This window comes from Hyperolius riggenbachi, chromosome 1 (genome assembly GCF_040937935.1).
Source record: "Hyperolius riggenbachi isolate aHypRig1 chromosome 1, aHypRig1.pri, whole genome shotgun sequence".
NCBI lineage: Eukaryota > Metazoa > Chordata > Amphibia > Anura > Hyperoliidae > Hyperolius > Hyperolius riggenbachi.
In genome coordinates, this window is record NC_090646.1 from 506,749,121 (window position 1) to 506,893,299 (window position 144,179).

The 144,179-nt window shown below is 44.9% G+C and overlaps 1 long non-coding RNA gene across 2 annotated transcripts; it reads right to left on the minus strand.

Moving 5' to 3' along the window:
- Positions 1-7,228: 7,228 nt before the first annotated feature.
- On the minus strand, positions 7,229-99,345 carry LOC137555888 (uncharacterized). 2 transcript variants are annotated; one of them, XR_011028558.1, is made up of 3 exons: positions 99,283-99,345; positions 26,349-26,386; positions 7,229-7,428 (listed from the first exon to the last, which is right to left on the minus strand). It is a non-coding gene; the product is annotated as an uncharacterized lncRNA (long non-coding RNA). The 2 variants fall into 2 exon arrangements; XR_011028564.1 differs by having other exon boundaries at positions 99,267-99,334.
- Positions 99,346-144,179: the final 44,834 nt, after the last annotated feature.

Here is a 144,179-nt window from a genome sequence, read left to right on the forward strand (position 1 = left end):
CCCATAACCAAAAAGGGGGCGGAGACAAATACAAATTTCACTGGAAAATGTAAACTGCAGCCATTCTTACACTGTTAATGGTAGGGTTCTCAAACTTTGCACAGTTGGTCGTTGGGTGACTGGGATTAATATTCAGAAAGGTGGGTGGAGTCTATAAAAGCCAATCAAAATTAACCTATTGATTTTCAAGGGGAATATTTACATTGCTGCCATTCTTGCACTGTTAATGGCACAAGCCTCAAACCTGGTACAGTTGATCATTGGGTGACTAGGGTTCAATTTCAGAAAGGGGGTGGAGCCACAAATAGCCAATTAAATTTGTTTCATTTCAATGCACATTATTGATGCCAAACACCACAAAGATCACAAACTTGGTAATTGATTAATTGTGTGTTAGGGTTAGAAAAGTGGGCACAGCCAACACCAGCCAAATACATAAAAGGGCAATGCCGGGTCATAAGTGGGCGGAGACAAATACAAATTTCACTGGAAAATGTAAACAGCAGCCATTCTTACACTGTTAATGGTAGGGTTCTCAAACTTTGCACAGTTGGTTACTGGGTGACTGGGATTAATATTCAGAAAAGTGGGTGGAGTCTATAAAAGCCAATAAGAATTAACCTATTGATTTTCAAGGGGAATACTTACATTGCTGCCATTCTTGCACTGTTAATGGCACAAGCCTCAAACCTGGTACAGTTGATCATTGGGTGATTAGGGTTCAATTTCAGAAAGGGGGTGGAGCCACAAACAGCCAATTAGATTTGTTTCATTCCAATGCAAATTATTGATGCCAAACACTGCAAAGCTCACAAACTTGGTAATTGAGTAATTGATTCATTGTGTGTGAGGATTAGAAAAGTGGGCACAGCCAACACCAGCCAAATACATAAGCGGGCAACGCCGGGTCATAAGTGGGCAGAGACAAATACAAATTTCACTGGGAAAATGTAAACAGCAGCCATTCTTACACTGTTAATGGTAGGGTTCTCAAACTTTGCACAGTTGGTTACTGGGTGACTGGGATTAAAGGGACTCCGAGCAGTGCAGAAACTATGGAAAGATGCACATCATTTTAAAGCTCTCTTTCTCCTCTTTCCAATGATATATAAACCGCCACCCTACGCCTTTTAGTTTTCGCTATTTTCGCGATTGAAATTGCCGCGACCGCGATTTCGATCGCGAAAATAGAGAAAACTAAAAGGCGTAGGGCAACGATTTAGGTGTCGTCAGAAAGAGGAGAAAGAGAGCTTTAAAATGATATCCATCAAGCCATAGTTATATTGTATTTCACAGGGCGACTTTTTGTCAAAGTCAGCAGGTGCATTCAGCAAAATGGAGCTGCTGACACTGGGGAAAGTGTCGTCCTGTGTAATACAATATAACTATGGCTTGATGGATATCATTTTAAAGCTCTCTTTCTCCTCTTTCTGACGACACCTAAATCGTTGCCCTACACATTTTAGTTTTCTCTATTTTCGCGATCGAAATCGCGGCCGCGGCAATTTCAATCGCGAAAATAGCGAAAGTTAAAAGACGTAGGGTGGTGGTTTATATATCATTGGAAAGAGGAGAAAGAGCGCTTTAAAATGATATGCATTTTCCCATAGTTTCTGCACTGCTCGGAGTCCCTTTAATATTCAAAAAGGTGGGTGGAGTCTATAAAAGCCAATCAAAATTAACCTATTGATTTTCAAGGGGAATATTTACATTGCTGCCATTGTTGCACTGTTACTGGGTGACTGGGATTATTATTCAGAAAAGTGGGTGGAGCCTACAAAAGGCAATAAAATTACCTACTGATTTTTCAGGGTAATATTTCATTGCTGCCATTCTTGCACTGTTAATGGCACAAGCCTCAAACCTGGTACAGTTGATCATTGGGTGACTGGGGTCTACATTTATAAAAGGGGGTGGAGCCACAAACAGCCAATATGATTGGTTTCATTTTAATGCAGGTCATTGATGCCAAAGACCGCAAAGCTCACAAACTTGGTCATTGAGTAATTGTGTGTTAGGGTTAGGAAAAGTGGGCAGAGCCAACACTAGCCAAATACATACCCGGGCAACGCCGGGCGTCCAGCTAGTATATATATATATATATATATATATATATATATATATATACAGTGGCTTGCAAAAGTATTCGGCCCCCTTGAAGTTTTCCACATTTTGTCACATTACTGCCACAAACATGAATCAATTTTATTGGAATTTCACGTGAAAGATCAATACAAAGTGGTGTACACGTGAGTAGTGGAATGAAGATCATACATGATTCCAAACATTTTTTACAAATAAATAACTGCAAAGTGAGGCGTGCGTAATTATTCAGCCCCCTGAGTCAATACTTTGTAGAACCACCTTTTGCTGCAATTACAGCTGCCAGTCTTTTAGGGTATGTCTCTACCAGCTTTGCACATCTAGAGACTGAAAACTTTGCCCATTCTTCTTTGCAAAACAGCTCCAGCTCAGTCAGATTAGATGGACAGCGTTTGTGAACAGCAGTTTTCAGATCTTGCCACAGATTCTCGATTGGATTTAGAGCTGGACTTTGACTGGGCTATTCTAACACATTAATATGTTTTGTTTTAAACCATTCCATTGTTGCCCTGGCTTTATGTTTAGAGTCGTTGTCCTGCTGGAAAGTGAACCTCTGCTCCAGTCTCAAGTCTTTTGAAGACTCCAAGAGGTTTTCTTCCAAGATTGCCCTGTATTTGGCTCCATCCATCTTCCCATCAACTTTGACCAGCTTCCCTGTCCCTGCTGAAGAGAAGCACCCCCAGAGCATGATGCTGCCAACCCAATATTTGACAGTGGAGATGGTGTGTTGTAAGTGATGTGCAGTGTTAGTTTTCTGCCACACATAGGGCTTGATTCACAAAAGAGTGCTAACTGTTAGCACGGCCGGTTTCGCGTGAATTTTCGCATTGCGCGCGACCGCGAATTTTTTCGCGCTAAACAATAACATTTTTGCTCGCAAATGCGAATTTTCGCGCAAAACGATATCGATTTTGTGGTAAAATTCGCGTTTGCGTGCGAAAACGTTATCGTTTCGATCGCGCGCAATGCGAAAATTCGCGCGAAAACGGCCGTGCTAACAGTTAGCACTCTTTTGTGAATCAAGCCCATAGTGTTTTGCATTTTGGCCAAAAAGTTCCATTTTGGTCTCATCTAACCAGAGCACCTTCTTCCACGTTTGCTGTGTCCCCCACACACTGCAAACGGGACTTCTTATGCTTTTCTGTTAACAATGGCTTTCTTCTTGCCACTCTTCCATAAGAGCCAACTTTGTGCAGTGAATGACTAATAGTTGTCCTATGGACAGATTCCCCCACCTGAGCTGTAGATCTCTGCAGCTCGTCCAGAGTCACCATGGGCCTCTTGGCTGCATTTCTGATCAGTGCTCTCCTTGTTTGGCCTCTGAGTTTAGGTGGACGGCCTTGTCTTGGTAGGTTTACAGTTGTACCATATTCCTTCCATTTCTGAATGATCGCTTGAACAGTGCTCCGTGGGATGTTCAAGGCTTTGGAAATCTTTTTGTAGCCTAAGCCTGCTTTAAATTTCTCAATAACTTTATCCCTGACCTGTCTGGTGTGTTCTTTGGACTTCATGGTGTTGTTGCTCCCAAGATTCTCTTAGACAACCTCTGAGGCCATCACAGAGCAGCTGTATTTGTACTGACATTAGATTACACACAGGTGCACTCTATTTAGTCATTAGCACTCATCAGGCAATGTCTATGGGCAACTGACTGCACTCAGACCAAAGGGGGCTGAATAATTACGCACACTCCACTTTGCAGTTATTGATTTGTAAAAAAAAATGTTTGGAATCGTGTACGATTTTTGTTCCACTTCTCACGTGTCCACCACTTTGTTTTGGTCTTTCATGTGGAATTCCAATAAAATTGATTCATGTTTGTGGCAGTAATGTGACAAAATGTGGAAAACTTCAAGGGGGCCAAATACTTTTGCAAACCACTGTATATATAATACTGTATGCAAATATCTACTTTCCCCACCTTTACCTCTCCATATGGCTCATAATATTTCTCCAGATTTCCACTCCGCTAGTCATTTAGTGTCAGAATTCTGTTCTCCTCCACCAATATTTTTAAAGCTTAGCAAGTGTCCAGTCGGTTCTCCTACTGTACCTGTCTTATGTGGTCAGTCGCCCTAACATTTTTTTGGCCATGTGAAAGGTAACAAGGTGGAGGCTTTATCAATCAGAATAGCTCCTCTCGCCTTTCCATAGTGCTTGCGAGATACATCAGAGTCTTCTCACCATGCTGGGATACAAAAGACCTTCAAAGTAAAAAATGAAGAGAACCCGGGTCATTAAGAACATTATTGTAGATTACACTGTGTATTTTTCTCTCTATAGATAACGGTTTGTATTATAATATAGTAGGTGGTGTAACTTCAAAAATAGGCACATTTGTACACAAGCATAAAAAAACTGCAAAAAGTAGTAAGCTAAATTATTCTAATATACATAATAATGTATAATAATTCTACAAGACTGGAATACTTCTGATTGCAGAACAGGGCTTTAACAACTATGGCATGTGGATCTGGAGCAGGTGGAGGGATTTGCATAGTGGAGTTCTGCAGGCAGAATGGTGGGAGGAGTAGATTACTCTGGCTGCTGCATTGATGATGGCTTGTAGGAGGAGATGCAGTTCAGAAAGCAGCATGACAAGAGAGTGTTAGAGTAGTTATTCATGTGACTGCCTCTTGTCACAGCGTTCCATCCTCCTGACACTTGAAGAAGAAGCAGCAGGAAAATGAAGCAAGAGATGGTGAAGCAGGTGGTTTTTGCACTTAGCGACAGGTGCCGCTTTAGCGCTAATAGCAGGGTGAACCGTCATTCAGCTGACCCTGCACCCAACTAAACGGCAGTGAACTAATATATACACAGAGACAGTGGCGGGCCGAAATTTTCGCATCAAAATTTGAAATTATGCATAATATTTGTAATGCAAAATTTCAAAGAAAATCGTAATGTTGTATGTAATAGTAAAATTTCATAATTTCACGTACATTTTGCATCATTTTCATGTAATTTTATGTCAACTTTAGCAGTGAATAGGAAAGCCCACTGTACATGCTATCGACACCAACATTGCTTCATATGTTAAGGAGAATAGTGGGTGCAAGTGAAAAAAAAGAATTTTTTAAAAAGACCTTGTAGTTTTTGAGAAAATTGATTCTAAAAATAGTTTTTACGACTAAAAAAATGACAGATTAAAAACCATTTTCTTAGCATTTTTAAAATCGATTTTCTCTAAAACTACAAGGTCTTTTTGAAAAATTCTCCTTAACATATGGAGCAATTTTGGTGTCAATAGAATGTATCGGGCCTTATTTATTCACTGGTAAAGTCGACATGAAATTACATGAAATTATGCAAAATTGTACACAAAATTGCGAATGACTATGTAAATTCAATTGAATTTACAAATTGTAATTACGTATAGGCTTAATTGTGAACATTTATGGGAAATTATGCATAATCGTAATTAGCTGATTTCGATCATCACTACACAGAGATGGTCGTACAAGTAAATTAAACTTCTATGCTGCGGCCACCTCCTTGCGAGGTACAGTTTTGCTGTGCACTCAATCATCTCTACTCTCCATTACATTCTCATCAACTCTGAGGTGGAGTCCTGAACAAAATCAGGCTTTATACATACCTAGGTTTTCTCCAGCCCCCAGTAGTTCCTTTGAGCTCCCCTACACTGTGCTGCTGTTGCTCCTTTTAAAAAGAAGTGACTGGGCTCATTTGCAGCTACAGCACAGGCTCTGTTTCTTCTGTGTCACTCATTGATGGCACTCCCGAGCAGGTGTGCATAGCAGCCAGGGGAGCATTCTGCGCATGTGCGGTTATAACCCTTTCTAAAATATGCATGTGTCGAACACTTCTAGCTATGGCTGCTCAGCACTGCAACTCAGTAGTGTGTTTAAGGAAGCGCACAGATTGGACACAGCATGTGCCAAAGCTTTTTGAAAAGAGCAACAGCAGCACAATGGATGGGAGTCCAAAGGCAATGAAGGGCCAGGAAACTATGGGTGTTGGAAGAAGCCCCTGGTATGTATGAATTCTGTTGGTTTTTTTTAGTTCAGGTCCCCTTTAAATGAATAAAAGTAAAACCATGTGATTGGGAGCACGGTGGTCAGAAATGCCGATTTTGCAGGAAATTCTGATTTCCGCCATTGCTGATTTCCGATTTTTCAAATTTTCCGAGGAGTCTTTTTTGCCATCTTTTGGATCTTTTGATTGGCCACATACTTCTGAGTTGACTCAGAAGTATTTGACCAATCAGAAACTTCAGAATTTTACCACAGTAAACGTAAACCACATTCATTTTAGGCCAATCACAAGACTTAGGAATACTGTGTATGTACTATGTAGTATTTGAGTCTTGTGATTGGTCTAAAATTACTGTAGTAATCCAATTTTGGCGGAAAAATTCTGCATTCTCCAATTTCATCCAATGCTTCCGAGTTCGGTGATTGGGCTAACATTACAGAGCTTCGATAAATCGAATTTCAGTGGAAATCCAATTTCCGTTTTTCGAGTTCCAATTGGAAATACAGATTCCCGATCGGAAATGTGGAAATCTTGATTCTGTGGAATCCGAATGACCATCCCTAACAGAGAGAGGTTTGATTTACTTGTTCTTAAAGATGTCCTCCTCACCCTCCCTCACTAGCCGCTGCATTGCTCTGGCAGCCAAATTACACTTTATCACAAACGCAACCAACTTATATGACACCCAACTTATATGACACATTCCACCCAAACTACCTGTTTTGGGCTGTAATGCAGTGTGACAAGTACATTTAGCCTATCACAGCTTTCTTTCTAGGCACAGTTTATTTTCACTTATTAACTAAACTGCTGTTATAATTTACATTTTTTTTATTCCATAAGTCCCTATTTGGCTAAATTTCCTTTTCTTTGCACAGCCTAGATACCTGAAAGACCTGTGCACTATCGTTATCAGTGAAAATATCTAGCTCCAAAAAGTACAGCATTTTGTGGTGTAGGTGATGCTATTGAAGTTTTCATCATTTTATCATGTGTTTTTTTTTCATTTCAGGACTTTTGTACCCAACATACAACCACCTGACACCTCCTTTAATCATGTTTCAGTCACCACTACTGAATTCATAGAAGTACTGGAATTTTGCTGTGAAGTTTATAGAACGAGGTGGAATAATTTTCTTTGATGTAGGCAGTGGGAAGCTTGGTATCCATAGTTCTTCATCTGTCACCATTACATCTGTATTTTGCCAGCACAACATTTGTGCGAGGATAGAAACTAATTCCTTGTTATAAAAAAATTCTTACAGACGATCATTAAACTGAGAAACTGGTGGCACGACTATTCAGCAATGTCTAATATCCTGAGCAGCCCTAGGAAGCAAGTGAGAGAAACAGCAGGCTATGAACATTTTAGTATGCTGAGTTGACAATAAATATAAAACTTAACGATATATTGACACACAATGGGCTTGACCTAGTGAGACAGCAACATAAGAGTGATTACGATAATCATAAGCAATACTACTTTAATGAATGATTGATTTAGTTAAAAAAAAAGGCCCCAAAATGTCACCATTCACTAAGTTAGATAATTCATGCATGGATTCATTCGATTTGAGTAAACAAAAACGTTTGCAGGTAGAACCCGGTCTCACAGTGACTCCTGTATTGCCTGATGAAACGGGTTCTACCTACGAAATGCATCACACAGTGGAGTGTACTCTAATAACGTTTTTGTTTACTTGAATTAGACAATTTGTGTCATTGTCTTAGGAGGCAAGTCCACAACTACCTCCAATTTTTAAACTGGTTGTAGTGTATTTTATTCTTCTTGCCGCCTGTTTCACAAATATCTGTTTTGTTCACCCCTGTTGGAGGGCAGTTAATCTTTATTTCTACATCTACAGAAAGCAACTTCTGTCCTTACTCGAGTGGGGTCGGGTTCGTTCTCCCAACCCTTACAGTGGTTGACATAGTGGTAGGTAACCCACACTCGTTTTTCCTTTTTGTCTCTATTGAAAATAAATAAGAAGTGCATTTAACAAACGTGATGGAGTTTGTGATAGTGATGGATATAAAGGTGGATGGATACAAGAATGGAGTTATATAATGAATGGTTGAAGTATAGTAGAAGAAAGTAAGTGATTTGGAAGAGTTAATGTTTTTAAAAGCTAAAAGTAGATGCTCATCTAACAAGTTTATATAGAGAGCTCCAGAGAATCAAAGTAGGTCTGGATAAGTATCAGAACCATGCAGAGGAAATGTTTTGTATGAAGAGAAGATTAGTAACTGACTGGATTGGCAGAGAGAATTTCTTTATGACAACAGAAATACCACACAGGAAGAAAATTAACTGAAGCTAAGTAGCCTGAAATTGAATCTCAGAAAGACGGGGTGCCCGTGAGGAAATTTGCAGCGAAGGAGTAGCAGATGAAATCTAGTGAAAGAGATACACATTGCGGAAGGTCTAATTTATGAAGGACTGTATAGGTGATGGAATGCTTGGTGAACACAAGTTGGGATGACTCCGCAATAGTCAATGTTGCCTAGAAGAGATTTGGGGGCACTACACAGGTAGAAGTGGGGGGACTTGAAGAAGCTGTGGATGTGAATACTGCAATAGAGGTTTGAGATGAGGGTGATACCAAGACTTGTTGAATAGGGAGACTATTTGTGTCATTTACACTTAGACAAATATCAAGGAGTGGATAAGATGGTTAAAGTGTATCTGGGAAGACATGTGACTTGATGAGATAAACATGTTTATTTACGGTGCAAAACATGTTAATAACCAGGATGTTTTTCTTTTTTTATTTTGCTAAGTACATTTTCAGGCATGAAAGTGACAGATTCGCGCTTTTTGGTACCTTGTCAGGAATACAGTAAACATCACTGATTATCAAATTATAGCCATATAGTTTTCCTGCCATAATACAATTTCTGAGGGCAGGGGGAGATAGGAAAAGGTCAATAATTTATGTATTTTAACTCTTGGACTCTTAATAGACTGCAATTGTGCATAGACAATAAAACATAAAATCTACTTTGTAAATGTTTACATATAAAATAAAACCATGGGGTATCTTAAAGAGACTCCGTAACAAAAATTGCATCCTGTTTTTTATCATCCTACAAGTTCAAAGAGCTATTCTAATGTGTTCTGGCTTACTGCAGCACTTTATACTATCACTGTCTCTGTAATAAATCAATGTATCTTTCCCCTATCAGACTTGTCGGCCTGTGTCTGGAAGGCTGCCAAGTTCTTCAGTGTTGTGGTTCTGTGATGCATCTCCCCCCTCCAGGCCCCTCTCTGCACACTGCCTGTGTGTTATTTAGGATTAGAGCAGCTTCTCTCTTCTCTCTTATCTTTTAGAAGCTGGATAAATCGTCCTCTGAGCTGGCTGGGCTTTCACATACTGAAGAATTACAGACAAGGGCAAAGCTGTTTGCAGGAAGAAACAAGCAGCCTGAAACTTCAGTGCATGAGAACAGGGGGAAAGAAACACACAAATGAATGATCTCTTGAGATTCAAAAGGAAGGCTGTATACAGCCTGCTTGTGTATGGATGTATTTTCTATGTGTGGACATACTGTACATCAACCTACTTCCTGTTTTGGTGGCCATTTTGTTTGTTTATAAACAAACTTTTTAAAACTGTTTTTAACCACTTTTAATGCGGCGAGGAGCAGCGAAATTGTGTCAGAGGGTAATAGGAGATGTCCCCTAACGCACTGGTATGCTTACTTTTGTGCGATGTTAACAATACAGATTCTCTTTAAGGGGAGTCTGAAGTGAGTTTTAAAATAAAAATACAAATACTCACCTAAGGAGAGGGAAGGCTCTGGGTCCTGTAAAGCCTTCCCATTCTCCTGCTGGTCTCCTCGTTCACCCGCAGGCTGCTCTGTTCGAATCTCCCGCTGGGGGAGACTTAGGCAATCTTCGTACGCACTCGGGCTCCCCCAAGACCAACGGCTCTGTACTGGGCACGGCTGATTAAGCCAGTGAGGGCGCAGTACGGAGATAAGAAAAGGTCAATCATTTATGTATTTTAACTCTTATACTCTTAATAGACTGCAGTTGAGCACAGACAATAAAACATAAAATCTACTTTGTAAATGTTTAAATATAAAATAAAACCATGGGATATCTTAAAGGGAGTTTGAAGTGAGTTTTAAAATAAAAAACAGATACTCACCTAAGGAGAGGAAAGGCTCTGGGTCCTGTAAAGCCTTCCCATTCTCCTGCCGGTCACCTCGTTCCCCCACAGGCTGCTCTGTTCGAATCTCCCACTGTGGGAGACGTTGGCAATCTCATACGCACTCCAAGACCAACGACTCTGTACTGCACATGCGGGAGTACGTAAGAGAGGGAGCAGTACAGAGTGGCACGTCTTCGGAAGCCCGAGTGTTTCCTAAGACTGCCGAAGTCTCCCCAAGCGGAAGAGAGCAATCCATGACCAATTGGTCGTGGACTGCTAATTGGGGGAGCCTGCGGAGAGACCAGCAGGAGAACTGGAAGGCTCTATAAGACCCATAGCCTTCCCTTTCCATAGGTGAGTATCTGTTTTATATTTTAGAATTCGCTTCAGTGTCACTTTAAAAATAATTTTTAGGAGTAGGAACAGATCCAATTGTTTATCTCATCAGTTTGTTTTTTCCTCAGATTCACTTTAAGTATGGAAAAGTCAAATGACAAAAATAGTTGACTGACAATTAATTTATAGGAGGGGAATTTTACAAAGTGAAAGATAAATATGTGTTGTCCGTATTTAAATGATTTCTGAGACAATACTGGGGAGAAAGAGTTTCTAAAATGCATAAACTAAAAGGGAAAGGTACAGGAATATGGACTGAGCTTTGGAGTCTCCAACAGAAAAGGATGTAAAAAAGGCATTCAAAAAGCTTTTAAATTTGTTGTCTCACAAGTTACTGGTCCCTGATAGGGCAGTTACTCAGAAAAAAAGAGTTTGGGGTAGTTAAAACTGGTCAGTACTCAGTAGTGGCATGTCAAGGAGCAAGCAAAGAGCCTTGTACATTGGGTATGAGGAGGAATCTTGCATGTGTGTAGTAAGAGGGTAGTTGCCAGGGTTGCTCGTAAACAACGCCAGCGCGAATCTACGCGCCGTAGTACGCAACTACGCATCGTAGTTCGTAGGCGAAGTTTAAGAACTACACGTACGCATTTCCGCGAAGTCGTAGTCCCGCTATGCGAAGCTTTGCCCGCTATGCGTAGTTGACGTATGTATTGCGAAGTCAACTACGCGTGCGGTAACTGCGTAGAAATATTATTGCCCTTTTATATGCATACAATTCCGCATTGGAATGTGGAATGTACGCTTATATTAGTTTATATTTGCAAATAGATTGAAGATTATTGCGGAAAATTTTCCGCATAAGGGCATAAGCAGTCGCATCAACTACGCTTCACAATACGCAAAGCTTGCGTATTTTAACACGTAGTCTATGAAATGCAAACGTAGTGAAGTTTCTGATTACATAGCCGTAGATTGCGAAGCGTATTTGCGTAAAAATACGCGTAGTTCCAGCGTAGCGAAGTTGGCTGACTATGACCATCCCTGGTAGTTGCACACATAATATTACCTGAAAGGCTGCGTTGTATGTTATTTGAGGGGTTTTTTGTGTGTGCGTTATTGGTGTGATGTGTTTTTCAAGCGTTTGAGTGTGTTTTAATGCGTTTGTGTTTCACATGTACAAAACGCATATGCATTTTGTGCAGATAACTAGGAAGACAACAGGAAGCGGAAATACATCAAAAACAGGCCCGGATTAACCTCAGAGGAGCCTATAGGCACAGATGTCCTGGCACTTTAGTCTTTGCTCCTCTAGGAATCTACAAACACCCCACTGAACTGCAAGCGTGCTGGCTGTCCCAGCTGTCACTTCCTTCTTACTTACCTTGCCCATCCTAGGTAGCTACAGGTGCCCTTTGATTTTAGGTAGCCAGACGTACCCTCAACGTTATGTAGCTAGAGTTGCCCCCAAGTATTAAGTAGCTAAAGGAACCTCAATATGAAGTAGCGAGAGGTGTCCCCAAGTATCAGGTAGCTAAAGGTGCCCCTGACTGAAGGGAGATCTTGTCAGTTGAATGCCGAGGGCAGGTTGAGCAAGAGATTGCTGTTTAATATCTCATCGGGACTCTGCGTAGGGAGGAAGTTACTTGGGAAGGGGAGTGGGCTGCCTTTCCGTCATCAGGCACCTCTAGGCACGTGCCTACAGTGCCTTATGATAAATCCGGCCCTGATCACAAAACAATTTTTTTTATAAAAATGCATATACAAAATGCATGTAAAACGCATACTATTGCGTTTCCATTGACTTTCATTATGTGCATTTTTGATACGTTTTAGCATATTATGCAACAAAACCAGCATTTTTAAATACGCACACATATGCGTTTATTATATGCATTTTTTTCTGTGGCCCATAGACTTCCATTAGCAGCAAAAATGCAGCGTTTTCCACATCGCTAGCGTTTCTGCTAAGTGTGCACGTAGCCTAAAACAAATATGTAAGGCAAAAGTCAGACTACAAAGGGTCCAGAAATTAGGTAGAATATACAAGGAGGGTTATTCTCTTAAGGCTACACAGGTTCACAGTGTGGTGTGGTATAATAGCGTGTGGCATTATAATGCAAAATGCGCATGTTAACAGTGAACCATGATTTTCACTGACTCTAGAGAATTAGTCTTTTGTGTCATGGAGAGAAAAGGTATAGAGACGCTGGCACTGCAGTTAATCCTCTTAAGGGGATGGGAGGAGGGGGGAGGAGGCGGTACTTTCACACACAGATGGGCATGGATAGTGTGAATCCTCAGCGTGCTCAGGCAGGACAATGTCTACATGTAGGAAGGAGAAGAGAAGCGCCGACACTGCTTTCAATTCCAGCGTTAAGCATACATGCTAAAAACTTTGCATATGAAAAAATAGAAAAGAGCACATACCAAAGGTGGAAGTGGATGAGGTGCGGTGGGTGCTGAGGGAGAGGAGCCTTATGGCCGTTTCATGCTATGCGCTTCTACGGAGGCTGGTAAAGGCAGCCTCCGTAGAAGTGCATAGTGCAAAACGGCTGTAAGGCTCCTCTCCATCAGCACCCACCGCACCTCATCCACTTCCACCTTTGGTATGTGCTCTTTTCTATTTTTTCATATGCAAAGTTTTTAACATGTATGCTTAACGCTGGAATTATGAATAAAAGTGAATGACAGCAGTGCCGGCGCTTCTCTTCTCCTTCCTACAGGAATAGTCTTTTACCACCTAGTATCATACAATTTTGAAATGCAGTTTATATCTTTTATATCATATGTGATTTGTGTTGGTCAAATTTGCCTCAGTTAAGTTCAGATTCCAGTTTACCTGCATTAGCCCCAATGTTCAGGTTAATTCAGGAGTTTTAAGTGTTGGAGTGTTTCCATTGGTGGTAGATTTTTTGTTGTTGGTGGCACTTTTGTAATCTATTTCCACCAGTTTTCTATCCAGTTTCTGTGCTTCAGTTACACTAGATAAAAACATATTGAAAAGCAGATTGTAATGATCTGCTAGTGTGTGAGGGCACTAGCAGACAGACAGTTATTAGACGTTCCCAGGAAAGGGAAGTGCCTACAAACAGTGTCAGTAGAAGGCAGTACTAACACTGAATACAGGTACAGAGAATAGTCAAACAAATCGGGGCAGCAACAGATCAGACAGATAAGGTACAAAATCGGCAGGCAAGATCAAAGTGAGTAATCAGGCAGAGGTCGGCAACAGATCAGATAGGCAGAGGTACAGAATCGGCAGGCAATATCTAAGTGAGTAATCAGGCAGAGGTCGGCAACAAATCAGATTGGCAAAGGTACAGAGTCGGCAGGCAAAGAGAAGTCAGAGAAACAGGCAGAAGTCGAACACAAGTAATTAATATAAATAATAAGCTGATCTAGTATGGAATCCCCGGGGTCCTGCCGGTTCAAGCCACACACGGACTGTCTAAGGTCTGAAGCCTTGACTGCGAAGTGTTAGCTAGAGCAGACAGTGATCAAGTGTCAAAGCAGCACTTAAGAAGCCCGGGTAAGCAGGAGAACATGCCCCTGAACCGCTTGGCCAATCCGGATCCAGAGGTGGACCCATGCATGTCAGCTGACCGGCTGTCAGCTGACACGCTTCCTGAGTGAATAAGAGGAGCGACGCTGACAGCGCGTGAATCCACCCTCCTTCACTCTATGCACAGGAAGCCCAGCCGGAGCGCCACTGATGTCATCCCCAGCCATACAAGCAGACGACCCGGAAGTCGAGGAAGCGCTGCTGGCAGCTGTAGCATTGGTAAGATCCGCAGACCTGACATTACCCCTCCCCTGAGGTGTGGTCTCCGAACACGCCGGAGCAGGTTTATCTGGGTGAGAAGTATGAAATTCAGCATCAACTCATTAGCATGAAGTCTATGAGCCGGAACCCAAGACCTCTCCTTCGGCCCATAACCCTTCCAATGAACCAGATATTGTAGAGAACTCCTCACTCTCCTGGAGTCCAAAATCTTTTCCACCTCATATTCTGGTTCCCCATCAATGATCACAGGAGGGGGGGGGGAGTGGTATCAGCTTCAGATTCTAGCAGAGAGACATGAAAGGACTTAGTTCCTCTCATGGAAGCTGGAAGAGACACTTTGTAAGTCACCTCATTAATTTTTTCAGTAATCCTGTAAACACCAATGTATTTTGGACCAAGTTTGACTGAAGGCTGACGTAGATTTATATTTTTAGTAGACACCCATACTCTGTCTCCGGGTAAAAACTCCTTCTGAGGAGAACAATGGCGATCGGCTTGCCTTTTCTGAGAGGCAACTGCAATTTTCAGATTCTGATTAACTGAGGACCATATTTCCTTCATCCTATTCACCCAACCCTGGAGTGCAGGACAAGGTGTGGATGAAGAAGGGACAAAAGAAAATCTGGGAGACCGTCCAAAGACTACCTGAAATGGAGAGCATTTAGATGAAGCATTCAGCAAGTTGTTATGGGAAAATTCTGCAAATGGAAGAAACTGCACCCAGTCTTCCTGGGACTCAGACACATAACAACGCAAAAACTGCTCCAAGGACTGATTAACTCTTTCCGTCTGACCATTATGTCATACCAATATGGGAACAGAAGCTTTTCCAAAAACATGAAACAAACTGCACCCCTCTGTCAGAGACCACATTTTCAGGTATACCATGCAAACGGAAGATATTTTTGAGGAAGAGATCAGCCAACTCTTTAGCAGAAGGCAGTTAGGCCATTTTGCTAAAACGGTCAACCACCACCCAAATAACAGTTTTCCCACGGGAAGGTGGCAGATCCACTATAAAGTCCATGGAAATGTGTGTCCATGGAGAAGTGGGAATGGGCAAAGGTTGTAGAGTCCCAGCCGGGGGAAACCTGGGCACTTTACTCCTGGCACATACGGAGCATGCTGCCAAGTCCTTGCAATCACTCCGAATGGAAGGCCACCAAAAATGACGTAGGAGTAGATCAAGAGTTCTGGCTACACCTGGGTGACCAGCTACCTTACTGCAATGTAGTTGTTCAAGTACAGATAGACGTAAATGCAGAGGGACAAACAGAAGCTCGGGAGGTTTGTCAGATGGAGCCTCTGCCTGAAACTGAGCAAGTGATTCCAGTATATCAGCTGATATTACTACATGGTCAGACAAAATATTCGTGGGTGTAGCTGACTGAGATACTTCAGCTTTCACATTCCTATTTCTAGGTTTATAAGTAATTAAAAATTTAAAACGTGAAAAGAAGAGAGCCCACCGAGCTTGCCTGGGATTTAGTCTCTTGGCTCCTTCAATATATTCAAGGTTCTTATGGCCTGTGTACACGGTAATGGTATGTTCTGCCCCTTCCAACCAATGCCTCCATTCCTCAAATGCCATCTTGACTGCCAGCAACTCTCTATTGCCAATGTCATAGTTGCGTTCAGCAGAGGAAAACTTCTGTGAAAAAAAGGCACAGGGATGTAGGCGTTCAGGTTGACCAGCGTACTGAGACAAAACAGCACCTACGCCTATTTCTGAGGCGTCAACCTCTACAACAAAGGGGCGGAGTACATCTGCATGTTTTAGAATAGGAGCCGAACAAAAAGCTTCTTTGAGAGTCTGGAACGCCAGAGAAGCTTTTGAGGACCAAGTGGAGGGGTTAGCACCCTTCTTGGTCATGTCAGCCAGAGGAGCTACTATGGACGAAAAGTTGCGAATGAACTTGCGATAGTAGTTCGCAAAACCCAAAAACCTCTGACGAGGTTTAAGACCACAGGGTTGGGGCCATTCCAGAACTGCTGCAACTTTTTTCTGATCCATAGATAGTCCCGAAACGGAAATAATGTAACCTAGAAAGGGAATCTCTTTAACCTCAAATACACATTTCTCCAATTTAGCATAAAGAGAATTCTCCCTAAGTTTTTGTAGAACATATCTCACATGCTGGTGATGTATATGCAGGGACTCAGAGAAAATGAGAATATCGTCAAGATAGACAATGACAAATCTACCGAGCACATCCCTGAATATCTCATTCACAAAGTCCTGGAATACAGCCAGTGCATTACATAACCCAAAGGACATGACTAAATACTCATAGTGACCTTCCTGAGTATTAAAGGCGGTCTTCCACCCGTCCCCCTGTCTGATCCTGATTAAATTATAGGCCCCTTTTAGATCTAACTTAGAGAAGATGTGTGCTCCAGCAACTTGGAAAAACAAATCTTCTATGAGAGGTAACGGGTATCTGTTTTTTTACAGTGATACTATTCAAACCCCTATAATCTATACAAGGTCTGAGACCACCATCCTTTTTCTGGACAAAAAAGAAGCCTGCTCCTGCCGGAGAGCTAGAGGGATGGATGAAGCCCTTTTCCAAATTCTACTTGATATACTCTTTCATTGCCTTTTTCTCAGGACCAGACAGAGGGTAAATATGACCCCTAGGAGGAATGGTACCGGGTCGTAAATCTATGGGGCAATTGAAAGAGCGATGAGGAGGAAGTTTATTTACTGATTGAGGAGAAAATACATCAGGATATTGTTCATATTGCGTAGGTACACCTTTTACAGTTAAATTGACAGAACGTAATGGCAAGTTTTGCAGACAATTTTTCTGACAAAAAGAGGACCAGGACGTGAATTGTCCTATACTCCAATCAAACTGGGGAGAATGTTTTTGTAGCCACTAGCCACGGAAGGCCTAAACAACAGAACATGAGGACATTTTGAGTACATAAAATTGTATCTTCTCGACATGGAACAGACCAATACAGCAAGAGAGCAGTGCCGTTTGTGAGAGTGGTTGTCTCTCCTGTAAAGGAGAATCATCAATTCCTGTGACATACAATTTTCTCTCCATGGATATTAAAGGAATACCCCAATCACAAACAAGACTGAAATCGATGAAGTTCCCTGCTGCTCCAGAGTCTACAAAGGCTTGTGAGGAAAACTCAGACTCCTTCATTAAGACCTTAATGGGTAACTGTAATGATCTGCTCAGATGTCTGCACGGGCAGACAGCTGTTTGTCCATTCCTTAAGTCTGAGGGCTGCAGGTCTCTGGAAAAGTGACCTGTCTTTGCTTTGCAAGTTTCAGACCTGCTCTGCTGCTGAGGAATTTGCATATACTTGTTATGCAAACTGCCTAGCTGCCTCCTTTGAAGGCTTGCAGTATATATACCATGTGCTCCCAGAATCCTTTGCTGGTCATAAAGGTTTGTTCCTGCAAACACACCTAGAGTGTCAGCCTTGCTGTCGTTTGCTAAGATTATCTTAGAGTAATTCCTGGGGACCCTTCTAGTGCAGTCAGGTTGTATTATCTGTTTTGCCTAGTTCTGTCTCTCTGTCTCGATTGCCTTGTCGCCAGCGGCGGTCGACAGGGAATCGTTCTGTCTGTCTGGGAGTGTAGGCCAGAGCTGCAGTTGCTATTGGCTGCTCCATCTGTCTGGATTGCATTAGCCCTAGTGGTAGTGGCAGTGCTTCCTTCTGTATTCTGTCTTAGGGGTGCTAACCAGAGCAGCGGTTGCTACTGGTAGCCCCATCTGTTTGTCTGTTTGGATCGCATTCGCTTTAGCGGTAGAAGCGATGGTTCCTTCTGAACTCTGTCTGGGAGTGTAGGCCAGAGCTGCGGTTGCTGCTGGCTGCTCCTTCTCTCTGTCTTGTCTTGTACGAACGCTGCTGTAGGCTCGGTGAGGTAACCATTTTGCAAGCGTTCGCGTTCTCTATTTCGTGTTTGTGTGTCATTGGTTAGTTAGGGTGGCACTCTTATCACTGGGCGCCTAACGCTCGGTGATCGTGCTTAAACTCGTTCGCTGTTGCGAATGAGTGCGGTGTTCGCGTTTAGTTAGCGTTTGTTATTTTCCTTATTGTTCTTGCTTGCTGTGTCTTTGCTACTCTCGTGCTCTTTCCTGCTCAGTCTTGTGTCACTTCTGGCAATCGCCTCTCTTGTGATTGCGTTCCCACTTTGTTTCCGCTGTTGTGTGTTCACCGTCACTGGGTGGCGACTAGATTGGTGGACACACATTTATTCTGTCTCTGTGCTCTTTCTCTATTAGGGCTATCCAGCCCTACATTGCTTCAACTTGTGCAATTCCCATCTGACATCTGTGGCAGTACAGAGGCTGAGTCCATCTGTACTCCACAGCTCCATCTGTCGATGGGAAGCTCCCTCTACAGGTGCATAGCACCATAGCTGGATCCTATATAATTACACGCTTGTGGAGGATTTCCGCAGTGTCAGCGCGCATCTTGTGCGCTGACCACGGAAATAATTCCGCAAACGTTACAGTAACAGTAATTTATCAAACTTTCGGAGTGACAGAAGATCGCCTAGGGGTGCACCCCTGACAGAACCTAGGTGGAGGAGTTTTCCGACTTTTTAATACAATTCTGAACAACATGCCATTTTTCCCCACAATATAAGCATAAACCCTCCTGTCTTCTTCTCTGTCTTTCTACTTCTGAAAGTTTAGTATGACCTAGCTGCATAGGTTCATCACCTTGTGTACTAGGTGTACTGGAAACAGGCACAGCAGGATGAGAAAATGGCCGAGATCTGCTTTGTTGGTGATAGCGGACTCTGCAGTCAATTTTAATAGCAAGAGAGATTGCCTCGTCCAGTGTTCGGGTGCTCAGGATGACCAATTAACAATTCAGTATTCTTGTCAGACAAACCCATAAGAAATTGGTCAAGCAGAGCATAATTCTCCCACCTAGAGGCACTAGCCCATTTTCTGAACTCCGCTGCGTATTCCTCCGCAGTATTACGTCCCTGACGGAGGTTACGGAGCTTCCTAACAGCAGTGGCAGCAACGTCAGGATCATCATAAATTATTGCCATAGCATCGAAAAAAACAGATTTGAGTGCCTCGTGTTCTGGTGGTAAATTGTATGCCCAGGTCTGTGAATTACCCTGCAAGAGTGTTTTGATTAGGGTAACCTTTTGATGCTCGTTGCCTGAACAATTAGGTCTGATTTCGAAGTAAGACTGGCAGCGACTCCTGAAATTGCGGAAATCGCTCCTATGTCCAGAGAACTTCTCAGGCAACGGCATTTTGGGCTCAGATACCAGTTGTACTGGTAGAACAGGTTGACCTGGCTGTTGCGGCTGCAGTCCGCGAACAGCCTGAGACAAACTGTCCAATTGCCGCTGCTGGTTGGTTACGGTATTACTCAGGTTACCAACCGCAAGTGTAAGGGCTTGAACTTGTTTGCAAAGTTCTTCCATATTAATGTTATGGTCTGCTCTAATGTATGAGGGCACTAGCAGACAGACAGTTATTAGACATTCCCAGGAAAGGGAAGTCTCTACAGACAGTGTCAGTAGAAGGCAGTACTAACACTGAATACAGGTACAGAGAATAGTCAAACAAATCGGGGCCGCAACAGATCAGACAGATAAGGTACAGAATCGGCAGGCAAAGAGAAGTCAGAGAAACAGGCAGAAGTCAAACACAAGTAATCAATATAAATAATAAGCTGATCTAGTATGGAATCGCCGGGCTCCTGCTGGTTCAAGCCACACACAGACTGACTAAGGTCTGAAGCCTTCACTGCGAAGTGTTAGCTAGAGCAGACAGTGAGCAAGTGTCAAAGCAGTGCTTAAAGAGAATCTGTACTCTAATATTCTTACAATAAAAAGCATACCATTCTATTCATTATTTTCTCCTGTGCCCCTCTGTGCTGTTTCTGCCACTCTCTGCTGCAATCCTGGCTTGTAATTAACAGTTTTAGGCAGTGTTTACAAACAAACTAACCAGCTTCTAATAGGCTCAGCTAAGCATAGTGTGTGAGTCATTCATAGTATGCAGGGGGCCTGCAGAGGGTGTGTATCGCTTCTACCAATCACAAGCAGCCCTGCACATTCCACACAATCAAGCTTTAGCCCGACAAACAGGACAGAGGAAAGATACATTGATTTATTACAGAGACAGTGCAGTTAGGAAAGACTGCAGTAAGCCAGAACAGATTAGAACAGGCATAGGAACTTATAGGATAGAAGAACTAAGGCTGAAAAATTTGTTACAGAGTCTCTTTAAGAAGCCCGGGTAAGCAGGAGAACACGCCCCCAAACTGCTTGGCCAATCCAGATCCGGAGGTGGACCCATGCATGTCAGCTGACCCGCTGTCAGCTGACACACTTCCTGAGTGAATAAGAGGAGCGACGCTGACAGCGCGTGCGTCCAGCCTCCTTCACTCTATGTGCAGGAAGCCCAGCTGGAGCGCGCTGACGTCATTCCCAGCCATACGAGCAGACGACCCGGAAGTCGCGGAAACGCTGCTGGCAGCTGCAGCGTTGGTAAGATCCGCAGACCTGACACAGATAATAACAAATGAGGCATGCGAAAGCAAATGCTTATTTGCATGAGCAATGTCTCGTGATTAGCCAATAGGCCAAATTTGCAAAGCCAGATTTGTCAGGTTCACTTGGTTGATGCACACATGTTCTTTCTCTGATTGTAGTTAATAACAAATGACAACAGTTGACAAGACGCAGTTAAATAGCCACTCAAATGTTAGAAATCTAAATGTCAGCAAGATTCAGGTTTCTTTGGCTCACCTTGAATGAAGATTGTTTGGGTTGAACTTGGGGTTGACTACAATTTGAACACCAACATTATTTATGCTATCATTCTTAGGAATTGTTGAAGATAATTTAGTAAATTAGGCCCTGCGTGACTGCATTTCACACAGCAGGAAAGAAAAATCAAATTCCAGTTTTCCAGTTTATAAGCAGGCACGTAAGCATGCTTGTTCACATAATGTTTAACAATAGCTAGCATACCCTCACTAATAGATATTTTAATTAATACATATGGAGATGAACATATAACTGAATGATCATTACATTCAATTAAATTGAAGAGAAAATCTACTATTTTTTTTTAAGGCCGCTTTCACAGTAGGACGTTGCGTTTTGATGCAACGTTAAAGTCGCAACGCAAATTACAACGCACTGCACCAAAATAGTCGCAACGCAACTTAATGCCTTGTTATGGTCGCATACAGTAGAGCATACAGGCAATGAAAAGTATGTTTCCAAGTCATTACTGAGCATGTGCAAACAGTCCAACACAGCTAATAACGTGTATAACGCACTGCATGCAGTACTTCCACTTAACGGGGCAATTAAGGTAGAAGTCAGTGCACAGGACTGTGACCTAAGCATTTAGAGTGCAGTAGCCCAATGTAAGTCCACACTGTATCCAAAAAAGAAGAAAAGGTGGGCACACACATCTAATGCAAAAATTCAATTTCATTTATTATTTAGAAAAGTTAAAGGTACAGTACCATTGCTGAAGAGAGTACAAATCAGTGGGGGATAGGTCTACAGCTGTTTCACGCCAATAGTATGTGGCGCATCATCAGGCCTGATGATGCGCCACACACTATTGGCGTGAAACAGCTGTAGACCTATCCCCCACTGATTTGTACTCTCTTCAGCAATGGTACTGTACCTTTAACTTTTTCTAAATAATACATGAAATTGAATTTTTGCATTAGATGTGCGTGCCCACCTTTCTCCTTTTTTGGATTCACTTAACGGGGCATTGGTTTTTCATTGCAGTGAGTTATTCTGTGTTAAATGTTGTTTTAATGTGCGCCTTTAACGTTGCACTGTGAAAGAGGCCTAAATGAACTCCCTTCAGTTTAATACATTACAAGGAATGTGTCATATATTATTTGCAATATGTTACATTAGTGTTACAAGCACAGCTCAGCCTTCCCCCCAGCAAAGGGGGTATTGTTTGGCATGCATTTGTAATGGCAGCGGCCACATTTCGGTGCAGGGTGAAGCCAAAAGACAGCTCACCCTGCTACAGGCAGACTCCTAGTCAATGCTATTCCCCCTCTGAGTTGTCGCAACTCGGGGAATACATAAGTCGGGAACCTAATTAACTCCCTTTTTTTTTCTAATAAGAGCTCCAGCTATCACCGGAACCCAAGTTAGTCACTGAGTGCCGTTATAGCCATAATTCTCATTGCGGCCTATGGTAGCACTCAAATGCTCGGCGCAGCACTACACTGAAATGAACTGATTCGTATTGGTTGTGTGGGATTTCTGATTAATACACTTGCTGCTCCAATAGAGTTACTGGGCAGGCTGCTGTGAATAACTAATTACACATACAGGGACATTACTGGACAGTGTGTATTTTAAACAGAGCACAAAAAAGTGCAGATTTCATACCCTTAAAATACATGAAAAGCAGGCTGAAAACAGAAATGTAGAGATAAATAACATTACATTACTAACTGAATTGTGCACCATAGACATATATTGCAGGATTTTTTTGTTTTTTTGTTACAACTGTAGAATTTCACTTTCTTTAAAATTGCTTTTCTTGGAAATTAAATTATCTAGCAGCAAAATATGCAATTTAAAACTGTGCAAATAAATGTAATTCCACTTCTAAAGACACAGAGTTAGAGTTAAGATCTTATAAATTAAATCTACCTGTAGTTGTTCAGCTGCTATTCAGTCATATCTGACTCTTTGCTACCCCATGGACCACAGCATGACAGGCCCCTCTATCCTCTACTGTCTCTCGAAGCTTTTGCAAGTACAGGTTTGTTGCTTCCATGATACTATATAGCCATCTCATTCTCTGCCGAGATGGCTCCTTTTGCCCTTATTCATTCCCAGCATCAGGGTCTTCTCCAATCAGTGCTGCTCGTAATGGAAAAATCTACGCTTACGGATCATTACGCGTAATTTTACGCTATTACGCATTACGCAATTACGGTTACGGCGTAGGAAATTATCTACGGTACATCACTGTAATTACGCGTAAACTTACGCAATTACGCATAAGGATACCGTAATGAAGGCGCTTACACTACGATGTTACGCGTAGTGCCGTAATGACCATTCATGCGTATTTTTGGACGCATGCGGACGATATGTACGCAATAGCCGTCAATGTGACAGTTATTGCGTACATATCATTCGTATGCGTCAAAACGTACGCTTATACTGAAGGGCGGGAGAAGATACTATTGGTTGCTTAGGATGTTGACTGATTGGCTACTCTTAGAAAATGGGAGATTTTACGCTAGTAATTACGCGTAAAATTACGCGTAAGTGTTCGTAAAATTACGCATGCCTAGCAATTACGGTAGACAGTGTAATTACGATACCACTTACGGTCTTACGCGTAAATAATTACGCGTAAGATCGTAAGTTATGCGTAACGCTTACGCGTAAATTTACATTGAATTACGATGCGTAATTACGCTCATGCGTAATTTCGGCCCAGCACTGTATCCAATGATTCCTTCCTTCCCATTGTGAGTCCAAAGTATTTCAGCTTCATTTTCAGCATTGCTCCTTACAATGAACAGTCAGGGTCAATTTCTTTAAGGGTTGACTGATTGGAAGGAACGTCTTGCAGTCCAAGGGACTCTCAAGTCTTCTCCAGCACCACAATTCGAAGGCATCAATTTTTCGGCATTCCTTATGGTCCAACTCACATAACCATACATTACTACTGGAAAAACCATGGCTTTGAACATACAAACCTTTGTTGACAAGGTGAGATCTTTGCTTTTTATTGCAATGTCAAAGTTTTTCATTTCTTTCCTTGAAAGGAGTAAACACCTTTTAATTCCATGGCTGCATTCTCTGTTTGCAGTGATCTTGGAGCCCAAGTACACAAAGTCTGATAGTACTTCAATTTCTCCCCCCTCTATATGCCAGGAAGGCATGGGTCATGATGCCATGATCTTTTTTTTTTTTTAATTGAACCATAGGCCACCTTTTGCACTCTCTGCTTTGACCTTCATCAAAAGGTTTCTTAATTCGTCTTCACTTTCTGCGATAAGAGAGTCGTATCATCTGCATATCTGAGGCTGTTAATATTTTTTCCAGCAATCTTAATTCCAGCTTTTGCTTCATCCAGTCCAGCATTTTGCATGATATACTCTGCATAGAATTTAGGTGACAATAGGGTGACAATATACAGCCTTGTCGTACTCCTTTTCCAATATTGAACCCATCAGTTGTTCCATGTTCAGTTCTCACAGTTGCTTCTTTCCCTGCATAGAAGTTCCTCAGGAGACATGTTAGGTGATCTTGCACTCGCATCTCTTTAAGAACTTTCTGCAATGTATTGTGATCCACACAGTTAAGGGCTTTGCTATAGTCAATGAAGCAGAAGTAAATGTTTTTCTGGAATTCCCTTGCTTCTTCCATAATCCATTGAAGTTTGTCAATTTGATCTCTGATTGCCCTGTCTCTTCCAAAACCAGCTTGCTCTTCCGGTAGTTCTCGCCTGAAAAATCTTGAGCATGACCTTGCTAGCTTGTGAAATGAGGGCAATTGTTCGGTAGTTGGAACATTCCTTGGCATTGCTCTTCTTGGAATTGGGATGTTAACTGACCTTTTCCAGTCCTGTTGCGTTTTCCAAATCTGCTGGTATATTGAGTGCTGCACTTTAACACCATCATCTTTTGCTATTTTAAGTAGTTCAACTGTATTCCATATTCTCAACTAGCCTTGTTGTTCCTTTCCTTTCTAAAGCCCGCTGAATTCACTCTCTAGAAGTCTGGCTCTAGCTCAAAAATCGTATCCTCAGGGTTATCAGTGAAGTTGAGATCTTGTTTGTACAATTCTTCAGTATATTCTTGCCACCTTTTCTTAGTCTCTTCCACGTCTGTTATGTTCCTACCTTTTTGCCTTTTGTCATGCACGTTTAAGTGTAAAATGTTCCCTTGATATCCCTCATGTTCATGAAAATTTTCCAGTTTTCGCTCTCTGTTGTTTTCTTCTATTTCCATGCATTGCTGGTTTAGGAATGCTTTCTTATCTCTCCTTGCTATTCACTGGAAATCTGCATTCAATTGGTGATATTGTTCCCTTTCTCCTTTGCCTTTTGCATTCCTTCTTTCCTTAGCTATTTGTAAAGGCTCATTAGACAGCCATTTTGATTTCTTACTCTTTTTTTGCTTAGTTTTGTTGTTGCTGCCTCTTGCACAATATTATGAACCTCTGTCCCTAGCTCCTCAGGTACTCTGTCCTCCAGATCTAATCCCTCAAATCTATTTTTCACCTCCACTGAATTTCATAAGGAATATTATTGTAAGATCATAGGGGCACTCATGGTGGCGGAACGCCGAGACCCGGGCTGAGGCGCAAGCTTCTGGGTCTCGGCAAGCCGCTGACATCACTGGAGTGCAGCCTGGCACTCAGCTCCCAATGGATAGGCGGTGGACGTGCTCTTAGTATGCGCTCCACCGCTGTAAACAATAACCACATAGTATTTCCTTTTGGACAAGGACACTTGCCTGTAATTCAGGCTGTTAGTGGCAGTGCACCTGATTCAAGAAGTGGCAGTAAAATTGATGGGACATTTTACGGGGGTTTACGTAAGCAACTTAAGTGTATGTAAAATCTTAGTGTGCAGTAAAGTTAACATGCACAAATCAGTTTTACAGAGGCTGGTGTAAGCAACGCAATCACTTGCAAAATTTATGAGTGCACAAAACTCATGTAACTTTTACCAGCATCTTTGCAAACAAAGTATTGTTCATTGTGCAACAATGTGCGCATCGCAAGTATGACATACATTAAGCAAATGGCATAAATCCCAATTAACAAGCAATGGGCATATTGTGTACACAATGCGTGTTGCGCTATTTGTGCAATGAACACAAGCACACAAATTTTATATACGCTTTGTGAATCAAGGCCAATGTGAGCAGAAATAAGCACATGTAATGTAAGCAAGCTTTGAATTACATAATTATGCTCATTACAAATATTGATGGTAATGTACCTTTTGTCTTGATTTGCTTTAATCTCTCCCTAGATGACCTGTAAAAAAATGGAAAAAAAGACAATCCATCTGAAAAATGTCAGTAGAGGTTAGCATAAAAAAAGGCTAAAAGGCTAAAAGCTATGTAAGCTTCTTGTTCCTGCAAAACTTCTCTAATTGCTTATGCCAAGTGGTCCAATTAGTTTCTTGATGTGACAGCCACCAATCACATTTTACAAATGAATAGGCTATGCAAGTGGACTAAAATAACACCCTCATGCAAAATACAGTGACAGCTACATGCTGACAGGGCATATCTAATGTGCATCAGACACATACAATAATAAATCATATGCTATTGACTTACATGAAGCAGAGCATAGAATAGATTTCATGTCAAGTGCTCAGGTATACTTAGGTCCATAAAGGACTTCATTTTTATGTAATACCTAGTTGTTGTTTTTTCACTTTGTAAAGATGATACATTGCTGCAATCAAAGCATTTGCTTTCATTAGAGAAAATGTATTTCCTTACTATTGCATGTAAGAATGTGCTTCATCCTTAATATTCAGCTAATGAACTACTCTACATTTCATTAAAAATACAGATTTTCAAACCAGCCTGCATCTTTCTAACAATTTGAATGCTATTCTAGTAAACCATTAAGCTACTATGCACATAGTACAGTTTCCTCACCTAAAATAATCATAAATTATCATTTCAGCCGAGAATCTACTTTTAGTATATTTTAGTATAGTGTTATCTAACGTCCCTGATCTCCTTTTTAGTGACTCCCCTAGTTATATTCCACTCATTTGGTTACTATTGCAGTTCCTGCAGAAAGCTGCAGGAGTACATCTCCACCTCATTCTCTTGCTTCCTTTCCTGCTCACCATAGGACAGAGGGCAGAAAGCCAAGCAGTTCATCTGTACAGCAATCAGTACTAAACTGTAATTTAACCACTTAAAGTGGACCCACATTAAAAATACAAGATTTCAGAAATAAAATCTATTTTCTAAATTATAATAATAAATAGCCTTTTTTCAGCTGCTTGATGACAAATATAAAATATTTTACATTTATTGGAGGAACCCCTTCCTTCCTTTCAAATTGCCGGGACAAAATCCGGCAAACTGGTGGAGTAGATGGTGTCCGGCAATGGAGGAATTGCTAATGGCTGCCCCCAGAATAACCCTAGTTATAAAAAGAGAAGGGTGAAAAGCATGCACTGAAATAATCATAGGTTTGAAGGAGTGTTTATCTTTGTATGTGTCAGAGTGGTGCAACAAAATATTTTTAATAAAAAAAAAAATGTTTGGTTTGGGTCCGCTTTAACCACTTGCCGACCGCGCACTCATACCGCGCGTCGGCAAAGTGGCAGCTGTAGGACCAGCTGCAGGCTAATTAATCAGGAAGCAGCCGCTCGTGCGAGCGGCTGCTTCCTGTCAATTCACGGCGGGGGGCTCCGTGAATAGCCTGCGGGCCGCCGATCGCGGCTCGCAGGCTAAATGTAAACACAAGCGGAAATAATCCGCTTTGTTTACATTGTATGGCGCTGCTGCGCAGCAGCGCCGTAAGGCAGATCGGCGATCCCCGGCCAATCAGCGGCCGGGGATCGCCGCCATGTGACAGGGGACAGCCTGTCACTGGCTGCACAGGACGGATAGCGTCCTGTGCAGCCCAGATCGCCAGGGGGGACAGGGAGGAGAGGGAGGGGGGAATCTCGCCGCGGAGGGGGGCTTTGAGGTGCCCCCCCCCCGCAACACCCATCAGGCAGGAGCGATCAGACCCCCCCAGCACATCATCCCCTAGTGGGGAAAAAAGGGGGGCGATCTGGTCGCTCTGCCTGCACCCTGATCTGTGCTGAGGGCTGCACAGCCCACCCAGCACAGATCAGCTAAAACAGCGCTGGTCCCTAAGGGGGGGTAAAGGGTGGGTCCTCAAGTGGTTAATTACATTGTATCGTATTAAAACATCATGTTTGAGCCTGTTAGCAGCAACATGATGTTTTAATACGTTGCTTGTTCCCACCGCCGCTCCGCACGTGTGTGCACTGCTCCCGCCGCCGTTTCTGTTGGGATTCCGTGTTCAGCAATTGGGGAGGAGGTCCTCTACCCAATTGCAATGACTGGAATGAAAAAAACGCATTTAAAATAAAAAAAAATTCTTAGCAAAATGTACTTCCCACAGAAAGCCTAATTGGTGGTGAAAAAAATGAGGTATAGGTCATTTTCTTGTGATAAGTAGTAATAAAGTTATTAGGGAATAAAAGGGAGGAGCACTGACAGGTAAAAATTGCTCTCGTCCGTTAGGGTAAAAACCCTTGGGGGTGAACTGGTTAAAGTGATTAGGAAAAATACATTTGGGTGACATTTATCTCAGGTCTGTATTGACCTTTATGAAGAAAGCAAAACTGTACCAGTGCCCACTATTTATCATGCGCCACGGGCACCCAAATTACCCCTTGATGACAACATTTCAATAGATGCCTATGGCACCAGCTGGTCATTGGGTGACTGGGGTTCAAATTCAGAAAAGGGGGTGGAGACACAGCCAATCAGATTTGTTTAATTTCAATGCAAATTATTGATTCCAAAGACCGCAATGCTCACCAGAGATGGACTGAACCTCCGGTTGTCGGTTCGCGAACACGAACTTCCGCAAACTTCTGCGAACCGCAATAGACTTCAATGGGGAGGCGAACTTTGAAAACTAGAAACATTTATGCTGGCCACAAAAGTGATGGAAAAGATGTTTCAAGGGGTCTAACACCTGGAGGGGGGCATGGCGGAGTGGGATACAGGCCAAAACTCCCCAGGAAAAATCAAATGTGATGCACAGCAGCGTTTTAAGGGCAGAAAACACTTTTTATTGCTAAATTGGAGGCCTAAAGAGCTTTAAAACATCTTGCATGTGTATACATCAATCAGGGAGTGTAATTAGTGTACTGCTTCACACTGACAGACCAAACTCACTGTGTAACGCACCGCAAACAGCTGTTTTTGTAGTGACGGCTGTGCTGGACTGATGTGCACCAGAATCCAGGCGATAGAGGTTTTCAAGCCCATATGGTCGGGCTGAGGTAGCTGAATGACAGAACAACAGTGACTGAGTGTCCAGCTAATTGAATTTGGTCTGTCCACAATGAAGCAACAACCTTATTATCTATCTTCTTGGGTCAGGTGTGCCCCCCAACACACTCATATAGCCGGCGGTCATTGCTTCATTGTGATACGCAAGCCCCTTCACCGCGGCAAGGTAATGATCACGAAGGGGAATTGACACATGTACATGCCTTTTGTTTTGTTGTTGCAGCTGCAGTGCAGCCAGAAAAATTAGGCAGGCATGTACACGCACCAGAATTATTATAGCGGCCGCTGCTAGCAGCGGCCTTAAAAATTCAGGAATCCACCTGGAGTCCTGGTGGACCCTGTTGGTGGTGGCAGTCAAGCTGCCTGCAGGCAGAGATGCTGTGTGGGGACCGACTTAGTCTTCGGGCAGGCAGTAACCCTCCGGGATCTATGCCTCATTCATTTTGATAAAGGTGAGGTACTGAACACTTTTGTGACCTAAGTGACTTTTCTTCTCAGTGACAATGCCTCCAGCTGCGCTGAAGGTCCTTTCTGACAGAACGCTTGAGGCAGGGCAAGACAGAAGTTGCATGGCAAATTGTGACAGCTCTGGCAACAGGTCAAGCCTGTGCACGCAGTAGTCCAGGGGTTCATCGCTGCTTGCAGTGTCTACATCCACACTTAAGTCCAGGTAGTCAGCTACCTGCCGGTCGAGGTATTGGTGAAGGGTGGATCCAGAAGCGCTAAGGCGAGGCATTGGACTAAAGAATGTCCGCATGTCCGACATCACTATGAGATCGCTAGAGCGTCCTGTCCTTGCCTGCATGGACATGGGAGAGGGTTTACTGACAGTGGTACCGTTATTCTGTTGTGCTGAGACATCACCCTTAAACGCACTGTAAAGCATAGTTGCAAGCTTGTTCTGCATATGCAGCATCCTTTCTGCCTTCAGGTGAGTTGGTAAAATGTCCGCCACTTTGTGCCTATACTAGTAGCCTAGGTCTAGTAGCATGGCCACCCAGTACAGCTCATTCTCCTTGAGTTTTTTTATAAGGAGGGTCCCTCAATAGGCTGGACAGCATGAAAGATGCCATCTGCACAAAGACATACTATCCAACTCGTCTTGCTCTACCTCAGTGATGTCAGGTAAGTTCTCCTCCTCCCCCAGCCACGAACAATACCACGGGAGTGTTGAGCAGCACAAGCCCCCTGCGACACCTGCTGCGGTTGTTCTTCTGCTGCCTCCTCCTAAAAAAACACCTTCCTCATCATCTGACTCCTCTTCCCCACACGACTCTTCCTCCTCCTCCTCCTCCCCCCTCTGTGCTGCCGCAGGTGTTGAGGAAACATCTGGTTCTGATGAGAATTGATCCCATAACGCTTCCTTCTGTAACTGTTCCTGTTCATGCTCATCCACAGCTTGATCCACCACTCTACGCACGGCACGCTCCAGGAAGAAGGCATACGGGATCAAGTTGCTGATGGCGCCTTCACTGCGACTCACCATGTTTGTCACCTCCTCAAACGGCCGCATGAGCCTGCAGGCATTTCGCATGAGTGTCCAGTTTTTCGGCCAGAACATCCCCATCCCCCAGAGCATGTCCTTCTACTGTAGTTGTAGAGATACTGGGTGATGGCTTTCTCCTGTTGTAGCAGGTGGTCGAACATCAGGAGGGTCGAATACCAGCGAGTAGTAATACTATTGCAAATCAAGCTCCTCACCGGCAAGTTGTTTCTCCGCTGAATATCGGCAAAACGTGCCATAGCCGTGTAAGACCGCCTGAAATGCCCACACAACTTCCTGGCCTGCTTCTGGACGTCCTGTAAGTCTGGGTACTTACACACAAATCTCTGGATTATGAGATTGAGCACATGTGCCATGCAGGGTACATGTGTCAACCTTCCCAAATTCATAGCAGAAATGAGATTGCTGCCATTGTCATACACCACCACGCTGCCAATCTCCAGTTGGTGCGGGGTCAGCCACTGATCCACCTGTTTGTTCAGAGCAGCCATGAGAGCTGCTCCAGTGTGACTCTCCGCTTTGAGGCAAGACATGTCTAAGATGGCGTGACATCGTCGTACCTGGCATGCAGCATAGGCCCTGGGGAGCTGGGGCTGTGTACCTAGGGAGGGCATCGCAGCACCAGTAGAGTTGCACTGTCACTCAGCCAAGGAGGAGGAGAAGGAGGATGACAGCAAAGAGGATGTAGCAGGACGAGTAGGAGGAGAAGGAGAGGAGGTGGCAGCTGGCCTGCTTGCAAGCCGTGGAGGTGTCACAAGTTGGTCCGCTGCACAGCCACGTACTCCCTGCTTGCCATCGGTCACCAGCTTGACCCAATGGGCTGTATAAGTAATGTACCTGCCCTGACCGTGCTTGCCAGGCCAGGCATCCGTAGTCAGATGGACCCTTGACCCAAGGCTGTGTGCCAGAGCTGACACCACTTGCCTTTTTACTTCCCGGTACAGTTTGGGTATCACCTTTTTTGAGAAATAATTGCAGCCTGGTATCTTCCACTGCAGTGTCCCAATGGCCACAAATTTTCGGAAGGCCTCAGAGTCCACCAGCTGGTATGATAACAGCTGGTGGGATAACAGTTCCGCCAAGTCAGCTGTCAGATGCCTGGCAAGGGGGTGACTGGCAGACATTGGCTTCTTCCACTCAAAGATTTCCCTCACAGACACCTGGCTGCTGCTGTGTGCAGAGGAGCAGGAACCGCTCAAGGTGAGAGGTGGAGTGGAGGAGGGTGGCTGTGATTGTGAAGGTGCAAGGGAGAAAGCGGCTGAAGTTGAGAAGGAGGATGGCTTTGCTTTTGTGTGCTGCTAAAATAGTCAACCACGTCCTGACAATCTTGGGAGTTGATGGGGCGTGCCTTCTTCTGAGCACTGTACTTTGGTCTAGGGCTGCACGAAATCACATCAGCATGACCTCGAACAGACCTCCCGGGTGGCCTGCCTCTGGGTCTGCCTCGGCCTCTGCATGTTGTTTTTTTTCCATATCGGGAGGGATGAATTGAAAGGTATGCACTGACTTGACTAATACAATGTGCAGTCACACAGGTGCAGTGAAAGGTATGCAGTGACTGGTATTACAATACAATGTGCAGCTGTCACACAGGTGCAGTTAACAGGTATGCAAAGACTGGTATACTAAACAGTGTGCGGTCACACAGGTGCAGTGAACAGGTGTGCAGGGATTGGTATTACAAATGTGCAGCTGTCACACACAGGTACCATGAACAGTAGGGATGGTCGGAATGCCAATTTCCGATTCCGTGGTAAATCTGCATTCCGTCATGTACCGATTACCGATTCCGCTTTCCGCTACCAATTTCCGCATTCCAAGGCGGAATTTCCGCCGGAAATCGCGGAAATTCCGCCCGACTTTAACATTGATTTTCTCAAAAACTATAAGGTCTTTTTGAAAACTTTTTTTGCATCTTGTTCAGAAGATTCTGTTTAATAAACCCTGAAAATTTGGTGTTTCTAGGACTTACTGAGGCTTTGCTATTAACTGCTAAATTCGGCGGATTTTTACTGTAATGTAAAATGCAGAAAATAGGCAGATGCAGATTTTCTGCATTTTACATTACAGTAAAAATCCGCCGACTTTAGCGGTTAATAGCAAAGCCACCTTAAGGCCTAGAAACACCATTTTCAGGGTTTATTAAGCCGAATCTTCTGAACAAGATGCAAAAAAAAGTTTTCAAAAAGACCTTATAGTTTTTGAGAAAATCGATGTTAAAGTCGGGCGGAATTTCCGCGATTTCTGGCGGAAATTTCCGCGATTTCCGGAGGAAATCCGCCTACGGCACTTGCATTACCGATTTCTGCATTCCGATGCGGAAATGCAATTTCCGATCGGAATTTCGGAAATTGCGTTTCCGCGGAATCCGAATGCGCATCCCTAATGAACAGGTGCAGTGACTGGTGGTATATTACACTGCTTGCGCTCACATAGGTGCACTGAACAGGTTACAGGTATGCACTGCAGTGATTGGTATTACAAATGTGCAGCTGTCACACACAGGTACAGTGAACAGGTGCAGTGACTGGTGGTATATTACACTGCTTGCACTCACGCAGATGCAATGAACAGGTTACAGGTATGCACTGCAGTGACTGGTATTACAAATGTGCAGCTGTCACACACAGGTACCGTGAACAGGTGCAGTGACTGGTGGTATATTACACTGCTTGCGGTCAAGTAGGTGCACTGAACAGGTTACAGGTATGCACTGCAGTGATTGGTATTACAAATGTGCAGCTGTCACACACATGTACCTTGAAATGGTGCAGTGACTGGTGGTATATTACACTGCTTGCAGTCACATAGGTGCACTGAACAGGTTACAGGTATGCACTGCAGTGATTGTGTGAAGGATTGCGGAATGGCCGCCGCGTGCTCTGACGGTGTGGCGGCCGTTTCCGGCAGTTTACGTACGGCGGCATGTGTCTGATGTGGTACAGCCTTCCTGTGCACATATAGACTAGTTCCAGGGTATTGTGACTATGGACCTCACACCCAAGCTTAGGAAACTGTGTCAATGCTATGTTATGCTATAGACTAGTTCCAGGGTGTTGTGACTACGGACCTCACACCCAAGCTTAGGAAACTGTCTCAATGCTATGTTATGCTATAGACTAGTTCCAGGGTGTTGTGACTACGGACCTCACACCCAAGCTTAGGAAACTGTCTCAATGCTATGTTATGCTACAGACTAGTTCCAGGGTGTTGTGACTATGGACCTCACACCCAAGCTTAGGAAACTGTCTCAATGCTATATTATGCTATATACTAGTTCCGGGGTGTTGTGACTACGGACCTCACACCCAAGCTTAGGAAACTGTCTCTATGCTATGTTATGCTATAGACTAGTTCCAGGGTGTCGTGACTACGGACCTCACACCCAAGCTTAGGAAACTGTCTCAATGCTATGTTATGCTATAGACTAGTTCCAGGGTGTTGTGACTACGGAACTGACACCCACGCTTAGGAAACTGTGTAAATGCTATGTATGTGATAGACTAGTTCCTGGGTGTCGTGACTACGGACCTCACACCCAAGACTAGCACTCTGTACCTGTACTTACTTAGCCCACTAGGGTGTAGAGAGATAGGATCTCACATCCAGTAAGGGCGAATCTGTTCTTATTAGCCCACAGTCTGGGGTGAACTCCCTTCTTCTTCCTGCCTCCAGTTCCTCTGGCGGTTCTCTCTCAAAGTGTTACTGTTACACTGTACACTCATTCCTCAGGTGTCCAGAGGTTAGACATACCTGGATTATTGGTGATTCTGCAGATCATTCATAATCTGGTGTATATCTGCATTACTGGTGACTCTGCAGATCACCAATAATCAGATTCTCTCTGCGTGTTGACACCAATCGTTACAGATTGGTATTACAAATGTGCATCTGTCACTGTCACACACAGGTACCATAAACAGGTGCAGTGACTGGTGGTATATTACACTGCTTGCAGTCAAGTAGGTGCACTGAACAGGTTACAAGTATGCACTGCAGTGATTGGTATTACAAATGTGCAGCTGTCACACACAGGTACCGTGAACAGGTGCAGTGACTGGTGGTATATTACACTGCTTGCGCTCACATAGGTGCACTGAACAGGTTACAGGTATGCACTGCAGTGACTGGTATTACAAATGTGCAGCTGTCACACACAGGCAGTGGTGCTCAGCAGAGCTCGAATATTCGAGTAGCTCGAATATTCAAGCTCTTTTTCAGCTATTCGAGCTCGGTATTCGAGCTCCGAATAGCTGGAGCTATTCGAATGGGCTATTCGAGTGAACTCGAATAGCCCATTCACTATTCGCGCTATTCGAGCTAACAGCGCTATTCGAGCTCGAATACCAAGCTCGAATAGCGTCATAGCCCAGATTGATGTCCTTAGAGCCAATCAGAGGGCTCCCAGGCCCTCTGATGGCAGCCAATCACTGAGGGGGACCCTGGCCAGCCCCTACCCTATAAATAGCGGCCGCCATGTTCCGTTTCTCCGTCCTTGCCCGACTTTGCACAGAGAGAGATCTGCTCCTTTGTGCGTTGGCTTAGCAAGAGCTTTATTGTGGTCATTTACCTAGCGTTTTTGCTCACATACACCTCCTATATACACCTATATTGTTGTTAGTTAGATAGACATTGTATTTTAGTTAGTAGCTTTTGTGTTACATAGAGAGAGACTCAGACAGCTGCTGCAGGCTTACAGCTTTAGGCCTCAGGGCCTTGCCTGTGTGGGCAGCTGTTCTCTCCTGTCCTCTGTTTATTTCTCATCTATACCAGTATTTCTGCTGTCCTTTAGTACTGATTGATTGTATTTTGTATTGTAGTTATATACTGTAACTGTACTAGGACACTCACTCAGTCACTGTTCATAGGCTACTAGCTCCTGCGTGTGCGTGCACTCACTGTCTGTGTACTGTACACACACTCTATTTCCTTCTGAATAGTTATATACTGTAACTGTACTAGGACACTCACTGACTGTCACTGTTCATAGGCTAGCTCCTGCGTGTGCGTGCACTCACTGTCTGTGTACTGTACACACACTCTATTTCCTTCAGAATAGTTATATACTGTAACTGTACTAGGACACTCACTCACTGACACTGTTTATAGGCTACTAGCTCCTGCGTGTGCGTGCACTCACTGTCTGTGTACTGTAGTGTACACACACTCTATTTCCTTCTGAATAGTTATATACTGTAACTGTACTAGGACACTCACTGTCACTGTTCATAGGCTACTAGCTCCTGCGTGTGCGTGCACTCACTGTCTGTGTACTGTAGTGTACACACACTCTATTTCCTTCTGAATAGTTATATACTGTAACTGTACTAGGACACTCACTGTCACTGTTCATAGGCTACTAGCTCCTGCGTGTGCGTGCACTCACTGTCTGTGTACTGTACAGTGCACACACTCTATTTCCTTCTGAATAGTTGTATATTGTAACTGTACTAGGACACTCACTCACTGACACTGTTTATAGGCTACTAGCTCCTGCGTGTGCGTGCACTCACTGTCTGTGTACTGTAGTGTACACACACTCTATTTCCTTCTGAATAGTTATATACTGTAACTGTACTAGGACACTCACTGTCACTGTTCATAGGCTACTAGCTCCTGCGTGTGCGTGCACTCACTGTCTGTGAACTGTAGTGTACACACACTCTATTTCCTTCTGAATAGTTATATACTGTAACTGTACTAGGACACTCACTGTCACTGTTCATAGGCTACTAGCTCCTGCGTGTGCGTGCACTCACTGTCTGTGTACTGTACACACACTCTATTTCCTTCTGAATAGTTATATACTGTAACTGTACTAGGACACTCACTCACTGACACTGTTCATAGGCTACTAGCTCCTGCGTGTGCGTGCACTCACTGTCTGTGTACTGTAGTGTACACACACTCTATTTCCTTCTGAATAGTTATATACTGTAACTGTACTAGGACACTCACTGTCACTGTTCATAGGCTACTAGCTCCTGCGTGTGCGTGCACTCACTGTCTGTGTAGTGTATACACACTCTATTTCCTTCTGAATAGTTATATACTGTAACTGTACTAGGACACTCACTCACTGACACTGTTCATAGGCTACTAGCTCCTGCGTGTGCGTGCACTCACTGTCTGTGTACTGTAGTGTACACACACTCTATTTCCTTCTGAATAGTTATATACTGTAACTGTACTAGGACACTCACTGTCACTGTTCATAGGCTACTAGCTCCTGCGTGTGCGTGCACTCACTGTCTGTGTACTGTACACACACTCTATTTCCTTCTGATTACTGATTGATTATTGTAATTTCTGGTTGTACTTACTGTTACTACTTACTGTACTAGTAGGGACACTCAGTCACTGTTCATAGGATAGCTCCTGCGTGTGCGTGCACTCACTCACTGTCTGTGTACACACACTCTATTTCCTTGTGATTATTACTACTGATTATTGTAACTTCTAGTTGTACTTACTGACTCTGTTACTACTTACTTACTGTACTAGACACTCACTCAGTCACCTCGCCCACCAACCCACTCCATTAAAGTACCCCACTTTTCACCCGCCCTTTTAAAAAACTTTTGTGTTTACGCCCAAAACATCGAAGATGTCTGGAAGTGGCAGCCAGCGCGGTCTGGGCAAGGGGAAGGGCAGCAAGGGAATCAGGAGGAGAGGGAGCAGCATTGTGGCAAGCCGCGGGCGCGGCCGCGCCACCATGCACAGTTCCGCAGCAGCAGCGTCAGTGGCTAACATTCCTCCTATAGCCACTGGCCGTGGACGCCTTGGGCGCCGCCCAGCAGGAGCATCTGCAACTCACGCTGCAGAGACACAGCAGCAGCAGCGTGTAGCACCTGCTCCGATTTTCCTCCAGCCAGGTCGGAAACGTCCCATTGAGGAAAAGGATGCAGACACTGTGGTGCAACTGATGACGGAGGATGAGCAGCCCGCCATCAGCTCTGCATCCGAGGCCTCCACCCTCACCACCACCACCCCTGTTCGCAGCAGCCGCCCAGCAGGGCCTGGGGAGGAGGCCAGTTCACCGTCAGTCGCCGACCTGTCACTCAGCACTCTTTTGACCCCAGGCATGATGAGTCAATTGTCTGCTGTTGTTGGCGATTTGGAGGAGGAGATGCTGATGGGCACTTTGGGGGATGAGGGATTGGACAGCAAGACTGTGGCGACAGTCAAGCAGCCCATCCATGCATCAGGAGAGGAGTTTGGGGGGTCATCATCCCAGCAGGACATGTTTCAGGAGGGGGAGGATGATGATGACACGGTGACAGACAGAGACTGGATGCCACCAGCTCCAGGGGATGTCGTCATCAGCAGCTCTGAGGAGGAGGAGGAGGATGCGCTTGTGGGCCTTGCAAGGAGGCGCATCATTGCAAGCATTGGCAGCAGTAGGCAGGTCCCCCAGCCTGCTGGTGTCTCAGGCTCAGCAGCAGCAGCAGCAGCATCTGCCAGTACCACCACCAGCCGCACCCAAGCCCCCCCCCAACCACCACAGGGAGACAGGCAGCAGCGGTTCCATGCCGTAGGGGGTTGTTTTTGTCACCAATCTGGCGCTTTTTCACCATGCCCACAGTGTACAGCAAGTACGCCACTTGCAACCACTGTCAGCGGAAGTTGAGCAGAGGTGCAGACCCCTTAAAGTTCAGCACCAGCTCGCTCATCAACCACCTTGCTGCGAAACATTTCCACCAGCATGAGGAGTTCCAGAGGCTGAAGGCATCTGGTGCTGGCAGTGGCACCACACCCATCACTGCACAGCCTTCAGCAGCAGCAGCAGCAACAGCAGCCACCCGCCCTCCTGTTCCTCCAGCAGCTCCAGCAGGAGTGCGGAAACGCACTGCTCCTCCCCCCTCTGCAACTCCTGCCGCCGACACTGAGGCCTGTTCTGGTAGCCAGTCCTCAGTGGCCTCCTCTGCTGTGTCTGCTGATTCCCGTGCCAGCAAAAGGCCACGCCAGAGCCTTTTGAGCGAGTCCTTCCAGGGGGTGGTTAGGGCTCTGCCTCCCAGCAGCCGTCGCGTGCGGCAGCTGAACGGCTTGCTGGCACGGGCCATGTGCTCCCAACTCCTGCCGTACACGCTCGTGCAGGAGGGGAGTGACATTCGTGCGCTGCTTGCTTGCGCAGCCCCAGACTGGCAGCTCCCCAGCAGACACTTCTTCGCCCGCAAGGCCATTCCTGCACTGCACCGCCTTGTGATGGCCAATGTGGAGCGAGGGCTGGAGCACGCGGTTGGTGAAAGGGTACACGTCACCATGGACTCCTGGAGCAGCCGCTTCGGGACAGGCCGCTACCTGTCCTTCACTGTCCACTGGGTCAGCTTGGTGGAAGGGGGTGAGGATGGGAGAGCAGCAGCGGGCACAGCAGCAGCAGCAACACAGTGGGTGGTGCCACCCCGCAGGGTCGGTGGAACTGCAGCAGGTTCCTCCGATCCTGTGCCATCCTCCGGCACACCTGGCCAAACCCCCCGCCTCAGCAGCAGCGTGAAGGCCCGCCACTGCCAAGCGCTGCTGCACTTGGTCAGCCTTGGGAAGACCAAGCTGACGGCAACCCATGTGTTGGCCAAACTCCAGGAGCAGGAGAGGATTTGGCTGACCCCCAGAGGCCTCAGAGTCGGAGAGGTGGTGGCCGACAATGGGGCCAATCTGGTTGCCGCAATAGACAGGGGAAACCTGACCCACATCCCCTGTCTTGCCCACGTGCTGAACCTGGTGGTGCAGAAGTTCTTGCGCACCTACCAGGGGATGGGCGAACTGCTGGAAATGGCAAGGAACGTTGTGCATCACTTCCGGCGCTCGGCTGCAGCCTGTGCGAGCCTGGAAGACGTGCAAAAGGAGCTGGAGCTGCCACGCCATCGGCTGATCCTTGACGTTCCGACTCGCTGGAACTCCACCCTGGCAATGTTGGAGCGTCTGGTTGAACAGAAGCATGCTGTCAACCAGTACCTTGCCCAGGCCACTGTTTCCGCCGCTCAGAGAAGGGACAAGACCAGCAACATCCCATCCATCATCCCCGATGATGACTGGAGGCACATGCAGCAGGTGTGCTTAGTGCTGGCTCCCTTTCTGCAGGCCACTAACATGGTGAGCAGGGACCATGCTATGGTCTGCGAGTGGGTGCCCCTGGTTTGTCTGCTGAACAGGGCCCTCGATGCTTTGCTGGAACAGGGAGCGGCAGCTTTGGACCAGCAGGAGCGGCAAGCAGCTGCACAGTCCACCTCTGAGGGGGAGGAGGAGGAGGACTTGGTGGAGGTCCCTGACCTTGCTGCTGATGAGGGGGATCAGCACAGCGCAGCTGAGTTGGTGCGGGGGTGGAGAGAGGATGAGGCGGCAGAGGAGGAGGATGAGGAGGACAGCACTGCCATCGATGTGCCAGCAGACGTGGCCCGCCTCTTCCCAAAGGCAGTGCACATGCTGACGTGCCTGCGCAGGGACCCCAGGGTGATCCAGATGAAGCAGAGGGAGGACATCTGGATCAGCATGATGTTGGACCCGCGCCTCAAGGGGAAGTTGAGCCAGTTCCTGCCGCCTGCAGGAGGAGACCCAGCGCAACAAATAAGGAGCTTGCAGCAGGCCCTTGTTGAGCGCTTGGAGGAAGCCTTCCCCCAGCCTTCCACCCCCACTGTCCAGACAGCACAGAGGCAGCAGCAGGTGCCTGCATCCAGCAGCAAGCGCCCCACAGACCTGCTGTCTCTCAGCCACGAGCTCTACAGGACTGTAGAGGCTCCGGCAGCAGTGACTAGAGAGGAGGTGCATGCAGCAGCATCCTCCTCCGGTCACAGCCAGCGCCTGACCCGCATGGTGGCTGACTACATGGGGTCCTATAGCGGGCTTGACAGCGATGCCCCTGTTGATCCCATGGAGTATTGGGTCAAGCGCCTGGAGATCTGGAGCGAGCTGGCGCAGTACGCCCTGGAAGTGCTGTCCTGCCCCCCTTCCAGCGTGCTGTCCGAGTGCTGCTTCAGTGCAGCTGGTGGCGTGGTCACCGAGAAACGCTCACGTCTGTCTCACAAGTCTGTGGACAGACTGACGTTTCTCAAGATGAACCAGGCGTGGTTGGAAGGCGAGTTCCTGGCCCCTGTTGTCGGCGAGAGTGGGACATGAACTGGCTGCCGGAACTTAGAACCATCGTTAATGTGCCTTACCACCCTTTACCACCTCCTGGCTCCTGCTCACTAAGCCAGCCTGGTTCACTTTGACTATTACGTCGCCTGCAGCCACACATTTTACAACTACAGTGGGCTGCTGTGTACTGCCCTTCTGCTGTCTGTCTATGTTTCCCACTGCCAGGGTACACAGATTTACATTCTGCTGCCACTCTGCCACCAGCTATTACGTCAAAAAATAGCTATATATCTGTGTAATTTGTTTTACAAACAAAACCAAAAAACCATAAAAAAAAAAAAGGTTTAATTTTTCTGAGGTGCCCGGGTTGAAAACTGTGTTGTCCCAGTTGTGTATTGGACACGATGTGGGCTGCACGACCGCTGTCTGGGACCTCCTGTTGTGTTTATTTACAGCCCTGGTATCACCCGCTAGGTACCAGGGCTATTATGTCACGCTGCCTGCCTGCTGCCACACTCACACTACTCCTCCATTCCTCCTGCTGCTGCTGCTGTCTGTCTGTGTTTCCCACTGCCAGGGTACACAGAATTACATTCTGCTGCCACTCTGCCACCAGCTATTACGTCAAAAAATAGCTGCTCACATTACTCCTCCATTCCTCCTGCTGCTGCTGCTGCTGTCGGTCTGTGTTTCCCACTGCCAGGGTACACAGATTTACATTCTGCTGCCACTCTGCCACCAGCTATTACATCAAAAAATAGCTATATATCTGTGTAATTTGTTTTACAAACAAAACCAAAAAACCATAAAAAAAAAAAGGTTTAATTTTTCAGAGGTGCCCGGGTTGAAAACTGTGTTGTCCCAGTTGTGTATTGGAAACGATGTGGGCTGCACGACCGCTGTCTGGGACCTCCTGCCTGCTGTGTTTATTTACAGCCCTGGTATCACCGCTAGGTACCAGGGCTATTATGTCACGCTGCCTGCCTCATTGACTGCCTGCTGCCACACACTCATCCTCCTCCTCCTGCTGCTGAATTTACCTCCTGCTGTCTGTGTGTTTCCACTGCCAGGGAGCACATACAATGGCGCTTCCAACATGCGTGCGCCACCAGCTATTTGTTACGCTCAAAAATAGCTGCATTTCTTTAAAAAAAAAATTGAAAAGAGAAATAAGTGAAGAAGAAGAAGACGATATAGAAAAAGAAGGAGAAGAAGAAGAAGGAGAAGAAGAAGAAGAAGATGAAGATGAAGAAGATGATGAAGAAGAAGAAGAAGATGAAGAAGAAGAAGAAGAAGATGAAGAAGATGAAGAAGATGAAGAAGAAGAAGATGGAGAAGATGAAGAAGATGAAGAAGATGAAGAAGAAGAAGAAGAAGATGAAGAAGATGATGAAGAAGAAGAAGAAGATGGAGAAGAAGAAGATGAAGAAGATGAAGAAGAAGATGAAGAAGATCAAGAAGAAGAAGATGAAGAAGATGAAGAAGAAGAAGATGGAGAAGATGAAGAAGAAGATGAAGAAGATGAAGAAGATGAAGAAGAAGAAGATGAAGAAGATGAAGAAGATGAAGAAGAAGAAGAAGAAGAAGAAGATGAAGATGAAGAAGAAGAAGATGAAGAAGATGAAGAAGAAGATGAAGAAGATGAAGAAGAAGAAGAAGATAAAGAAGAAGATGATGAAGAAGAAGAAGAAGATGATGATGAAGAAGATGAAGAAGATGAAGAAGAAGAAGAAGATGATGAAGAAGAAGAAGAAGACAATATAGAAGAAGAAGAAGAAGATATAGAAGAAGATATAGAAGAAGAAGATATAGAAGAAGATATAGAAGAAGAAAAAGAAGATATAGAAGATAAAGAAGAAGAAGAAGAAGAAGAAGTATATACAGTACTGAACAAAATTCTGGACACAACTTCTCTTTCCACCTTTTTTTTTTTAAAGGAACATCCCCACATAATCACTTGCTGTTGTTACTTGGAAAAAAAGATGTTTCTTGCATCATTCACCCTCAAAACAAGTGTTGGAAGCTATTTAAGGCCAATTCGAATAGTCAGCTCGAATAATGAGCTCGAATACCGACTCGAATAGTGAGCTCGAAGTCCGAGGTCGAATCGAATAGTAAAAATTATTCGACTCGAATATTCGACTGACCTCGAATAATTTACTATTCGAATTCGACCAAACTCGAATTTTAAAAAGGGGTATTTGAGCACCACTGCACACAGGTACCGTGAACAGGTGCAGTGACTGGTGGTATATTACACTGCTTGTGCTCACATAGGTGCACTGAACAGGTTACAGGTATGCACTGCAGTGAAATGGTATTACAAATGTGCAGCTGTCACACACAGGTACCATGAACAGGTGCAGTGACTGGTGGTATATTACACTGCTTGCGCTCACATAGGTGCACTGAACAGGTTACAGGTATGCACTGCAGTGATTGGTATTACAAATGTGCAGCCTGTCACACACACAGGTACCGTGAACAGGTGCAATGACTGGTGGTATTAACAATGCGTGCACTCACATAGGTAGGTAGGTAGGTAGGTGCACTGAACAGTGAACAGGTGCAGTGACTGGGATTACAAATGTGCAGCTGCCTGTCACACACACAGGTAGTCACTGAATGTGCTGGGCCTGGCAGTGGCATAGTAGGAATTACCACCAAGGGGCCAAAGGCCAGCTGCGACTGACTGACAGGGCTGTACATAATGCAAGTGGGCCACGAAAAAAAAAAAATAGATCACAAGAACAAGATTAGCTCTCAAAAGAGCTGTTGAGGGGTGCTTTTTAAGCAATAAGAATCAGCAAGGATCAAGCTAACAAGCCTACAACAGCCTAACTAAGCTTTACCTATAGCTCTCTCTGCACAGCAGCAGCAGCTCTCCCTTCTCTAATTACTGCAGGCACGCGAGTGAGTGAAATGCCTGATGCTGCCAGCCTTTTATAAGGGGGGGTGGGGCTCCAGGAGGGAGAGTAGCCTGATTGGCTACAATGTGCCTGCTGACTGTGATGTAGAGGGTCAAAGTTGACCCTAATGATGTAGTATTGGGGCAGACCGAACTTCTGAAAAAGTTTGCGGTTCCCCGCGATCCCGAACCACGGAAGTTTGCCGGTTCCCATTTGCCGGCGAACCGTTCGGGCCATTTCTAATGCTCACAAACTAGGTCATTGAGTTATTGAGTAATTGTGTGTTAGGGTTAGAAAAAGTGGGTTGAGCCAAAACCATCCAACTACATACCTGGGCAACACCAGGCCATCAGCTAGTATGTATATCAAATTTGCAAGAAACACAAATGAAAGACTAAACACCACCTCAGTAAAGATTGTTTTCAAATTGAGTCTCGGTTTGACATGCTGTACAGGGGAGAGAGTGAGAGGCGGTGAGAGTGATCAGCCAGCGGGACGCCGTGGTTGGTGAGGTGCAAGCTTCCCGAGAGATGCCTATCTGCTGCCCATGAATAAATGATGTGTTCTTTTCTTAAGAGATTTTGATTATAAGTGATGTTTTAGGGGGGGGGGGGGGGGGGTAGAGATTAAATTGTTAAAGGATCTTATGCTATGGTTGGGGTTTGTTTGTTCCTGAGCTAGCGCTGAATATTAAGGTGTCCAAATTTTGCGTTCGCATTTACCGATGAAGTCAATGGCCACCGACTAGCAATTAATAAGAACACCCCCATACATCACCAAAATTGCAGGGTATGTTACCACTGTTCTCTTTAACATACCATGCAAATTTGGTAATCCTAGCATGTATGGGGGCTTTGCTACTAAACCATAAACCCAGCAGCCAATGCCATTTCTTTAAAAAACTAACATTAAAAAGTGTTTGCGCAAGTTATGTATTTTTTGGACACTCTGTACATCTGTTTTAAAGAAATTGTAGCTGCAGAGATGCCCTGAAGGTTTTAGACGTTCACCATTAAAGTCAATGAAGCTCCCCCTGAACGATTGTTTCACAAATTTTGGGGGTAAAATTCTCGAATGCGAAATCATGATGTTTGCCCATCACTACTGAATAATCCTGAGATGGGAGGAACAAAGCAAAGCATAGGTTAAATTGAGCGCATTTCCATGACAGTTGTATCTGGACTGCTATTTAATCTGTAGATTCATTGTAAGCAAATCCTGAGAGCGCTGGAGTATTGGGCAAATACAGTTCAAAAGGATTCCTCTGGTTATTACTTTCCAACACTTCTTTTGCTCCTGTTTTATTTGCACCTGTTTGACAAAGCAACCACTCTGTATCAAAAATAAAGGGGAGGGTTTTTTTGCCCTCTCCTCTGTAGATGCACTGCATAATTCCTGTCTTTAAGGAGAATTCAAGTATAGGGTTATTGTTTTATATGTAAATTAGAAATAATACAAAATGAAGAAAGATGCCATTAAAGAAAATTAAGCTAGAGTTGAGTTCTAAATTTGGACATAGCGGTAGCTAAATTTGGTCAAAATACCAAAAGACCTGCACTTGACTTATGGAGCTATGATGCCAGATGGTAATATAATTTAAAGTGTAATTAGGCAGGTCAGCACAGTGAGTGCAGCATTCCTTATACTTTATTGCCACTGTATATTTCTTAGTGCCAATTCAGTTAAAAGGAAGAATGTTGTCTGTACTATACCAGTGTCAAACAAAAAAAGAGAAAAACAAACACAAAAAGCTGTACTAGTACTGTAAGTGACTCATAAAAATAACCTATATTCTGATCCAAACACTAGTAAGCATACAGCATTATGAACAATAAAACCAATCAGTGGCAACATGTGAAGTGGGCAGACTGAACCGCTGAAACCTCAATCACCCCATCCAATTGTACAAGACAGTATCAAAGTACCCAGTACACAACTTGAAACGGAATCCACTATCTTGTGGTGGGGTAAATGTCTACTTTTATTGAGACAAAAACAGCATAGCAAAAGCAGGTAAAATCGCTGTTTCAGACTACATGTCCTTAATATTAGCCCAAAGTTACAGTCATGCATCAACATATTTTAATAGAAAGACACACCCACTGTGGGCAGGTCCACAGGTGAGCTCATAGGTGCAGATTCCATTTCAAGTCAGTCAGTGCAAATAATTACCCCAAATCATCACAAATGTAACTGAATTTATATTCTATGAACTGGAACTGTATTCTATTATACAATATAATAATATAAAAAAAATAATGTACAGGATATGACCCCAATTAAAACTAAAACTCCAGAGGTGGCTGGGTAGTGTTATGTGTTAGTGCTCTACCAGGGGACTTGGGTTAGAATCTTGGCTCTTTCTGTTCAGTAAGCCAGCACCTACTCAGTAAGGAGACCTTGGGCAAGAGTCCCTAACACTACTGCTGCCTATAGAGCTCGCTCTAGTGGCTGAAACTCTGGTGCTTTGAGGCAGTCAGGAGAAAAGCATGTTATAAATATTCTGTGTCTATGTGTGGCTAAAACACTGTTTGGCTGTAATATGTGGGGTTGTAAAAATTACAAAACATATCACAAACATAGATAAGAAAAGTAATTTCAGACATAAGTAAAATTTGGGACAACTTGCAGTATCTTGAGTAATTGTTTGCTGGCAGGGGACTGAAAAATTATTTTATTGACAGGAAGTGCAACCACCTCATTAGAGAATAAAAGAGTCTAATGTATAGTTACAGCACAGCCTATAATCTATTCAAAAAGTAATACTAATAGGCAGTTGCCATGGCAAAACATGGTATGAGGTTTGAAGATTAAGTAGAATACACCTAATAAAAGTGAGCTAAAGGGGCAGAAGCCAGCCGCCGGCTTAATGCATATTCTGGTGGGAAGCTGCCTAGAGGCTACATAGACTCCTCGCAGTGCCCAGCATTGTAAAGAGTGCAGAAGCATTTATAATCAGCACACTAATGGATGTACAAACCTACTCAGCTGTAGCTGATGGTACAAGTAAACTAATCAGGTTAACCAGCAACCATATGCACACCAAACAGGCATTTATGAATCCATCTGAAGCTGTGCCCAACCTGTCTGTATCACCACCTTTCCACACAGTGTTCTAAGAGATTTATCCAAGGCATGAAAAGTCAAAGAGGTGGATAATGATGTAAACACTGTAATGTATTCCAAGATGGGGATACACAACTGGTTTGTAGACAATTCGATAATGTGGATTTTTATTATAAATGACTCCATTAAGATCCTACAGAGCTGTATAAAAAGATAATAAACTCTGGAATTTTCATCAGCCAAGGATAAAGGTATCATCACACTTTTTAAATGGGACTTTCTTTCTAAAGGTGAACACTCCTTTCGAAAGTCCCAACTTTCTACATCCCTCCAAGGTTCCATAAAAATGTATCCAATCCCCTGGAGTTCACTGTACTCCCTTCAATTAGTGATGATTGAGCAAAAATTTTGCATTGATATTATTTCACATTAAAATTCACAATTACGATGCAAAATTATAATACAAAGTTTCAAGAAAATTTTATTTTGTTTGTAATTGAAATCAAACCTAATTGCATGAAATTTTCACGTCATTTTTGCATCATTTTGTGCCAACTGCACAAGCTAGTTGGGGATTAACAAAGCCCCCTACATGCTAACGCCACCAAAATTGCTGCATATTTTAAGCAGAATAGTGGGTACAAGTCAAAAATTTTTTTTTACAAAAGACCTTTTAGTTTTTGAGAAAATCTGTTTTAACTGCTTAATGACCCCCCCCCCCCCACACCAATGGGCGTGGTCGTGGCGGCAGCCCCAGCACCGCCTAACGCCAATTGGCGTTAAGTCCTGGGGCTGCATTTTGCAGGAGATCGCGTGCAGGCTGCGCGCATCTCCTGCCTGAGGGGCGGAGCTCCGCCCCCTCTTCAGTCTCCGAGCGGCAATCGCCACTCGGGAGACTGTTAGACGGCGTGATCGCCATCTATTTATATGTACAGAGCTGCGATCGGCAGTGTCACATGGCTGTCCCCTCCTGAGGCTGGGGAGTGATCGGTTGTCATAGACTGAAGCCTATGACAGCTGATCAAGCTGATTGGCTGGTGGGGGGAGGGAGGGAGGGAGCAGGGGAGATGAAATAAAAAGAGGCACATTTATTCAAAAAGAAATGAAATAAATATGTATAAAAAAAACAGCTGTGGAGCGATCAGACCCCACCAACAGAGAGCTCTGTTGATAGGGGGAAAGGCAGGGGATCACTCATGTGCTGTGTTGTGCAGCCCTGCAGCTTGGCCTTAAAGCTGCAGTGGCCATTTTAGCAATAATTGCCCTGGTCTTTAGGAGGGTTTAACACTGCAGTCCTCAAGTGGTTAAACATGCAAAGAAAAAATGGTTTTAAAGTGTAATTTTTATTGTTTAAAAACCATTTTTCCTTTGAATTCTTAAAATTGATTTTCTCAAAAACTACAAGGTCTTTTGAAAAAATGTACTTATACCCACTATCTATTCTCCTTAAAGTGAATGTTTACCGTTTTTAAAAACAAAAAGTCAGATACTCACCTAAGGAGAGGGAAGGCTCGGTCCTAATGAGCCTTCCCTCTCCTCTCCCGGTGCCCGGTCCCACGCAGGATCCCCCGTGGCAGTATTCGACCAGTTCGGTCAAATACTGCCACTTCCGCATGCCGAAGGGAGCTTTCGGAAGGCTTCGGGAGCACTCGGGCTCCCGATGACGCGGCTGCTCCATACTACGCATGCGCGAGCGCCCTCTATGACGAGCCCGAGTGCTCCCGAAGAACCCCGAAGTCCCTGTGGCGGCGGACGCGAACGGGGGAGCCAGCGCAGCACCGAGGGCACCGGGAGAGGAGAGGGAAGGCTCATTAGGACCGAGCCTTCCCTCTCCTTAGGTGAGTATCTGACTTTTTGTTTTTAGAAATGGTACCCATTAGCTTTAAAATATGTAGCAATATTGGTCAGGGCCGTATCTATTAAGAGGCACCCGTGGGCCGGTGCCATGGGCGGGTCCTCGGGGGGCGGCCACCTATAGTTCAATAATTTTTTTATTTTATTTTATTTATTTTTTTTATTCATAAAATTAATTTTTTTTTAAGTTGGGCGGGGGGGGGGGGGGGGGGGGAGCGGCGGAGAGCGCACCTACAGATGACGAGGGGAGCTCTCACCCCCACCCTCCAGCACAGTGGCAGCGGCCGGCCAGGAGTCAGGACATGATCCTGGACTCTGCATGCCGCCTCCTGGTCTAGTGACGTCACTAGACTAGTAGGCAGCATGCAGAGTTCAGGATCATGTCTGCCACTTTGCTGGAGGGCGGGAGCGAGCCGGGAGAAGCGTGAAGGACGTGCTGACAACTGCAGCCCAGCTACCCAGCCAGGAGCCAGCTCGCCCAGCCAGTTAGGTACCCAGCCAGCCCGCTGCCCAGCCAGGTACCCAGCCAGCCTGCTGCCCAGCCAGGTACCCAGCCAGCCCGCATGCCCAGCCAGGTACCCAGCCAGCCCGCTGCCCAGCCAGGTACCCAGCCAGCCTGCTGCCCAGCCAGGTACCCAGCCAGCCCGCATGCCCAGCCAGGTACCCAGCCAGCCCGCTGCCCAGCCAGGTACCCAGCCAGCCCGCATGCCCAGCCAGGTACCCAGCCAGCCCGCTGCCCAGCCAGGTACCCAGCCAGCCCGCATGCCCAGCCAGCCCGCATGCCCAGCCAGGTACCCAGCCAGCCCGCATGCCCAGCCAGGTACCCAGCCAGCCCGCTGCCCAGCCAGGTACCCAGCCAGCCCGCATGCCCAGCCAGGTACCCAGCCAGCCCGCATGCCCAGCCAGGTACCCAGCCAGCCCGCATGCCCAGCCAGGTACCCAGCCAGCCCCCATGCCCAGCCAGGTACCCAGCCAGCCCGCATGCCCAGCCAGGTACCCAGCCAGCCCGCATGCCCAGCCAGGTACCCAGCCAGCCCGCATGCCCAGCCAGGTACCCAGCCAGCCCGCTGCCCAGCCAGGTACCCAGCCAGCCCACATGCCCAGCCAGGTACCCAGCCAGCCCGCATGCCCAGCCAGGTACCCAGCCAGCCCGCTGCCCAGCCAGGTACCCAGCCAGCCCGCATGCCCAGCCAGGTACCCAGCCAGCCCGCATGCCCAGCCAGGTACCCAGCCAGCCCGCTGCCCAGCCAGGTACCCAGCCAGACCGCATGCCCAGCCAGCCCGCATGCCCAGCCAGGTACCCAGCCAGCCCGCATGCCCAGCCAGGTACCCAGCCAGCCCGCATGCCCAGCCAGGTACCCAGCCAGCCCGCATGCCCAGCCAGGTACCCAGCCAGCCCGCTGCCCAGCCAGGTACCCAGCCAGCCCGCATGCCCAGCCAGCCCGCATGCCCAGCCAGCCCGCATGCCCAGCCAGGTACCCAGCCAGCCCGCATGCCCAGCCAGGTACCCAGCCAGCCCGCATGCCCAGCCAGGTACCCAGCCAGTCCGCTGCCCAGCCAGGTACCCAGCCAGACCGCATGCCCAGCCAGCCCGCATGCCCAGCCAGGTACTTAGCCAGCCCGCATGCCCAGCCAGGTACCCAGCCAGCCCGCTGCCCAGCCAGGTACCCAGCCAGCCCGCATGCCCAGCCAGGTACCCAGCCAGCCCGCATGCCCAGCCAGGTACCTAGCCAGCCCGCTGCCCAGCTAGGTACCCAGCCAGCCCGCATGCCCAGCCAGGTACCCAGCCAGCCCGCATGCCCAGCCAGGTACCCAGCCAGCCCACTGCCCAGCCAGGTACCCAGCCAGCCCGCATGCTTAGCCAGCCCGCATGCCCAGCCAGGTACCCAGCCAGCCCGCTGCCCAGCCAGGTACCCAGCCAGCCCGCATGCCCAGCCAGGTACCCAGCCAGCCCGCATGCCCAGCCAGGTACCCAGCCAGCCCGCTGCCCAGCCAGGTACCCAGCCAGCCTGCTGCCCAGCCAGGTACCCAGCCAGCCCTCTGCCCAGCCAGGTACCCAGCCAGCCCGCATGCCCAGCCAGGTACCCAGCCAGCCCGCATGCCCAGCCAGGTACCCAGCCAGCCCGCATGCCCAGCCAGGTACCCAGCCAGCCCGCATGCCCAGCCAGGTACCCAGCCAGCCCGCATGCCCAGCCAGGTACCCAGCCAGCCCGCTGCCCAGCCAGGTACCCAGCCAGCCCGCTGCCCAGCCAGGTACCAAGCCAGCCTGCATGCCCAGCCAGGTACCCAGCCAGCCCGCTGCCCAGCCAGGTACCCAGCCAGCCAGCTGCCCAGCCAGGTACCCAGCCAGCCCACTGCCCGCTTTCTCAGCCAGCCCACTGCCCGCTTTCCCAGCCAGCCCACTGCCTGCTTTCCCAGCCAGCCCACTGCCCGCTTTCCCAGCCAGCCCACTGCCCGCTTTCCCAGCCAGCCCACTGCCCGCTCGCCCAGCCAGGTACCAAGCCAGACCACTGCCCGCTCGCCCAGCCAGGTACCCAGCCAACCCACTGCCTGCTCGCCCAGCCACCCAGCCTGCCCGCTCGCCCAGCCTGGTACCCAGCCCACTGCCTGCTCGCTTAGCCAGGCAGTGGCTGGATAGTGTAATGGTTAAGGGCTCTGCCTCTGACACAGGAGACCTGGGTTCAAATCTCGGCTCTGCCTGTTCAGTGAGCCAGCATCTATTCAGTAAGGAGTTTCTTGGGCAAGTCTCCTTAACATTGCTACTGCCTACTGAGTGCGCTCTAGTAGCTGCCTCGCAAGTGCTTTGAGTCTGACAGGAGAAAGGCGCTATACAAATACTTGAATTAATTACTCAGCCTGCCCACTGCTTGCTCACCCAGCTACCCAGCCAGCCCACTACCCGCTCACCCAGCCAGGTACTCAGCCAGCCCACTGGTGTTATGCTGCCCACTGTGTGATTTACTGCTGAAATGCTGCCCACGTTGTGATTATTTTCTGGTGAAATGTTGCCCACATTGCAATTATTCTCTGCTGAAATGTTGCCCACATTGCGATTATTCTTTGCTGAAATGTTGCCCACATTGTGATTATTTTCTGGTGAAATGTTGCCCACATTGCAATTATTCTCTGCTGAAATGTTGCCCACATTGCGATTATTGTTTGCTGAAATGTTGCCCACATTGTGATTATTTTCTGGTGAAATGTTGCCCACATTGGAATTATTCTCTGCTGAAATGTTGCCCACATTGCGATTATTCTTTGCTGAAATGTTGCCCACATTGTGATTATTTTCTGGTGAGATGTTGCCCACATTGCAATTATTCTTTGCTGAAATGTTGCACTCATTGCGATTATTTTCTGGTGAAATGTTGCCCACATTGCGATTATTTTCTGGTGAAATGTTGCCCACATTGCGATTATTTTCTGGTGAAATGTTGCCCACATTGTGATTATTTTCTGGTGAAATGTTGTCCACATTGCAATTATTCTCTGCTGAAATGTTGCCCACATTGCGATTATTCTTTGCTGAAATGTAGCACTCATTGCGATTATTTTCTGGTGAAATGCTGCCCACATTGCGATTATTCTTCGCTGAAATGTTACACTCGTGATTATTCTCTGCTGAAATGCTGCACACATTGCGATTATTTTATGGTGAAACACTGCCACATTATGATTATTTGGCACCTATGGGGGGGGGGGGGGCCATCCAAATTCTCGCAAGGGGGCCCAGTGATTTCTAGTTACGCCCCTGACTACTACCTAAACTGGGGATACCTATAGACCTGGATATCTATACTGGGGACACCTATAGTATGTCTACATTTGGACACCTATAGACCTGGCTACTGTACTTATACTAATTATTTATATAGCGCCAACATATTACGCAGCGCTGTACAGAGTATGTATTGTTTTGTCACATAACTGTCCCACAGAGGGGCTCACAATCTAATCCCTACCATAGTCATATGTCTATGTATGTATCGTAGTCTAGGGCCAATTTTTAGGGGAAGCCAATTAACATTATACTTATCTGTATCGTATGTTGTTGGGATGTGGGAGGAAACCAGAGTGTCTTAAGGAAACACACACAGACAAAGGGAGAACATACAAACTCCTTGCAGATGTTGACCTTGCTAGGATTCGAACCAGGAACCCAGCGCTGCAAGGCGAGAGTGCTAACCACTACGCCACCATGCTGCCATACTACTGTACTATATTGTACTTACATCTTCAGCAGTACTTCACGGAGTACGTAGTCATGTCACTGACTCTCCTCTGAGGAGCTTACAATCTAATTCTCCCATAGTCTAATGTCCTACCATATTATTATGTATTTATATAGCACTGGCATCTTCTGCAGCACTTTGCAGAGAACAGTCATGTTACTGACTTTTCTCAGGGGAGCTCACACTCTAATACCTACAACTATTTTGTGCGAGAGAACACTGGCTAATGTGTGGTTTTTTTTTTTTTGGGGGGGGGGGGGGGACGACATTTCCTACTTGCTTTTTTAAAGAGAATCTGTACTCTAATATTCTTACAATAAAAAGCATACCATTCTATTCATTATTTTCTCCTGTGCCCCTCTGTGCTGTTTCTGCCACTCTCTGCTGCAATCCTGGCTTGTAATTAACAGTTTTAGGCAGTGTTTACAAACAAACTAACCAGCTTCTAATAGGCTCAGCTAAGCATAGTGTATGAGTCATTCAGAGTATGCAGGGGGCCTGCAGAGGGTGTGTATCGCTTCTACCAATCACAAGCAGCCCTGCACATTCCACACAATCAAGCTTTAGCCCGACAAACAGGACAGAGGAAAGATACATTGATTTATTACAGAGACAGTGCAGTTAGGAAAGACTGTAGTAAGCCAGAGCAGATTAGAACAGGCATAGGAACTTATAGGATAGAAGAACTAAGGCTGAAAAAATTGTTACAGAGTCTCTTTAAGGTCACTTTACTCATACCCAGGGAGAAACCATGGCCCCACTGACTTTGGGCTGCACTCTTACTAGGATATTTTAATTAGCCACACCCACTGCGTTATGGACACGCCCACTACATTCTGTGGCCATGCCCATTTTGTCGCCGCGGCGCGCTTTGCGCGCCGCCAACGTTCTCCTGGGGGGCGCCGTAGGTTTGGTGTGCCTAGGGGAGCCCAAACCCTAAATACAGCCCTGTACATGAGGTAATTTGTTTGACAACCCTACCAGAATCCAGAACTCACCCTCTTAAAGGTTACCTCCAGTCTCAGCTTCCATTTCAGTCAGACAGACCAAAGTACCCTCTCATTGTATAACTGTTTTTTTTTTTTTTACAGCTTTCTGCACACAGTATGTTTGGGTGGCACATTACAACCATGCTAGATGGAGATGTATCAGAAACAATTTCACATAGATTGTAATAGGATTCTTATCAGTACTTGTGGTACAGCAATATGCTTTCTGGCTTCTAGGAGTCAGTTGCATTCAGGTCCAGCCATACAAACTGCATGCGTGCTCTGACCCAGAGAACAATCTTCCATAAGTGCAGCAAAAGAAGGAATAGTTGGCACTGCTTGCAGTGAGATTCATTCATCTGTGCATAAAAATACTCATGTGTGAAACATTACAAGTGTGGCTCACATGCCATATCTGGCAGACTGTGCAGATGGGTGCAGGGGGAAGAGAGTCTGACGGCTCTTTCATGAAATCTTGCTTCTACAGAGGTACCCGCGCAAAATTTTGATGGGGCCCTTCTGTTCACACCCCTTCCCTTGCCAACCCCTTGTGAGCCTCACAGCCTGGTGGCCCATCTTACCAGGGTCATCAGGATCTTCACATCCATAACATGGGTAGCCCCACAACTGCCTGATCTGGGGTATCAGAGAAAGGGAAGGTTAGTAGTTGGAGCACCATCACACACACCTCTGGGCCCACCTGAAGTCGCGAGGGCTGTTTCCCCTAATTTTTACCCTATTACCTGAGTAAGACTCATGTTGCGCATCACCCTAACAATGGGAGCATTACCCAAATAATGTGGGTTGTGCTACTTATGCAAGTGCACTAAATAGCAAAGGTAAGTAACAGTAAAATGCTCAATGCAATTTACTGGCACTTAGTACATTCGGCCCTATGTTATATTATATGAGGACCAGAGAAAAGTGCATTCGCTAATTTCCTCCTTGGAGCAACTGCCTCTCACATGACAGTTTACATAAGCTGTGTAGAAATCCATGAATTACTCTGCTTGTTTTGTGCCCAGGATCATTGTGAAATTGTATTTTTCTAGTTATAGCTGTTTTTTAAAGGTTTATAAGCTTACCAATGTTTGGGACACAAGAAAAAATATTTTTGTAAAGCTTTTTTTTCTCTTTTTTTCATTCTTTTCAGGGGCATAACAATAGACATTGCAGAGGATGCAGCTGCAGGGGGGGGGGGGGGGGGCAGAAGCCACAGGGAGCCCTGTCCTGAGAGACTGACAGCTAAGGGTACAGAGAGAAAAAGCTTTCTGATCTCTGCACAATTGTTCTAATGACTGCATCTGCTCATCCGCTGATAAGGAATCATGCGAAGTTTTGCAGACAAAGATTTGTAGACAGTCCCTATTCAGTGTTCAGCTGGATCCTGTGTACAGTGCTGTTATAACCCCAACCTTTCCATCCCTCCCCAAGTGCTGTGTCCTGTAGTGATGCTTGAGGAGTCTGGGCATGGAGAGAAAAAGCTTTCTATTCTCTGGGGGGGGGGGGGGGGCATCCAAAATTTTGCAGGGGGGGCATCCACAGTTTTGCAGGTGGGGCCTGGTGATTTCTAGTTACGCCCCTGATTCTTATGTAGTTATTTGACACTCTGACTCAGCACAGTGGTGTGATGACATCAGCGCTTTTAGTCCTATGGTAGAAAAGCGCTATAGAAATGTTATTGTTGTTATAATTATAGTATGTTGAGTGTGTTTCCTGTTAGTCCTCTTTTTGTTGTAACAGGAGTAAGAACGATGAGTCAGACATTCTTCCAGAACTCCATTGTTGTGATTTCTGACATCAAGGTCAATAGAAAGGGGATTTTTGTTTTCACCACACTTATTATATACCAGTACACATTCCAAATTATTTCTGCAATTTTCTCTGGAATGCAAGTACCTGCACTTAGTGCAATGTGCCTTCAGCAGTCCATTGCCAACTGTCTACAGTATTTTAGAGAACTGATGTGAGAAAATAAGTTTTGTGAACAATACTCTACTGCTACTACTACAACGTAATACAAAATGTCTTGAAGTGGTCTGAAATTCCGACATAACAGTAACATGCAATAAAAATGTGTTTTCCTACTTTTTATTACTCATACAGTTATCATATTTGCTTTTGTGCATAAGTAATATTGTCTGTTTACAAATTACAAGTTTGCAAAGTGTAGTTTATCGTACCTTGAAAGCTGGAATTGCATTTTATTCAAACTGCATTTTATTATATATGAACATCTTCCAATGAGCTTTTCTGAACTTTGTGTGTGTGTCTGAAGCACAGAGAGCTCCTTTGCACGTGTTACACTGTGTTTATACTAATTGTTACAAGATTGGTATGTAAACAAAGATACTGTTATCTACAGTTTGAATGAGAATTGAAGCTGAATAGCAGGACAAAGTGCTTTGTTTAACCATTTCAGTGATGTTCTGATAAAAAAAATAATCTGGGATGTTGGCTTTCAAGCTGCAAGGAATCTTTTAGAGCAAAGTGGAAATGCTGGCTTTCAGACCACTTTAACTGCAAATAAACTTCATCCAAAAGGGGGGAAAGTGGGGCCAGCAGATAGTAAAAAATGATCACTGCTGCTGAGTAACTGGATCAGCTACTAGAAACTGTAATTAAGCAATCCCAACTTCTGTTTTTCTGAATGTGAATGAAAAGAATATAATTTTTTTTGCTTATCATTATTGTTTTTACTTCATTTATAAAATCAATAGCACACATTCAAATGTATTTCCACTGCTTACGCTGGAAGGTTAGTTAACACACTACTACTTAGTTTCTGTGTATTTCAGAATGTTATTTTTTACAGACAAAAGCAAAGACCACATCAGGAGATTGGGTGCCACTTCCACAGCTGTACAGGTAGCAATGAGTCTCCATAACTGTGGTGGAGCATGTGCTAAAATGATTGCAGCTGGTACAGGGAAATGTTACTTAAAGAGGAGCTGTAGCGAAAAGGGGACAAAAATAAATCAATCACTATAGAGAGAGAGGTGCACAGGACCACTGTTAAACACAACTCCAGAGTGCTCAAAACCAAAAAATTCCAGTTCCACGTAGCCAGTTAATGTATAGACAAGAGTGGCTGGGCACATCCGGTAAAAAAAGCCTTTATTGTAAATACTTAAAAAGTAAGCATCAGCAGCACAACAATGCCAGGAGAGAGAAGGATAAGCACGCAAGACTGGTCTACAGCTGTTTCGCACTATGCAAATTAGTGCTTCCTCAGGACAACAAAGCCCCCAAACATCACCCCTTATATACTATACCTCTTGAAACGGCAGCTGAAGAAATGGAGGACGCCCCGTGCAGAGCACCCACAAACTCAACTACTTCACTTCCTGGACGCCAACTGCGTTCCATTCACAGGAAGTCGCAGACCGGAAGTGGTCATCAAACCTCCCTGGGCCAATGAAAGGCGAGCGCCGGCGGTGCTCCGCTCACAAATATTGACGGATCCTATCCTAGGCAAATTCCGCCCCTAGGTCGCCCTGTACTAAGAGTGACACGCCCCTCCCACTGGTATCACATACAAGGTGCGCAACCTAATACTCAGGAACGCCTCCATGTAACCAGGGAGAGGCGGCGTGCCTAGCAACCACACAGACCAATGGGATGACAGCAAAAGCTGTCCACAACTATGAAGCTGGATGACACTGCGTACATTCCACCCCCCATTGAACATAAGGGGCCAGCTCACCCACAGGACAGTATATACTGTCCACCAGGGCCGGGGCCAATTACAAAAATACCTGTCCCTGACGTTTGATGCCACTTGCGGGTACTGCTGACACACGGCCTCCTCCTCTCGACAGACAGCCTAAAGGACGAAGAGGGAAAAGGGAAAAAGAAAAGAAAGAAGAAGTCAGATATTAAAATCAAAAATTAATACATATGAACAGAGCATTATTAAAATACAAACAGCTACATCACTTACAAAAATACTGCCAGATCGTTTCGTTCATTAAGTCCCATTGGACCTACTGCCTCAAAAAAAGATATCCAAAAGCTTTCTCTACGTTGTAATTTTTTTACCCAATCCCCACCCCTTGAATCTCTTTCCACCACTTCCAGCCCAAAAAACCGCAATTGTGAAGAGTCACCTGCATGGACAATGTTCATATGTTCCATGACCCTAGGACAACCCTTAGCTTGTGGGTTCCCCAGCGATCTACAATGCTCTTGGTATCTATCCTGCATCATGCGTGTAGTCAGTCCTACATAGATGTATTGGCAAGAACATGTTAATGCATATATTATTCCTTTAGTCTTGCAGTTCATAAATTGCTTAAATTTAACCTCTCTTCCAAACCTCAAGAAACGTTTTCCAGTAATCAAAAAGTTGCAGCATGAACATGAGTTGCACCTATAGTTACCCAGAGGTCTGTTACTACTCAACCAATTCTGTGTACTCTGGCTGATAAACTCACTATGGGATAATTGATCTTTTAAATTAGATACCTTTTTGTAAGAAATGCATGGGGCCTGACGACACCTATCCGCTAGGAGCTGATCCTCCTGCAGGATCCACCAATTGTTCTTAATAGATTTTTTGATTTTCTCAAACATGGGTGAATATGTAAAATGCATAAAAAATCTAGTTTGCTGTTTTTTCATCCTGGGGGTCAACAAAGACTTCTTTTCTCTTTTGGCAGCTTTCTGGAAGGCCTCAGCGATAACCATATCACTATAGCCTCTAGCAAGTAACCTTTCTCTGAGTTGTTCAGCTTGGTCTACAAAATCCTCCATAGTTGTAGCATTCCTCCTGAGACGGAGGAACTGGCTGAAGGGTAATGATCTAATTGTAGAAGGAGGATGGTAGCTGGAGGAGTGTAAAATAGAGTTTACCGCTGTAGGTTTTCTAAAGGTCCTAGTTATTAACGACCCCCTGCTAACATCGACAACAAGGTCCAGAAACTCAATCTGGTCTTCACCCCAATTAGAGGTAAAGGCCATATTAACATCGTTATCATTGATCCTAGTTACAAAATTCTAAAAGGAAGCCTGATCCCCATCCCATACCACCAAGATGTCATCTATAAAGCGGATCCAGAGTTTGATCCTCCCCAGGAACACGTTCCCCGTAACAAAGACGTGGTTGGCCTCCCAGTGGCCCATGAAGAGGCCGGCATAGGTGGGGGCCACAGGGCTCCCCATTGCCGTGCCGACCTCCTGACGGTACCACTGGCGGTCAAACAGGAACGCATTCCTGGTGAGGACGAACTCCAGACCCGCCAACAGAAACCACTGTTCCTCCTCTGAGTACTGCAATGCTGGCAAAAACTTGGCTACAGCCTGTAGACCATCTCCATGACATATTCTACTATACAAAGAAACAACATCAATTGTCGCTAAATGAAAAGAGGACTGCCATTCAAATGAATTAAGGATGTTCAACACTTCAACAGTATCACCCACATAGGCTGGCAAAGATCTTAGAAGGGGCCTAAATTTAAAGTCCAAAAATTGGGACAGAGACTCAGTAAGGGAGCCAATTGCCGAAACTATCGGCCTCCCTGGTGGTCGATCAGCGGATTTATGAATCTTTGGAATGGTGTACCACACCGGATTCCTCGGGTGTTGCGGGACCAACTTGTTGGCAAAAGTTCTGTCCAATGTTCCATCAGCTACAGCTTTCGAAAGCAGATTTTTTAACTCCAAACTGTAGGACGGGGTGGGGTCACAAGATAGTTTCGTGTAGGTGGACCTGTCCTGGAGTTGTCTCAGGCACTCGGCCTGATAATCCCCAGTGGCCAAAACTACTACCCCCCCTCCCTTATCTGCTTCCCTGATTGTAAGCTCTTTATTATTTTTCAACCATTTTAAAGCTTGAGTTTCAGCTGAGGACAAGTTGTTTGGTGTTGATGGATATATCAATGCTTTGCATTCTTCCGTAACACTTTTCACAAAGAGTTCCACAGAGCCACCCGGTATAGCTGGAGGGTTGAAAGTAGATCGTCCACCTATATGGAAAGGGACAGGTCGATTGGCGTCAACCATATTGGGACCATAATCGCCTGTCAATTCACACAGATCCTTCAAAGCATCAGTGTCCCAATAATTCCAACAATCACCCATTAGGGGGGGGCACAGTGATGAAGTTAGGGGAGGTGACCTGAGTCTTGGATTTTTTTTGATTCTGAAAAAAACGATGAAGGGACAACTTTCGGGCATTGAGAAACAACTCTTGTTCAAATTTTATGGAATCAAAAGGGGCAGATGGGCAGAATGTCATGCCCTTGGCAAGTAGAGACAGACAAGCAGAATTCAGGGGAACTCCAGAAAGGTTATATACTTTTATTTCTTCCGATTTCGTTCCGATCTCCTCAGTTGGTCTTTGTTCCAGCTGATCTGTTTGAGGATGCCCCTTCTGTTTCCTCTTGCCTCTCCTGGTCTTGCTCCTCCCAAAGGGATATCATCTTCAGATGAGCTATTGGTATCTCTACCAGAGGCTAGGGCACCACCTACTGAGCCAACTGAGGTATCTGGGTCTGAGGAGCCCCTGTTCCTGGAATGGCGTCTGCGTCTTTGATGTCGTTTTTTATTGCCCTCATTTCCATTCCTATAGCCATTTCTCCATGCAAAAACTTTGTCTTGCTCATAATCTAAACGATCTCTGATGAACTTATCATTCTTATCTTTTTTTACTTGGTCTTGAATAGGGACCAGTTTTTGCTCTATACGATCTATCATTTCTTGTAATTGTTCCTCACTTGAAACCGCAGCAATAATCGATTTTACTTTAGCAATCTCATCCATGATTTCAGCATAATCGATCTCATTCTCTTCAATTACAACGTCAAGAAAAGCCAGGACAAATCTTTTAAACAAATTGTCACATTTCTCTTTAGCAGATGGACGTGTCTTTGCTTGCATGAGCTGTTTGTAAAATCTGACTCCTCTTGGAGCTCTCTTGACATGCTTATATTTCTTCAAGGTAACTATCGTCCAGTATTTCCTCACCTCTCTCTCCATCACGTTATATAAACGATTTTCAAGGCCTCTCAATTCCTGGGAGCAAGAGGTTAAGTCGTCGTCCTCTTTTGGGAAAATTTCCACATCCCGGCGGCCTTCCTTTAGGGCAGACTGTGCCATTTTTAGATGCACTCCGATCCGGCAAAGCCAAAGTAAGTCCGTGCCACCTCAGAAATCAGGAGACAGATCCACCACTAAAGAGAGAGAGGTGCACAGGACCACTGTTAAACACAACTCCAGAGTGCTCAAAACCAAAAAATTCCAGTTCCACGTAGCCAGTTAATGTATAGACAAGAGTGGCTGGGCACATCCGGTAAAAAAAGCCTTTATTGTAAATACTTAAAAAGTAAGCATCAGCAGCACAACAATGCCAGGAGAGAGAAGGATAAGCACGCAAGACTGGTCTACAGCTGTTTCGCACTATGCAAATTAGTGCTTCCTCAGGACAACAAAGCCCCCAAACATCACCCCTTATATACTATACCTCTTGAAACGGCAGCTGAAGAAATGGAGGACGCCCCGTGCAGCGCACCCACAAACTCAACTACTTCACTTCCTGGACGCCAACTGCGTTCCATTCACAGGAAGTCGCAGACCGGAAGTGGTCATCAAACCTCCCTGGGCCAATGAAAGGCGAGCGCCGGCGGTGCTCCGCTCACAAATATTGACGGATCCTATCCTAGGCAAATTCCGCCCCTAGGTCACCCTGTACTAAGAGTGACACGCCCCTCCCACTGGTATCACATACAAGGTGCGCAACCTAATACTCAGGAACGCCTCCATGTAACCAGGGAGAGGTGGCGTGCCTAGCAACCACACAGACCAATGGGATGACAGCAAAAGCTGTCCACAACTATGAAGCTGGATGACACTGCGTACATTCCACCCCCCATTGAACATAAGGGGCCAGCTCACCCACAGGACAGTATATACTGTCTACCAGGGCCGGGGCCAATTACAAAAATACCTGTCCCTGACGTTTGATGCCACTTGCGGGTACTGCTGACACACGGCCTCCTCCTCTCGACAGACAGCCTAAAGGACGAAGAGGGAAAAGGGAAAAAGAAAAGAAAGAAGAAGTCAGATATTAAAATCAAAAATTAATACATATGAACAGAGCATTATTAAAATACAAACAGCTACATCACTTACAAAAATACTGCCAGATCGTTTCGTTCATTAAGTCCCATTGGACCTACTGCCTCAAAAAAAGATATCCAAAAGCTTTCTCTACGTTGTAATTTTTTTACCCAATCCCCACCCCTTGAATCTCTTTCCACCACTTCCAGCCCAAAAAACCGCAATTGTGAAGAGTCACCTGCATGGACAATGTTCATATGTTCCATGACCCTAGGACAACCCTTAGCTCGTGGGTTCCCCAGCGATCTACAATGCTCTTGGTATCTATCCTGCATCATGCGTGTAGTCAGTCCTACATAGATGTATTGGCAAGAACATGTTAATGCATATATTATTCCTTTAGTCTTGCAGTTCATAAATTGCTTAAATTTAACCTCTCTTCCAAACCTCAAGAAACGTTTTCCAGTAATCAAAAAGTTGCAGCATGAACATGAGTTGCACCTATAGTTACCCAGAGGTCTGTTACTACTCAACCAATTCTGTGTACTCTGGCTGATAAACTCACTATGGGATAATTGATCTTTTAAATTAGATACCTTTTTGTAAGAAATGCATGGGGCCTGACGACACCTATCCGCTAGGAGCTGATCCTCCTGCAGGATCCACCAATTGTTCTTAATAGATTTTTTGATTTTCTCAAACATGGGTGAATATGTAAAATGCATAAAAAAATCTATTTTGCTGTTTTTTCATCCTGGGGGTCAACAAAGACTTCTTTTCTCTTTTGGCAGCTTTCTGGAAGGCCTCAGCGATAACCATATCACTATAGCCTCTAGCAAGTAACCTTTCTCTGAGTTGTTCAGCTTGGTCTACAAAATCCTCCATAGTTGTAGCATTCCTTCGGAGACGGAGGAACTGGCTGAAGGGTAATGATCTAATTGTAGAAGGAGGATGGTAGCTGGAGGAGTGTAAAATAGAGTTTACCGCTGTAGGTTTTCTAAAGGCCTTTACCTCTAATTGGGGTGAAGACCAGATTGAGTTTCTGGACCTTGTTGTCGATGTTAGCAGGGGGTCGTTAATAACTAGGACCTTTAGAAAACCTACAGCGGTAAACTCTATTTTACACTCCTCCAGCTACCATCCTCCTTCTACAATTAGATCATTACCCTTCAGCCAGTTCCTCCGTCTCAGGAGGAATGCTACAACTATGGAGGATTTTGTAGACCAAGCTGAACAACTCAGAGAAAGGTTACTTGCTAGAGGCTATAGTGATATGGTTATCGCTGAGGCCTTCCAGAAAGCTGCCAAAAGAGAAAAGAAGTCTTTGTTGACCCCCAGGATGAAAAAACAGCAAACTAGATTTTTTATGCATTTTACATATTCACCCATGTTTGAGAAAATCAAAAAATCTATTAAGAACAATTGGTGGATCCTGCAGGAGGATCAGCTCCTAGCGGATAGGTGTCGTCAGGCCCCATGCATTTCTTACAAAAAGGTATCTAATTTAAAAGATCAATTATCCCATAGTGAGTTTATCAGCCAGAGTACACAGAATTGGTTGAGTAGTAACAGACCTCTGGGTAACTATAGGTGCAACTCATGTTCATGCTGCAACTTTTTGATTCCTGGAAAACGTTTCTTGAGGTTTGGAAGAGAGGTTAAATTTAAGCAATTTATGAACTGCAAGACTAAAGGAATAATATATGCATTAACATGTTCTTGCCAATACATCTATGTAGGACTGACTACACGCATGATGCAGGATAGATACCAAGAGCATTGTAGATCGCTGGGGAACCCACGAGCTAAGGGTTGTCCTAGGGTCATGGAACATATGAACATTGTCCATGCAGGTGACTCTTCACAATTGCGGTTTTTTGGGCTGGAAGTGGTGGAAAGAGATTCAAGGGGTGGGGATTGAGTAAAAAAATTACAACGTAGAGAAAGCTTTTGGATATCTTTTTTTGAGGCAGTAGGTCCAATGGGACTTAATGAACGAAACGATCTGGCAGTATTTTTGTAAGTGATGTAGCTGTTTGTATTTTAATAATGCTCTGTTCATATGTATTAATTTTTGATTTTAATATCTGACTTCTTCTTTCTTTTCTTTTTCCCTTTTCCCTCTTCGTCCTTTAGGCTGTCTGTCGAGAGGAGGAGGCCGTGTGTCAGCAGTACCCGCAAGTGGCATCAAACGTCAGGGACAGGTATTTTTGTAATTGGCCCCGGCCCTGGTGGACAGTATATACTGTCCTGTGGGTGAGCTGGCCCCTTATGTTCAATGGGGGGTGGAATGTACGCAGTGTCATCCAGCTTCATAGTTGTGGACAGCTTTTGCTGTCATCCCATTGGTCTGTGTGGTTGCTAGGCACGCCGCCTCTCCCTGGTTACATGGAGGCGTTCCTGAGTATTAGGTTGCGCACCTTGTATGTGATACCAGTGGGAGGGGCGTGTCACTCTTAGTACAGGGCGACCTAGGGGCGGAATTTGCCTAGGATAGGATCCGTCAATATTTGTGAGCGGAGCACCGCCGGCGCTCGCCTTTCATTGGCCCAGGGAGGTTTGATGACCACTTCCGGTCTGCGACTTCCTGTGAATGGAACGCAGTTGGCGTCCAGGAAGTGAAGTAGTTGAGTTTGTGGGTGCGCTGCACGGGGCGTCCTCCATTTCTTCAGCTGCCGTTTCAAGAGGTATAGTATATAAGGGGTGATGTTTGGGGGCTTTGTTGTCCTGAGGAAGCACTAATTTGCATAGTGCGAAACAGCTGTAGACCAGTCTTGCGTGCTTATCCTTCTCTCTCCTGGCATTGTTGTGCTGCTGATGCTTACTTTTTAAGTATTTACAATAAAGGCTTTTTTTACCGGATGTGCCCAGCCACTCTTGTCTATACATTAACTGGCTACGTGGAACTGGAATTTTTTGGTTTTGAGCACTCTGGAGTTGTGTTTAACAGTGGTCCTGTGCACCTCTCTCTCTTTAGTGGTGGATCTGTCTCCTGATTTCTGAGGTGGCACGGACTTACATTGGCTTTGCCGGATCGGAGTGCATCTAAAAATGGCACAGTCTGCCCTAACGGAAGGCCGCCTGGATGTGGAAATTTTCCCAAAAGAGGACGACGACTTAACCTCTTGCTCCCAGGAATTGAGAGGCCTTGAAAATCGTTTATATAACGTGATGGAGAGAGAGGTGAGGAAATACTGGACGATAGTTACCTTGAAGAAATATAAGCATGTCAAGAGAGCTCCAAGAGGAGTCAGATTTTACAAACAGCTCATGCAAGCAAAGACACGTCCATCTGCTAAAGAGAAATGTGACAATTTGTTTAAAAGATTTGTCCTGGCTTTTCTTGACGTTGTAATTGAAGAGAATGAGATCGATTATGCTGAAATCATGGATGAGATTGCTAAAGTAAAATCGATTATTGCTGCGGTTTCAAGTGAGGAACAATTACAAGAAATGATAGATCGTATAGAGCAAAAACTGGTCCCTATTCAAGACCAAGTAAAAAAAGATAAGAATGATAAGTTCATCAGAGATCGTTTAGATTATGAGCAAGACAAAGTTTTTGCATGGAGAAATGGCTATAGGAATGGAAATGAGGGCAATAAAAAACGACATCAAAGACGCAGACGCCATTCCAGGAACAGGGGCTCCTCAGACCCAGATACCTCAGTTGGCTCAGTAGGTGGTGCCCTAGCCTCTGGTAGAGATACCAATAGCTCATCTGAAGATGATATCCCTTTGGGAGGAGCAAGACCAGGAGAGGCAAGAGGAAACAGAAGGGGCATCCTCAAACAGATCAGCTGGAACAAAGACCAACTGAGGAGATCGGAACGAAATCGGAAGAAATAAAAGTATATAACCTTTCTGGAGTTCCCCTGAATTCTGCTTGTCTGTCTCTACTTGCCAAGGGCATGACATTCTGCCCATCTGCCCCTTTTGATTCCATAAAATTTGAACAAGAGTTGTTTCTCAATGCCCGAAAGTTGTCCCTTCATCGTTTTTTTCAGAATCAAAAAAAATCCAAGACTCAGGTCACCTCCCCTAACTTCATCACTGTGCCCCCCCCTAATGGGTGATTGTTGGAATTATTGGGACACTGATGCTTTGAAGGATCTGTGTGAATTGACAGGCGATTATGGTCCCAATATGGTTGACGCCAATCGACCTGTCCCTTTCCATATAGGTGGACGATCTACTTTCAACCCTCCAGCTATACCGGGTGGCTCTGTGGAACTCTTTGTGAAAAGTGTTACGGAAGAATGTAAAGCATTGATATATCCATCAACACCAAACAACTTGTCCTCAGCTGAAACTCAAGCTTTAAAATGGTTGAAAAATAATAAAGAGCTTACAATCAGGGAAGCAGATAAGGGAGGGGGGGTAGTAGTTTTGGCCACTGGGGATTATCAGGCCGAGTGCCTGAGACAACTCCAGGACAGGTCCACCTACACGAAACTATCTTGTGACCCCACCCCGTCCTACAGTTTGGAGTTAAAAAATCTGCTTTCGAAAGCTGTAGCTGATGGAACATTGGACAGAACTTTTGCCAACAAGTTGGTCCCGCAACACCCGAGGAATCCGGTGTGGTACACCATTCCAAAGATTCATAAATCCGCTGATCGACCACCAGGGAGGCCGATAGTTTCGGCAATTGGCTCCCTTACTGAGTCTCTGTCCCAATTTTTGGACTTTAAATTTAGGCCCCTTCTAAGATCTTTGCCAGCCTATGTGGGTGATACTGTTGAAGTGTTGAACATCCTTAATTCATTTGAATGGCAGTCCTCTTTTCATTTAGCGACAATTGATGTTGTTTCTTTGTATAGTAGAATATGTCATGGAGATGGTCTACAGGCTGTAGCCAAGTTTTTGCCAGCATTGCAGTACTCAGAGGAGGAACAGTGGTTTCTGTTGGCGGGTCTGGAGTTCGTCCTCACCAGGAATGCGTTCCTGTTTGACCGCCAGTGGTACCGTCAGGAGGTCGGCACGGCAATGGGGAGCCCTGTGGCCCCCACCTATGCCGGCCTCTTCATGGGCCACTGGGAGGCCAACCACGTCTTTGTTACGGGGAACGTGTTCCTGGGGAGGATCAAACTCTGGATCCGCTTTATAGATGACATCTTGGTGGTATGGGATGGGGATCAGGCTTCCTTTCAGAATTTTGTAACTAGGATCAATGATAACGATGTTAATATGGCCTTTACCTCTAATTGGGGTGAAGACCAGATTGAGTTTCTGGACCTTGTTGTCGATGTTAGCAGGGGGTCGTTAATAACTAGGACCTTTAGAAAACCTACAGCGGTAAACTCTATTTTACACTCCTCCAGCTACCATCCTCCTTCTACAATTAGATCATTACCCTTCAGCCAGTTCCTCCGTCTCAGGAGGAATGCTACAACTATGGAGGATTTTGTAGACCAAGCTGAACAACTCAGAGAAAGGTTACTTGCTAGAGGCTATAGTGATATGGTTATCGCTGAGGCCTTCCAGAAAGCTGCCAAAAGAGAAAAGAAGTCTTTGTTGACCCCCAGGATGAAAAAACAGCAAAATAGATTTTTTATGCATTTTACATATTCACCCATGTTTGAGAAAATCAAAAAATCTATTAAGAACAATTGGTGGATCCTGCAGGAGGATCAGCTCCTAGCGGATAGGTGTCATCAGGCCCCATGCATTTCTTACAAAAAGGTATCTAATTTAAAAGATCAATTATCCCATAGTGAGTTTATCAGCCAGAGTACACAGAATTGGTTGAGTAGTAACAGACCTCTGGGTAACTATAGGTGCAACTCATGTTCATGCTGCAACTTTTTGATTACTGGAAAACGTTTCTTGAGGTTTGGAAGAGAGGTTAAATTTAAGCAATTTATGAACTGCAAGACTAAAGGAATAATATATGCATTAACATGTTCTTGCCAATACATCTATGTAGGACTGACTACACGCATGATGCAGGATAGATACCAAGAGCATTGTAGATCGCTGGGGAACCCACGAGCTAAGGGTTGTCCTAGGGTCATGGAACATATGAACATTGTCCATGCAGGTGACTCTTCACAATTGCGGTTTTTTGGGCTGGAAGTGGTGGAAAGAGATTCAAGGGGTGGGGATTGGGTAAAAAAATTACAACGTAGAGAAAGCTTTTGGATATCTTTTTTTGAGGCAGTAGGTCCAATGGGACTTAATGAACGAAACGATCTGGCAGTATTTTTGTAAGTGATGTAGCTGTTTGTATTTTAATAATGCTCTGTTCATATGTATTAATTTTTGATTTTAATATCTGACTTCTTCTTTCTTTTCTTTTTCCCTTTTCCCTCTTCGTCCTTTAGGCTGTCTGTCGAGAGGAGGAGGCCGTGTGTCAGCAGTACCCGCAAGTGGCATCAAACGTCAGGGACAGGTATTTTTGTAATTGGCCCCGGCCCTGGTGGACAGTATATACTGTCCTGTGGGTGAGCTGGCCCCTTATGTTCAATGGGGGGTGGAATGTACGCAGTGTCATCCAGCTTCATAGTTGTGGACAGCTTTTGCTGTCATCCCATTGGTCTGTGTGGTTGCTAGGCACGCCGCCTCTCCCTGGTTACATGGAGGCGTTCCTGAGTATTAGGTTGCGCACCTTGTATGTGATACCAGTGGGAGGGGCGTGTCACTCTTAGTACAGGGCGACCTAGGGGCGGAATTTGCCTAGGATAGGATCCGTCAATATTTGTGAGCGGAGCACCGCCGGCGCTCGCCTTTCATTGGCCCAGGGAGGTTTGATGACCACTTCCGGTCTGCGACTTCCTGTGAATGGAACGCAGTTGGCGTCCAGGAAGTGAAGTAGTTGAGTTTGTGGGTGCGCTGCACGGGGCGTCCTCCATTTCTTCAGCTGCCGTTTCAAGAGGTATAGTATATAAGGGGTGATGTTTGGGGGCTTTGTTGTCCTGAGGAAGCACTAATTTGCATAGTGCGAAACAGCTGTAGACCAGTCTTGCGTGCTTATCCTTCTCTCTCCTGGCATTGTTGTGCTGCTGATGCTTACTTTTTAAGTATTTACAATACAGGCTTTTTTTACCGGATGTGCCCAACCACTCTTGTCTATACATTAACCAAAAATAAATCAATACATTGCAAAGTGTGAAGTTAACAAAATAGACGATAGATCAAGAAATGATTGATATTTGCCATGTAATTTGTTCATGTAACGATATGTGTCAGCAAGTAACAGAGTTCTGATTACTAGGTGATCTGCAGTATCACCTATAATACAGATATATACCTGATTATATGGTGATCTGCAGAATCACCAATAATACAAGTATACCAGACAGCTGATGTGATAGCTATTAGCAAAGTATAGTGCTTGGTGCAACAGTAGTACTGATAGGTTAGCAATACCTCACCAGAGGAGCTGGTGGGTCCTAACAGTACAGAGCCCCTCACCAGAGTCGGGGCCCTCTGGTGAGAGTAGAGTGGTCAGACTAATCGGGTCGGCAACAGACAGACAGATACAGTACAAAATCGGAAGCTAAGACAAGAAGGTTTAACAGGCAGAGTCGGCAGCAAGATCAGATGGGCAGAAGTACGGAATCACTGAGCAGAAGAGTAGTCAGAACGAGCCAGAGTCATACACAGATAATATACAGTCTATCAAGTTAGATATTTAAGCTATCAAAAGGTCTGAGCGCTAAGTGATTCAGCTTGGCTTATGAAGCAGAGGAGACCCCTCCGGCACGCCTACTCCTCTCACCGGCCGGTCAGCTGACACGCCTCCTCCCCGCATAAAGGTCATGTCTGTGCGTGCACGCACGCGACAAGGCGACCTTATGTGCGGCTGACAAACCCGTCCTCGGCGTGCTAGACGCCCGAGATAGTGGTAGACTACTAGGCAGGGAGACGGAGGCAGCTGCGGTGGTAGCGCTGTTCACCGCAGCTGTCTCTCCAGTGTTTATTACAGTTCATATGTAATTGTTTGATCCGCAAGGAGTCAGCATGTAATCATTTTTACTACTGGCAGACATTAAAAAAAACAGACAGCACCAAATTCTCCTATCTATTACCACACCCCCTAATGTGATGGGGTAAAAGGTTGTTTTTTTATAGATACACATAAGCACACACAGAAGGAAGTACTGGTTGCTTGGCAGTTGGAAACAGCCATTATTTCCCACAATGCAACAAGGCTCCCACAATGTAATGTCAGGACCTTGATCGAGCAAAGGCATTGATTTTTCAAAATTCATTGGCTCACCTTTATCAGTAACTGGTAACCACCAACAGTGTTTCCAATTACTTGGCACTGCCAGATACAGTAAACCATCCTCACCTACTGGAGCCCAATCCAGCAATTCCTCAACAAAACATCTACACAACATAACTTCTTCACTGTTTGAAGATACCATCCTGCAGCAAGCTGACCAAGATAGTGAGCTACTGGAAAGGGAACATGGGCATTCTGGCCGATAAAAGAGATTGTATTGTATCGTGTGCAAATCCCTTGCAGTGTGCCTGGTCTGAATGCCTGACAGCACTTCAGGATAGACTTTAGTAGAAAAAGATAAAGACCACCGGCACCATCCAACAGAATTATTTTTCTAGTTTATTATAGACAACAGGGAAACCTCCTTTATCAAGCCAAAGTCAGTGTCTAATAAACAGTAACAATCACCTTTACCTATATCACCTCTATGTACTCAAAATACTCATGAGCCCAGCCTACCACATAGCAATGTTGCCTATGGCAACCAATCCCCTTCCATCTCACACTGCGGACCTGATGGGGAATTAATATATGCAGGCTACATGTGTGCATAATCAGATTGCCTCACATCCCGTCATTACCATAAAAAGACACCCATCATCCTCTATAATAAAACCTAACTGTCTCTGCGTCCCAACCCTGCACTTTCTGTTTGTGTGTGTGTCCCGTGTTTTGCGCTACAGCACATGTGCAGGGAGGGACGCAGAGACTGAGGAGAGCTGAGGGAGGATGGATGGGCCGCACGCGCGGCGGGTCGTCGGCTCACCTGTGGTAGGTGCGCGTGCAGCGGGTGCGCACATGCGCTGTGATTACGGCGGTCACGAAGAGAGTGAAAGGGAAGTAAGGGGAGGGATGGAAGTGGAGGAGAGGGGAGGGAGGGGATTCAACACAGACCTAGAGACCATTTTGAAACAGGCTTAGGTCTACTAGTTACCATATAAAGGTGGAGGCAACGGAGGGAATCAATATGGGAAACAGAAAGTCGGGGGGTATTGGTAAGGACAGTAGAAATGCTAGTAGAGACTTATATATGTTACCGGAAAAGTACGAAATTCAGGCATTCTATAGAATGCTTGAACATTTTAGGCAAAGTATGAAATGTCTGTTTTTGTTAAGGACTTTGCCTAGGCATTCTATAGAATGCCTGAATTTCTCATATCTTGCCTGTAACATATACAGTGAATGTACAAGCGACCGCCTGTAGATGTGAGTGGTGTATCTCTCTCCTCTCCTGTTATGTCTGCAGCTCTCTTTCTCTGCTTTGCTTTGTCAGTCTCACCAATGGCTGGTCTCTTCTTTAGTCTCTGTCTTCTATTTTCTCACAAAAAAAATCATGCTTATTTCTTGCTGCAAGTAGAGCATTGCATCATGACTCGAAACTTTTTTTTTTTTGCTGCATCATGGCTTTTCAGGCTCCTCCCCTTCACTAGCCTTCAATAGAGATGGCCTGAACTGTTCGTCGGCAAACGGTTCCGAATTTCGGTGGTTTGCGTTCGCGGACGAACGCAAACTTTTCCGGAAGTTCGGTTCGCCCCCATAGTGCATCGTTAGGGTCAACTTTGACCCTCTACATCACAGTCAGCAGGTACATTGTAGCCAATCAGGCTACACTCCCTCCTGGAGCCCCCCCCCCCCCCCTTATAAAAGGCAGGCAGCGTCAGGCATTGGACTCACTCGTGTGCCTGCAGTAATTAGAGAAGTGAGAGCTGCTGTGCAGAGACCTATAGGAAAAGCTTAGTTAGGCTCTTGTAGGCTTCTTAGCTTGCTCCTTGCTGATACTTATTGCTAAAAAAGCACCCCTCAACAGCTCTTTTGAGAGCTAATCTTGTTGTTGTGATCTATTTTTTTTGTGTGTTGCCCACTTGCATTATATACAGCCCTGTCAGTCAGTCGCAGCTGGCCTTTGGCCCCTTGGTGGTAATTACTACTGTGCCAGGTGCAGGTTTGTAATACCCATCACTGCATATACCTACCTGTTGTTCACAGTGCACCCACCTACCTACGTGAGCGCACGCAGTGTCACTGTGCCTGTCCGGTACCTGTCTTTTTTGTGACAGGTGCACATTGTAATACTCATCACTGCATATACCTACCTGTTGTGTTCAGTGCACCCACCTACCTACGTGATTGCATGCAGTGTGATATACTACTCCGTGCATACCTGTTAACTGCACCTGTGTGACTGCACATTGTATTAGTCAAGTCAGTGCATACCTTTCACTTCATCCCCCCCAATATGGACAAAACAAAAGGCAGAGGCAGGCCACCTCGCAGGTCTGTTCGAGGTCACGCTGTCGTGGTTTCGTGCGGCCCTCGACCAAAGTACAGTGTTCAGAAGAAGGCACGTGCCATCAACCCCCAATAATGTCAGGACGTAGTTGACTATTTAACACAGAACACCTCATCTTTCTCAGCTTTCGCACAGAAGCATGACATATCTTCCTCCTCCTGCTCTGATTCTGGCACCCCACTTAACACTCAGTCGGCCACCACCACCAAAGTGCCATCACCCCAGGGCTCAGCGGTGTGGACATTTGTTTGTGTGTCTGCCTCAGATGAGAGCAATGCCATCTGTACTCTCTGCCACCGTAAATTGAGCCGTGGAAAGACCAAGACCCGCGTAGGGACAACTACCTTACAAAGGCACATGATTGCAAAGCACAAACTGCAATGGGATGACCACCTGAGGAAAAGCAGCACACAAAAGCAAAGCCACACACTGCAGTGGAAGATACCAGGCCGCATTTTTTTCTCAAAAAAGGCGAGACCTAAACTGTACCGTGATGTTGAAAGGCAAGTGGTGACATCTCTGGCACACAGTGTTGGGTCAAGGGTCCATCTGACCACGGATGCCTGGTCTGCAAAGCATGCTCAGGCCAGCCTGAAGACTAAGTCAGTCCCCACGCACAGCATCTCTGCCTGCACGCCGTGTGACTGCCTGCCCCAAGACTAAGTCGCTCCCCACACAGCATCTCTGCCCGCAGGCTGGTTGACTGCCTTCTCCGTCCACCACTAACAGGGTCCACAACTCCAGGTGGATTCCTGAATTTTTATGGCCGCTGATAGCAGCGGCCGCTATAACAATTTTTCTGGTGCGTGTACATGCCTGCCTAAGTGTACTGGCTGCACTGCAGCTGCAACAACAAAGCAAAAGGCATGTACATGTGCCAATTCCCCTTCGTGATCATTACCTTCTCGCGGTGTAGGGGCTTGCGTATCACAATGAAGCAATGACCGCCGGCTATATGAGTGTCTCGGGGGGCACACCCAAGATAATTAGGTCGTTTCTTCATTGTGGACAGACCAAATTTGATTAGCTGGATAGTCACTGCTCTATCATTGAGCTACCACAGCCCGGCGACCATATGAGCTTGAAAACCGCCACGGCCTGCACTCTCCCCATGGTGCGCACCACTCCAGCACGGCCGTCACTACGCAAGCAGCTGTTTGCAGTGCGTTACACAGTGAGTTTGGTGTGTCAGTGTGAAGCAGTACTCTAATTACACCCCCTGATTGATGTATACACAGATGTTTTAAAGCACTTTGGGCCTGCAATTTGGCATTCAATGTGATTTCTGCCCTTAAAACGCTGCTTTGCATCAAATCCAGATTTTTCCCCAGGACTTTTGGCGTCTATCCCACTCATCCATGCAAAAACTCAGATGTTAGACCCCTTGAAACATCTTTTCCATCACTTTTGTGGCCAGCATAAGTGTTACTTTGAAAACTTCGCCTCCCCATTGTAATCTATTGTGGTTTGCGAATGTTCGCGCGAACCGAACTTTTGCGGAAGTTCGTGAACGCGGTTTGTGAACCTAAAATCAGAAGCTCGGGCCATCTCTAGCCTTCAACTGTCAGAACTGTTAAAGGAAAATTAACTTACACATGAGACATTCTCCGTTAAGTGCCAAAAACATAGAAATCTTTATTCACTTGTACAAGGACTTTTCTCAGCCAGCATATAGAGTCTGCATCTACACAGGCCCTGCACAGCAGTAGAAAAGTGACTTTCTCCTGGGTGCAGGGATCTTTTAAAGCATAATTAATATGATAAAATATTCCTCCGTTTGGGCAGTTCTTTCTGGTAAAAGTCCAACCAGCATGTTAAGTTCTCCTTTTGGGTGGGGTTGCTTGTCTCCTCTTTGTCCTTCGTGAAAGTGAAAGTCAACTTTAGAGGAAGTCTTCTGAAATCAGTTTCTTGTTTCGTTTCCTTCAAAGTCACCCCCACCTTCAGAAAACTGGCTCAGACTGCCTCTCAAAGAGTCGTCTCCCCTGTGCCTAGCACACCATGACACTGAGGGGGAAGGGAGGTGTTCTGGAATTTCACTGAAAAGGACATAGGAAACTGTGCACAGTAAATGGTTCAAAAACATATATTCAGTGATATTGTGATAACTCTTAGGGTAATAATAATTCCATTACTTAAAGTGTCACTCTAACACACTAGTCTGATTCTGTGCATGTGGTCCTTATAGCCACATAAGAATATAAAGGATATATATATAAAGATTAACAGATTAATTATAAATTTCCATAATTCTTTCCACATTTCCCTCCTGTTTATAATTAATACTGTGGGTTGTGGCTTGATTATATATGTGTATAAAAAGAATATTTACATTCACATTTCTGTGATCATGCTTGCTTAAGCCTCGGGTATCTGCAAATGTGTCTCCACTACAGGGATTGGAGGTTCAAGCAAACACAGCCTTCTATTCCCCTTTGCTGCAAATGGGTATGCACTACAGCAAGTCAGGGCATAGAAGTGAAATGTTCAAAAACAAAAATCAGGCTCTGGCCGTGAGCTGGAATAATTGCCTCACACGTTGGCCTGGCCATCCCCCTCCAGCATACCATCATAATCTCCTCCCAGATCACCGTATGCTTCTTCATCATGCTGTGCTAAGGCTGCATACATAGTAGTACTCATATGCTTATCTATCAACCTTGCAAAAAATGTTCTCAGCATTGAAAAAAAAATACAGCAGGCTAGCAGGAACAGAACCATAAGAACAGTTAGGAATGCGATTCCAAAACTCTGAAAAAATGAAGTCTAGCTTCCAAACCAGTTCTGTAACCAGTCTGTTATTGGGTTTGAAACACCTGAGTTTCGTGTCAGCTCTTCAGATAGGTCTTTTAACTGCTGAAGAGCCACTGTCACTTTTCCATCAGGGGACGTATTATCTGGAATGTAGGTACAACATTGTTCCCCCAAAAAATTCACATACACCCCCTTTCTCTGCCAACAGCATATCTAATGCAATTCTATTCTGCAATGCTGTTAGTGATGTTGCTTTCAGTTGCTCTGCCAAACCTTCGATAGCATCTCTAGTATAATTAACAAATCTTTGCTGATTGTAGTAGATGTAATTAATCCAATCCACATTTTTGTTAACTGTTGGCCATAAGAAAATTGACTCAAACCCTGCAGCAATTTGGTTCCTAGCCTTGAACTCATCTGGTACCCCTCTGGGGACCCCTATCGCACCAATATATGCATATGGGTCCAAACTCCCTTTTGGTGCCTCCCTTTTACTCCCGTGTAGTGTTGGGCGAACATCTAGATGTTCGGGTTCGGGCCGAACAGGCCGAACATGGCCGCGATGTTCGGGTGTTCGAGCCGAACTCCGAACATAATGGAAGTCAATGGGGACCCGAACTTTCGTGCTTTGTAAAGCCTCCTTACATGCTACATACCCCAAATTTACAGGGTATGTGCACATTGGGAGTGGGTACAAGAGGAAAAAAAATTTAGCAAAAAGAGTTTATAGTTTTTGAGAAAATCGATTTTAAAGTTTCAAAGGGAAAACTGTCTTTTAAATGCGGGAAATGTCTGTTTTCTTTGCACAGGTAACATGCTTTTTGTCGGCATGCAGTCATAAATGTAATACATATAAGAGGTTCCAGGAAAAGGGACCGGTAACGCTAACCCAGCAGCAGCACACGTGATGGAACAGGAGGAGGGCGGCGCAGAAGGAGAAGGCCACACTTTGAGACACAACAACCAAGGCCTTGCATGAGGACAAGAAGCGTGCGGATAGCAATTTGCATTTTGTCGCCATGCAGTCATAAATGTAATACAGATGAGAGGTTCCAGGAAAAGGGACCGGTAACGCTAACCCATCACAGATGTTCATTGTTCATGTTACTTGGTTGGGGTCCGGGAGTGTTGCGTAGTCGTTTCCAATCCAGGATTGATTCATTTTAATTTGAGTCAGACGGTCTGCATTTTCTGTGGAGAGGCGGATACGCCGATCTGTGACGATGCCTCCGGCAGCACTGAAACAGCGTTCCGACATAACGCTGGCTGCCGGGCAAGCCAGCACCTCTATTGCGTACATTGCCAGTTTGTGCCAGGTGTCTAGCTTCGATACCCAATAGTTGAAGGGTGCAGATGTATTGTTCAACACAGCTATGCCATCTGACATGTAGTCCTTGACCATCTTCTCCAGGCGATCGGTGTTGGAGGTGGATCTGCACGCTTGCTGTTCTGTGTGCTGCTGCATGGGTGTCAGAAAATTTTCCCACTCCAAGGACACTGCCGATACCATTCCCTTTTGGGCACTAGCTGCGGCTTGTGTTGTTTGCTGCCCTCCTGGTCGTCCTGGGTTTGCGGAAGTCAGTCTGGCGGCGTACAACTGGCTAGAGGAGGGGGAGGATGTCAATCTCCTCTCTAAAGTCTCCACAAGGGCCTGCTGGTATTCTTCCATTTTGACCTGTCTGACTCTTTCTTCAAGCAGTTTTGGAACATTGTGTTTGTACCGTGGATCCAGAAGGGTATAAACCCAGTAATTGGTGTTGTCCAGAATGCGCACAATGCGTGGGTCGCGTTCAATGCAGTCCTAGGCCGAAGAGGTCATAGCCTAGGGTCACAAAAACCTGTTTATTTGGGCAATTTCAATGGTAGTGATGCTGACGTACATAAATCTCAGCCATGGCCGTTAGCAACGTCTGAATTTCACAAAATGTCTCATGCAGGTAGAAGACATATTGTTAGACTTGGATTCCAAAGATGGGGTCCCTAGATCTCTGCAAACCAGAGTTACAGGGGTCCAAAATTGGTAAAATACCCCATAGGCTTTCATTGCCTCCCTATTTCACTTTCCAAAATCTCACATCTTTTCAAAGGGCAATTGCTCAGCAGTGGCAAATTTTCTAGCATTGTAGGGACCCTTAGGGGGAACATGACTGGTGAGTTTCGGGCCCCTAGGCCGAAGAGGTCATAGCCTAGGGTCACAAAAACCTGTTTATTTGGGCTATTTTAATGGTAGTGATGCTGACGTACATAATTCTCAGCCATGGCCGTTAGCAACATCTGAATTTCACTAAAATGTCTCATGCAGGTAGAAGACATATTGTTAGACTTGGATTCCAAAGATGGGGTCCCTACATCTCTGCAAACCAGAGTTACAGGGGTCCAAAATTGGTAAAATCCCCCATAGGCTTTCATTGCCTCCCTATTTCACTTTCCAAAATCTCACATCTTTTCAAAGGGCAATTGCTCAGCAGTGGCAAATTTTCTAGCATTGTAGGGACCCTTAGGGGGAACATGACTGGTGAGTTTCGGGCCCCTAGGCCAAAGAGGTCATAGCCTAGGGTCACAAAAACCTGTTTATTTGAGTAATTTCAATGGTAGTGATGCTGACGTACATAAATCTCAGCCATGGCCGTTAGCAACGTCTGAATTTCACGAAATGTCTCATGCAGGTAGAAGACATATTGTTAGACTTGGATTCCAAAGATGGGGTCCCTACATCTCTGCAAACCAGAGTTACAGGGGTGCAAAATTGGTAAAATCCCCCCTAGGCTTTCATTGCCTCCCTATTTCACTTTCCAAAATCTCACATCTTTTCAAAGAGCAATGGCTCAGCAGTACCAAATTTTCTAGCATTGTAGGGACTCTTAGGGGGATCATGACTGGTGAGTTTTGCCACTGCTGAGCCATTGCCCTTTGAAATGGTGTGAGATTTTGGAATGGTAAATAGTAGGCCCAATGAAAGCCTATGGGGGATTTTACCAATTTTGGAGCCCTGTAATTCTGGTTTGCAGAGATGTAGAGACCCCATCTTTGGAATCCAAGTCTAACAATATGTCTTCTACCTGCATGAGACATTTCGTGAGATTCAGACGTTGCTAACGGCCATTGCTGCGATTTATGTACGTCAGACTCGCCACCATTGAAATTGCCCAAATAAACAGGTTTTTGTGACCCTAGGCTATGACCTCTTCGGCCTAGGGGCCCAAAACTCACCAGTCATGTTCCCCCTAAGGGTCCCTACAATGCTAGAAAATTTGCCACTGCTGAGCAATTGCCCTTTGAAAGGATGTGAGATTTTGGAAAGTGAAATAGGGAGGCAATGAAAGCCTATGGGGTATTTTACCAATTTTGCACCCCTGTAACTCTGGTTTGCAGAGATGTAGGGACCCCATCTTTGGAATCCAAGTCTAACAATATGTCTTCTACCTGCATGAGACATTTCGTGAAATTCAGACGTTGCTAACGGCCATGGCTGAGATTTATGTACGTCAGCATCACTACCATTGAAATTGCCCAAATAAACAGGTTTTTGTGACCCTAGGCTATGACTTCTTCGGCCTAGGACTGCATTGAACGTGACCCACGCATTGTGCGCATTCTGGACAACACCAATTACTGGGTTTATACCCTTCTGGATCCACGGTACAAACACAATGTTCCAAAACTGCTTGAAGAAAGAGTCAGACAGGTCAAAATGGAAGAATACCAGCAGGCCCTTGTGGAGACTTTAGAGAGGAGATTGACATCCTCCCCCTCCTCTAGCCAGTTGTACGCCGACAGACTGACTTCCGCAAACCCAGGACGACCAGGAGGGCAGCAAACAACACAAGCCGCAGCTAGTGCCCAAAAGGGAATGGTATCGGCAGTGTCCTTGGAGTGGGAACATTTTCTGACACCCATGCAGCAGCACACAGAACAGCAAGCGTGCAGATCCACCTCCAACACCGATCGCCTGGAGAAGATGGTCAAGGACTACATGTCAGATGGCATAGCTGTGTTGAACAATCCATCTGCACCCTTCAACTATTGGGTATTGAAGCTAGACACCTGGCACAAACTGGCAATGTACGCAATAGAGGTGCTGGCTTGCCCGGCAGCCAGCGTTATGTCGGAACGCTGTTTCAGTGCTGCCGGAGGCATCGTCACAGATCGGCGTATCCGCCTCTCCACAGAAAATGCAGACCGTCTGACTCAAATTAAAATGAATCAATCCTGGATTGGAAACGACTACGCAACACTCCCGGACCCCAACCAAGTAACATGAACAATGAACATCTGTGATGGGTTAGCGTTACCGGTCCCTTTTCCTGGAACCTCTCATCTGTATTACATTTATGACTGCATGCCGACAAAATGCAAATTGCTATCCGCACGCTTCTTGTCCTCATGCAAGGCCTTGGTTGTTGTGTCTCAAAGCGTGGCCTTCTCCTCCTGCGCCGCCCTCCTCCTGTTCCATCACGTGTGCTGCTGCTGGGTTAGCGTTACCGGTCCCTTTTCCTGGAACCTCTCATCTGTATTACATTTATGACTGCATGCCGACAAAATGCAAATTGCTATCCGCACGCTTCTTGTCCTCATGCAAGGCCTGGGTTGTTGTGTCTCAAAGCGTGGCCTTCTCCTCCTGCGCCGCCCTCCTCCTGTTCCATCACGTGTGCTGCTGCTGGGTTAGCGTTACCGGTCCCTTTTCCTGGAACCTTTTATCTGTATTACATTTATGACTGCATGCCGACAAAAAGCATGTTACCTGTGCAAAGAAAACAGACATTTCCCGCATTTAAAAGACAGTTTTCCCTTTGAAACTTTAAAATCGATTTTCTCAAAAACTATAAGCTCTTTTTGCTAAAAAAATTTTTCTCTTGTACCCACTCCCAAGGTGCACATACCCTGTAAATTTGGGGTATGTAGCATGTAAGGAGGCTTTACAAAGCACGAAAGTTCGGGTCCCCATTGACTTCCATTATGTTCGGAGTTCGGCTCGAACACCCGAACATCGCGGCCATGTTCGGCCCGAACCCGAACATCTAGATGTTCGCCCAACACTACACGTGACCCGTTCGGCCAATCACAGCGCTAGCCGAACGTTTGTGTAACGTTCGGCCATGCGCTCTTAGTTCGGCCATATGGCCGAACAGTTTGGCCGAACACCATCAGGTGTTCGGCCGAACTCGAACATCACCCGAACAGGGTGATGTTCTGCAGAACCCGAACAGTGGCGAACACTGTTCGCCCAACACTACTCCGGTGTAGCTTTTTATTCACCAAAATTTTAAAGGACTCATAGGGCAATATAGTTACATGTTCTATCATCCAGACAGGGGCACACAACCCTTTCCATCCTGGTGGCAATGATGATTCTGCTTTGTTAGGTTCACAAGTCCACCAAGTATCTTCTAACTGCCATTTTGTTCCTAGGCTCAACCCTTTATCATTGGTTATCTCCACTATTTCTCCACAATCATTGGATGGTTACTGGGGGCAGATCTATTATAACACGTAAGATTGCTGGCTGTAGCAAATGCACGCTGTGGCGTGCCTGGTACCTTCATACGGGCTCTCTCTGTGGTGCAGTTCCGTGGTTGATTCACACTTATCATACTCTGTATCATACATTCTAATTCAGACCCACTCACCACTACTGGTACCAGAGCAATTTGCGGTCTAGCCGCTGCACACACAATACAGTCAGACACATTCATTTGGTTTTGCAGTAAAGTTGCCAAAGTAATCAAAAAATTAAAAATTCCACCGGTCGCTAGAGCCTTATTACTAGTCACGTTCATCTTGTTAATACTGTCCGATGGGGATGGGTCAGTAGTCTCTTTGTCTATCCTGTCGTTGCTGTTCAATGGAGGTCGTTCAGTCATTGTCATTGTCATTCCAGGGCTCTTCTTCTTCTTCTTTTTCCCTTTAAAAATGCTATGGTTTTAACCACTTGAGGACCTAGGGCTTTCTACCCCTTAAGGACCGGCCACTTTTTTTCCATTCAGACCACTGCAGCTTTCACGGTTTATTGCTCGCTCATACAACCTACCACCTAAATGAATTTTGGCTCCTTTTCTTGTCACTAATAAAGCTTTCTTTTGGTGCTATTTGATTGCTCCTGCGATTTTTACTTTTTATTATATTCATCAAAAAAGACATGAATTTTGGCAAAAAAATGATTTTTTTAACTTTCTGTGCTGACATTTTTCAAATAAAGTAAAATTTCTGTATACATGCAGCGCGAAAAATGTGGACAAACATGTTTTTGATAAAAAAAACCCATTCAGTGTATATTTATTGGTTTGGGTAAAAGTTATAGCGTTTACAAACTATGGTGCAAAAAGTGAATTTTCCCATTTTCAAGCATCTCTGACTTTTCTGACCCCCTGTCATGTTTCATGAGGGGCTAGAATTCCAGGATAGTATAAATACCCCCCAAATGACCCCATTTTGGAAAGAAGACATCCCAAAGTATTCACTGAGAGGCATAGTGAGTTCATAGAAGATATTATTTTTTGTCACAAGTAAGCGGAAAATGACATTTTGTGAGAAAAAAAAAAAAAAAAAGTTTCCATTTCTTCTAACTTGCGACAAAAAAAAATGAAATCTGCCACGGACTCACCATGCCCCTCTCTGAATACCTTGAAGGGTCTACTTTCCAAAATGGGGTCATTTGTGGGGTGTGTTTACTGTCCTGACATTTTGGTGGGTGCTAAATTGTAAGCACCCCTGTAAAGCCTAAAGGTGCTCATTGGACTTTGGACCCCTTAGCGCAGTTAGGCTGCAAAAAAGTGCCACACATGTGGTATTGCCATACTCAGGAGAAGTAGTATAATGTGTTTTGGGGTGTATTTTTACACATACCCATGCTGGGTGGGAGAAATATCTCTGTAAATGACAATTTGTTAATTTTTATAACACACAATTGTCCATTTACAGAAATCTTTCTCCCACTCAGCATGGGTATGTGTAAAAATACACCACAAAACACATTATACTACTTCTCCTGAGTACGGCGATACCACATGTGTGGCACTTTTTTGCACCCTAACTGCGCTAAAGGGCCCAAAGTCCAATGAGTACCTTTAGGATTTCACAGGTCATTTTGAGAAATTTCGTTTCAAGACTACTCCTCACGGTTTAGGGCCCCTAAAATGCCAGGGCAGTATAGGAACCCCACAAATGACACCATTTTAGAAAGAAGACACCCCAAGGTATTCCGTTAGGAGTATGGTGAGTTCATAGAAGATTTTATTTTTTGTCAAAAGTTAGCGGAAAATGACACTTTGTGAAAAAACACAATTAAAATCAATTTCCGCTAACTTGTGACAAAAAATAAAATCTTCTATGAACTCGCCATACTACTAACGGTATACCTTGGGGTGTCTTCTTTCTAAAATGGGGTCATTTGTGGGGTTCCTATACTGCCCTGGCATTTTAGGGGCCCTAAACCGTGAGGAGTAGTCTTGAAACGAAATTTCTCAAAATGACCTGTGAAATCCTAAAGGTACTCATTGGACTTTGGGCCCTTTAGCGCAGTTAGGGTGCAAAAAAGTGCCACACATGTGGTATCGCCATACTCGGGAGAAGTAGTACAATGTGTTTTGGGGTGTATTTTTACACATACCCATGCTGGGTGGGAGAAATACCTCTGTAAATGGACAATTGTGTGTAAAAAAATCAAAAGATTGTCATTTACAGAGGTATTTCTCCCACCCAGCATGGGTATGTGTAAAAATACACCCCAAAACACATTATACTACTTCTCCCGAGTACGGCGATACCACATGTGTGGCACTTTTTTGCACCCTAACTGCACTAAGGGGCCCAAAGTCCAATGAGTAACTTTAGGATTTCACAGGTCATTTTTGTTTCAAGACTACTCCTCGCGGTTTAGGGCCCCTAAAATGCCAGGGCAGTATAGGAACCCCACTAATGACCCCATTTTAGAAAGAAGACACCCCAAGGTATTCCGCTAGGAGTATGGTGAGTTCATAGAAGTTTTTATTTTTTTGTCACAAGTTAGCGGACATTGATTTTAATTGTGTTTTTTCACAAAGTGTCATTTTCCGCTAACTTGTGACAAAAAATAAAATCTTCTATGAACTCACCATACTCTGTACGGAATACCTTTGGGTGTCTGAATGGGGTCATTTGTGGGGTTCCTATACTGCCCTGGCATTTTAGGGGCCCTAAACCGTGAGGAGTAGTCTTGAAACCAAATGTCGCAAAATGACCTGTGAAATCCTAAAGGTACTCATTGGACTTTGGGCCCCTTAGCGTACTTAGGGTGTAAAAAAGTGCCACACATGTGGTACCGCCGTACTCAGGAGAAGTAGTATAATGCGTTTTGGGGTGTATTTTTACACATACCCATGCTAAGTGGGAGAAATATCTCTGTAAATGACAATTGTTTGATTTTTTTACACACAATTGTCCATTTACATAGAAATTTCTCCCACCCAGCATGGGTATGTGTAAAAATACACCCCAAAACACATTATACTACTTTTCCTGAGTACGGCGGTACCACATGTGTGACACTTTTTTGCAGCCTAGGTGCGCTAAGGGGCCCAACGTCCTATTCACAGATCATTTTGAAGCATTTGTTTTCTAGACTACTCCTCGCGGTTTAGGGGCCCTAAAATGCCAGGGCAGTATAGGAACCCCACAAGTGACCCCATTTTAGAAAGAAGACACCCCAAGGTATTCTGTTAGGTGTATGGCGAGTTCATAGAAGATTTTATTTTTTGTCACAAGTTAGTGAAAAATGACACTTTGGGAAAAAAAAACAATAAAAATTAATTTCCGCTAACTTTTGACAAAAAATAAAATCTTCTATGAACTCGTCATACACCTAACAAAATACCTTGGGGTGTCTTTTTTTCTAAAATGGGGTCACTTGTGGGGTTCCTATACCGCCCTGGCATTTTACAGGCCCAAAACCGTGAGTAGTCTGGAAACCAAATGTCTCAAAATGACTGTTCAGGGGTATAAGCATCTGCAAATTTTGATGACAGGTGGTCTATGAGGGGGCGAATTTTGTGGAACCGGTCATAAGCAGGGTGGCCTTTTAGATGACAGGTTGTATTGGGCCTGATCTGATGGATAGGAGTGCTAGGGGGGGTGACAGGAGGTGATTGATGGGTGTCTCAGGGGGTGGTTAGAGGGGAAAATAGATGCAATCAATGCACTGGGGAGGTGATCGGAAGGGGGTCTGAGGGGAATCTGAGGGTTTGGCCGAGTGATCAGGAGCCCACACGGGGCAAATTGGGGCCTGATCTGATGGGTAGGTGTGCTAGGGGGTGACAGGAGGTGATTGATGGGTGTCTCAAGGTGTGATTAGAGGGGGGAATAGATGCAAGCAATGCACTGGCGAGGTGATCAGGGCTGGGGTCTGAGGGCATTCTGAGGGTGTGGGCGGGTGATTGAGTGCCCTAGGGGCAGATAGGGGTCTAATCTGATAGGTAACATTGACAGGGGGTGATTGATGGGTAATTAGTGGGTGTTTAGGGTAGAGAATAGATGGAAACACTGCGCTTGGGTGGTGATCTGATGTCGGATCTGCGGGCGATCTATTGGTGTGGGTGGGTGATCAGTTTGCCCGCAAGGGGCAGGTTAGGGGCTGATTGATGGGTGGCAGTGACAGCGGGTGATTGATGGGTGGCAGTGACAGGGGGTGATTGATGGGTGGCAGTGACAGGGGGTGATTGATGGGTGATAGGTGATTGGCAGGTGATTGACAGGTGATCAGTGGGTTATTACAGGGAAGGACAGATGTAAATATTGCACTGGCGAATTGATAAGGGGGGGTCTGAGGGCAATCTGAGCGTGTAGGCGGGTGATTGGGTGCCCGCAAGGGGCAGATTAGGGTCTGATCTGATGGGTAACAGTGACAGGTGGTGATAGGGGGTGATTGATGGGTAATTAGTGGGTGTTTAGAGGAGAGAATAGATGTAAACGCTGCGCTTGGGTGGTGATCTGATGTCGGATCTGCGGGCGATCTATTTGTGTGGGTGGGTGATCAGATTGCCCGCAAGGGGCAGGTTAGGGGCTGATTGTTGGGTGGCAGTGACAGGGGGTGATTGATGGGTGATAGGTGATTGGCAGGTGATTGACAGGTGATCAGTGGGTTATTACAGGGAAGGACAGATGTAATTAATGCACTGGCGAATTGATAGGGGGGGGGGGGTCTGAGGGCAATCTGAGCGTGTGGGCGGGTGATTGGGTGCCCGCAAGGGGCAGATTAGGGTCTGATCTGATAGGTAACAGTGACAGGTGGTGATAGGGGGTGATTGATGGGTGATTGATGGGTAATTAGTGGGTGTTTAGAGAAGATAACAGATGTAAACGATACATTTGGGAGGTAATCTGACGGCGGGTTTGCGGGCGATCTAATGGTGTGGGTGGGTGATCAGATTGCCCGCAAGGGGCAGGTTAGGGGCTGATTGATGGGTGGCAGTGACAGGGGGTGACAGGGGGTGATTGATGGGTGATAGGTGATTGGCAGGTGATTGACAGGTGATCAGTGGGTTATTACAGGGAAGAACAGATGTAATTAATGCACTGGTGAATTGATAAGGGGGGGTCAGAGGGCAATCTGAGCGTGTGGGCGGGTGATTGGGTGCCCGCAAGGGGCAGATTAGGGTCTGATCTGATAGGTAAAAGTGACAGGTGGTGATAGGGGGTTATTGATGGGTGATTGATGGGTAATTAGTGGGTGTTTAGAGGAGAGAATAGATGTAAACAATGGATTTGGGAGGTGATCTGATGTCGGATCTGCGGGCGATCTATTGGTGTGGGGGGGTGATCAGATTGCCCGCAAGGGGCAGGTTAGGGGCTGATTGATGGGTGGCAGTGACAGGGGGTGATTGATGGGTGATTGACAGGCGATTGACAGGTGATTGACAGGTGATTGACAGGTGATCAGGGGGGATAGATGCATACAGTACATGGGGGGGGGGTCTGGGGTGGGGGGTCTGGGGAGAATCTGAGGGGTGGGGGGGTGATCAGGAGGGAGCAGTGGGCAGGGGGGGGGATAAAAAAAAATAGCATTGACAGATAGTGACAGGGAGTGATTGATGGGTGATTAGGGGGGTGATTGGGTGCAAACAGGGGTCTGGGGGGTGGGCAGGGGGGGGGGGGTCTGATGGGTGCTGTGGGCGATCTGGGGCAGGGGGGGTAAAAAATCAGTGTGCTTGGTGCAGACTAGGGTGGCTGCAGCCTGCCCTGGTGGTCCCTCGGACACTGGGACCACCAGGGCAGGAGGCAGCCTGTATAATACACTTTGTAAACATTACAAAGTGTATTATACACTTTGTATGCGACGATCGTCGGGTTAACATCCCGCCGGCGCTTCCGTATGGCCGGCGGGATGTTGCGGGGGGTGTGCGGCGCCAGGCGGAGGCGGAGGATCGCGTCACGGATGACGCGATCGCTCCGCCCATGCCCCTACAAGGACCGCCGCCAATTGTCAATACGGCGGTCCTTGCGGGGTGCACTTCCCGGCCGCCAATTGTCAATACGGCGGTCGGGAAGTGGTTAACCCAACTTCCCCTATGTAGCCTTTTTAGGTATCTGTTCCCCCCTTTTTTATCTCCCGTCGCCTCAGGATCTCAAATTTCCGCCCCTCTTTTCCCCGTGGTGCTAACTATCAAGAACAGATTGGATCTGGCTACTGTTTTAAAAGGAAATGACCGCTAAGCGTTCTTCTTGAGCAAGGTGCAAACAACATTTCTTTTGTTTCAAAACCACCGAAGCTTCATGTGAGTGTTCGTAGCAAGCTGTGGCTCTGGATCTTTAATTAATCTGGACTCGGAAGGCCCATGTGCGCCCTCTTACAATGGTTCAAATGTTCCCATGTAGTTTTATTTTAGCCACACTATCCCTCCTGTTGACACATGTAAGACTCATGTGTCATTACCACAAATCAATTGAACAGAGTCAGTCAAAGGAAGGTTAGTAGGTCAGCAGTATGCAGAGCGACCTGTAGGTAAAGTCTTAGACTGTAAGTCAGCAGAGGGAGCTGTAGTTGTAGACATCAGGACTGCCAAGTCGTTGCCACGGGAGATGAGGGGACTATCCCAGTTGCACACATGTGAATGGCCAGTGTTGGGGGAGCCCGGAGAACATCCATGGTCTGTGGGACGGGTGGGCTCCTCAGGTGCTGACACCAAACCCTGCGGACGCCATTAAACCGCAAACGTATGCATGATGGGGAAGCATACAGACTGTCAGTAAAAAAACAGTGGGGGACGGAATCCCATATAACAGGCTGGCATAGGGTAAGTGATAAAACACACAGCTTGAGCAAAGACGCAGAAAGAAGCGTATCTATTCTACGATGTTCTTCAGCTCACTACTGTAAGACCAGCTTAGTTGTTGGTGTATTCCCTCCTGTGCACATAGAACTGATCCGCAAAGATTTGTTAATTGCTCTGCGGAAAAGTCACCGCACAAATGCGAACGGGGAAAACATCCTCTGGTCAAAAGACAACAAAGAAAACAAAGATACAGGGGGCCAGGGTGGTGCAGCTTTCTGGACAATAAGACATAAATGCCCAAGCAAACTGGCTGTGCAGCATAGGCGGGGTGGGGGGGTTGGATGGATGGATGGATGGGGGTGGGGTGGGGCTGGGCTTGGTGGGGCTGGTGGCAGGCTCTTGGCAGAGAACTACAGTCATGCATTCCTCTCTGCAGTTCGCCATTAGACAAGGCATCATAGTCAAAATATTTCTATCAAAGTCAGTTTACTGAACTTCTTCTAACATACCCATAAATTATAAAAATTGAATCAGATGTCAATCAGACAGTCAATCAATCGATGACAATGACCCACATACTACAGCAATGCAGCAATCAATTGTTCCCAGAAGCAAAAACAAAAAATCATCATATTTACTCTTATAATTGAAAGTAATATTTGCGGGGTTTCTCTTTTTTTTTTTTTTTATATATCCGCTTTCTGGGTTTTACAAAATATATATTTATTTCTGTCAAACAAACCTTTTATCTTGCTACATGCATTCTTTCAAATCACTCTGTTCCGCTTGTACACACACACATACACACATCTAGGCTGGGATCAGTAGTCCATGAGGCCTCTTGCCCCCTCCTCAGAAATATGGGCGTAACCCATACCTTCACACAAATCCCAGGCAGAAGCTCCACTCGAATTTCACAGAGTTTAACATTATAAACACATTCCAAGTGACCGACATTCACAAACAGACCACTGCAGACAGTAAAAATCACTTTTGAATCTCCAATTTTCATACAAAACATTAGACAAACAGTGTATGTCTGTACTGTAAAAGAAAATACACAAACAACAAACAGCAGCTCATAACTTGTGAATTTCTCCTGTAGCCCCCCCCCCCCCCCCCTCCTTCCCCTCTGCTGGATTCAGTTAGTTACATATTAAATTTTAGAGCTCCAGCTTTACAGATCTGCACAGTCTTTTCAATACCACAAGTAACATTCTATGTTTATCAATAAATTGACTTACTCATTTGCCTTCAACTAGGGCACAAATTAGTACCCTTAACCACACTTCGTCACTGTGGACCTCGAACCCTCTGGGGGCAATGTCGGGCCAGGTGACCTTTCAAACCACATTCAAAACACTCTCCGCATTCTTTGCGACCTTCAAAATCCTTAGATTTGCGCTTTCGTGGGAGTGTGAAGTGCCCATTATCATTCACATAACAATTACTTTCATCTTTGTTGCAATCATAAACATATGCAGCAACTTTCTTCCCTTTCTTCCCCTTCCTCTTAATCACACCTACAGGGTATCGGTATCGGGTGCTTTCTGGAAAATCACTCGTTCCACAAATTCTATGATCCACCACATAGTGTGTAACACACTTGCATATCCCTTCAGTCAAAACCTCACGTATAGCAATCCTAAACCGTTCATAAGGGGAACCTGTTGTTTCAGCAGCAGGGGGAGCTATACCTCTATATTTACTAAAAACCTTCATCACTTTATCCAGTAGCTCATCTATGTCTAATCCATTTATATTATCTTTCACCTCATGTGTCTTGGAGGCTTCATCCACCTTTCGTGGGAGGGGCTTAGTTTGGTTTTGGGGAGGGTTCTGAGGAACCTGACATACAATACATGGTACTTCCTCCAAGTCTTTGCTCTCCGTACTTGGCCCCTCCTCATATATGCCTCTAGTAGCCATCTTTGAGCTTTTAGTAAACCATATTACTTTTCTAAAATCACATTACCCTGAGCATCACATTTAATTTGAGAAACAAATTTCTTTACAGCTGTCAAGATGCAGATACCCTAAAAACACATATTTATTCCCCCACAGGCTGCGATATTTTATCCAATTTTTACTTTTTCCTGCGCATGACACCTTCATCATTAGTGGCCATAATTTTGCTTGTACCTTGCCCCATTGATCTATGTACAGCACTATGATGTAACAATTCCTGCTGTTTCAATCCCGTTCACTCACTTATTGTTGGATTTACAATTTCCCGCGGTCCCCTCCCGGAATATACTGCCTTCTATGCACAAAGATGTAACAATTCCTGCATTTACAGCGCAAAGATCTTACAATTCCCGCTGAGGCAGAGTGCCTGCACTAAGATGGAAACATTTCTGCTAAGACACCTCGGGGGCTGCAGCTGAGACCGGACAACACTCAACGTGATGAACCTCTGTGTGGGCTGATACTGACTGAAGTACAGAAACAACCTGTGATCTAGATCCACTCCGATATTACTGCCTTTTACGCGGCTGTGTTCTATTACAAAAACTTACAATTCCGCTGAGGCACACGGTAGCTTAGGAAATTGACCACAGATTGCGTCATACAACACAATATAACAACACATCAAAACTTATACTCTAATTTTGCGCAGCCCTGTGTATGAGAAGTTACAGAAATAAAAGGTAGTACTTACAATTCAGAAGCTTTCAGGACACCCGAGAAGTTTGTTTTAGAATCCTAAGCAGGCGATTTCACCGACCTTGGCTGAAAAAGTCTCACGGTTCGAAATAAACAGTATGTCACAAGGACATGAGACCTAGTTGCGTTTAGCCACCTTTTGAAAGGGAACATGTGCCCCGGTGGGCTTTCACCGGCTTGCTATCAGATTCGCCAGTCGCAAACGCGCTCCTAGGCCTTAATTCTTTGTGACTATAGGTTTTCCGGCTCGAAGTACCAGATGTTAAAGGAAAATTAACTTACACATGAGACATTCTCCGTTAAGGGCCAAAAACGTATAAATCTTTATTCACTTGTACAAGGACTTTTCTCAGCCAGCATATAGAGTCTGCATCTACACAGGCCCTGCACAGCAGTAGAAAAGTGACTTTCTCCTGGGTGCAGGGATCTTTTAAAGCATAATTAATATGATAAAATATTCCTCCGTTTGGGCAGTTCTTTCTGGTAAAAGTCCAACCAGCATGTTAAGTTCTCCTTTTGGGTGGGGTTGCTTGTCTCCTCTTTGTCCTTCGTGAAAGTGAAAGTCAACTTTAGAGGAAGTCTTCTGAAATCAGTTTCTTGTTTCGTTTCCTTCAAAGTCACCCCCACCTTCAGAAAACTGGCTCAGACTGCCTCTCAAAGAGTCGTCTCCCCTGTGCCTAGCACACCATGACACTGAGGGGGAAGGGAGGTGTTCTGGAATTTCACTGAAAAGGACATAGGAAACTGTGCACAGTAAATGGTTCAAAAACATATATTCAGTGATATTGTGATAACACTTAGGGTAATAATAATTCCATTACTTAAAGTGTCACTCTAACACACTAGTCTGATTTTGTGCATGTGGTCCTTATAGCCACATAAGAATATAAAGGATATATATATATAAAGATTAACAGATTAATTATACATTTCCATAATTCTTTCCATAGAACCCAACTGCCATCCCCCCCCCCCCCGCGCATGATGTCCAACTTTTCTCTCTCATCTTTCCTGCTCATGGGCTCTCCCCCCCTCCCCCGGCAACACACCTGAAGGCTCCTTCACAGCACCACTTTCCACAAACAGTAAATATCTTGCATGCATGCACCCATCATCATCATCACTAGCCTCACTGACAGCAGGCATAGGTATTGCAAGCTGCGTTTACAGTCAAAGTGTGATGAAATAAAAGCAGGCATTCTATAGAGAACTGGGTATTCTACACTTTGCCTGAACGAATTCAGGCATTCTATGGAATGCCTAGACAAAGTACATAATGAAACAGACACTTCATACTTCACCTAATCGCTTCAGGCATTCTATAGAATGCCTGATTTCGTACTTTGCCTGTAACATATACGGTAGGTAAGCATCACATTTATGTAGCTACTTCAGTTACTAGTGTGATGCAGTGCTCTGTTTCAGGAAATGATGATGAAGTGGTCAATGTCAGGTGGACAGTGGAAAAGTACCTTACTCCTGTGAAAGAAAAGGAGGAGGGAGAATGCTAGTGTTAGGTGCCCTATTCATCAGCAGCAACTAGGTCTAAGAATGAATAGAAGTGAAGGTTCACTGAGAATGCATTCAAATCTCCCTGCATGCCAAAACGTGGCAATGGGCTTTCTGATGCTATGTCCCAAAAAATGCTGCAGGCACAATTTTTTATCTGTACCTGAAACTGCCTATTTACTTTCATAGTTAGTTTGGATGAAAACAGACATTTGTCCATCAAGCCCAACTAAAAAAATAATAATAATAAATAAATAAAACACCATTCTGAACCTGCATATATTCCAGTTGATCCAGGGGAAGGCAAATAACCTTATAAGGCCTGGGCCAATAGCCTTAAAAGGGAAAAATTCCTTCCCGACTCCAGATGGCAGTCAGATACCGTATTTTTCGGACTATAAGACGCTCCGGACTATAAGACGCACCTAGCTTTAGAGAGCAAAAACCAGGGAAAAAAAGAAAAATACTAAATCTGGTGCGTCCATGGTCTAGGAGCGTCTTGTACATGTTCTCCCCCAATTATATATCCTCCACTAGTCCCTCTTGTGTCCTTCAGTCCCCCTTGTGTCCTTCTGTCCCCCTTGGAGTCGTCCTCCTGTCCCCTTTCATGTCCTCCTCTTGCCCCCTAGCCAGTATCTCTCCCCCGGTAATTAGCTACATGTATCCTCCCTGTGTAAGGTAATTAGCCTTGCATCTGCCCTGTGTATGGTAATTAGTGTTGCATCTGCCCCAGTATATGGTATTTAGCCCAGTATCTCCCCCTGTGTATGATACCTAACATTGTATCTCTGTATCTTCCTGAGTAAGGTAAATTAGCGTTCAAATTCACTTCCATGTAAGGTAATTAGCATCCCATACCCCCCCCCCCCGCCCATGAAAGGTAATTCGTGTTCAATCTTCAGACCCCCACACAGGCAATGTAATTAGTATTCAATTACCTTGCCCTCCCACCTGTGTAAGCTAATTAGCATTTAATCACTCCACTTCCTGCCCGTGTAAGCTAATTAGCATTTAATTACCCCCTTCCGCCCATGTAAGTAAATTAGCATTCAATGACGTGCCTCCCGCCCATGTAGTCTAATTAGCATTCAATGACGCGCCTCCTCCCCGTGTAAGCTAATTAGCATTCAATCACCCCTCCCGGCTGTGTAAGTAAATTAGCATTCAATCTCTCGGTGTAATGTACCGTAATTAGCCGCGGGCATCACTCACCTGAAACTGGAAGCCTGCGATGAACGGCTGCTTGTCTCACTCACTCCTTCCTCATAGTGACGGTCGCGTATGTAATGACGTGACCAGGAAGTGACGGCAATAGGAGAAAGGAGTGAGCAAGAGAAGCAGCTATTCATGGCAGGCTTCCAGTGTCAGCTGAGTGATGCGGCTAATTACCGGTACCTTACACCGAGCTAATTTACTTACCCGGGCGGGAGGGGGGTGATTGAATGCTAATTAGCTTACACGGGCAGGAGGCGCGTCATTGAATGCTAATTAGATTACACGAGCGGGAGGCGCACCATTGAATGCTAATTAGATCACACGGTTGGGAGGCAGGTTGAATAAATGCTAATTAGCTTACACGGGCAGGAGGGCAGCGTGACTGACTTAATGAATTACTTTCAATAGACGGCCGGGATCGCGCTAATTAGGTTAACAGGAGATAACCACCGCTATTCACTTTACACATGGGCAGTGCAGGAGGACAGCAGAGACATTACAGGGAGTCCCCGGCAACGTGGCGAGGCGGCGGTTTGTAGCGGCTGGCGTTCGTAAGTCGGGAACTCCCTGTATTCGGTCTATAATACGCAGGCACTTTTTCCCCCCACTTTTGGGGAAGAAAAAGTGCGTCTTATAGTCTGAAAAATACGGTAAATCCCTGGTTAATCTCTTCCGGGAATTACCTAAAAATGATAGCCTTGGATGCCCTTCAATGCAAGGAAAGCACCCAATCACTCTTTAAATGCAAATATATAGTTTGCCATAACTACTTCCTGAGGTAAGATGTTCCAGATTTTAACCACTCTCACTGTAAAGGACCCCTTTCTAAATAGATTGCAAAAACTTTTTTTTCCTTCACACTCAAATCATGTCCTCGTGTTCATCATACAACCCTAGGGACAAAAAGTGAATCTGCCAAGTTTTTGTATCGCCCTCTGATGTATTTATAGGTTATTGTATTTATACATGTTTCCTAGGCCGTCATTTTAGATCTAAATTCATGTGTGGGAAAAATAGAGTGAATTGTGCTAAGTGGGAATGGGGCCTTTCACTCTGCCTGCCGTACTAATGCCCATGGGTGGGTAGTGTGAGGCCAGGAATGCAACATTAAGAGGAGCATGGCAGTACCATGGCACACCCAGGCAAGGCAATTGTACAGCAGTGCTTTGCAGCAGTTGCAGCATTAAGACAGGGGGGAAGAACCAGAAAAAAACTGTTCTGTAAGACTGTATCAATACATAGGTTAAACAACCAAAAAGTGCTTATAATATGCAAAGGTTAAATTCAACCTCTAAAAACTTGGCGCACTCTACTTTTTGTCCATGCTAGAGCAAAAATGAGTAAACATAGTAACGTTGCATGAATTCGGCCTCTAAGTGAACTTACCCAATGTTACAATAACGGCGTGTTTCAGCAGTATAATGTCTTCTCATGAGGTTATAATCTTCTAAGGAGTTAAAGATATAGATATCCATGAATGTGGGAACTGTCCCTTAATTGTCTTAATGTGCTTCTAAGAATCATAACTGGAATATATTACAGCATGCATCACAAAACTCTTCAGGAAAAATAATGCATAAAGTATGATTTACAGATTACATTTACAGTATTATGAGATTGTATATGCACAGAAGATATGATACATGACATGACTGATAATAAAGCTTTTCTTCTTGGTAAAGTTAAAATAGAACATAAAATCGAAGCAGGTCATTTTGGCACGCACTCTCTTCCCCACCTTGCACCTGACCAGGATGCTGCCATAGACATAATATTAGGTCTGTTGCCATGCAGCAGTGTAATTTGGGAACCGGCAATGGCTAGACCCCAAATTACTTCTCCCTCCGAGTTGCTACGACTTGGAAGGGGAATAGTAATTGATGCCACCGGGAATTTATGTGGCAGCATGGTGAGCCATCATTCGGTTCACCCTGCGACAAAGTGTCCGGGCAGTGAGAGTCCACGTACGCCCATGAAGTGTCTTTGTATTCAGCATGTTTCTCTCTAGCCAGCTGGTCAACTCACCTATACTGTATCCATCTAAAGATAACAATATCTTCAAACACATATAAGAAATTTGAGCAAAGCTGCCAATCAGCTTTAACACATTAAAAGCACATTTTTCTCAGTTCATGATGCCACAACGCTTTTAATAACAGAAATTCTGTTTTCAGCAATATTTTAAAGTATATTATCAGCAAGGGAAACCTGTATTTAAAATTTAGTAATAACTGATATAAGTAGGAGAGTGGCCCACTAACCTCATGAAAAACAAAAGCCCCCAAAGTATTACTATATGCTATGTATATGATGTTAGGCATTTGGGTTTGTGAGCGGGCACAAAACGGATTACACACCAGCCATTTTTTTTTTAGCATTATCAGTATCCGTGACTTCATAACTTCATATGTGGACAGAACTAAAGCTAGAAAAGTCACCACAATGAGTATTGTTAATTTAATACTGATGTGCAAGAGAAAACATGACAAGTGACATTTTTTTAACCTCTTAGAGATGACAGGAAACAGCCCTAAAGTGTCCATCAACCTCTATGAAAACTGTGAATGATACTTACAGACTGTGTGAGAAGAAGATGAAGTGGTTCATTCTCCGCAAGGACCTTCTTGCTGTTCTGTTGCTTCACTCCAGCTAACCAGGTGGCTGCCAAAGATGGGGTCAAAAAGGACCATTTTCCCAAACATAATGTTCATATTATAAAATGTTACTGTTATGAAATCTCTTTTTGTATGTACCATCAATAATTATGCATGAATTTTTAGCATTTTGTGATAGGCTTAGTATACTTATGCTCTTTGCAACACAGACAGGCACAGAACATTTATATTGCGCTTTTTGTGTTAGGGAGTCTTGCCCAAGGTCTTCTACTGGATAGGTGCTGGTTTACTGAACAAGCAGAGCTGAGATTCAAACCCAGATCTCCTGTGTGAGCCCTTAACCAGTACACTATCCAGTCACTACACTAAAAGCGGGAGTAGCTGTAATCTGCAGGTTATGGCAAATTTTAGAATTGAACTTTCTGAGTCTGGTCTTCAGTCCTCACACATCTCATTCTTTTCTAGGAAAAACTTGAATCGCCCCCATTTAGTCTTTGAAAAATAGAGATCACTGCAAGTTCCCATGAGGTTTCCCATAGAAGGTATTCCGCTTCATGCTGGAAATGTCTTTGTTATATGTAAGATCAAAAATGGGACTTGCAAGTTTTCCTTAGTAATACAACTCTGAACTTCGTAAGAGGAGGAGACTGGCTCACATCCTATTAACTTTTCTCCTGATTTTTCTCCAAGGTGATATTTTCAAACCATACCAATAAAATATTATTGAAAGCTCCCTCCATGCATTTTTTTGTATTTTTTCAATTGCTAAGTTCTCTCTTTTTTATTAACACAAACTATTTAACTGCGGTATGTAACAAGTCCACAACTGAGTTTGAGGCTGATCCATCTGACACAAATTATGACATACACAGATAAAGATCAAGAGACTGGACTTGTTAGCTGTTCTAAGGCCAAATATCAAACAAAGAGACAAAAGTTAAAACTATCAACATTAATTATAATTTTATAAAATTGTTGTTGTTCAACCATAATAGAGCCCAGCTGTCAAGGAAACTGTTAGCATATGATTCCGCACTAATGAGATCAGACATATGTTTCGTGGTCTACTACACCGCTTCATCAGAGGCAAAAGAAATTCATAGCATAGTGTTTCTCTAACAGTTTGTAACTGAACAATAAATATCATACCACCATGAATGGGTTATCAGATGGAATTACACCCCCACAGAATGTGGGGTGTAGGGCATCGTAGGAGTAGGTGCCCACCATTTGTTTTATGAACAGTGTAATTCATGATCCCAGTGGTGAGCGAGGCTTTCAGCCTGCTAAAAATGCTAAAATGCTCAGTCACCTATGTATACTGTGTACAAATACAAAGGGCTGCAGCGCACAACTGAAAAAAACAGGGGCTGTTGGTCATGCTTTACAGGATTAGTAAATGTATTTAAAGAGGAACTCTCGCAAAAATCTTGAAATTTAAACCACATACAAATAAGAAGTACATTTCTCCCAGAGTAAAATGATCCAAAAATTACTTTTCTCCTTTGTTGCTGTCACTTACAGTAAGTAGTAGAAATCTGACATTACCGACAGGTTTTGGGCTAGTCCATCTCTTCATGGGGTATTCTCAGCATGGCCTTCATTCTTTATAAAGATATTCCCTGAAAATTATGAATACAAAGATGCTGGCCAGCATCCCTGCTCACTGCACACAATTTTGGCAGTTGGACAGAGCAAGTGATTTTAAAAATAAAGAAAACCCTGAGAACCCCTTATGAGAAAATGGGCTAGTCCAAAATAGTCGGTAATGTCAGATTTCTACTACTTACTGTAAGTGACAGCAACACAGGAGAAAAGTCATTTCTGGCTCATTTTACTCTAGGAGAAATGTACTTCTTATTTGTATGTGTTTTAATTTTTTTTTTTTGCAACAGTTCCTCTTTAAAGGACTTCCGAGGCCAAAATCCGGCCCCCAAATGTAAAAAAAGTTATCTACCTGTATGACTTTCTAAGGCACGGAGGACGCCGTCCGCGCCCTCCGTGCCGTTCCGCCGGGTCCCCGCCTCTCAATACGACCCCGAATGGCTCCCGACCCCACGGCCAGGGTCGGGCTCTGCTGCCTGTATAAAGATGGCCGCCGACCCTGGCCGCGGCTGCGCACTCCGCATGGCCGCTACTGCGGCTGCGCAGCACTAGGGCCAACCCCCCGATCCACGCAACAGGCTGTTTCCTGTAGCGTGGATCGGGGGGTTGGCCCTAGTGCTGCGCAGCCGCAGTAGCGGCCATGCGGAGTGCGCAGCCGCGGCCAGGGTCGGCGGCCATCTTTATACAGGCAGCAGAGCCCGACCCTGGCCGTGGGGTCGGGAGCCATTCGGGGTCGTATTGAGAGGCGGGGACCCGGCGGAACGGCACGGAGGGCGCGGACGGCGTCCTCCGTGCCTTAGAAAGTCATACAGGTAGATAACTTTTTTTACATTTGGGGGCCGGATTTTGGCCTCGCAAGTCCTTTAAGCTCACTGACTATGCCAAAGTGGCCCCCATCCAGTGAGTCCAACTCTAACCGTGAAAAAAATAATACTTCTCTTTATATTTTTCTTATGGGGACAATGCCAAAAGCCCAACAATGAGTCAAACACATGGGAATGAAAATGAAATAAAAAAGAATGAATCTTCCAACTAGCTACTGAAATAGATCTCTGAATATATGCAATCTGCTTGATCATATGCTGAAACTGTGCTAGGCTTGAGTGTGGTTATGTAGTGTGGTTATGAATTTCAAAATGTTAAAACAATAATTTACATTTTAAAATGATAAATTACAAAATTTGAATTCTCAAAACAAATTTAAAAATGTTAAAACAGGTAAAACGATAATTTACAAAAAATTATAATTGTCAAAACAAACTTGAAAACGATATTTTACAAGCCACTAATTCTCAAAATGAAAAATTTCCCACAATTGAATGCCCATCCAAATCATCCAGTTTTGCGCCCAATAGCTGATATTTACCATTAGAGTGAGTGGAGGTGTCCGATTTGTCCACTTTTTATATGCACCCAATTTTGCTGCCTCCAAGAGAAAGTGAATGAGAATTGAGAGACTGGATATCAGAGAGTGCATATAACTGTGTACTAATGTAAAGTCAGCCTGCATAATAAATTACACTGTTCTCCTGAAAGGGAAAAAAAAAATCTGTTTCTCATTTTTATGCATCTGTAGTATCCTGTGGATTGTCAGCAAGATTTTTAAGCCTCTTACAGAGAAATGTTTATGTGCATATAACTGAGACATCATTGCAGTTAAGTGTAAATACATCCGAGCTCCCCACACCCACCCAAACAAATCTGTCAAAACGAAGGGCTGTATCTACAAACAATGCTACAAAGTAATTCTAGTATATACAGTTCTAACTGATTCTGTCGAAGCAATGCTTCTGTTGCTCTGTTGCACTCGTAGAGATCAGAATGAATCTTATCAAAAGAGGAAAATCAAATGACATCAAAATAATACTGATGTGAAAGACAAATGTCTAGCCAGAGTTGCCCTCAGGCTGCAATTCTTGATCTCAAAGAAAAAGGTTTTTGGTTTTGAAACTGGAATTTATTTTTGCACATAAAGCACATCATCACTTATAAACATGTAAAAGTATATAAATGACATAAGCTAAGTACAGACCAACAATTTATGTCACCTTGCAGGGATTGGGGCTCGACCCCTCAGACAACAGTTTGCGGCAGAGGTCTTTACAAATGAGTCTGTTGCTGTGGAAGAGAGGTGGAGCAACAGCAACATCTGTTGCTATGGAGGGGAGGTGGAGGTACAAATAGTGCACAAGATAGAGTGGCTTCCAGGGTAGTGGTGAGAACAATGCAATTGAGGAAAGTTTGGGCATCAGGGTCGCTAAAGATCCGGCATGCTGGATCTTTAGACAAAATCTGGCAGCCATTGTGCATACACTAGATGCGTGCATGTTCCTTCCCTGGGATGGATTGCCTTGGTTAATTGGTTATTGGTTGCCTTGGCCAAGTTTATTCCAATGGGTGTATGTAGCTATAGATTTATAACTTATTAATCTGAATAGTACTGGTTTAGCAGTGCCTGCTGTGTCTTCGCTGACTCTTCACTGTCTCTGTCATCTTCAGGCCATTGTGATGCTACTTGTAGTATCATCAGTTAAGCTTCCACCGAGGTGTGTGTGTGTGCGCGCATGTCTGTTTGATTGTGTGTGTGTGTGAAGTTTGTCTGTTTGTGTGTGTGTGTGCGCGCATGTCTGTTTGTGTGTGTGTGTGTGTGCGCGCATGTCTGTTTGTATGTGTGTGTGTGTGCGCGCATGTCTGTTTGTATGTGTGTGTGTGTGCGCGCATGTCTGTTTGTGTGTGTGTGTGCGCGCATGTCTGTTTGTGTGTGTGTGCGCATGTCTGTTTGTATGTGTGTGTGCGCGCATGTCTGTTTGTATGTGTGTGTGCGCGCATGTCTGTTTGTATGTGTGTGTGCGCGCATGTCTGTTTGTATGTGTGTGTGTGTGCGCGCATGTCTGTTTGTGTGTGTGTGCGCGCATGTCTGTTTGTATGTGTGTGTGCGCGCATGTCTGTTTGTATGTGTGTGTGCGCGCATGTCTGTTTGTATGTGTGTGTGTGTGCGCGCATGTCTGTTTGTATGTGTGTGCGTGTGCATGTGTGTGTGTGTGTTGTGTGTGTGTAAAGGAAATTAAAATGTGCCAGCGAGAGGGTCCCTCTTAGCCCCACTTCTGCTCTTTAAGATAGGGACCCCTCTTCTATGCTCTCTGATAGTCCGATGGGACCCTCATAGAGGGAGATGCATGTACACTTCTGTATTCTGCAAAGAGTTTTGTTTCAAAGGATAACTGAAGTGAGAGGGTTATGGAGTCTGCCATATGTATTTCCTTTTAAACAATACCAGTTGCCTGGCAGCTATGTGCGGCAGTCACGAGTGGGGACGGGAGCGCTAAATGCCCCACGTGTGATTCTAATAACCACTTCATTAGGAGCTTCCTGCTTATTTGGTTGCTATTTTTCAGCAGCAACCCCTATGATTTATTTATGACATGCTATGGTCATTATTATTGCACAGTGGATTATTTCAATCTTTGGTTTGGAACACATTTCAGTACATTGCACTTGGTTGAATCATTTATACACTTCCCAGCCCAGGTTGCTTCAGGAGAGAACCCTTCTCCTAGGGCATGTGTGTCAGTCAAAATGATCTATTTAATGACATCAGGGAGTCCCCTATGATATTGCTGCCTCCACCTTGAGTGTTGTAGGCCATGATTTGCTAAAATTGTTTAACTATACCAGCAATTGTCTAATAAAGTACTGTGTTGTTTTATACTAGAGGTGCAGAGTTTTTCAAGGAATACTTCTTCCTCTGTTGCACTGAGCAGAGACAATAAAACATTAATCAAAGTTTTTACACATAAAATAAAACTTTTTACCTCAGGTTCACTTTAAGTAGATCAGGTGAATAATGTGTGTCTCATTTCTGCCATTAAACTTTGCTTCTCACATCTGAAAAGAATAATTGTATTATTACGAAAGCTTGCTTGACCTTTACATAGACCGATACCATCTAACAGAGGATTTTTGTTTACCTGTGATCATTTTAGCCTTGCTGTGCATTTTGTTGAATTGTGTAAAAATATTTGCATGCGTTATACACTCTCTAACATATGTGTCATTAACGATAATGATTATTGAATTCGTTCCATGAAAATGTAGCTCATCTAGGGAAATAAAATATAGAGAAACCGAGAGCCCAATATAGTGTAGTATGTTAAAACATAAACGAAGTAAGGCAAATCAGTGAGAAGAATATACTCACAAACGTGGGTTACCACACAGGCAACCACTGTATAAGCAGGTGAGGAGATTAGACCTGTCCTCACACAGGATTAAGAAGTCGCTCTCTGTAGATGAGAAAAAGGGGTAGATCACCCCTCCACCAGGGGTGGACACGATTTTGCAGTAGGAGAACAGAGGCGCCAGCAGAATAAAAGTGGACAAAAGCTTTAAAATTTGCTTGGAGGAAGTGGTGGACTTACCTCCATAAAGCAGACACGAAAGACTGTCTGTATAATAGTAATCACATTTATTATATTGTACCCCAAAAGTGCAACGCGTTTCGCAGGCCGAGCCCGCTTCATCAGGCAATAAAGTGGGGACAAAACAGAATTCCAGCAGTAGCAGGTGTCGCGCCTCATCTAGGGAAAATCACAGCAAGGTTCCTGCCTGATACATGCAATATAGACATAGCAGAGATGGATTAAGATGAAATGAGGCAAATTGGCAATGTAGTAGATTTGGGGCATCCTCAAGGCTGTAACAAGGGGGGAGCAGATCATGTGACTGCGGGGAGGGAGGGGGAGCAGAGGTGTGGGGGCTCCACCGACTAAGCTTTCTCGGATACTCCAGATCAGGTATTTTTGGTACTGCACATGTTATGGGTGCGAAGATCCTGATGGTCACACTTGTGTTGTGCCCGATGTAAGATGGGCCCCCAGGCTGTGAGGGTCATCAAGGAAAGGCAAAGGAAGGGTTGTGAACATTAAGGGGCCACATCAAAGTTTTGCTGGGGGGGGGGCACATGATTTGTAGTGACACCCCGAGGCCCCCTTGTGGTCCTTTTAGTAAGCTGACGTGGAGAGAGGCCAAAGAAGGTGGCAGGTGGAACCTTAGACACCCACTAAGCCCCAGGCACCTGCCTAGGTTGCCTGGTGGGTGATCTTTCTCCGAGACATAGGCAAAGAGAAGGAGTGAGGCTGGGTGCACACATAGCAGAAACGCTACCGTTGCGTAACATGCTGCGCTTTTGCCACTAATGGAAGTCTATGGGCCGCAGGAAAAAAATCATTTAAAAAAGCATATGCGTTTTCAAACCTGCGTTATTAAAAATGCTGGTTTTGTTGCATTTTATTCATAGACACATCAAAAACGCACATAATGAAAGTCAATGGGAATGCAATGGTATGCTATTTTCATACGTTTTTCATGCATTTTTATATGCGTTTTTCCCCAAAATATTTTTTATGTTGTATTTCCACTTCCTGTTGCCTTCCTAGTGATTTGCATAAATGGAAATATAAAAACGCATGAAAAACGCATACAAAACACATATGTGTTTTGTATACGCGAAGCGCAAACTCATGAAAATGCATGGAAAACGTATGAAAAATGCAGTAAAAGCGCACAAAAAAGGCACACAACATTAACATAAAACGTGACATAAAACGCAGCCTATCACGCTATGTGATGTGTGCACCCAGCCTGAGACAGGTTTAAAAATACAAAATAGGAATACACTCCATAGAAAATTGCAGGGATGCTAAAATCTTTTCTTGCTCTGCTGTAAAAGCAATGGACGCTGATTATAATTTGTGGCATTGTAAACTTATGCTTATGAGTTTATAAAATGCGGTCTGCAGCTTCGCCATTATTAAACATCAGAGAGTGCGGAATATCCCTAAATGTCAACACAGATGTTATAAACTGCAGTAACAGGCAGGAGGCACATCTCATTTTCCTTCTCACAATCTATGGTGCTGCTGATAAGGTCTTCTGTCTCTTCAGGAAAGTAACTGCTTTGTACCTGGTTGAAGTGGCAGCAATTACACTACACACATATAATTTCTTCCCCAGCTACACAAAAGGTTACCGCTTTCCGCAAACTCCATCCTGGAAATGAACACGTATTTTAACAGTTGCGAAATTTTCAGCTGAAAGAAAAAAATAAAAAATACCTGTGCTATTGTTTGCAGCTGACAAGCCATACACAATGCTGGCATTTAAAAATGCCAACATATGTATTGTAATTCTAAATGCCTGGGAATGAGAAAGTGTGTTGTGCAATTCATGGGATCATTATACTGTCACTAAATAGCAGAGATCCTTGTCTAAAAATGTTTTACTTACTTACGTATTTTTCTTTCCCAGAACATTTCCACAAATGATTATTCACAAGGTGTTCTTAAAGTAAAACAATGCTTGGAGAAGTAGGAAATTACATTGTTAAAGGATTTACGAGCCCAAATTATTAACAAAAAAAGTTAAAAAAGTGAAGTACCTGCATCTCTTTAAAAGACACGGAGGACGCCATCCGCGCCCTCCGTGTCATTTCGCCGGGTCCCCGCCGCTCAATAGACCCCCCCGGCCTGTCACAACCGCAGGGCCCGGGTCGAGCTCTCCTGCCTCTGCCAATATGGCCGCCGGAGCTGGCCGCGGCTGCGCAGTCCGCACCTGCCGCATGTGCGGCTGCGCAGCTCTAGGGCCAACCCCCCGATCCATGCTACTATAGCGTGGATCGGGGGCAGAGCTGGGACAAGGTCCTTCAGCACCCAAGGCTGAGACACCAAAGTGCGCTCCTCCCCCCCCCCCAGCCATCACACACTGATTGCTACTAGACTAAGAGGCGCCCCAGGGCCCCCAACCTCCCTAATACCTTAATCTCTAGTTATCTGACTTGCAGTCACTGCCATGTATCCCCTTTTCCTATTTCTTTCTGCTTCAAACACAATTGGGAATGACAACTGAATGAATTGTGCGCCCCCTCCTACACTGCGCCCTGAGGCTGGAGCCTCTCCAGCCTCTGCCTCGGCCCGGCCCTGATCGGGGGGTTGGCCCTAGAGCTGCGCAGCCACACATGCGGCAGGTGCGGACTGCGCAGCCGCGGCCAGCTCCGGCGGCCATATTGGCAGAGGCAGGAGAGCCCGACCCGGGCCCTGCGGTCGTGACAGGCCGGGGGGTCTATTGAGCGGCGGGGACCCGGCGGAATGACACGGAGGGCGCGGATGGCGTCCTCCATGTCTTTTAAAGAGATGCAGGTACTTCACTTTTTTAACTTTTTTTTTAATAATTTGGCCTCGTAAGTCCTTTAACTCGCTTAGAAAAGGGGTACTTGCATAACTATCACTATGACCTTCTGGTGTCAGCACTTTATGAGTTATGAGACCAGAACCAGCATGCGGCGACTCAAAATCAGACTCATAACAGCTGATCTGAATAGTTATAGTTTGTGATTATACACTTTTGTTAAAGTGGATCTGAACGCTTGCACAAGACACAAGGAGAACAGAGAGAAATGCACCCTGGGTGTTTTAAGAGAGAAGAGCCTGTCTAATCTCCCTCATCTTTGAAGAATCACAAGTGAAATGTGATCTCTCAGCTTTGTCAGCACAGAAGTTTAGCAGTTCTCGGCAGACGCAGCTAATTTGTAAACACAGGGTGTTAACCCTTTGTCTGCTTCCATGAAAGCAGGAAGTAAACACGCAGCAGATTTATTGCGGTTGAGTAACAAATACATATTTTTCTTTAAAGGTTATAAGTGATGAAACAGAGTGTTCTGTACACGCAGATAGGCACCCAGTATAACAAGTTAGAACTCTTTACCTAAGAAAATATACAGAGATAAATCATACACTACCATCAGGAAATGCAGCTTACTTAGAACAGAGAGGAACACAGAGAATGAATACAGGAAAACACAATACCATAGAGACCATCATTTCACTTTACAGACAATGATATCTTGTGGTTGATTTATTATACTGCAGTTTAGGTAATAATCCTGTTGATACTTCAAACAATTATGCTGTTGCTTATATTATAGAGCAGAAAGAACGTTCTGAGTTTAAGTGCGCTTTAAGAAAAATGAAAAGCAAAATGCTTTCATTTCTGCTCAAATATTATTATTTTTTTTTTTCAAATAGGGCTCCGCTCAACAAACATACTTCAATTCACTAAGCCCTGCTCAGGAAGTCTCACTTACCAGCTGTGGAGCAGGTCAGCGGTCAGGCAGGAAGCTGTGTGCATGAGTCGAGGGTTTATATCCAGTGAATCCCCAGCATCCCTTTAGATGAGCTGCAGCCCCCAGGGGGAGCTCTTCTGTATACCAGTATACAGATATTTATTATGTAAAGGGATGCAGAAAAGCCTTATAAAATGTCTCCTTCCCCTGCTCTGCCTGGGTGAAGTCCCGCCTTCCAGGGTATTGGACCAAATCAGGTGAGAAGCAGGGCTGTGTGGCTCTCCCTACTGGCTGTCTGGTTCTCCCTACTGGCTGTCTGCTACATCTGTCAATATGTTACCGCATAGAGAGTGCGAGTTACCAGCTAGTCAGAGCGGAAGGTAAATACTCAACACTTTTGTTTAATTTACTGAATGCTTTATTGTTTGTAAATTACAGTTGTCTGACATTTCTTGAGGTATATACTGCACAAGTCGGTAATTTACCTCACGTAATAGTAATAGGTTTAGTGAATTGGCATTTAGCAAGGTGATTAGTAAAATCAGCTGTTTTCTTCGTTACCGAATGTAGTAATGCTTAGTTATTTGAGGCCTGTATGTCCAGTTTTAGATTATATATATATATATATATATATATATATATATATATATATATATATATATATATATATATATATATATATATATATATATATATATATATATAAAATCTGCTGTGATGACTACTATTGCCAATACTGTACTGAATACCAATAGTTGGTGGTAGGTGCAGCTGCTGTAAAATATTATATGTATGCAAGTTAGTTAGAGGAGAAATAGATATAGTTTTAACATTTTAGCCTTTTAATTATATTATCATGCTTGGGTGCCCCCTGAATCTTTATTAGCACTGCTCTGCACAATGAAGCCTTCTTAAAACACAACGTATTAGTAGGCATTTATAAAAGTAAAAAATAAAAGAGATAATAAGGGGAGAAAGTCTCTTGTGATAAACTGCACCAAGCATGAATAAACAGGAATTACTATTTGCATACTAGATAAAGCATACTTGGGTCACTGAGAAGTAAATGGGAATGTGCTGAAGCTGAGGTACAAACAATTCTTTCTGCACACTGTAGAATCTTAACGTGGTTATAGATCGAATGGCTATCACAAAATTGATCCTCCTGAACACTTAGGGCTCGTTTCCACTAGTGCGGTGCGGAATCGCCTGCATTCCACCGCGGACGAAATCGCATGCGGGTGCGATTCTGCATGCGTTTTTGCCGCGATTTCGCATGCGATTCCGCATAGGTAAGGTATATGCGAATTTAACCATGTCACTGCCTGTGTAAATTAACATTAATGCCTATGCGAAATCACATGCAATTTCGCGGCAAAAAACGCATGGTCACCCCGCATGCGATTTCCCTATTAGATACATTAGCGGCGATTCGCGCACATTCCTTCTGCACTCGAAATCTGACGGCTCTGCCGTGCAGATTTCTGCCGCACCAAAAAACGCTCCCGCAGCCGCACAAGTGGAAACGGCCCCATCCACTTACATTGCCTATGCGAATCCGCGTGCAGTGCCCACATGCGGATTCCCTATAGTGGAAACGAGCCCTTACTATATCTTATTGTCTTTGCTTCCCACGCTAGAGAACGTATTCTCTATTGTGTGTAGGATGCACTCTTTATTTAAAGAGGAACTGTATTAAAACTAAAGTAACGAATACAATTGCTTATTTTTGTTATAATATTCAATTATAAATTATTTACTCAGCTAAATGTTTCCTCCCCCATTATGTACATTCTGAAATGTATCACAGGCGACAACATCTTCTTGCCAAGTGATCTCTGAGGAATGTTCGTTTGCTGATAGTTCTATGCACAGATGGAGATACTACTTGCTTGGCAGTTGGAAACAGCCTTATTGCCCACAGTGCAATGAGGTTCACAGACAGCAAACTGTCTGGGCCATGGCCCTGACATCACACTGTGGGAGGGGTTTCACCACAATATCAGCCATACAGATGACCCTGATGATCTATCTGAGAAAGCGTAAAGATTTCTTGTGGGGAAGGGGGTATCAGCTACTGATTGGGATGAAGTTCAGTCATGGGTTAAAGTTCCTCTTCAAAGTGTAAAGATACATACAGATAGTGTTGGGCGAACAGTGTTCGCCACTGTTCGGGTTCTGCAGAACATCACCCTGTTCGGGTGATGTTCGAGTTCGGCCGAACACCTGACGGTGCTCGGCCAAACCGTTCGGCCACATGGCCGAACTAAGAGCGCATGGCCGAACGTTCCCCGAACGTTCGGCTAGCGCTGTGATTGGCCGAACGGGTCACGTGGTTCGGACCCGAACGCGCTCTGATTGGCCGAACGGTCACGTGGTTCGGGTAAATAAATACCCGAACCACGTCATATCTCCGCCATTTGTCTGTGGGTTTAGCTTTGGGTAGGCAGGCAGGGTAGTTCGCGCTCCAGCCACGCTAGCCAGGGTCCCCCCCAGTCATTGTGTGTCGCAGCTGGGAACAGTAGTACACCGCTCGCTCAGCCACACTATATATAGCATTGGTTACTGCCACTGTGTACCTCGCTCAGCCACACTATATAGCATTCTGTGTACTGTTCTGTGTCTGCTGGGAACAGTAGTACACCGCTCGTTCAGCCACACTATATAGCATTCTGTGTACTGTTCTGTGTCTGCTGGGAACAGTAGTACACCGCTCGTTCAGCCACACTATATAGCATTCTGTGTACTGTTCTGTGTCTGCTGGGAACAGTAGTACACCGCTCGTTCAGCCACACTATATAGCATTCTGTGTACTGTTCTGTGTCTGCTGGGAACAGTAGTACACCGCTCGTTCAGCCACACTATATAGCATTCTGTGTACTGTTCTGTGTCTGCTGGGAATAGTGGTACACCGCTCGTTCAGCCACACTATATAGCATTCTGTGTACTGTTCTGTGTCTGCTGGGAACAGTAGTACACCGCTCGTTCAGCCACACTATATAGCATTCTGTGTACTGTTCTGTGTCTGCTGGGAACAGTAGTACACCGCTCGTTCAGCCACACTATATAGCATTCTGTGTACTGTTCTGTGTCTGCTGGGAATAGTGGTACACCGCTCGTTCAGCCACACTATATAGCATTCTGTGTACTGTTCTGTGTCTGCTGGGAACAGTAGTACACCGCTCGTTCAGCCACACTATATAGCATTCTGTGTACTGTTCTGTGTCTGCTGGGAACAGTAGTACACCGCTCGTTCAGCCACACTATATAGCATTCTGTGTACTGTTCTGTGTCTGCTGGGAATAGTGGTACACCGCTCGTTCAGCCACACTATATAGCATTCTGTGTACTGTTCTGTGTCTGCTGGGAACAGTAGTACACCGCTCGTTCAGCCACACTATATAGCATTCTGTGTACTGTTCTGTGTCTGCTGGGAATAGTGGTACACCGCTCGTTCAGCCACACTATATAGCATTCTGTGTACTGTTCTGTGTCTGCTGGGAACAGTAGTACACCGCTCGTTCAGCCACACTATATAGCATTCTGTGTACTGTTCTGTGTCTGCTGGGAACAGTAGTACACCGCTCGTTCAGCCACACTATATAGCATTCTGTGTACTGTTCTGTGTCTGCTGGGAATAGTGGTACACCGCTCGTTCAGCCACACTATATAGCATTCTGTGTACTGTTCTGTGTCTGCTGGGAACAGTAGTACACCGCTCGTTCAGCCACACTATATAGCATTCTGTGTACTGTTCTGTGTCTGCTGGGAATAGTGGTACACCGCTCGTTCAGCCACACTATATAGCATTCTGTGTACTGTTCTGTGTCTGCTGGGAATAGTGGTACACCGCTCGTTCAGCCACACTATATAGCATTCTGTGTACTGTTCTGTGTCTGCTGGGAACAGTAGTACACCGCTCGTTCAGCCACACTATATAGCATTCTGTGTACTGTTCTGTGTCTGCTGGGAATAGTGGTACACCGCTCGTTCAGCCACACTATATAGCATTCTGTGTACTGTTCTGTGTCTGCTGGGAATAGTGGTACACCGCTCGTTCAGCCACACTATATAGCATTCTGTGTACTGTTCTGTGTCTGCTGGGAACAGTAGTACACCGCTCGTTCAGCCACACTATATAGCATTCTGTGTACTGTTCTGTGTCTGCTGGGAATAGTGGTACACCGCTCGTTCAGCCACACTATATAGCATTCTGTGTACTGTTCTGTGTCTGCTGGGAACAGTAGTACACCGCTCGTTCAGCCACACTATATAGCATTCTGTGTACTGTTCTGTGTCTGCTGGGAATAGTGGTACACCGCTCGTTCAGCCACACTATATAGCATTCTGTGTACTGTTCTGTGTCTGCTGGGAATAGTGGTACACCGCTCGTTCAGCCACACTATATAGCATTCTGTGTACTGTTCTGTGTCTGCTGGGAACAGTAGTACACCGCTCGTTCAGCCACACTATATAGCATTCTGTGTACTGTTCTGTGTCTGCTGGGAATAGTGGTACACCGCTCGTTCAGCCACACTATATAGCATTCTGTGTACTGTTCTGTGTCTGCTGGGAACAGTAGTACACCGCTCGTTCAGCCACACTATATAGCATTCTGTGTACTGTTCTGTGTCTGCTGGGAATAGTGGTACACCGCTCGTTCAGCCACACTATATAGCATTCTGTGTACTGTTCTGTGTCTGCTGGGAACAGTAGTACACCGCTCGTTCAGCCACACTATATAGCATTCTGTGTACTGTTCTGTGTCTGCTGGGAATAGTGGTACACCGCTCGTTCAGCCACACTATATAGCATTCTGTGTACTGTTCTGTGTCTGCTGGGAACAGTAGTACACCGCTCGTTCAGCCACACTATATAGCATTCTGTGTACTGTTCTGTGTCTGCTGGGAATAGTGGTACACCGCTCGTTCAGCCACACTATATAGCATTCTGTGTACTGTTCTGTGTCTGCTGGGAACAGTAGTACACCGCTCGTTCAGCCACACTATATAGCATTCTGTGTACTGTTCTGTGTCTGCTGGGAACAGTAGTACACCGCTCGTTCAGCCACACTATATAGCATTCTGTGTACTGTTCTGTGTCTGCTGGGAATAGTGGTACACCGCTCACCCGCCACTGTATAGCATTGTGCTCTGTGTCGCTGCTGGGAATAGTGGTACACCGCTCACCCGTCACTGTATAGCATTGTGCTCTGTGTCGCTGCTGGGAATAGTGGTACTGTATAGCATTTCTGTACTGCCACTGTACTGCTGCCAGTCAGCGTGTACTGTAAGGATAAGTGAAATGAGGAAGAAATCCGGTGAAAGAGGGAGGGGCAAGGGAAGAGGTGTTTCCCCTGACGGTTCACGTACAGGCCACAGGGGAGCACCCAAGAAAACCCACTCAATACCGCCCATGTTGTCCAGGACAACAACCCTCACAAATCCAAAAGAACAGGACCAGATAATTACTTGGATGACCTCTCAAGCGTCCAGCAGTGGGTTAAGCAGCACCAGCACATCACGCACGAGGTCCGAGTCCTCAGCCAGTTACAAGGAGCCAGTGGGCACAAAGCTGACACAACCGGCAGCGACACCACGCACACAACTGCCAGATAACCAGTCCGATGAATTACCTCAGGACACAATGGGGTATTCGCAGGAGCTATTCCCAGCCCAACAAACTTCCACCTTTCAAAGGTCAATGGAGGAACAGCCAGAAATGTTGTGCCTGGATTCACAACCGTTAACTGTGGGAAATGCACCGCGCACTGAAATACAAGGCGAGTCCGAAGAGGACTCGGAAACCCAAATCCCAGAGCAATTTGGGCAGGAGGGGTTGCAATTGCAGGAGGTCGGCCGACAAGATCTGGAAGACGACGTTGGAGTGTGCTGCGCAGAGGTTGTTGTGGGGAGCTCTACTCCACGGCGGCGGCCCACAATGACATATGACGAGTTTGAGGAGATGGAAGAGGAGGGTATTGACAATGTGGACAGAGACCCAGATTTTGTTTGTGAACGAGAACATCGCCGTCGTAGCAGCAGCACAGATGAGTCTGTTGAAGAACCCACTGCTGCACGAGCTCGCCTTGTGCCACAAGGTAGGCGGCGCGCAATTTCAGGCACCACAAGCGTGGAAGTTCAAGTGAGAGGCAAAAGAGGAGCAAACAGAAATCGCCAGCAAGGAGGCAGGTGCTCCAAAGTCTGGGCTTTCTTTGAAGACTGCACTGAGAATGTTACCATGGCGATTTGCAAGGTGTGCAAGACCCGCCTGAGCAGGGGGAAAAGTATTAACAACCTCTCCACCACCAGCATGAGCCGTCACATGCTATCCAAACATCCCACTCTTTGGGCAAACGCGTCAGGACAGGGTACCAGAAACAACACTGCCTCCCTTGGGTTCACCAGACCCGCCTCAGCAGCAGCAGTAGCCCAGCCATTGCGTGGTTCACAACATTCACAAACATCAGACGACGCTGACACTGTCACTTTCCGGAGTAGTGCTCTTGAGGTCTCCCAGTGTTCTTCAAACACAACAACCAACAGCCCTTCCGTGTGCAGCGCTACGGTTCAGTTGTCTGTGTCGGAGATGTTTGAGCGCAAGAGGAAATTGCCAGCAAATGACCCCCGGGCCGTGGCAGTAACAGCCAGCATAGCCAAGCTTCTGGCCTGCGAAATGCTGCCATATCGATTGGTGGAGACAAACAGCTTCAAGGGCATGATGTCAGTGGCCATCCCACGTTACGTGGTTCCCAGCCGCTACCACTTTGCACGCTCTGCAGTGCCTGAGTTGCATGAGCACGTGGTCAGCAAAATAACCCGAAGCTTGAAGAATGCCGTTGCCTGCAAGGTTCACCTCAGCACTGACACCTGGACGAGTGCGTTCGGCCAGGGTCGATACATCTCCCTTACCGCGCACTGGATGAACCTTGTGGAGCCTGGCAGCGATTCCTCACCTGCTACGGCACGGGTGTTGCCCACGCCACAAACAGCTGCACCGCCGTCCCTCACACTGGATAACAGCAGCACCTACCTCTCTGACTCCTTCTCCTCCAACGCATCTCAAAGCTGTACCTCATCCGGAAACGCTAACCCAGCAGCAGTAGGATCGTGGAAGCAGTGCAGTACCGAGGCGCATCTGGACAGCTGCCAAGCTTCTGTGAATCCGATTGGGCCAACATGTTGGACCTCTGCCAAGTCCTCCAAAATTTTGAGCAATCCACGTTGCTTGTGAGCAGTGACAACTCTTCAGTCAGCATTACCATACCACTGCTGTGTTTACTGAAGAGGTCGATGTTAAAAATCAAGGAAACAGCTGTCATGATGCAACTGGGGGAATCTGAAGGAGAAAACGATCAGCGTGATGGTACCAACATCAGGCCATCCGCCTCAGGGAACGCTGGCCCCAGCAGCTATGACGAAGAAGAGGAGGAGGAACAGCTGGAGTTGGAGCAGGAGTTTCATGCCACCACTGACGAGGGCCAGAGCGGTGCACGTTGGACTTCCACAATTCAACGCGAATGGTCAGCAGAAGCAGACCAGGAGGAAGGTGACGACTATGATGCATCACAACAACTATCACAACGCTCACAAGAGGATGATGAGGATTCTGGTGGGACTCTGGCACACATGGCTCAATTCATGCTAGACTGCATTGAACGTGACCCACGCATTGTGCGCATTCTGGACAACACCAATTACTGGGTTTATACCCTTCTGGATCCACGGTACAAACACAATGTTCCAAAACTGCTTGAAGAAAGAGTCAGACAGGTCAAAATGGAAGAATACCAGCAGGCCCTTGTGGAGACTTTAGAGAGGAGATTGACATCCTCCCCCTCCTCTAGCCAGTTGTACGCAGACAGACTGACTTCCGCAAACCCAGGACGACCAGGAGGGCAGCAAACAACGCAAGCCGCAGCTAGTACCCAAAAGGGAATGGTATCGGCAGTGTCCTTGGAGTGGGAAAATTTTCTGACACCCATGCAGCAGCAGCCCACTGAACAGCAAGCGTGCAGATCCACCTCCAACACCGATCGCCTGGAGAAGATGGTCAAGGACTACATGTCAGATGACGTAGCTGTGTCTAACAATCCATCTGCACCCTTCAACTATTGGGTATCGAAGCTAGACACCTGGCACGAACTGGCAATGTACGCAATAGAGGTGCTGGCTTGCCCGGCAGCGAGCGTTATGTCGGAACGCTGTTTCAGTGCTGCCGGAGGCATCGTCACAGATCGGCGTATCCGCCTCTCCACAGAAAATGCAGACCGTCTGACTCAAATTAAAATGAATCAATCCTGGATTGGAAACGACTACGCAACACTCCAGGACCCCAACCAAGTAACATGACCAATGAACATCTGGGATGGTTTAGCGTTTCCGGTCCCTGTTTATTGAACCTCTCATCTGTATTACACTTATGACTGCATGGCGGCAAAAAGCATTGCTATATCCGCACGCTTTTTGTCCTCATGCAAGGCCTGTGTTGTTGTGTCTCAAAAAGCTTGGCCTTCTCCTCCTGCGCCTGCTCCTGTTCCATCACGTCTGCTGCTGCTGGGTTAGCATTTCCAGTCCCTGTTTATTGAACCTCTCATCTGTATTACATTTATGACTGCATGGCGGCAAAAAGCATTGCTATATCCGCACGCTTTTTGTCCTCATGCAAGGCCTGGGTTGCGTCTCAAAAAGCGTGGCCTTCTCCTCCTGCGCCTCCTCCTGTTCCATCATGTGTGCTGCTGCTGGGTTAGCGTTTCCAGTCTCTGTTTATTGAACCTCTCATCTGTATTACATTTATGACTGCATGGCGGCAAAAAGCATTGCTATATCCGCACGCTTTTTGTCCTCATGCAAGGCCTGGGTTGTTGTGTCTCAAAGCGTGGCCTTCTCCTCCTGCGCCTCCTCCTGTTCCATCACGTGTGCTCTGTGCTGCTGCTGGGTTAGCGTTACCGGTCCCTGTTTATGGAACCTCTTCTCTTTATTACATTTATGACTGCATGGCGGCAAAAAGCATTGCTGCTATATCCGCACGCTTCTTGTCCTCATGCAAGGCCTGGGTTGTTGTGTCTCAAAAAGCGTGGCCTTCTCCTCCTGCGCCTCCTCCTGTTCCATCACGTGTGCTCTGTGCTGCTGCTGGGTTAGCGTTACCGGTCCCTGTTTATTGAACCTCTTATCTTTATTACATTTATGACTGCATGGCGGTAAAAAGCATGCTATCCGCACGCTTCTTGTCCTCATGCAAGGCCTGGGTTGTTGTGTCTCAAAAAGCGTGGCCTTCTCCTCCTGCGCCTCCTCCTGTTCCATCACGTGTGCTGCTGCTGCTGCTGGGTTAGCGTTACCGGTCCCTGTTTATTGAACCTCTTATCTTTATTACATTTATGACTGCCTGGCGGTAAAAACCATGTTACCTGTGCAAAGAAACATGACATTTTCAGCATTTAAAAGACAATTTTTCCTTTGAAACTTTACAATCAATTTTCTCAAAAACTATAAGCTCTTTTTGCTAAATTTTTTTTCCCTCTTGTACCCACTCCCAAGGTGCACATACCCTGTAAATTTGGGGTATGTAGCATGTAAGGAGGCTTTACAAAGCACAAAAGTTCGGGTCCCCATTGACTTCCATTATGTTCGGAGTTCGGGTCGAACACCCGAACATCGCGGCCATGTTCGGCCTGTTCGGCCCGAACCCGAACATCTAGATGTTCGCCCAACACTACATACAGATAGCCTAGAATTGTCAACTGAGACATACTTTTATGATTGTTTCATGTGGCAGTTTACCTGTCAGTATCACTTACATACGAGCAGTTTGACCAAGCTGCCTGTTCTATGAAGGGAGGATCTAGTGAATGGGCAGGAGGTGTCCCACTGTAAGCTGCAAAGGGAAACATAAGGCTATATTCACTCTTGTCTATAGTGAAAACAGAAACATTTTCTTGCACATGTGCGTATGTTCACAGCCTCATTAAAAGAAATTAATACGAAAACACACAAGACATCCAAACAAATATGCTGTAGCAAGGTTTCAGGCTCAGCTCACACTGTCAATACCATGCCGGCTCACATTGACTCATTCTGTTTGAGTATATAGTAGTCACTAGCAAAAAATCCAGCCTCTACGTTTTTTCAGACAACGGACTGCTTTGCTGTGCTTTTGATGAGAGGCCCACGTCTGCTGTGAAATAGCAGTGGACTTTGCAATAGACCATACCAGTAGCACAGCACATCTGCCAATACAGATATGGTACCACTTCAGCATTTTATGAACTTAGCATCAGTTTCTAAAATGTGATTGCAAAAGCACATATGATGTAAACAAGCTCACCGATTAACTTTCTCAAATGTGTTGACATTTGCATTTTAACCCTCAGCATGTCTAATACCTGTGTAATATTGTTTAATTATTATCTTTCATATGGTGCTTTTCCGCCCCCTTTTCTGAAATAATACTTTTTAACTTCAGCTGTCAGTTCTAGAGTACTTCTGCATTGGAGACAGGGGTGGTTCTTCCATGAAGCAATGTGAATCACGTGCTTCAGGGTGGCAACAATTAGCGTGTGGGAAGAGGCAGCTCCCCTTCCCAAATGTATCCCTCCTCGCACTTCCTGTCTTTCCCTCCCTAAATGAGCAATGCCACTTCACTCAGCTGCTTTCAGCGTTCCAGCGTTCCAGCGTTCTCTATCTGCCTTTCCAGGATCCTGTATCCATTGCTACAGTGGTGCCTCATGTGACCTGTTACTTGCTGCTGGATCACATGAGGCGCCCCTGTAGTTAGAAAGAAAGCACAACTTCATGTGTGGCTGGTGATCTCATCGCTAGTTGCTGTAAGCGTAGTGCCAGTTCCTGCAATGCACAGCCCGATGTATCTCTCCCCTCCGCTCCAGATTTCTTTGCACATGTGTGTGTATGTGTGTGTGTGTGTGTGTGTGTGTGTGTGTGTGGGTGTGTGGGGGGGGGGGGGGGGGGCTCCTCATAATGTATTGCTTCAAGCTGCAAAAAGTCTAGAACCACCAATGATTGCAGAAAAATGTGGAACAACAGATGTAATGGGAACAAGACTTCAAAGGGATTGTCTGAGGAGTTTCACATTTTTGTTGTGAGTGGCTCTCCACCAGGCTGGTAGGTGGATCTTCATATGGTTACTTACGTACAGTTGTGCTAATAAGTTTACACACTTTAGCAGAGTTTATGATTTTTTTTTTAAAAAAAGCTTAATTTGGTATGTCAAATTATATTGTCAAAAAAAAAAAAAAATCAGCATGACATTTGTCTATCAAGGGATATACTTTGATCAACAGCTAAAGAGGTTGGGCTGACTAGGTTGATTTGGTTAGATTTGGATAGGCGTTAGCTCCAGTCTGCCTAGGGTTAGTGTTAATTACTCGTAGGCATAACATTTTGAATACGTGAAATGGTTCCGTGAACGTTTTAATACCCTATATGCTGTGTGGAGGATGTAAGGTTTACATTTAAAAAAAATAAAAAATGTTTTGTGCCTTTATCTATATAAAGAAATAGCTCTAGTCTGTATACTGTCAGTAACTAGGCGAATTCCTGTAAGGAGGGGGTAATTGGTTAGATACACTGGTTGAAGATGGCTTTTCTAGCAGACATAAGGACCAGATGTGCTATGTCAGGCACCGTTGTATTCTCTTCTCCAGTGCGAGTTGGATCAGTACAGTTAAAACATGGGTGTCATAGTTATTCATTTTTTGCAAATCTTTTCCAGGAATTGAGACACTTTTTTCCAGAGCCATTGAATGAAAGAACAGGCCCATACACTGTGTAGTTCTGCATCAACCATTGCACATTTAGGACAAGCATTAGTGTAATGTGCTGGGAGAACTACGTATTTGATATTAAATGCGTACTTTACCCTAAACCTGATACAGATCAGACTTCCTGCACTTTTTGCTAGGCATGAGTTCAGTGGTGTAGCTACAGACCCTGGGGGCCATGTTGCGGAATTTGGACCTGGACCCCCCCACATTAACCTATTTTGGTTCCTGGACGTAGTTTCTACGTCCAGGAACCATACGCGCTCCCGTGGCCAATCGCGCGTGTGCACGCGCGCTCCCGGCCCGCGGTTCGTTAGCCAGGCAATCAGTGAATCAGGCTATGGTGCCTGATCACTGATTCCTCTCCCCGCTGAAAAAGCGTCAGCTTCTCTCGGAAGCTGTGTTTTTCTGGCTGTTGCGTTCCCCATGCGTCCCTCTAAGCGTATGTTACGCTTAGAATGACGTAATGTAAACAAACTCATGGCCGCCATCTTGTGGCCAAAAAGTAAAAGTACAACTAAAAGTAAAAAAAATAAAACTAAACACACATTTATATTATAAAACTATTGTTCACATCCCATGCTCCCAAAAATACCCAAATAAAATGTTTAACATAAAAAAACAAAACATTACAATAAAAAAACATGTAAATATTTACCGAAGGGTCTAAACTTTTTAAATATCAATGTAAAAAGATGAAATATTTCTATATTTTTTTTATTCAATATCAAATATTGTCGCCATACATTGTGATAGGGACATCATTTTAATGGTGTAATAACCGGGACATATGGGCAAATACAATATGTGAGTTTTAATTATGAAGGCATGTATTATTTTAAAACTATACTGGCTGAAAACTGAGAAATAATGAATTTTTCCATTTTTTTTCTTATTCTTCCTGTTAAAATGCATTTACAGTAAAGTGGCTCTTAGCAAAATGTACCCCCCAAAGAAAGCCTAATTGGTGGTGGAAAAAACAAGATATAGATCAGTTCATTGTGATAAGTAGTGATAAAGTTATAGGCTAATCAATGGGAGGTGAACATTGCTCAAGTGAAAACGACGGAACGCGAATGGGTTAAATAATGTGCCCCCCTCCCACCCCAGTATAGTAGCCAGATGTGTTCCATTTCCTCACCCCCCCTTCCCCGTATGGTAGCCAGGTGTAGGTGCCTCCAGTATAGCTAGACAGGGCTATCCCTGGTGCTCCCAGTATAGGTAGCCAGCTATAGGTGCATCCAGTATAGGTAGCCAGGTATACGTACCCCAGTATAGGTAGCCAGGTAATGGTGACCCCAGTATAGGTAGCCATGAATTGGTGCACCCAGTATAGGTAACCAGGAATAGGTGTCTCCAGTATAGGTAGTCAGGTATAGGTGTCCCCACAGTATAGATATCCAGGAATAGGTGCACCGAGTATAGGTAACCAGGAATAGGTGTCCCCAGTATAGGTAGCTAGGTATAGGCGTCCCCAGTATAGATAGCCCAGTATAGGAACTCAATTTTGCTATATTATAGGTGTTATTTGACATAGGACATAAGCTGAGTATACATCAGATATTAACTATTTGGGATATTTATGACTTCTTAACCATTTTTCAGAAAATATGAATGATAGCACAAAAACTTTTCATGTCTTTGGGAATAAAATTGAGGAAAATGATAAGGGCAGAGTTATAAGCAGGGCATCAGGGTACCAATGCAGAAGCCATCACTTAGCAGTATTCATGCCATTATCATCTCCCAGCAGAAGTATGCAAGTAAAGCTGCAGCTCATCCTTAATTCTATTTATTATTTTTATTGTCTGAGCATTCTTTTATATTTTGTCTTTGAAGACAACCATTGTCATCTAAAAGATCTTTGCCCAGTATTTAATATAAGGTGAGACCATGATCAGCTTGGATAGAAGCTACTGTATAGTCAGTGGTCTGTATGGGGCTACGAGTTTTTTTGATAAGTTTAATTACGTTTGACTAACTACAGGGTCCCTTTAAGCTTATACGGGATAAACTGATCCACTGTGTGCTATTCCATCAGGCATAGTGCAATGATAAACAGACTGATGAATGGGTCCACTGTGTGCAGGACACATTGATTTTATGGAGTGTGTCTCCCCCTGTTCAAATGAATCATTACACTGCGCTGCTAGAATCTTATTTTTCTGGAGTAGAAGAATGAACAATAATTGAAGTTTTTTTCTGCGGAGGATGTGAACAAGAAACATGAAAACATATGCAAAGTTAGAGGTCACTGCTACAGTTGTACTCTGAGCCTACAGCTCCATATAATTACTGATAACACCTTGGATTTGCAGCTTTAACATTTCCTCCATGATCCTTGAGACACATGACTTTGCACAGGAAGAAAATGAAGCTGAGAGGTATTTGGTGTACTTGAGGCATGCAATGGAGCGTGGATATAGTGACAATGAAGCGAAAGAAAAAATTGATATCATGAATTGTATGTGTAGTACGAATAATTCATAGAACATCAGTAGCAAATAAAAGAGTGTGATATTTTTATTTTCATTTACATAGCTTTTTTTTTTCTTATAAAATTGCATAATTCTCTAATATTTGCAGTTTACAAACTTCACACTGTATTTTAAACTATGAAACAGAGCAGAGCTAATTATCCTTTGAACTTTCCTGCAGTAAAACCTTCAACAAGCAAGAAACCGTGAGAGACAGGTTGAGAAGTGCTTCAGAAAACAGAATAGTCGGAGAGCTCAGAGAAGCTCTTTTGCATAGACAATAACTGAAGTTCCTCAACTCTTCCTGTACTGGAAACAATATGAGACTCATATCCATGGAAATAATGTTCTATTTCTTAGCTGTAAGACACATACAATTTATTATATCAAAGTTTATTTTCACTTCAGATTCCCTTTAAGCAGGGAGTGAAGGTGTTGAATAGGGACGAGTGAGAATGTTTCTAGCAGTCCTGAATATTTTTCTCCTTCGGATGGATCTATAAAATTTGGGCGAAACAGTTTTGTGAATTGCATTTAAGTCAAGGGTGGTGACTTCAGGGGTTAATAACAAAGTCCTTATAAGAGTCATTGCAAAATTATGAATATGTGCTAAATTAATTTTGCAATAGTCTGAAATGTAGCATTACGATTTTGCAAGGTAATTCTGAATTTTGCTGCAAAACTACCTCAATGCAAAATTCAAGCGCATTACTGTTTTTTTTTCCCTTTTTAGAGTTGCTATTTTCTGCTAGGGACTTGTCATATACTGTAACAAAACATGCCTCTTCAGAGCCAGAGAAAACACATTATCATGACTAAGTTCAACCCCCCCCACCCAGAAACTAAAGGGATGGTAAAACTTCATCTGAGCAGCCCAACTGTTTACAAATTGCTGTCTCCAGTGCTAGGACTTGTAAGGGAGTAGTGATGGTCATGTCTAAGAGAACTCTTGGAGAAGCAAGTGATCAGTTTAGTCAAGTGGTAGATATGTAAGCCCTTGCTTTGCTAGTCATGATCATGTGCTAAAGCAGGATGTGATCAGAGAAAATCAGAGCTTCTATTAGCTGATCAAACAAGTCACATGCTTCTCCATGAGATCTCCTTGGCATGACCATCTATAAGGGATGACTAGATGGTGCTGAGTGCATCATGCTATGGAAGAAAGAAAAGTTGAGAGACCCCTGTGTTGTGATCAGTGGGGTAGGGTGCAATCTTTTGAAAATCTTGCTAAATTGCTGCAAAAATCTAATTTTCAATTAAATTTTTGTTTCAATTACTAATTGTTTAGTGAATGGCTGTATTTCGGAGAGTACTGCTATGTTTATTGAACCAATGTTGCATCTAAATAACATGAGTCATATTTGATGGTTCTTTAAAGCAGTGCAACTCATCAGATCCCTGACAGATTACCTACAATTTAATACTATGGGCTGTTGCACTTTAAACATTTTTCTTTTAAGCCTAATAGTCGGGTGTTGATCTTGCTCAGCATTCGTGTGCTGTACTTTTATGTACGTAATGCAGCTATTGTTGTTGCCTCTCTGCTAGAGTGGTTTGTGCTGAAACAACATCAAGGAAAAAGACTCCACTTAAAATAAAAAAGCAAAAGCCACATATGTCTGCCTCCTTTTCAACTGAATTTGAAGTTATTCAGCCTACAGCGTCGAAAATCTTAAGCATCCGAGCAATGTTCACCTCCCATTCATTCGCCAATAACTTTATCGTTACTTATCACAATTGATTGATCTATAGCTTGTTTTTTCCGCTACTAATTAGGCTTTCTTTGGGTAGTACATTTTGTTAAGAGCCACTTTACTGTAAATGCATTTTAACAGGAAGATTAAGATAGAAATGGAAAAAAATCATTATTCCTCAGTTTTTGGCCATTATAGTTTAAAATTAATACATGCTACAGTAATTAAAACCCATGCATTTTATGTGCCCATTTGTCCCGCTTATTACACCATTTAAATTACGTCCCTATCACAATTTATGGCGCCGATATTTTATTTAGAAATAAAGGTGCATTTTTTCAATTTGCGTCCATCACTTTTTATAAGCTTATAATTTTAAAAAAATTAATAAGATACTCTCTTGACATGTATATTTAAAAAGTTCAGACCCTTAGGTAACTATTTATGTAGTTTTTTTTTTTTTAATTGTAATTTTTTTTATTTTTTTTTAAATACAAAAATGTATTTGGGTAATTTTAGTTTGGGAGGTAAATAGCTAATTTTAGATGTAATATAATGTATTTTTTTATTTAATTTAGGTATGTGGGTGCAGTTTACTATTTGGCCACAAGATGGCCACATTCAAAAAATTCCTAGATGCGAACGATCTCGCATCTAGGAACTATAAGAAGAAGGTGACGTTTCCTGGGGGCAGAAATACCGCGCTCTCTGATGAGAAAGCGTCGGCATTTCTGCCGGAGACTTAGATCGGTGAATGGGAATTATATTCCCATTCACTGATCGGGGGGGCAGCGGGAGGCAGCGGGAGCGCGCGCGGGCGCGCACCCGATCGCGCGCACCACACAGCTGCAGCAGCAGTGCCCATCTGGACGGATATATCCGTCCAGATAGGGCGAAGTGGTTAAGTACTGTAGATGGCAAGTTGTGTCCTTCCATGTTGTCATAGTGTATGTTGTTCTCTTTGCTGTTTTTATTCTGGTTTCCGGAATTGTTAGGTAAATATTACTGTATATAACTAATATCTCTTACCTTCAATGAGATGCATAAAAATAATTCAGGACAGGGTCCTAAAATATGACTTCCTTTCTCTCTCTCATTTGTTTGTTTAGTCGACTCGGACTCTTCTTGACCGTATGTACTTTTGCAATCCATGACTTCCTTTACCTCCAGTGGAGTAGCAATAGGGTGTGCAGAGGTTGCGACCACACCGGGGCACTTGAGCCAGAGGGGCCTTACCTCAACTGGAGTATTAGCTCTTCATTGCTCCTGTGTTGGTTTTAATCACTTCTATAGGTGCTTGGAATAGTAGTTATAATTAACAAACTGTTCCCCATCCCCTTCTTGCACCTCTGACACTGTGGTTGTCCTTGGCAGGTTTTGGTGCGCCGTATCAATTGTTGTGTATAGAGTCCTTGGTGGGGCCCAATGTAAAACTTTCACTGGGGCCCATAGCTCCTTAGCTACACCACTGTTTGCCACCTTACAAAATATGGATTTAACAGGAGTAACTATACTTTTACATCAATGTGATAGTAATGCTGCCTCAACTATTATGATGTCAATTTTAAAAAACAAGAAATTTTGTAAACTAGAACTTTTATTTTTCTTGTTTCAAACAGGGATGAGCAAAAACTACGCCAGTGCGAATTTACGCATCATAGTTCGCATCTACGCATCGTAGTTCGTAGGTGAAGTTTCAAAACTACGCTTACGAATTTATGCATAGTGAATTACCGTTACGCGTAGCTTACGCCCACTATGCGTAGTTAACAAATGTATTGCATACTGAACTACGAATGCGTTACTTGCGGCTAATTTTCCCCGTGCGATTGTATGCTTACAAATTTACGCATTGGAAAGGGGAATGTATGCATAGAAGAGTTCCCAGTATAAGCATTTACAAAGGGTTTCATGCGTAAAATTTTCTGCATACGGGCATCCGCGTAAACTACGCTTTGCACTACGCGTAATTGCGTATTTTAACGCGTAGTCTATGAAATGCATATGAAACGAATATTTCATTTTGAAGCCGTAGTTTTACGAAGCGTAATTGCGTAAAACTACACGTAGTTCCAGCGTAGCGAAGTTGGCTGAATGGAAGCTGCTGAACGGCAACGGATCCAATCAACCGGTAATCTGATCCGTTATCACGGATCCGTTTGGCACTAAATTGCCAGTGTGAACCGGGCCCTAATCAATAAGGATGTGGTTATCAAATTCGTTAGAACAATAGAGGCTGGGCTACATTTCCCAGCATTGCAGTAGAAAGTAGTGGTTGCAACCATTAAGATACCTGTAAAGCAAGATTCTGTATGTGCATGGGGCTGCATGTGCATATACAGTACATATGTGCACTGGCTGAAAACTGGGACTGCCTTATAGCTCAGTAGTAGCCAGTCATGCACACAACCAGAGCCAGGGTATTAAATAATTTCATTTTTTTAAATGATCTTCTTTGCAAGAGATAAACTCATACATTTGCAAGGTAAGGCGCTAATATTAAAAAGTCAGTTTTATGATGTCTTTATTTAAAAAGACCACACATATGTTTTGTTGAGTTTAAGAAACAAATGCAGATGGTTCAACACATGAATGCTTTTTCTGGGGGGGAGGGTGGTGTTTACGATTGAGTACTGCTATTTACAGTTATGTACTGCTATTAAGAATAAACCACTTGCAGAAAGCGACACGACAGTTTGATTACAGCTTGAACATCACATTTTATTATTATGATTTTGATAGGTTGCAGTGGTATGAACTGAAAGACTTCCTTTATAAAACATTGGAATCTAAAGCAGCTGCTATTCACTGATGATTACTGCAACCACGTCAGCTGATTCATATCAACTTATAGTGAAGGCCAGTGAATGGTTAATCAATGTACCTACACATCAATGCATGATCACACAGTCAGGCCTATTTCCAGGAGTGAGTAGCCTAGGTAGAAGACTGGAAGAGAAGAGCAGCCCCCCCCCCCCCCCACCCCCAAAATTCACAATTGTGCACAGAACTTGCTGAAAGTGTTAAGTAACCTGTGCAACTGGCATATTCCTCCATCCTTCTGTCCAGCATCTCTGGTCTCCATTACTGCTCTAGTGACCCGCCTGCATGTGAATTTACGCATCATAGTTCGCATCTACGCATCGTAGTTCGTAGGTGAAGTTTCAAAACTACGCTTACGAATTTATGCATAGTGAATTACCGTTACGCGTAGCTTACGCCCACTATGCGTAGTTAACAAATGTATTGCATACTGAACTACGAATGCGTTACTTGCGGCTAATTTTCCCCGTGCGATTGTATGCTTACAAATTTACGCATTGGAAAGGGGAATGTACGCATAGAAGAGTTCCCAGTATAAGCATTTACAAAGGATTTCATGCGTAAAATTTTCTGCATACGGGCATCCGCGTAAACTACGATTTGCACTACGCGTAATTGCGTATTTTAACGCGTAGTCTACGAAATGCATATGAAACGAATATTTCATTTTGAAGCTGTAGTTTTACGAAGCGTAATTGCGTAAAACTACACGTAGTTCCAGCGTAGCGAAGTTGGCTGAATGGAAGCTGCTGAACGGCAACGGATCCAATCAACCGGTAATCTGATCCGTTATCACGGATCCGTTTGGCACTAAATTGCCAGTGTGAACCGGGCCCTAATCAATAAGGATGTGGTTATCAAATTCGTTAGAACAATAGAGGCTGGGCTACATTTCCCAGCATTGCAGTAGAAAGTAGTGGTTGCAACCATTAAGATACCTGTAAAGCAAGATTCTGTATGTGCATGGGGCTGCATGTGCATATACAGTACATATGTGCACTGGCTGAAAACTGGGACTGCCTTATAGCTCAGTAGTAGCCAGTCATGCACACAACCAGAGCCAGGGTATTAAATAATTTCATTTTTTTAAATGATCTTCTTTGCAAGAGATAAACTCATACATTTGCAAGGTAAGGCGCTAATATTAAGAAAGTCAGTTTTATGATGTCTTTATTTAAAAAGACCACACATATGTTTTGTTGAGTTTAAGAAACAAATGCAGATGGTTCAACACATGAATGCTTTTTCTGGGGGGGAGGGTGGTGTTTACGATTGAGTACTGCTATTTACAGTTATGTACTGCTATTAAGAATAAACCACTTGCAGAAAGCGACACGACAGTTTGATTACAGCTTGAACATCACATTTTATTATTATGATTTTGATAGGTTGCAGTGGTATGAACTGAAAGACTTCCTTTATAAAACATTGGATTTTAAAGCAGCTGCTATTCACTGATGATTACTGCAACCACGTCAGCTGATTCATATCAACTTATAGGCCTGGTGCACACCAGAGGAGTTTTTCTGAGCGTTTTGCGTTTTTAAATCTGCTGCTAATGTTATCCTATGTGTCTGTGCACACTGGAGCAATGAGGTTTTGTAAAAAAAAACCATAGCATTATATTTGGAAGAGCTTTTAGAGGTTTCAAAAGCTCTTCCCAATGTAATGCTATGGGGTTTTTTACAAAACCTCATTGCTCCAGTGTGCACAGACACATAGGATAACATTAGCAGCAGATTTAAAAACGCAAAACGCTCAGAAAAACTCCTCTGGTGTGCACCAGGCCATAGTGAAGGCCAGTGAATGGTTAATCAATGTACCTACACATCAATGCATGATCACACAGTCAGGCCTATTTCCAGGAGTGAGTAGCCTAGGTAGAAGACTGGAAGAGAAGAGCAGCCCCCCCCCCCCACCCCCAAAATTCACAATTGTGCACAGAACTTGCTGAAAGTGTTAAGTAACCTGTGCAACTGGCATATTCCTCCATCCTTCTGTCCAGCATCTCTGGTCTCCATTACTGCTCTGGTGACCCGCCTGCATGTGAATTTACGCATCATAGTTCGCATCTACGCATCGTAGTTCGTAGGTGAAGTTTCAAAACTACGCTTACGAATTTATGCATAGTGAATTACCGTTACGCGTAGCTTACGCCCACTATGCGTAGTTAACAAATGTATTGCATACTGAACTACGAATGCGTTACTTGCGGCTAATTTTCCCCGTGCGATTGTATGCTTACAAATTTACGCATTGGAAAGGGGAATGTACGCATAGAAGAGTTCCCAGTATAAGCATTTACAAAGGATTTCATGCGTAAAATTTTCTGCATACGGGCATCCGCGTAAACTACGATTTGCACTACGCGTAATTGCGTATTTTAACGCGTAGTCTACGAAATGCATATGAAACGAATATTTCATTTTGAAGCTGTAGTTTTACGAAGCGTAATTGCGTAAAACTACACGTAGTTCCAGCGTAGCGAAGTTGGCTGAATGGAAGCTGCTGAACGGCAACGGATCCAATCAACCGGTAATCTGATCCGTTATCACGGATCCGTTTGGCACTAAATTGCCAGTGTGAACCGGGCCCTAATCAATAAGGATGTGGTTATCAAATTCGTTAGAACAATAGAGGCTGGGCTACATTTCCCAGCATTGCAGTAGAAAGTAGTGGTTGCAACCATTAAGATACCTGTAAAGCAAGATTCTGTATGTGCATGGGGCTGCATGTGCATATACAGTACATATGTGCACTGGCTGAAAACTGGGACTGCCTTATAGCTCAGTAGTAGCCAGTCATGCACACAACCAGAGCCAGGGTATTAAATAATTTCATTTTTTTAAATGATCTTCTTTGCAAGAGATAAACTCATACATTTGCAAGGTAAGGCGCTAATATTAAGAAAGTCAGTTTTATGATGTCTTTATTTAAAAAGACCACACATATGTTTTGTTGAGTTTAAGAAACAAATGCAGATGGTTCAACACATGAATGCTTTTTCTGGGGGGGAGGGTGGTGTTTACGATTGAGTACTGCTATTTACAGTTATGTACTGCTATTAAGAATAAACCACTTGCAGAAAGCGACACGACAGTTTGATTACAGCTTGAACATCACATTTTATTATTATGATTTTGATAGGTTGCAGTGGTATGAACTGAAAGACTTCCTTTATAAAACATTGGAATCTAAAGCAGCTGCTATTCACTGATGATTACTGCAACCACGTCAGCTGATTCATATCAACTTATAGTGAAGGCCAGTGAATGGTTAATCAATGTACCTACACATCAATGCATGATCACACAGTCAGGCCTATTTCCAGGAGTGAGTAGCCTAGGTAGAAGACTGGAAGAGAAGAGCAGCCCCCCCCCCACCCCCAAAATTCACAATTGTGCACAGAACTTGCTGAAAGTGTTAAGTAACCTGTGCAACTGGCATATTCCTCCATCCTTCTGTCCAGCATCTCTGGTCTCCATTACTGCTCTGGTGACCCGCCTGCATGTGAATTTACGCATCATAGTTCGCATCTACGCATCGTAGTTCGTAGGTGAAGTTTCAAAACTACGCTTACGAATTTATGCATAGTGAATTACCGTTACGCGTAGCTTACGCCCACTATGCGTAGTTAACAAATGTATTGCATACTGAACTACGAATGCGTTACTTGCGGCTAATTTTCCCCGTGCGATTGTATGCTTACAAATTTACGCATTGGAAAGGGGAATGTACGCATAGAAGAGTTCCCAGTATAAGCATTTACAAAGGATTTCATGAGTAAAATTTTCTGCATACGGGCATCCGCGTAAACTACGATTTGCACTACGCGTAATTGCGTATTTTAACGCGTAGTCTACGAAATGCATATGAAACGAATATTTCATTTTGAAGCTGTAGTTTTACGAAGCGTAATTGCGTAAAACTACACGTAGTTCCAGCGTAGCGAAGTTGGCTGAATGGAAGCTGCTGAACGTCAACGGATCCAATCAACCGGTAATCTGATCCGTTATCACGGATCCGTTTGGCACTAAATTGCCAGTGTGAACCGGGCCCTAATCAATAAGGATGTGGTTATCAAATTCGTTAGAACAATAGAGGCTGGGCTACATTTCCCAGCATTGCAGTAGAAAGTAGTGGTTGCAACCATTAAGATACCTGTAAAGCAAGATTCTGTATGTGCATGGGGCTGCATGTGCATATACAGTACATATGTGCACTGGCTGAAAACTGGGACTGCCTTATAGCTCAGTAGTAGCCAGTCATGCACACAACCAGAGCCAGGGTATTAAAGAATTTCATTTTTTTAAATGATCTTCTTTGCAAGAGATAAACTCATACATTTGCAAGGTAAGGCGCTAATATTAAGAAAGTCAGTTTTATGATGTCTTTATTTACATACACATATGTTTTGTTGAGTTTAAGAAACAAATGCAGATGGTTCAACACATGAATGCTTTTTCTGGGGGGGAGGGTGGTGTTTACGATTGAGTACTGCTATTTACAGTTATGTACTGCTATTAAGAATAAACCAATTGCAGAAAGCGACACGACAGTTTGATTACAGCTTGAACATCACATTTTATTATTATGATTTTGATAGGTTGCAGTGGTATGAACTGAAAGACTTCCTTTATAAAACATTGGAATCTAAAGCAGCTGCTATTCACTGATGATTACTGCAACCACGTCAGCTGATTCATATCAACTTATAGTGAAGGCCAGTGAATGGTTAATCAATGTACCTACACATCAATGCATGATCACACAGTCAGGCCTATTTCCAGGAGTGAGTAGCCTAGGTAGAAGACTGGAAGAGAAGAGCAGCCCCCCCCCCCCCCACCCCCAAAATTCACAATTGTGCACAGAACTTGCTGAAAGTGTTAAGTAACCTGTGCAACTGGCATATTCCTCCATCCTTCTGTCCAGCATCTCTGGTCTCCATTACTGCTCTGGTGACCCGCCTGCATGTGACGTCAATTTGTACATGCAGGGAATAGTGACAAAGTACCAATGGGAAACATTAGTAGGACAGGCACATTGTCATACTTGAGAGGGGTGCATAGCTGCAGGAAGCTAAGCAAATCTGGCATCTAGCTGCTGCTCTGCAGCACACCAGGCTGAGTGGAAGGGGGTGCCTAGCTGCTTAGTTCTTTATATCAGGTGGGGAGGCACCAAGTTACTTCATTCTGATGTGTTGATACCTGGAAGGGAAGGGGGTGCAGGAGGTCACCTGATTCCTTAATTCTCCTACTTGGTGGGAGCACGTGGCTCATACATTTTGTTATCTGGTGGGAGGGAAACACCTGGCTACTTGATTCTGATATTTGGAGGGCACAACAGGCTACTTAATTTGTATACCGTAGCAGGGAATACAACTGGCTACATAATTGTGAAACCTGGGAGAAGAGAAGGCACCAGGATACTTAATTGTGATAGTGGGAGGTGGAAAGGGAAACACACCAAACCATGTCATTCTTCCTAGATATTGGGGACTCAGTTCCAAATTGTGTTTCGGAGGTGGCACACAGGGCGAGGGCACACTGTCTTATGATATTTTGGGACACATTACCTAATTACATTTGTGAGACCTGTGGGCCAGATTTATCAAAGCATTACCGATCTATCTATCTAAAACTGTTCTAACCAGCAGAAGAACAGTTCTGCATGATAGTAAGAAAACTCCCAAAGCCTATGTAATAGCAGGAGTTTAGCGTGGATTTCTAGAGCTACACTACAGTTAAAGGGACTCTGTAACAAAAATGTCATTGTGTTTTCTACCATCCTACAGGCTCCTAAACCTATTATAATGTGCTCTGGCTTACTGCAGCACTTTATACTATCACTATCACCATCTCTGTAATAAATCAGCTTATCTTTCCCCTGTCGGACTTGTCATCCTGTGTCTGGAAGGCTGCCAACTCTTCAGTGTGATCTGCTATGCATGCCCCCTCTATGCACACTCCCCTGTGTGTGTGTTATTTACATTAGCCAGCTTTTCTCTGCTCTCTTATCTTTTACAAGCTGGATAAATCCTCTGTTCACATACTGATGAGTCACATACTGCAGAATTACAGACAACCGGGCAGAGCTGTCTGCAAGAGTAAACAAACATTCAGCTTGTAACTCTTCACTGAGCTGCAGGGGGAAAGAAACACACAAATGATCTCTTGAGATTCAAAAGGAAGGCTGCATACAGCCTGATTGTGTATGGATGCATTTTCTATGTGTGGACATACTGTACATCAACCTACTTCCTGTTTTGGTGGCCATTTTGTTGGTTTACAAACAAACTTTTAAAAACTGTTTTTGACTACTTTTAATGCGGCGGGGAGCAGCGAAATTGTGACAGAGAGTAATAGGAGATGTCCCCTAACACACTGGTATGTTTACTTTTGTGTGATTTTAACAATACAGATTCTCTTTAAAGAGGAGCTGTTAGGCATAGTGTCTCCGGAAAAAAAAACACATATATAAGTAGATAAATACTTGCTGTACTTACATAACATATGCATTGCACTGTCCATGTTTTGCTTTGCAGCGAGTTATATATAGTAAATAAAGAGATTTCTATTCCTGGGAGGTTCCATTTTAGGAAGACTGTGTGTGAAGCCAATCGTGATGTCATATCCTCCCTTACTGTTTGCCCTCCTCCTTCTGATTTAGTATGCATTAGCACTCCCTTTTCCCAGCCCTCTGACACTCCCACCAAGGTATGGCTTCTTATACATCATCAATGTGCGACTCTGCAGAGCTTGTTTATGTCTGAGGACAGGATGTCAAAAACTGCTAAAGAGGATGAGTGATTTCCCAACTTACTGAAATCCTGTCTGCATGTACGTTTTTGCAGCAGTGACATAGCCTAAAGACTGCACTTGGTTTCATCCTTCGTTACACGTTACTTTTCATGCACACTGAATCCTCTTTAGAGGTGTGTGACAGCATGATCAGTTACTGGCTAATGATAGACAGACCAAACATGTCATGTCACAACTCCTCTGCACACTTATATTGTTGCAGTTTGTCATGGGCGTATCTGTGTAAAATAGCTCCTATGTCAACCACTATAACTGCGCCAGCCTCCAGCAGAGAGCCTCCTTCCATGCATTCTAAATGCTAGCTAGTAGCTACACACCACACAATTCTTATGCTGGGCATATACGGCGCATTTTATATTATCAATAGAGCCGCTGATGGCTCGATTGATAATATTCAACCTGTCCGATCACCGCAGCGGGTCGATACCGTGCTTGATCCCCGCAGGCGGACAATGCAGAAAACGAATCGCTGATAAGGAAGTGCCCACGGGGACGAGCGGGAATCGATCCGCGCGGACGAGCGGGGATGCGCCAGCATTGTGCCAGCGGCCCGATTCCGGCGCATAAACGTGCCGTGTATGTCCAGCATTAGGCAGATTTATCAGCCAGATCGATTATTACCAACATGTTCTGATTTTCAATGATTTTGCCGTTTGTTTTTCATAGAAGTGAACACAATTTCATTAGAAAAATTGCTTTGAAAAACTTAGTTCAGATGGAACACATTGAAAATAATCGAACTAGCAGGTAAATCTGCCAGACAAATGTATGGTGTGTACCTAGCCATGTACTGTCCTATGTCGAGCGGAGGAGAGGCAGGAGGCTGCATGTACTGTTTTATGGAGAGGGGAAGAGAGGCATGAGGGTGCATGTACTGTCCTATGGAGAGGGGGAGAGGCAGGAGGCTGCATGTACTGTCCTATGGAGAGGGGAGGAGAGGCAGGCGACTGCATGTACTGTGCTATGGAGAGGGGAGGAGAGGCAGGAGGGTGCATGTACTGTCCTATGGAGAGGGGAGGAGAAGCAGGAGGGTGCATGTACTGTTCTATAGAGAGGGGGAGAGGCAGGAGGGTGCATGTACTGTCCTATGGAGAGGGAAGGAGAGGCAGGCGACTGCATGTACTGTGCTATGGAGAGGCAAGAGGGTGCATGTACTGTCCTATGGAGAGGGGAGGAGAAGCAGGAGGGTGCATGTACTGTCCTATAGAGAGGGGGAGAGGCAGGAGGGTGCATGTACTGTCCTATGGAGAGGGGAGGAGAAGCAGAAGGGTGCATGTACTGTCCTATAGAGAGGGGAGGAGAAGCAGGAGGGTGCATGTACTGTCCTATAGAGAGGGGGAGAGGCAGGAGGGTGCATGTACTGTCCTATGGAGAGGGGGAGAGGCAGGAGGCTGCATATACTGTCCTATGGAGAGGGGAGGAGGGGCAGGAGGCTGCATGTACTGTGCTATGGAGAGGGGAGGAGAGGCAGGAGGGTGCATGTACTGTCCTATGGAGAGGCAGAAGGGTGCATGTACTGTCCTATAGAGAGCGGGAGAGGAAGGAGGCTGCATATACTTTCCTATGGAAAGGGGAGGAGGGGCAGGAGGCTGCATATACTTTCCTATGGAAAGGGGAGGAGGGGCAGGAGGCTGCATGTACTGTGCTATGGAGAGGGGAGGAGAGGCAGGAGGGTGCATGTACTGTCCTATGGAGAGGCAGGAGGGTGCATGTACTGTCCTATGGAGAGGGGAGGAGAAGCAGGAGGGTGCATGTACTGTCCTATAGAGAGGGGGAGAGGCAGGAGGCTGCATATACTGTCCTATGGAAAGGGGAGGAGGGGCAGGAGGCTGCATATACTTTCCTATGGAAAGGGGAGGAGAGGCAGGCGACTGCATGTACTGTGCTATGGAGAGGAGAGGAGAGGCAGGAGGGTGCATGTACTGTCCTATGGAGAGGCAGGAGGGTGCATGTACTGTCCTATGGAGAGGGGAGGAGAAGCAGGAGGGTGCATGTACTGTCCTATAGAGAGGGGGAGAGGCAGGAGGCTGCATATACTGTCCTATGGAAAGGGGAGGAGGGGCAGGAGGCTGCATATACTTTCCTATGGAAAGGGGAGGAGAGGCAGGCGACTGCATGTACTGTGCTATGGAGAGGGGAGGAGAGGCAGGAGGGTGCATGTACTGTCCTATAGAGAGGGGGAGAGGAAGGAGGGTGCATGTACTGTCCTACGGAGAGGGGAGGAGAAGCAGGAGGGTGCATGTACTGTCCTATAGAGAGGGGGAGAGGCAGGAGGCTGCATATACTGTCCTATGGAGAGGGGAGGAGGGGCAGGAGGCTGCATGTACTGTGCTATGGAGAGGGGAGGAGAGGCAGGAGGTTGCATGTACTGTCCTATGGAGAGGGGAGGAGGGTCAGGAGGCTGCATGTACTGTGCTATGGAGAGGGGAGGAGAGGCAGGAGGGTGCATGTACTGTCCTATGGAGAGGCAGGAGGGTGCATATACTGTCCTATGGAGAGAGGAGGAAAAGCAGGAGGGTGCATGTACTGTCCTATAGAGAGGGGGAGAGGCAGGAGGCTGCATATACTGTCCTATGGAGAGGGAAGGAGAGGCAGGCGACTGCATGTACTGTGCTATGGAGAGGGGAGGAGAGGCAGGAGGGTGCATGTACTGTCCTATGGAGAGGGGAGGAGAAGCAGGAGGGTGCATGTACTGTCCTATAGAGAGGGGGAGAGGAAGGAGGGTGCATGTACTGTCCTATGGAGAGGGGAGGAGAAGCAGGAGGGTGCATGTACTGTCCTATAGAGAGGGGGAGAGGCAGGAGGCTGCATATACTGTCCTATAGAGAGGGGAGGAGGGGCAGGAGGCTGCATGTACTGTGCTATGGAGAGGGGAGGAGAGGCAGGAGGTTGCATGTACTGTCCTATGGAGGGAGAGGAGAGGCAGCCACGCCTCAGCTCCTCTCTGATTGGCAATACAGAGACGTCACCGACGTCATCTTTAGTTGCCGACGGAGTGCACAGGAGGCTGCTTGCGTTGGTGACCAGAAGGACGGTGGAGATCGTTGGCGGATGCCGGAGCGCGGATCCCAGACCCGGAGGAGGGAAGACCCCATGTGGACAGACGGAAGACCGGCAGAGGGAACCCCATCGCAAAGCTTGCTGAGACTGCTGAAAGAGGAAGAAGGAAAAGAGCGACGTGTGGTAATGTATTTTTTTTATTATTACAGGTACCACTGCTGCACATCTCTGCAAGCTAATGGGGCAGACCTATACCTATAACGATACTAGGGGCAGATATATAACTGCACTGGTTGAAGCTCTATACTGGGGGCAGATGCAGACCTATAACGATACTAGGGGCAGATATATAACTGCACTGGTTGAAGCTCTATACTGGGGGCAGATGCAGACCTATACCTATAACGATACTAGGGGCAGATATATAACTGCACTGGTTGAAGCTCTATACTGGGGGCAGATGCAGACCTATACCGGGGGCAGACCTACGCCTATACTGGGGGCAGATGTATGCCTATACTGGGGGCAGATGTATGCCTATACTGGGGGCAGATGTATGGCTATACTGGGGGCAGATGTATGGCTATACTGGGGGCAGATGTATGGCTATACTGGGGGCAGATGTATGGCTATACTGGGGGAAGACGTGTGCATCTACCCCCAGTATAGGTATAGTTCTGCCCCCAGTATAAGTATACATATACCCCCAGTATAGGTATAGTTCTGCCCCCAGTATAAGTATACATATACCCCCAGTATAGGTATAGTTCTGCCCCCAGTATAGGTATACATATACCCCCAGTATAGTTCTGTCCCTGGTATAGGGGCGTATCTGCCCCCAGCATAGGTATAGGTATACCCCCAGTATAGTTATAGTTTTGCCCCCAGTATAGGTATGTTTCTGACCCAGCATAGGTGCACGTCTGCCCCCAGTGTAGGTATAGGTCTTTCCCCAGTATAGGTATGCACCTGGTAGAGGTCTGTCCCCGGTATAGGTCTTCTCCCCCCCCATGTAGGTATGTCTTCCCCAGTATAGGTATAGGTCTGCCCCCGGCGTGGGTATGCGTCTGCCCTTTGTATAGATCTGCCCCCAGTTTAGCTATAGCCCTATCTTCCCCCAATATAGGTCTTCCCCCAGTGTAGGTATAGGTCTTCCCCCAGTGTAGGTATAGGTCTGCCCCCGATATAGGTCTTCCCCCAGTGTAGGTATAGGTCTGCCCCCATATAGGTCTTCCCCCAATATAGGTCTTCCCCCAGTGTAGGTATAGGTCTGCCCCCGATATAGGTCTTTCCCCAGTGTAGGTATAGGTCTGCCCCCATATAGGTCTTCCCCCAGTGTAGGTATAGGTCTGCCCCCATATAGGTCTTCCCCCAATATAGGTCTTCCCCCAGTTTAGGTATAGGTCTGCCCCCATATAGGTCTTTCCCCAGTGTAGGTATAGGTCTGCCCACAATATAGGTCTTCCCCCAGTGTAGGTATAGGTCTGCCCCCAATATAGGTCTTCCCCCAGTGTAGGTATAGGTCTGCCCCCATATAGGTCTTCCCCCAGTGTAGGTATAGGTCTGCCCCCATACAGGTCTTTCCCCAGTATAGGTCTGCCCCCATATAGGTCTTTCCCCAGTGTAGGTATAGGTCTGCCCCCATATAGGTCTTTCCCCAGTGTAGGTATAGGTCTGCCCCCATATAGGTCTTCCCCCAGTTTAGGTATAGGTCTGCCCCCATATAGGTCTTTCCCCAGTGTAGGTATAGGTCTGCCCACAATATAGGTCTTCCCCCAGTGTAGGTATAGGTCTGCCCCCAATATAGGTCTTCCCCCAGTGTAGGTATAGGTCTGCCCCCAATATAGGTCTTCCCCCAGTGTAGGTATAGGTCTGCCCCCATATAGGTCTTCCCCCAGTGTAGGTATAGGTCTGCCCCCATACAGGTCTTTCCCCAGTATAGGTCTGCCCCCATATAGGTCTTTCCCCAGTGTAGGTATAGGTCTGCCCCCATATAGGTCTTTCCCCAGTGTAGGTATAGGTCTGCCCCCGATATAGGTCTTCCCCCAGTGTAGGTATAGGTCTGCCCTCGATATAGGTCTTCCCCCAGTGTAGGTATAGGTCTGCCCCCGATATAGGTTTTTCCCCCAGTGTAGGTATAGGTCTGCCCCCATATAGGTCTTCCCCCAATATAGGTCTTCCCCCAGTGTAGGTATAGGTCTGCCCCCATATAGGTCTTTCCCCAGTGTAGGTATAGGTCTGCCCCCATATAGGTCTTTCCCCAATATAGGTCTTCCCCCAGTGTAGGTATAGGTCTGCCCCCGATATAGGTCTTCCCCCAGTGTAGGTATAGGTCTGCCCCCGATATAGATCTTCCCCCAGTGTAGGTATAGGTCTGCCCCCGATATAGATCTTCCCCCAGTGTAGGTATAGGTCTGCCCCCATATAGGTCTTCCGCCAATATAGGTCTTTCCCCAGTGTAGGTATAGGTCTTCCCCCAATATAGGTCTTCCCCCAGTGTAGGTATAGGTCTGCCCCCGATATAGATCTTCCCCCAGTGTAGGTATAGGTCTGCCCCCGATATAGATCTTCCCCCAGTGTAGGTATAGGTCTGCCCCCATATAGGTCTTCCGCCAATATAGGTCTTCCCCCAGTGTAGGTATAGGTCTTCCCCCAATATAGGTCTTTCCCCAGTGTAGGTATAGGTCTGCCCCCATTTGTATGCAGAGATGCGCAGCGGTGGTGCGTGTAATAAAAAAAAAGAATACATTACCACACGTCGCTCTTCTCTGTCAGCAGCCTCGGCAAGTTCCCCTCCGGCTGGATTAGTCTTCTGTCCGTCCGCATAGGGTCTTCCCTCCTCCGGGTCTGGATCCGTTCTCCGCCATCTCCTGTCTTCTGTCTCCCGTCTTCTGGTCGCCGCTGCAAACAGCCTCATATTCACTCCTCCGGCAACTACAGATGACGTCGCTGTCAGTGACTTCTCTGTATTGCCAATCAGAGAGGAGCAGAGGCGTGGCTGGGGAAAACGTGAGGGGCAGAGGAAGCAGCCAATCGGGCTGCACTACTGCATACAGGGGAGGAATATGAAATGAAGGGGAGGCACAGGGAACAGTAAAGGAAAAAAAAAAGGCGCCCAGCATTCACTGCTACTTCTCTTGCCGCGGCTCTGCGTACGAATTAGGAGCTGGGGGCAAGAGGATTTATAAATCATTTTAATGTAAAAGTGTGAATGTTTTTCAATGTGCCAGGGCCTTTTTAGCATCTTTGTAGGCTTTATAAAAGAGGGATATACAAAACTTTTTTTAAATTCATGCCTAACAGTTACTCTTTAAGAAAAGAGCAAATCCATTCCTTACCTCCTTGCCGGTTTTCCCGACCTGAGTTCGGGGTAGAAAAAATAAGCTGTTAGCGGTGATCCCGAGCTCAGGTCGGGCTATGCATTGCAGAGCTTTACCTGTAGTTGTGGAGTCCCGCGCGCGATCTCGCTGCGCAGCGGGACTCCAGCCTCTGTCCCCGGCAGTGTGGGGTCTTTCCCTGGCCGCCGGGATCCCCCATGTCCCCGCTATTCTTCCGGGGACCCGGCAGCCAGTTGGAGCAGCGCAGCCGTGGTGGCAGCAGCAGAGCGGTGGTGGCAGCGTGACGTCATCGGGGGCGGGGCTAATATTGAAAACGAACTTCTCTATATTAGAGAAATATAGAGAAGTTCGTTTATATGTATATTAGCGCCATCTTGTGGGCAAAGAGAAAACTGCAGCACAGGAGCCCAGGAAGGTACTTTTTTTTTTTTTTTTTGCTGCAGATCTCCCTGCCAGAATGATTTTTTTCAGGTTTTAGGGTCTGAAAGAGTGGAAAAAAATTGCACCGCTTTTAGACCCTAAAATCTGGAAAGAATCAGACCGCCAAGGAGGTTAACTGCTGCAGATTAAGAAGTGCTCATTAGCAGTTGCTTGCTGACAGCAGGTGTGTTGGTTACCTCAGCAACAGCAATTCCCCTCACTTACTGCACTGTCGGAGAGACCTTCCTAGCTCCTTCTATTCCTTACAGTTTAAGAAGGAATCTGCACTATCTAGTGATTTCTTAGGGTGCCTGAGACAGTTCTGCACGGATTTCTAAAAACCTACTAATATTTTGTCTCAGACACTCTTGATAAATCTGGCCCACTCTACTTGTGTTTTAGAATCACATTGCCTGATTATCTTTGACAGTAAATTACCATATTATGTTTGAGCGACACAGTGCTAAAATATATGTTGGGTCACAACAGTTCCCACTTATGTTTGGGTATAGTACCTAATCATATGTTGGTGGCTCACTTACTGATTTTGCCTTGGGTACACTCTACCTATTATATGTTTCAGGGTATACAGTATGCTGCCTAAGGGGGTTGTGGTACATGCTGCCTAGTTTTGTTGTTTAAGGGACTATGCCTAAATGTTTTGTCTGCGGGGACCTGGTCACTATTTATGTTTTTAAGGGTACAGTCTGCTTCATTATGTTCTGTTGGGATGTACAAGCTGCCTAATTATTTTGTTATGCGACATACATGCTACCTTTTTATGTGTGGGGTTACATGTTGCCTAATTACTGTATGTTGAATTGTTGGGATGCACTCTGCCTAATTATGTTGCTTGGGGGAAATGCTGGGAGGATATCTCAGCAGTTCCCCTGGATGCTACTATAGTGGGGAGGTAGAATTTTTCACACTCACTATGAGGACTATGAAGCCTAGAAATTACCCGGCACACAGCAATACAAAGCTTTTTATTCCCCTTTACATGGGCAATGGGGATTGTTTTTCCATGACAGCAGCTCACTGATCAATGCTTCATATGCAATAAGACGTATTGTATAACACTTGTAGAATTGTTTTCGGCACCCAAATAAGCTGTATGTAACATATTTTGGAGGCATGCCTTAAAGCGGTATAAAACCCTGACATAACATTCAATAAAAACACGTTTTCCTACTTTTTATATGCCATACGGTTATCATCTTTGCTTTTGTGCATAAGTATTATAATTCATCTAGAAATTATATGTTCCCAAGGTACACTTTTTTTGCTCTGAGAGCTGCATTTTATTTATAACTGCTTTATTCATCTTCTAACGTAAGCAGAAGTGCTTTCTGATTGTCTGAATGTTTCCAGGAGAGCCTGCAGTGTCAGAGAAGTGTTTGTTTACATTCCTCACTTGATACAATTAAACACAAGATAACATTATCTACAGTTTGGATGCGTCCAGCTTTGCTGGCGGGGGACTTCTAATTCCTGTGTGTAACCCTTTGAATACTGTTCTAGTAAAAAAATGCTGGTTGTATATATAGTTACATAGTTATTTGTTACATAGTTATTTTGGTTGAAAAAAGACATACGTCCATCGAGTTCAACCAGTATAAAGTACAACACCAGCCTGCTCCCTCACATATCCCTGTTGATCCAGAGGAAGGCGAAAAAACCCTTACAAGGCATGGTCCAATTAGCCCCTAATGGGAAAAATTCCTTCCCGACTCCAGATGGCAATCAGATAAAATCCCTGGATCAACATCATTAGGCATTACCTAGTAATTGTAGCCATGGATGTCTTTCAACGCAAGGAAAGCATCTAAGCCCCCTTTAAATGCAGGTATAGAGTGTGCCATAACGACTTCCTGTGGCAATGCATTCCACATCTTAATCACTCTTACTGTAAAGAACCCTTTCCTAAATAAATGGTTAAAACGTTTTTCCTCCATGCGCAGATCATGTCCTCTAGTCCTTTGAGAAGGCCTAGGGACAAAAAGCTCATCCGCCAAGGTATTATATTGCCCTCTGATGTATTTATACATGTTAATTAGATCCCCTCTAAGGCGTCTTTTCTCTAGACTAAATAAACCCAGTTTATCTAACCTTTCTCGATAAGTGAGACCTTCCATCCCACGCATCAATTTTGTTGCTCGTCTCTGCACCTGCTCTAAAACTGCAATATCTTTTTTGTAATGTGGTGCCCAGAACTGAATTCCATATTCCAGATGTGGCCTTACTAGAGAGTTAAACAGGGGCAATATTATGCTAGCATCTCGAGTTTTTATTTCCCTTTTAATGCATCCCAAAATTTTGTTAGCTTTAGCTGCAGCTGCTTGGCATTGAGTACGATTATTTAACTTGTTGTCAATGAGTACTCCTAAGTCCTTCTCCAAGTTTGATGTCCCCAACTGTATCCCATTTATTTTGTATGGTGCTAGACCATTAGTACGTCCAAAATGCATGACCTTACATTTGTCAACATTGAATTTCATCTGCCATGTATGTGCCCATATAGCCATCCTATCCAGATCCTGTTGCAATATGACACTATCTTCCTGAGAGTTGATGATTCTGCACAATTTTGTATCATCTGCAAAAATAGCAACATTGCTCACTACTGCATCTACTAGGTCATTAATAAATAAATTGAAGAGCACTGGACCCAGAACAGACCCCTGTGGGACCCCACTGCTAACAGTCTCCCATTTTGAGTACGATCCATTGACCACAACTCTTTGTTTTCTGTCCATTAGCCAGTTCCCTATCCATGAACACAGACTCTTCCCCAGTCCTTGCATCCTCAACTTTTGCACCAGACTTTTGTGGGGAACAGTGTCGAAGGCCTTTGCAAAGTCCAAGTATATCACATCTACAGCATTCCCAATATCCATATTAGCATTCACTACCTCATAAAAGCTGAGCATGTTAGTCAAACAGGACCTGTCTTTAGTAAACCCATGTTGATGCTGAGAAATAAGATTATTTTCTACTATGAAGTCATGTATAGTATCTCTTAGTAACCCCTCAAATAGTTTGCATACAACTGATGTTAAACTTACAGGTCTATAATTTCCTGGATCAGATATTTTGCCCTTCTTAAATAATGGGAAAACGTGGGCTGTACGCCAATCCACTGGGACTCTGCCAGTTGCAAGAGAGTCACAAAAGATAAGATAAAGGGGTTTATCTATAACTGAACTTAATTCCCTTAGGACCCGAGGATGCATGCCATCCGGGCCAGGTGCCTTGTCTATTTTTAATTTATTTAGTCTTGCCTTCACTTCTTCCTGCGTTAAGTATTTAATATTGCAGTTAGAAGATTGAGACTCTTCTGCCTCTGTAGTTTGCAACAGTGCTGTTTCTTTTGTGAAGACAGAAGCAAAGAAAGCATTTAATAACTCTGCCTTACCTTGGTCATTCACCATTGAGTTCCCATCCTCATCCTTTAGGAGTCCTATACAGTCAACCTTTCTTTTTTTAGAGTTAATGTACTTGTAAAACTTTTTTGGGTTAGATTTGATATCCTTAGCGATTTGTTTTTCAGCTTCAATCTTTGCCTGCCTAATTTCTTTTTTACAATTTTTATTGCACTCCTTATAATTGCTTAGTGCAGCCTCGGTCCCCTCCTGTTTTAAGACCTTATAGGCATTCTTTTTCCTCTTCATTTTATCTTTAACCTTTCTATTCATCCATAGAGGCCTTTTTTATTCCTAGACATTTTGTTTCCATATGGGATATACATACTACAGTATTGATTGAGTATAAGTTTAAAAGCTTGCCATTTCCCTTCAGTGTCTTCCCCTTGTAGTACATTATCCCAGTTCACCAAACTTAGTGCCTGCCTAATTTGAGTGAACTTTGCTTTTCTAAAATTCATAGTTTTAGTGGTCCCGCTGCCCCATGGCCTATCAGTCACCAGATCAAACGTTATCATGTTGTGATCACTATTTCCCAAATGTTCTTGAACCTGCACATTTGATACATTATCTGGTCTATTAGAAATGATCAGATCCAGTAACGCATGCCCCCTAGTTGGTTCAGTTACCATTTGAGTCAACTAATTGTCCTGTAGTGCTGCCAGAAATCTGCTGCTTTTACCAGAATGGGTAGCCTCAATACTCCAGTCAATGTCTGGAAAGTTGAAGTCGCCCATAATTATGACCTCATTTTTACCTGCAGCTTTTTCAATCTGCTGTAGTAATCGCAGTTCTGCAGCTTCATTAATAAGAGGTGGCCTGTAGCATACCCCAATAAGCAATTGGCAACTTTTATTTCCACCATGAATATTTACCCAAACGGACTCCACATCTTCGCAATCTTCCTCCATCTCATCGTTGAGGACAGCTGTAAGAGAATTCTTAACAAAGAGACAAACCCCTCCACCTTTTTTCCCTGTTCTATCCCTCCTAAACACATTGTATCCTTTTAAATTAGCTATCCAGTCATGGCTTTCATCCATCCATGTCTCGGTTATTCCCACAATGTCATAGCCTTTGTCATTCAGAATGAACTCTAGTTCGTCTATTTTATTTGCAAGGCTCCGAGCATTGGTTACCATGCACTTTATATTTTTACCACCACATTTACCAATTTTGTTTACATGAAATTGGCTACTTGAATTTTTACCAACCTCCTTAATCTTTACACTGTTCCCAACCCCCTCTCCACCCTCCATAATGATAGGTTCCCACTGTCTTTTTACCTCATCTTGTCTACGTATTGAGACTTTATCCTCCCGCCTCCCCCCAGATCCTAGTTTAAAATCTCCTCCAACCGTTTAGCCATCTTCTCCCCCAATGCAGCTGCACCCTCCCCATTAAGGTGCAGCCCATACCTGCTGTAGAACCTGTAGCCGACTGCAAAGTCTGCCCAGTTCTCCAGGAACCCAAACCCTTCCTTCCTACACCAATTTCTCAGCCACTTATTTAACTCCCTAAGCTCCCTCTGTCTCTCAGATGTAGCACGTGGCACTGGCAGTATTTCAGAAAACACCACCTTGGAGGTCCTTGCTTTAAGTTTATCTCCAAGTACCTGAAAATCCTTTTTGAGGACCTTCCATCTCCCACTAACTTTGTCATTGGTGCCAATGTGTACCATGATAATATGCTGTAATATGCTGTAAATAATCTATTAGAGCAAAGAAGAAATGCTGGGTTTCATTCCGCTTTAATTCTGTTTGGAAGAACTGTAAGAAAAACATCTGACAGAAGAGTCTTTATGGAGGGTGTCAGGGGCGTAACTACAATTCATAGGGCCCCTCAGCAAAATTTTGATGGGGCCCCAATCTTCACACCATTTCCCATGGATACATCTTGTGACCCTCACAGCCTAGTGGCCAATCTTGCCAGGTCATAAAACATGTAAGGACATCATATTCTTTATATCTATAACAAGTATGGTCGCAAAAAACCTGATCTGAAGCATGGACCCCTTTATCGGAGGGAGTGAAGTAGTATTTGGGGCCCTCTTATAGATCTGGGCCCCCCTGCAGTCACAGGGGCTGCTTCCCTGACGGTACGCCCCTGGAAGGTATGCTTATTTAGACCAAATGCAAAATTTGGAGTGAAATTGTCCGCTCATTGATTGAGAAATCCCATTGCAATCTAAATTGGTGACATTAATTATGGATCTGGATATTGAATATCTGAATTTGACATAAAATTGCTCTATTACTAACTATTGTTTCTAAGATCATCATCATGGTCAACCAATGGTAGTGTAGATTATTGGTTAATGATGAAAAAAATCAGTTTAACTTACCTGAAGTCATCCCGTCCTGTGCCAGCTCTGTCCTTCTTAAATCCTCCAGTGGCCCCTTCAAAGTTGGCCAGTTGGAGGCCACTGTGCATGCCCTGAGCCACATGCAGCCTGATCACACTCTTGTTGCCGGGAGCATACTGCGCATATGCAGTAGTGATTTTCCTATACTGTGCATCCACAGAATGCTTCTATGCACGGGGATGCAGTGTGGAGGCGCGTGGCCGGCCATCTTTGAGGGGCTCACTGCTGCTGGGTTTTGGAAAGAAGGACGACATGGGCACAGGATGACTCAAGAGGGCTGCAAGAAGCCTCAGGTAAGTTAAACTGATTTTTTTTTTCCTCTTTAGATTTACTATAATATTAAAAATCTGCATAATTAACAACCAGTATGGGATGAAAAATGTGCTCCCATTCTTTTGGTGCTTTTCCAGACTTCCTTGCAGTGTGGGACCATCAAGACTTGTTCCTCAGACAACAGACACAAATTCCAAGTTTTATTACAATTATAAGACCCAAAGTAACCAAAAAATTGCCCTTAGAAACACATCTCCGCTGACTTCAATGCATTTTTAAAATCAGGCAATTTCATTCCTCTCTAGTAATAAGTAAATTTCACTCATCTTTTTGAGAAAATGTAAAATGATCTCTGCAGTTAATCTGCACATTGAGGTTATGTTCAGACGGACGTTCATTTCATATGCTATGAAAACGTGA